The 144,179-nt window shown below is 48.0% G+C and overlaps 1 protein-coding gene across 1 annotated transcript; it reads left to right on the top strand.

Annotated features, from left to right (window-relative positions):
- The first annotated feature begins 44,639 nt into the window (after positions 1 to 44,639).
- Positions 44,640 to 114,281, top strand: TSHZ3 (teashirt zinc finger homeobox 3). The gene is made up of 2 exons (XM_043899049.1): positions 44,640 to 44,766; positions 109,470 to 114,281. Exons 1-2 carry the CDS (start codon positions 44,727 to 44,729, stop codon positions 112,673 to 112,675), a joined length of 3,246 nt encoding a protein of 1,081 aa, XP_043754984.1. The 5' UTR covers positions 44,640 to 44,726; the 3' UTR covers positions 112,676 to 114,281.
- Positions 114,282 to 144,179: the final 29,898 nt, after the last annotated feature.

The raw sequence follows: 144,179 nt of genomic DNA, 5'->3' as shown, positions 1-144,179 counted from the left end.
TCAGCTCAGCGGGGAGATGTTAGGAGATTTCACTGAATTGTGATGCCCCAGCAGACCTGCCTGTAATGGGCCATGGCCCCCATCTCAGGCCACCGTGGATACCAGTGGTAACAAGTAGATGCAAGTCCTGAGAACCATTCTCAGCCCTGCGGAGTCACCTCACCTGGAAATACCCCAGAAGTGGCCTAACCAACAGCAGACTAAAGTGGGAATCCAAAAGTCCAGACCCCTTTCCTCAAGGTGGGACAACTCTTGGTGCCGTGAACACTCAGAGTTCCCCACGGATCTGAAGTGAGAGTCCAGCTGAACTGGTATTTTTGTCTGGTGTCTTCCCTTTTCCTCCCGCAGGTTCTTATCCCCCAGCATGTTACTTAGGACAGCACTCCCTTCATGAATCCCTTCCCTGAATGATCTATGGGCACGTGGTTCCAAAGCTGAAATTTCTGAGCTTCTTTGCTTTAAAAACTATTCCGTTTTTGCTGTTGCTGTTCAGTCACTAAGTCGTGTCTGACTCTTTGTGACCCCATGGACTGCAGCACCCCAGGCTCACCTGTCCTTCACTACCTCCCAGAGTGTGCTCAAATTCACGTCCATTGAGTCAGTGGTGCTATCTAACCATCTCATCCTCTACCACCCTTCTCTCCTTTTTTTTTTCTTTTTTCAGCTTTATTTAAGTGTAAATTACCCAGATTACCCAGATAACCACACCCCCCTTCTCTCCCTTTTCTTTTGCCTGTGCAAAGGTAACCCTTCAAGCTAGCAGAGTTCTTGTATTCCTTTAACCTCAGCTGTCCTGTTAAATGAGGAGGCCAAGGGCATCAGACCCATTTTTGACATGGAAAAACCAAGTCACAGAGCTCTATCCAGCAAATATCATGGATCACTTGATTTTTGAGTTGAATATTGTTTCTCTTCAGCTGCTCTGAGCTTCAGTCTGAAGCTTCCTCACCAGCTCCTCATCTCCCCAGGTCAGAAGTCAGGGTCTGTCCTGATAAGACAAGTGAGAACCACCCATCTTGGTTCAGTTAAAATCCCAAGAATTGTCTGGGTTCTGTTCCTTTTCCAGGGGCCTCAATTTCGTATATCCAGGGGGCTGGCTGAGCAGCAGGTCAGCATTTTCTGACATCCCCCTCACCTTGCTGGCCGCCTTGTGGGCAAGGCTGTATTTAAATCTCCCTGCTGTCTCCCTGAAATGGCAACCCACTCCAGTATTCTTGCCCAGAGAATCCCAGGGACAGGGAGCCTGGTGGACTGTCATCTATGGGGTCGCACAGGTTCGGACACGACTGAAGCGACTTAGCAGCAGCAGCTGTCTCCCTGGAAGACTGAAGAACCCAAAAAATTACCTTAGGATAGGGCTCCAATCAACTAATCCTTTTCTGCTCCCAGGCAGGAACAAGTGCCTTTTTTAGAAATTCATTTGGAGCTGCCAAACTGGCTCTAGGTTTTCCCATGGAAACTCAATATCAAGAGGTCAGTTGAACAGTAATATTGAAACCTGAAGTTCCCTCCTCTCCTCCACATCTGTGTTTGGGGGTAGTGATTCTCGAGAGAGGACAGGTAACTTTGCCCTCAGGAGTGATATTGGAGGCTAGGCCTTCAAAATGGCAGAGCATGAGAGGCAAGACTACATGGAGAGTTTCCGTATAGCTGCAGGATGGTTTCCAAGTTCACTCCAATTTATTCCACAATCAAGAGCAATCTGCCTCACTTTGCCAAATCATGCCATCGTCCTCTCCCCGTTACATCAAGGAATGGGAGATGGCAACACACAGCATTACGACGTCACAAATCAATTTTATTGAAAATGTATTAGGTTTCAGTAAAACTGAAGGATCAGACAACAGAAGAGGGGAAGCCAGGGGAGAGGAGACAGTGTACCAAGATTTACTTCTGAGTGCTACAAAATATTGAACTAAAAATAACATTAAAGATGAAATTTGTAATGAATCTCAAGCTGCTAAATTCCCCCAAGGCTGGGTCTGCCAAAGGCTTTGCAGCAATCCTCTGTTCTTTGCTGTCTTTATTTAAATATTTTATACAGTTGTCTATGTTCATGTGCAGGGTGAACTGTCATTTATATTTCAGTCCACTTGAAAATGGATCTTAAGACTGTATCAAGCTGAGCTCTGCACGGAGTGGGTCTGAGCTGAGAGGTGGGCCAGAATGGAGATGCTAAATGAAGACGGATGCTTAATGTACTTTTGGTGTACTTAGATTTGTCTGTCACAGTTTCTGCCTTAAACCTGATTTGTAATTCTATGGGTTTCGTGACATTATGATAAGATGAGATGTGCCTAAGACTCCCATTTAGCAGGGACATTGATGGGCGTTTGAGTTAAAGAGAGTGGTTGACGGGAGTGAGGCAGGTTTTGGACCCCGCGGCTTAATGCTCGGGAGAGAACGGGCTCCATCCGGAGCCGTAGTATTTCATGCTTTTCTACACATTATACTTTGCTGAAGTGGACTTTTGGAAGAATAAAACATCCCCAAGATAAATTCAATTTTCCCTAGTGTTGAATGTAACTTTCTATGGCACTTGATTATTTACTTGAGTTTAGGTGAAAGAGTGCGTTTTCCTGGTCTGAACAAAGGCTGAGGAAGAGGATTGAGTGTCCATGGTGAGGCTGGGGAGAAAGGAAAGGGGGGAATGCAGGGCAGGGAGTGGGGAGACCTTTAGAAGAAGGCGCTCCTGGACTCATCGCACAAAAGACTCTGTGTGTGTGCACGCACGTGTGTGTGTGTGTGTGTGTGTGTGTGTGTGTGGTGGGGATGTGGACACGTCCCTGATGAAGTTCCCCATTTGGTTCTGCAGAGGGGCTGGGGTGCCTGGCGTATCACCACATACACAGTCTGATGAGCTGTCCAGAGTGGGGAGAGGGAGATACAGGAAGGATGGGACCCTGCACATCCTATTTTCCTTCCCCAGCTGCTAGTCACAGACCACCTGGACTCAGCCGTCACCCCCTGGAGAAGTGCCCCTCCTGGCAGCCTGGTGTAGGACAGATAGTTTCATCTCTTCCAGTAGAAGTCTTTCTGCTCCATCCTGCTCCTGACCTTCACCCTTCCCCTGGCACATCCCTGGACCAACCCACCAACACTTTTTCACTTTCAAAAGGCCTCCCTCCAGGGCTCTGACACCTGCCAGTGTTGCTGGCGGCGACATGGCTCGTGGGATCTGCAGAGTGTCTCCTAGGAGGGTAAATGATAGTTTCTTCATGGTTCATGTAGAAACATTTGTGGGGGCATAGTTACGAGGATGTGGATGCCAAACCAGGCCCCCCGCACTGGCTTTTCTCTAAAAGCCATAGATCTGGGATCAGCTCAGTTCAGTCGCTCAGTCGTGTCCGACTCTTTGCGACCCCATGGACCGCCTGCAGCACGCCAGGCTTCCCTGTCCATTACCAACTCCTGGAGCTTACTCAAACTCACGTCCATCGATCTGGGATAAATAGAGTCATATCTGTTTTTTCTCAGCACAATCAGGGGATAGCCAGTGCTGGGCAGCTCATCCTTCCCTTGCTGCCCCCTCCCCTGCCCCCACCTTACACTCCTCCCGCGTGTTCCTAAGTCCATGCAGGATCCAGCAAACACCACAGCTCTCGGGCTGACCTGCTCCAACCCACACTCGGGCTCTCACAGGTGTGTGGCACAGGAATCGGCCAGCCTTGCTTTCAGGAGTCAAATGGTGGTCCTCAACATGATGTGTCCACGTCCTAACCCTCAGAATCTGTGAGTGAGTCTTTGTCAGGAGAAAAGGTCTTTGCAGATGTATTAAGAATCTCAAGATGAGGTCACTGTGGATTGCCCGGATGGGCGCTAAATCCAATGACAAGTATCCTTATACGACACGGAAGAGGAGACACAAGAAAAGAGGAGAGGGCGGTGTGAAAACAGACAGATGGGCGTGGTGCTGCCACAAGCCAAGGAATGCCTGGAGTCACCAGAAAAGGCAAGCAACAGATTGTCCCCAAGAGGCTTTGCAGGGGAGCACACGCCTGATTTCAGGACTCCTTGACTTCAGGCTTAGGGCCTCCAGAATTTTGGGAGAATAAATTTCTGTGGTTTTAAATTGGCCATTTTGTAGCCATTGTTATGACTACAGGAAGTCCTAGGAAGCCAGCATGCTTTCTGATCCTCAGTTTCCTCGTCTAAATGGGAAAGCTGTTGTGTCTCAGGGAACTTTGAGAGCATGGGTATGTCAAGGTCAGGGACAGCTAGCCAAGAGCTGTCACCGCTGACCCTTGTGATGTCCCTTCCTGCCCTGGCCTCAGGCATTCTCTCTATAGTATCCTCATATTCTGGGATGACTCTCCTGGCCTTGTTCCTTCTCTCTGCCTGCAGGAACCCTGTCCCACCTTCAAATGCTGTGTCCTACCAGGCTATTCAGGAAGTCCTCAGAGACTGTTCCCTCTTGATTGCTAGGGAGTGGGAGGGGCTTGACCTCAGGGTCATCAGGATCTAATCCCAGACCCTGTTGGACCTCAGGCAGTCAGAAGAGCAGCTGTCCCTCCATCAAGGATCCTGGGGCCTCCACCTAGCCGAGGGCTGAGTTGCTCACAAAGGCCTACACAGCTGCAGCCCGTGGTCAGTGCTCCTGTGGCTGTAAGTAATGGGGGGTCACTCATTCACTCTCAAGAAATCAAGTGAGCTCTGTCATTAGGAAGCAGAGACCAGTGGAGGCACCCAGGGCAGGAAGGATGTATCCCAGGAACTGGGAACACTGTCAGGCCCCACGAGGGCATCTCCTCCCCTTCAGCTTCCCTCTCTCTCCGTCTGCAGACCAGATCTTGCTGTTTCTTCAGGACAGAAGCTAGACACCCATGAGTTCCAAGTCACTGCTCCCAGCACATTGATGGGAGGAGGCTGGCTCTGAGAGCTGCCCCACCCTCACTCCTTTCAAGGGAAAGGTGACTGTGCAGCTCGTGGCAGATGTCCACTCTAGCTCCACTCCACAAGCTGATGGCAGAGAAATCAAGACTGAGAATCAGTCTTGGCAACTGTGGTCAGTTCTCAGACATGGGAGGGGGTGGGGCAGGGAGACCAGATTCCCTTTATCCCCCCCAAAATCTTCAACCATCACCCATCATCCCATCTGACCCTAGGCTATACAACTGTACAATCAGATGACTTTTCTCCAAGGGGATCAAGCCTGGCTAGGCCTCTACCCATGCTGGCCCCAGTACCATGATTCTCTGTAGCTACTTGATGACTTTGTAAGTAATGAGGCTTCTGCTGTCGTGTCCAACTCTGTGTGATCCCATAGAAGGCAGCCCAAGTGATGAGGAAGGCTATGTAATTGGGAATGAAGAGGAGGGGACTGGATTAAAACTTCAGAGGAAAAAAAAAAAAAAAAACTTCAGAGGAGGGGGGATCGGGATGGGGAATACATGTAAATCCATGGCTGATTCATGTCAATGTATGACAAAAACTACTACAATATTGTAAAGTAATTAGCCTCCAACTAGTAAAAATAAATGGAAAAAAAAAAAGAACTTCAGCCTAAGTGTCTGTAGAAACCCTCCTCCAAGGACCCATATCCCCAGCAGGTCTGTCCTGGAGATGCTGGTCAGGTTGTGTGTATCCTGAGACTTCTGGAGTGTGTCAGCCATCCATCTAGGTGTTTGGCTCCTCCAGCCTTCCAGGGCTTTGGAAAAGGTGAGGGCAGAGGCCAAGGCTGGGTGTGTCCAGAAAGACCTGAGGACTGACCTTTTCTTCTCCCTTCTGCATACAGTCTTGTCCTAGACTAGTTAGCCACAAAAGGCACTCCTATCTAGCAGACAATCTCCAAGCAGAGTGTTTTTGTTCTGGGGTTTGTATCCATCCTTCTCCCTGCCTGCATCCTCAGTTGGCTTCCCTGGGCCTCAGATTCTTCATCTGGAAAATGAACGTGGTAAGCTTGGGCCCTGGTGGTCATGAGCATCCTGTAAGATGCTTCCAGAAGAGAAATCATGATATGAGTGCAACACTTCGGGGAGACACAGGACAATACAGGGCCCTTTGGCTTGTGTGTTACGAAAGCAGGGTGTCCGTTGGTAGGTGCAGTCAGGCACTTGGGATGCAGGATGGAGGAGATGCTGTGAGTGGCCTGGTATCCATTCTCAGACAGAGAAGGGCCAGGCCCTGGGGCAGGGCAGGGCTGTCTGCCTGTCCTGCCGCGGTTCTGCTAGGTTAACTCCCAGCGGGAGCACGCCCTGCCCTGCCCTCTCTATGTCCCCTTAATCTCTCTGTGTTTCCTCACTGACCCTGAGCATGCACTGGCTTGTGACCCTCTTGCTGCTCACAGAACGCGGGCATTCACACAGAGCGAGACAAGGCGGTGATGGGCTCTTGGAATCCTCCAGTCAGCAGGATGGGGAGGGCCGGCCCTCTCTCAGGAGGCCACAGAGCTGCAGCCTGACCTGTGACTCTGAGCTCTTCCTTAGCAAGGATGACACGTGTCCTAGGGAAGTTGGCCAGAAAGTGGTAGAGAGCAGAGAAGACTGCATGTTTGTGGAGTGAATACTTATGGCAACAGCTAAAGGCCCATGCTGCATGCAATGGCCAGGGAAGTCACATATGGCAGGCAGAACGACAGCCCCCAAAGATTTTAGGTCTTGTCTCCGGCCATTTGGGCTCGTATAACAAGCTATCAGATAGTGGGTAATTTATTAAAAACAGACATTTGTTTCTCATGGTTCTGGAAGCTGGGAATCCAAGAGCAAGATGCCTGCAGGGTGAGGTTCTGGTGAAGGCCTTCCTCTTTGTTCAGAGCCATCACCTTGCTGTGTCCACACTGATGGAAGGGGTGAGAGGGTCTCTCCAGAGCCTGTTTTATGAGGTACTAACCCCACCCTTGAGGATGGAATCCTCATGACTTAAGTTCCTCCCAAAGACCCCTCCTCCTAATCCCTTCACCCTTGAGGGTTAAGACGCAACATATAGATTTGGAGGGGCGGTGGCGTGGGGGGGAGCACATTCGCAGCCTAGCAGGTCATAATCACTGGAACGGTGAATGTCACCCTGTAAGGGTATGATTTGTAAATGTGATTAAGTGAAGGATCTTGAGATGGTGTGATAATCTTGGTGGCCCCAAGTGCCATCACACGGAACATTAGGAGAGGCAGTTCAGTTCAGTCATTCAGTTGCGTCCGACTCTTTCCAACCCCATGGACTGCAGCATGCCAGGCTTTCCTGTCCATCATCAACTCCTGGAGCTTGCTCAAATTCATGCCCATCGAGTGAGTCAGTGATGCCATCCAACCATCTCATCCTCTGTCATCCCCTTCTCCTGCCCTCAATCTTTCCCAGCATCAGGGTCTTTTCCAATGAGTCAGTTTTTTGAAACAGGTGGTCAAAGTACTGGAGCTTCAGCATCAGTCAGGACTGATTTCCTCTAGGATGGAATGGCTTGATCTCCTTGCAGTCCAAGGGACTCTCAAGAGTCTTCTCCAACACCACAGTTCAAAAGCATCAGTTCTTTGGCGCTCAGCTTTCTTTATGGTCCAACTCTCACATCCGTACATAACCACTAGAAGAACCATGGCTTTGACTGGATAGACCTTTGTTGGTAATGTCTCTTCTTTTTAATAAGCTGTCTAGGTTGGTCATCGTTTTTCTTCCAAGGAGCAAGAATCTTTTAATTTTATGGCTGCAGTCACCATCTGCAGTGATTTTGGAGCCCAAGAAAATAAAGTCTGTCACTGTTTCCATTGTTTCCTCATCTATTTGCCACGGAGTGATAGGACTGGATGCCATGATCTAGTTTTTTAAATGTTGAGTTTTAAGCCAGCTTTTTTGCTCTCCTCTTCCACTTTCATCAAGAGGCTCTTTAGTTCCTCTTCGCTTTCTGCCATAAGGATGGTGTCATCTGCATATCTGAGGTTATTTATATATCATAAATATGTAATATAAGGGTGGTGTCATCTGCATATCTGAGGGCCCCAAGTGCAATCACATGGGGCATTAGGAGAGGCAGGTGGAGGGAAATGTGAGACACATGGAGGAGGTGATGTGAAGATGGACCAGACAAAAGTTCAAAGATGCTGACTTTGCAGACTAAGGGGATGCGGCCACAAGCCAAAGACCACCAGCTGACACCAGCAGCTGACGAGGTAAGGATGGATTCTCCCCCAGAGCTTCCTGCTGGAAGAAGACCACGGTGACACCCTGATCTGGCCCCAGTCATGTTGATTTCAGACCTCTGGCCTCTGGAACTGTGAGAGAATAAATGTCTGTTTAAAAAAAATATGTGGACCATTTTTTAAATTTTTATTGTTTCTGTCTTATGTTTTGGTTTTTTGGCCTTGAGTCATGTGGGATCTTAGCTCCCCAACCAGGGATCAAACCCACACCCCCTGCATCTGAAGGCAAAGTCTTAACTACCGGACCACCAACAAAAGTCCCAAAGTCTATTATTTAAAATCACCAAGTTTGTGGCAATTTGTCACAGCAGCCACAGGAAACTGATTGGCCACAAAAGACAGGTCTATTTCACAAGAGATTGCAACAGAACCGCTGTTTAGCATGCCAGCTCCCAGAGTCACTATGGGTCACAGTCAGACCCGTCTAGCTCTCCCGGTCTCTTCCAAGAGTCACCCTCTCTGGTAGAATGTGTGCTCCCAGGGGGCCAAGGCTACATGCTATGCACCCTTGTATGCCTCAAACTCAGCACAGTGCTTGGTACTAAAGAATGGATATAAAGAATTCTTTTTTTTGTTTGTTTTTTTGAGTTATCAGCACAAGTAAGTGGTAATGAAAAGTGAGTTAGTAAATGAACAGGGCAAGGTCTGCCCCAAGAATGGCAGGTGTTTGAGAACACCATCTTGTACTATTATTTGTCTCCGTCTGGATAGGCCTCTTCAAACATATACCGTGCCTTCCCAACAAGCCAAAAGGCTCCTGGAGGCAGGGACCTCCTCCCTCACAACAGGAACTTGCCCAGGGCTTAGCACTCAGCAGGTGCTCAATGAAGACCCACTGACTGATTGACTAGTGATGGATCAAACACTTGGATCAAGTGTACCTGAACTTGTAGTCCCTTTGTCTACATTTCATCTAATCCAGTTTCCACTATCTTTTATGCAAAACTCATGTCAACTACAGAATGAAGTGCACAGTCCCAGGGCTGGAAGGGGATGTGAACCATGTATTGAAGCATGTTCAGGTGGAGGACAAATATTTGCATCTTAAGGACCATCTACTCACTGGCTTAGGGTAGACAGGATTCGGTTCCAATTTTAAAATGTGGATTATAACAATGGTCTCAAACTTCAGATTCTGTAACTCTGGACAAGGCTAAGGAAGCTGCTAAAAGGGTCTGGTTCCAAGGCCACCTATGGGAGACACTGACAGAGACCCCCTGAAGTAGTAATGATGAAGCTTTTCAGCTTTCCACGGATCTGCAAGTGAACTTGAAAGTGTGCACTCTACTTACGCATAGGCATGATTTTTATAATGCAGGAGAAATAAACAACAATAAATAATTTGGCTCCATTTGGGGAGGAGCCCGGCTGGACATCAGTCAGTATCTATTTGCATGTGCGGATGCTCCAGGGCAAAAGCCATCGCACGAAAATGCAACACAGAGAAAATTGCAGGAGGCTCTGAGTGAACAGAGGGTGAACACACAGAAAAGTTTTGGTGTAAACATGTCCTTTTTGAGGATTGGAGATTATTTCGGAAAATTCTGGATTTGCAACACTTGCTTTGGTAGAAGCAGCTGTCACTGAAGAAGCCAAACGTGGAGCCAACAAAGATTGTCCTTTGAGCTGAGTGTCCTTGTCCTTGAGATGAGGCTTGGGCCCCGCTGGCAGCCTGGCACTGCACGGTTCTAGCCACATTTCCTATGAAGAGGAACACCCTCACATTGCCTCTCCTTCTAGGAGAGTTAAACATCTTCCCTGTGTTCCCCCCAACATGCAGACCCTACCAACATTCATTTAAGAGCTGCTGTGGTGAATGGCAGAGACGGTGAAGGAAACAACGAAGAAGCTGGAACTGGGAGCTAGGGGGCTGTTGAAGACACAGGAAGGCTTCCTCCCTACGCTAGTTCTCAGCATCCTGTGTGTCCCGTAAGGCAACTGAACTCCATCAATAGGGGTACTTAGTCATAGAAGTAGTTGAGAAGCTTTGACGTGGCATATAGACACCTCATGAAATAGCAGTAGACATCACAATGAGATATTGGCCCATGTTTTATTTACCTTTATTTTAAATCACTCTGATTACAACAAAGACTCATTTTGGTGTCAGGACACCTTAAACATCTTTCTCACATTTTGCTCGTTGCTTTCATCTAAAAGGGAATGGATCTGAGGCTCAGAGCTCTGGGCAAGCAGAAGCATCAGGCTAGCTTTTAGTGATGCTGTCTGGTTTTCATTTTATTCAAGACAAGTGATTGTGGTCTTACATCTACTGTAATTGTGTAAAGATTCCTTTTAAATAAACATGTGTGAGGACAAAAAATGGGACAAGTGTGGCAGATGCATTCGTTAAATATCAATATAAGTGCAAATATTAGGTGTGGGGGGGTATCAAGTGCCTGATATCTGTGGACACCTGTCCCTCTCTATCTCTAAGATCCCTTCCAGCATATCCTTCTTTTTGTTTCATAAGAACTAGTCAGTGTTCTCAGCTTGTCTACATTTTGCCCCCAGTTTCCATTCAGAAGCTAGTTCTGCAATGACCACGGGCTGCATAGCATGATCATTGCCTTTCTTTTCCTGCTGAAACCCCCAGAAAATATCCTTTCTCTCTTATTTATGCCAGTGACGTCTGCACCATCTTGAATTCCCTTGACACTCATATTTCCATCGAAAGACACATATTTGGGTGTGTGTACTACATCAGAACCCAGCAAAATTTTCCTCCTGCCTGTTTACATTAAAACTACTCATTACGATTCAAATTACTTTCAAATTATGCTCATCTGGATTTCTGTGCTTTATAAAGACTCCCATGCCTATCTCTTTGTGAGGTTATAAGTTAAAATATTTTTATTATGATAGAAACCGTTTTAAAGACTCCACAGACATTTGCTAAACTGTGGATGAGATGGCTTCATGCTGAATAAGCCCCCTCCCCCAGCCCAGATGAAAGGAAGGGAAACTGAGGACCAGAGGTTTGGGGATTGATGCTGCTCTAAGCATCAACAGGAGGCTTTGTGATTCTGTTCTGGTGGTGCCTGAGTGATAGCTCTGCAATCTGGGTTAACTTCACCCATTATTGGCAGTATGGAGGGTATTATGTGCTAGCCTTGGCACCCTCAATAAGAATGCTGACATTCTCCAACCTTCATCTGAAAATTAAAAATAAAGGAAAATGTATTTTAGCTTCTATAAGAGGGAACTTTTAGCCCTCAGAGTTTCCAGCAAGGAAAGGGGTTTGTTTCAAAGGTAGTGAGTCTGAAGACACCACAGGAAGAGTCTCATCAGAGGCTGGATGGCCACTTCCTATTGTAGAAGTTCATGCACAACTTCCAGCCCTGGGACCATGTACTTCATCCCTCAGTTTGATGAGTGTTTAGTGGCGGGTAAAAGACATCAGCTCACATTGAATTAGATGCAATACATTGTAGACAAAAAGATGGCAAGGCCAGGTACAGCTGGGTCCAGGTGTTTAGATGACATCGTCAGGACGCCCATGTCTCTCACCTTCTCCCTTCTACTTTTCTAAGGCTTCATTCTCTAGAAAGCAGCTTCATTCCTTAGCCAGCTGCCCCAGGCTAATTTTCTACCAGTCAAGCAGTCTGAGCAAGAGGAAGAATCTTTCCCAATTGACCCCACAAAAGTCTTGAGGTTTTCCTAAGAAAACACTCAGAGATACTCATAAAAATCTATATGTAAGAGTGTTCATTTGTATCTACTTTTGTTGGAAAATAATTGAAACACCTTAAGTGTCCAGAGATGGAAGACTGGTTAAATAAATAGTAGCATATCCAGGTAGTGGAATACTATGCAACCAGTAAAAATGATTAAAATTATATAAATTAACTTTTTTTTTTTTTTTTACAAAACAGACTCACAGATCTTGAAATCAAACTAATTGTTACCAAATGTAGGAGGAAGAGATAAATTAGGAGATTAGGATTAACATATATACACTGTTGCTGCTGCTGCTGCTGCTAAGTCACTTCAGTCACGTCCGACTCTGTGCGACCCCATAGCCAGCAGCCCACCAGGCTCCCCCGTCCCTGGGATTCTCCAGGCAAGAACACTGGAGTGGGTTGCCATTTCCTGCTCCAATGCATGAAAGTGAAAAGTGAAAGTGAGGTCGCTCAGTTGTGTCTGACTCTTCGCAACCCCATGGACTGCAGCCTACCAGGCTCCTCTGTCCATGGGATGTTCCAGGCAAGAGTACTGGAGTGGGTTGCCGTTGCCTTCTCCAATATACACACTACTATACATAAAATAGATAACTAACTTGAACCTACTATACAGAACAGGGAATTGTACTCAATATTCTATAATAACCTAAGTGGGGGAAGAATATGAAAAAGAATGGGGATATATATATGTGTGTGTGTGTATATACATACATATATATATATATATTTTTTTTTTTTATTCACTTTGCTGTACATCTGAAACTAACACAACTTTGTTTAAGTCAACTATACTCCAACAAAAACTATTTTAAAAATACATAAAAGTAGCTTGGAAGAAAATAAATAAATAGGAGTATATCCTAATAGTGGAATACTATGCAACAAGTAAAAGTGTGCTTTCAGAGAGTAATAATGATGATAGTAAGATGTTCTTGATGTACAGTTAAGCAAGCTATGGAAATGAATACATAATAAGGTTACACAATATTTACTCATAAAAAAACTAGATGCAGGGAGTCTCCTGGTGGTCCAGTGGTTAGGAGTCAGTGCTTTCACTGTTAGATCCCCAGGTTCAAATTCTGGTCAGGGAACTAAGCTCCCATAAATCTGTGCAGCATGGCCAAACAGGAAAAAAAAAGAAAAACTAGATGCAAATGCACTGGTATATTTTCTCTAAGTGAAGGGGTTACAATTGTATTCTTTGAAATTTTTTCTAAGTTATCTGTTATGAATGTGTATTATTTTATACAGTTAGAAAAAGGTAAACAAATACTATTTAGAAACCTAGATCAGTATACTAGTGGTAAGAACCTGCCTGCCAATGCAGGAGACATAAGAGACGTGGGTTCAGTCCCTGGGTCGGGAAGATCCCCTAGAGGAGGAAATGACAACCCACTCCAGTCTTCTTGTCTAGAAAATTTTATGGACAGAGGAGCCCGGCAGACTACAGTCCAGAATGTCACACAGAATCTAACAGGAATGAATCGACTTAGCATGCATGCACACACATGCAGATAGTTATACAATGACTGACAAGAGAACTCTCGACTTGGGGCAACAGAAAGACCCAAAGAAACTACTCATTTTCTGATCTTAACTGGATTGATTCTTATGGAATAAATCATCCACTGTGGAGGAGGCAGGATGCTGCTTGCTTCTCTGATGACACACCCAGTGGAACTGAAGCAATGGACCAGCCAGGAACCTGCAGATGAACTCTGGCCCAGCCCCCGGCCTTCCAGCCACTAGCTCTCAATTCAGCCTTGCAGAGTTACTAACACCCGGGAGACAGCACACAAAGCCATGGTCAGAGGCCCCTGAGATGTGATCATTCCAAATATTTAATGAGATTCTCTCTCTCTCTCTCTCTCTCTCTCTCTCTCTCTCACACACACACACACACACACACACACACACACGCTGTATTGTTAAACCAGACTATATGTTTGATACAGTTTTATGTCACAGACAATTCAGAATCCCGCAGGTCTCCTGGATGTGTGGTCAACATCTGGACTTCCTAGTAAAAGCTACATCACCTCTCTGGCATGAATCATGGAGCCCTCGAGGTGATGGACACACTGCAGAGTGAGCCCTAACATTAATGCCCCGACTACAGCCAGAATGCTGCAGCCAGGAGCAAACCCCTTGGTTGCCAGTTGACAGCCTGAGGTTGTTACGAATCCTGTCTCCTGCCCTCTGTTACCAAGAGCTTGACAATTCTGAGACCCGCTCCAACACCACACTTTTCCAAACCAGCCTCCCAGTGCCTGAATCATTGACTTTTTATGGCTATATGTGTTACAGATAGTTCCTGATCCACCCTCCCTGTTTATGAGGTCACTTGAGAATGGATTCTAGGGAAATATGAGTTGTGGCCACACATTTAGGGGCAGCGAGGCCAAGACTTGGTAGGAAAGGCAAGAGAGAAAACTGCAAATAAGAAATAAGGGACAAAGCATTCACTATTCACTGAAAGCCTGATATAAATATACCAGCTGTTCTGAACATAGGACTGTGCAAGGGACACGGGCCATCATTATGAGCCACAGAGGGTGTCATGGAGATAACTGTGAGCTCATATGAGGACACCTCATATGAGGGTGCAGCCGGCTCAGGAAAAGGAGCACATGCTATTTAAAAAAGAACATACACCCCATGAATGAATGAATGAATGACGACTTACAGCAGAGTGGTCTGGCCCAGTTTGGAGGCAGGGAAGAGCCACTCAAGCTGAGAGCTAAAAAATGATGGGCAGGAACTAACCCAGGAAAGACAGAGGGCCCCAGAAGGAGAGAAAACAAATACCCCGGAAGGAGGGAGAAGAGGTCTTGAGTCTTTGGGACCCAGCATACACAGGGACTTTAGGTCTGGTAGGGATAATTCTGGTTGTTTCTCCAGGAACACTAAGAAGTGGTGTTTTAACTACATCTGAGTGGCTCAGTGGTAAAGAATCTGCCTGCCAATGCAGGAGATGCAGGAGACAAGAGTTCAATCCCTGGGTCAGGCAGATCTCCTGGAGGAAGAAATGGCAACCCCCTCTAGTATTCTTGCTTGAACACTCTCATGGACAGAGGAGCCTGGTGGGCTATAGTCCACTGGGTCACATAGAGTTGAACATGACTGATCAGACATGCACACACAGGACTTCCTGGGTGGCCCAGCCACAAGCCCCATCCTTCACTCCCAAGCAGGCCAGTTGAGTAGCATCCGTTCTGAGTGGACGTGTTAAGAGAACACCGGCCTGAGAGGACTGGAGCTCCATGGGCAGGAGGTCGTTGGGCCACAGCCACGGACACAGTGGGAGGAACTGGGAGCATTTAGACGGAGAGACTGGTCTCTGCCTTGTGCAGTTCAAGCCTCTCATGGCAGACAGAGGATGAGCAGAGTGAGACACTCCTGAGAGCTCTGATCCACAGCTTCCCAACCAAGGAGGCAAACTGGGCTTTGGAAGAAGAACCTGGCCATGGTAAGCCCCGCCCGTGGGAGCTGGTCTCAGGAGGCCACGCAGTCGAGGCCTTGACTGTATCCAGAGCCTGGACATATTGAGGAAGCTATGGAGGGGCTTCTGCACAAGGACCCTGCGGTTCCCCCAGAGGTGCTCAGAGTCCTCAAGAAGAACTTACATCCTGTCCTCATCTTCATACCATTCCTCGCTTTCTGCCTTGGGCCAAGATGAGTGTGTGTGATGACTCTCTCTGTTGCAATGGTGATAAAAACCATTTGGGAAAAACCAAATGGGAAAAAAAGCACCTCAGTGGATTAGGCATGAGTCAGTGAGAAGTCTAAGGGTGGTCTAGCCAGGGACTTAAACTCTGGCTGGACATGGGGCAGACACATGCCCACTGGCAGCCCTAACATCACACTGTCCTCTCGGCAACTGGGCAGAAAAGCAGCTTCTCAGCCCTGGAAATTCAGGCACAAGTTCTGCATTCAACTCTCAGTTGCCCAGACTGGGTCACGGAACCGTCTAACACCAGCCTCAGGGGACGGCTGGAGGCAGCTCACTGACTCAGGCCCCTGGAACTGGGGCCTATCGAGGGGAAGGGGGCAGCATTTTCTAATCATGCCCAAACATCATGGACTGCTGTCAGTGGAAGAAGGAGGGCAAAGAGCTGGGCCACCAGACCAGACAGTTGTCTTCTCCAATATGGAAGGACAGCCACTCATGGGCTGCTGGGTCCCACCCCACTTCCTCCAGCCTCTGCTTCAGCCCCAGACAGCCTTCCACAGGAGGTGCTTGTGGACACCCAGAGGGGAGCATGTCACCCCATTTACACACTTTATATCATGCTTAGAAAAACCCACCTGTGACATCAAGTAACCTAAATGTCCATTGACAGATGAATGGATAAGAAAGATGTGGTACATATATACAATGGAATATTGAAAAGTGAAAAGTGAAAGTGAAGTCACTCAGTCATGTCTGACACTTTGTGACCCCATGTACTGTAGCCCACCAGGCTCCTCTGTCCATGGGATTCTCCAGGCAAGAGCAGTGGAGTAGGTTGCCATTCCCTTCTCCAAGGGATCTTCCTGGCCCAGGGATCGAACCCCGGACTCCTGCATTGCAGGCAGACGCTTTACCCTCTGAGCCTCCAGGGAAGCCCAAAAGTAGCCCTTCTGGCCCGTACGGGGAACAAACCCGCTACCTTGGCGTTACCACTCAGCCATAAAAAGGGAACAAATCTGGGTCATTTGTAGTGATATGGATGAACCTAGGATCTGTCATACAGAGTGAAGTAAGTCAGAAAGAGGAAAACAAGTATCATATATGAACACATAATATGGAATCTAGAAAATGGCACTGATGAACCTGTTTGCAGGGCAGGAATAGAGATGCAGACATAGAGAATGGACTTGTGCACACAGCAGGGGAAGGAGAGGGTGGGATGAATCAAGAGGGAAGCACTGACATATACACAGTACTGTGTGTGAAACAGCTAGCTAGTGGGGACCTGCAGTATAATGCAGGTGCTCTGTGACAACCTAGAGGGAAGGATGATGGGGTGGAGGCTCAAGAGGGAAGGGATATATATACTATATGTATAAGTACGGCTGATTCACGTTGTTGTATAGCAGACACTAACAACACTGTAAAGCAATTATACTCCAAGTAAAAACAACTAAAAATTGATTAAGAAAAAAGAAAAACCCACCTGTGAAGTTGAGGTTGAATTCTTCACTCTCCATGCTCGTGTTTGCTGATAAAATAGTCCCCTCCTATGCCCAGCCCCGTATTGCTGCTCTGAGAAAGAATCCCTTCCTTTTGACTTCAATTATCCTTCCAGACTCATTAGCACCAACAACAGAGGGTCTGTCCTGAGTAAGAAGGAATCTGAGTTTGGGGTTTTCCTGTATTTTTCCTCCTGATTCTTCAAGACATTTTTCATAAAACATAGTATTTTTCTCTTTAGGGCCAAAAAAAAAAAAGAAATTATATTTCTGCCTTTTCTCCTTTCTTATAGAAATATTTATGATCTCTCTACCAAATAGTGTATTTGAGGATGGCTGTACATAGTGTATAGGCATAAAATAGGATGCAAGACCTTAAATTATGTAAACATAATTAGACTGAAAATCCTCTTGCACAGTCCCACGTTTACATTTCTACACTGAAGGTATTTGTTTCTTCCTTCAGTTCAGTTCAGCTCAGCCGCTCAGTCATGTCCGACTCTTTGTGACCCCATGAACCGCAGCACGCCAGGCCTCCCTGTCCATCACCAACTCCCGGAGTTTACTCAAACTCATGCCCATCGAGTCAGTGATGCCATCCAGCCACCTCATCCTCTGTTGTCCCCTTCTCCTCCTGCCCCCAATCCCTCCCTTAGTTGAATCAATATAGGTACCACTGTCCCAAAGATTCAAATTCATTATTGTGGAGTGTTTGGATTTTTAAAAAGCTTTTCTCTCATGCACGCACACAGAAAGTTAAATGTTGTCTTTCATTTCTGAGTGTGTAAGAAGATGCTCATGGACTTTAGAGGCAGCAGGCACATATGTGCAGAGCTTCCCCTTCTCACCACAGCTCCTCCGGGCAAGGCACCAGACTGGGTACCCAGTAAGGCAGCCGGTCAGGGAGGGTGACCTGGAGAGGGAGCAGCAGCTCTGACATGCTCTGAGCAAACCTTCAGGACTTCCTTCCCACATGCCCTTTCATCACTGGTACTCCTCTTCCAGGAAGGCGAGCTGCCTCCTGTCCCTGATGGCCTTCTCTGCCTCCAGCCTCGAGAAATCCTGGCCAGTTAGTGCCATATGACTAATTCAGATCCATTGTCATGGATCAAATTGCAACAAAATATTTCCAGTTGCCAGTCTGTTTTCCAATTGTCCCTCTGTTATCCGTCTAAGTAAACATTTGTTCTGCTTATCGTTTCTGAGCAAAGACATGAATCACTCGCCCAGAAGAAGCCACAGCAGCAGCTGTTGCCTATTAGGAATCGACATTTGGGAACAGGGCCCACTGAACAGGACTGCAGACTCAGGTCTGCTTCTGGTTTGTCCTTATCCTAGAAAAGGAAGCCCAGGGCACTCTGGAGGACTAGCAGCCAGGTCAACCTACCTTTTGTGGTAGGACCTTGGAGCAACCGGAAGCCCGTTGCTCAGAGTTGCTCAGTAGCCTTCCTCTTACTGACTTGCCAAGTCACCTAAAATCCCACATATAGTGTTGCCGTTTGGCAGCTACTTCCATAAAGTTTGTGGGATAGTCCGAGTTGTTGCCTGAGGTGTCTACACATGGGCTAGTTTGCTGCCATTGAAATCATACTGCAGAGACCTCTGGCAGACCCTGGCTTCTAAGGGAGGATGGCAGGGAACCTTAAGATGAGGAATTCTTGGCGTTTGGGGGTTTGTCTGGTTTTGCAGCAACTTGCACGGGAAACGTATTTTGTAATAGGCTTGGTGCTGGGCATTTCTAAAAGCTTTACATAGGTGATTTAATCCTCAAAACCCAACCAGCTGGCAGAACGGGTGATATAATCAAAGGAGGCAACAGACAAAGAAATGGAAGTTTTGGATCAGAGAAGGTTTCAAGCTCGGGCTGAATTTGGACGAGCAGGTTATGTGGGGAGGAGGGAGGTCAGCGCTGGGTGGAGGAAACGAATTTTGTAAGTGTGGGTAAGGTGGGGATGCTCAGCTATAATTCTAATGGACAAGTTTGAAACTTAGCAGGGTTGCGGGCACAACATCTGAGGAAGTCCCAAGCCCCTCTCAGGGCTCAGGGTCTAAACTGGACACCCCTCCCGAGGGGGAAGGGCAGTGACTTCATCAGATGATTCCTTAAGCACTCAATCCCATCAGTCTTCTGCAGTACCTAGCAGGAATCTGCATACCCCAGTGCTCAACAAGTGCATAGTAGTGGGGATAGGAATAAGTTTAAGGATGGTCTCCATCATCACAACTTAAAAATTTTACTCAAAAAAACACAAGGAAGGGAATGAAAAGATAGCTACCGACTGAGGGAAAATCACCTATTCAATACAACAAAGAGCGTGCACCTTTAATATGTAAAGAACTCAAAACTCAACGATAAAACAAACAGCTCAATTTAAAAATGGACAAATACTTCAAGAGACACTTTACCAAAACGATATAAGGATGATGAAGAAACATGTGAAAAATGTTCAACATAATTAGTCATTAGGGAAATAGAACTTAAAACCGTAATGAGATACCATTATATACCTATATATATATATATATATATATATATATAATTTAAATACCTATTAAAATGACTAACAACAGCAACAACAAAAATACTGCCAATACCAAGTTCTGGCTAGGTCTAGCAACAGGAACTCTCCTGCATTGCTGGTGGGAATGAAGAGTGGTACAGTAATTCTAGAAAAGGGTTTGGTCATTTCCTGTAAATGTACATTCACCATGTGACCCACACAGTCCTACTCCTAGGGACCTGCCCAAGTGAAATAAAAATCTGTCTTCACACCAGAACCTGTGTACAAATGTTGGTAGCAGCACGATTCATAACTGCCAAAACAGAAAACAACCCAAATGTCCTTTGAGGGGAGATGGATAATTGCGCTGTGGTATATCCCTACAATGGGACATCACTCAGCAACAAAGAGAAACAAATACTGATGTATGCAATAATTTGGGTGAATCTAAAAGGCACTGTGCCAAATGAAAGAAACCAGTTTCGAGAGGTTACATACATATGCTCCGATTCCACCTGTATGACATTCTTGAAGAGCTACATTGTGGAGAACGGACCAAAGCTTACTAGGGGTCCGGGATAAAGGATGGGTGTGTCAAAAAAGGGGAAACATGATGGAGTGGGGTTCTGTGGGGCCGGAGGGTGATGGAACTCTTCTGTATCCTGACTATAGTAGGGGTTACAGGAATCTCCACCTGTGTTAAAATTCCTAGACCTTGCATTACATAAGGAAAAGTTCATCTCCTGAGCTGCCTCTGCTTGTTGAGAGAAGAGGAACTGAGGGCCTGTGTTTAACAGCTGACTTGCTCTAAATCTCACTGTTTTGGGTTTGAAAGTCACTCTAGCTTTTCACCTCCCATCTTTCAGATAACTGGGGAGGGAGTCACAGGCTCTTGAATGGGGGCCAAACTGCCTCCCTCGAAGTGTGACCTCACACCACATGGGGTGTCTCCTAAGCCGTGTGTGGTGTGCCCTGAGCTATCTGGGGTTCCGCCTGGGAGATCGGCTCCTGTGCTGCTGCCAACGAGCCTCTCCCATCCATGTTCCATCCTTTTCAGTATCAGGTTATAGACACCGAGTTTGTATTTCTGCTTGGCATTCTTTCCTTCTCATTTATTAGTCATTGTATTGTTTTGTTCTTTGTGGGATGGTTAGAGAAGGCAGAAGAAACTTCTTTCACCTGTCAGCTTAACCCAGACATCATAACTACATCATCAGAAGGTTACTGGGCATTGTGCATCAGTGAAAGGAGGGATTAAACCAAGAAAGAAAAGACAGAAGCTCCAGGAAGCAGGGTATCCAATGTCTGAAAGAGGGGAAGGGAGTTCCCAGGTTGGCAGTGATTAAGAGCTCCAGACAATAGCTGCGACGACACCCAAGTACAGAACCAGACAGAACCATCAGAGGACTCAGAGCAGATGCCTCCAACAGCAAGAGATCATCTGATACATTCGACCTTGTGAAAAGTCATATGGAGAGGTTGTAGGGGTGGAAAAACTTAATCATCTGTACCAAGAAAATCAAGCAGGACTTCCCCAGCAGCCCAACAGTTAAGAATCCAGCCTTCCAATGCAGGGGATGTGGGTTCGATCCCTGGGCAGAGAACTAAAATCCCACATGTTGTAGGACAGCTGAGCACCACAACTACTGAGCCTGAGCCCTCTAGAGCCCGTGCTCTGCAAGAGGAGGAGTCCACCCACCACAACCAGAAAAACCCCGTGTGCCTCAAGACCCAGCACAGCCTCCCAAAAAACAGAATAGAAACAGTCAAAGTATCTTGGTACACTACCTAATTCAACAGTGAACAATACTTATATAATAAGCAATGAATGCTAATTTAATAGAAACCTGTGAAATAATTGTTGTGAAGCAGTGGGGTGTGGGGTGAGGTGAGTAAGAAGGTCAAGGTCACACCACAAGTCAAAACAGGGAGCTGGGACTTTTAGTGCCTGCTTCAAGACACTTGTCGCCGTGTGCCAAGAGAAGCTCCATCTATTAGGGTGCAGTCAGGGTTTGTGGGGGGTGCAGAGTCCACCATGAGAGAGCCAGTAGCATCCGTGTCTGTCTTCCCCCAGCAAAGCGGAAACTGCTTTTGACACCTCTGTGGTCCTGCCACCAGCAGAGGGTGGAGGGTGATGAGGCCCCCGCCCCAGGGCTCTGGGCCTTCAGTTAGAAACCAGAAATGAGCAGTCGGCTCTGCTCCCAAGCTTATTGGGTTCAGATGGCCCCAGCCCAGCTGCACTTGCCAGTGCCCAGCTGGAAACTGGGACCACAAAGATAACATCTGAATTTCAGCTGACACTTAGAAGCCTCCATTAGGACCCTCAGCTCAGAAACATGATGAAATTCCCTTTCTCACAGCCTCTGGAGAAAGCAGGGTAAGACTGCTGTTCTCATCAAGCTTCTGAGACTGGGAGAGCTTATCCCCTGAAGCCCAGACAACAGGTTGAGGGACCAGCCTGGAGAAGGCTCAGCATTCCCTGCTCTCAGGAACTAAAGAGGTATGTTAGGTCAGAGAGGAGTTATAGACCTCTGATCCTAATCCACTTGTGACGGCAGAAGTTATTAGATATTTAGGGACCATTTATTTGTGTTCCCCTTCTGAGGATAACTGGCATTCATCTCATCTTGTTGTTTGCTTCAAGTCCTATCTACGAGCCTTTAGCTGTGGTGTTCCTTTGCCAGTAGCACCTTCCGCCAATCTGACTCTTTCCCGTTTTTCTAGAAAAGAGCTTAGATGGGAAAGTCACAGGCCCAGGAGCCTGTAGCCTAGTGGAACTTCAGAATTGCAAGCCCAAACTCTATGACCCACCTCCTCTTCTGAGCCACCTACTATAGTTTCAGAATTGTGTAACTCAGTCTTTTTAATGGGACCATAAACTCCCTGAGAACAAGAATTGTATTACGGTCAGCCAAGCTGTGTAACAAATAGGCTGAACAGGCAAAATTTCTGCACAGTTGATGTTTATTTCCTGCTCAAGTGGCAGTCTTTGAAGTGTGACTCAGGGACCCAGCTCCCTCTAGTTTGTGGCTTCACTTTTCCCTGGCTCCTCATCATCATCTGTGTCCAGCTGATGGACACTGCCAAGAATGGAGGTGTGTTCCCAGGGGCTTTTTGTGGGTTAGGCCTGGCGCTAGAACACATTCCTTCTGCTCACGTTCCATCTGACGAAACTTAGATGACCACATCAATCTGCAAGTGAGAATGAGGCATGCAGTCTGCCTGGGTGCCCAGCAAGAGTGTGGTCTTGGTAGGCCAGCTCTTCTGCTTCGCCAACTCCCTTCCATGCGCCCTTCCCCTCCAGAGCCCAACACAGAGAGGGACCTTCAGAGGACGTTCCAGAGAACTTGGCGAGGTTGGCCTGAGGCTGCCAGTGCTCTGCAGAGAGGAGAAGTTGGCCATGTCAGGGATGAGCTCTACCTGAGGCCCCCTCACACCTGGACCTGTGAAGCCGCTCAGGTAACGTGGGCCCTGCAGCAGCTGCGGTTGCATCAGAAGACAGACTGAAGGCTGGTCTTGACATCCACAGAAACCTCATCCTAGTCTCTTCCCATGGAGGCGACCTCTGTGCAGAAATCCATGCCATGTGCCAGGCAGGTGGGCATCAGGAACGGAACCCTTTAAGCTGCCACTGTGTGAGGACACTTGGGTCTCTGGTCATAGCCTGGGCAACGTAGAAGGTGAGGATGGCCTTGAAGAGAGTGGTTTCAGTGCAGCGGCAGAGACAAGAGCCAGATTAAGGGCTTAAGGAAAGAACCCAGGTAAATGGGCTGGAAGTTAATTTTTATAATTGATTAGAAAAAATAGGGCTGAAAGTGTGTGTCACAACACACACACAAACACACATGCATGCACAAACGTGCCTGGACCAGGTATCCCTCTCCAGAATGCCTGCTTTCTGCTACTGCTACCTTAGCTCCCATCTTTCCCCCTTTTTAATTCCCCCCTGAGAAGCAGTTGGCTTGGGATTCAGGTACCTCAGTGGTGCAAAGTGACTGCAGGCTGTGCTGTGTAGAAAGAATCCTTTTCAGATGCCCTACCTTCAAAATAGAGCTTCACCCCCACCATACCCAGTACTATGGGCCAAGTGACCACAGTGTCCTGCCAGGACCAGGGTTTCTGTCTACCCTCACTGACCCCCTGACCTCACCCTTGCCCGCCTAACTTCATCATCCACACAGCTGCCCTTGTGATCTTCCAAAATTACTAATGTGATGGTGTCCTTCACATGTGATGGTGTTCTTCATTTACACCTTCCACTGGCTTCCATATCCCCACCTCTCTATTCTCTTTTCCTGCTCCATTTTCTTCACAGCAATTCATTCTACCTTTGATCATATTTATTTTTATTCATTTCACTTGGTTATTTTCTTTCTCCCTGGAAGCTGAGGTCTGCAAGAGCAGGCCTTTGTATTCTCCACTTCTGTGCTGCAGCACCTACTAGGCATGCTTATATTTTATCAAAGACATGCAGTTTCCTTAAGCCTCAGTTTCCTCAGCTATCAAAGGGGAACAATAAATTCTGTGTGCTTCACCTCAGTGGGGATTGTGGAGATTAAATGAGAAAATGGGGCAGAGCAGACCCTGAGGTCTGAGGCATTAGTGATGCCACTGGATCCTGGCTAAGACTGCTGCCTGAGTATTCTAATTTCACAGGATGCTTTCTGGTCATCACAAGCCCCTTCCGAGGTCAAACCGTGACGTCTTCACTAGAAACAATGGCCCCAGCGCTCCTCCCAGTTGAGAAACCTGGGACTCTATTGAAAATAAATTAGTAATGCCTCATTCTCAATGGAAAAAAAAAAAGTCTCAGGGAGATTTATAATTTTCTTTTTTCTAAGTGTACAGAACAACATAAATCAAAAGGAGCAATGGTCTATCTTGTGTTTTGACTACTCTGACCCTCTTCAACCTCTGCCAATTTTTATCTCATTTTTGTTTAACTTTATACATCAGAGTTTAATTTGAGAACTGGTCGAGAAGACAGTGATGTATAGGTTACATCAAGTGCAGCTGAAATTACCCTGTCCCCGGGGACTTTGGACTGAAGGGAGGGTCCCCGTCCTCTTTCAGGGGGTAGAAGAGGAGCGGTAGAGTTTGCCCCTTGAACCCAGCCCCCCTCCACCCAGCTGGCTTTGGCGCTGCCTCTTGTTTATTGATCTGGCCAGGTTTGAGGTGCTTGCAAGATTGCATCCATGCAGGGCTCAGGCTGCCCAGCTCGGTCCCAGGCTCAAAGCACCAGCCACGGAGGACAATATCATTTTAGGAATCAGAGAAGTCGTTCTATCAGCATTGATTTTTCCTCTTCTTTAAAGTGTTATCTTCTCTAGGAAAGTGTGCCCAGCTGGCAGCGTAGTCTGGCCAAAGAGAATGCTGGCCTTGCTTCCCTGAATGTCCAGAGTGGGGCCTGACATCCCATAGGTTACTCAGTAAGAACTGATGCTTGAATGAATGAATGAGTTGTGTTCTGCTTCCTCTTTACTACTGGTGTTCTAGCTGGCCTCATAATAGGATTTCTCTGGTGGCTCAGATAGTAAAGAATCTGCCTAAATGTGGGAGACCCGGGTTCAAGCCCGGGGTTGGGAAGATACCCTGAAGAAGTGAATGGCAACCTTGCAATTCTTGCCTGGTGAATTCCGTGGACAGAGGAGCCTGGCGGGCTACTGTCCATGGGGTCACAAAGAGTTGGACACAACTGAGCAACCAGCACAAACACAAATAGATGAATCGGGTCACTGGCTTAAGCACTGGGGAGTGGCTGTTGGTCCTAGAGACTTTCTTACAGATGCTTGGGACCAGGGGGATCTTGAGATGGTCTCATCCACCTCTCCTCTGTCACATCAATGTTCACCAAGACAACCTAGCTGGGGGCTGGACAACTTCTCCTAAACACCCTGGGGGACAAGCCATACAAGCAGTGACCCAAGGGTTAGCATTTTTTTTTTTTTAATGTACATTTCCTTCACAGCCCTTATCACAGTTTGAAATTACAGACTTGGGTAACTATGTAAGTAAAGTCTGTCTCCCCACTAGACCTTAAGAACACTGAAAAGTTCTGTAATTAATTTGCAAGAAAAGTCTGTTTGCTCACCTATATTTCCAGGGCTGGGCACAGGGCTTAACATCTGGGAAGTGCTCAATAAATGTTTCTGAATGAATGAGTCCAAAACAAACCAGGCTGGGGAGATACCGTGGTGTGTCATTAGCAAGGCAGGAAAGAGGTAAAAATGCCCAGGTAAGGTAGTCATATTACATGTGACCCCCTGATCCACTATCAACCCCAAAGGCCAGTAAGGGGTATGAGGGAGGCATTACATGGTCGCTGGATTTGGGGACTATTTCAAGATACCAAGGACAGCAAGTCTCTCTGGCAGACTCCTTGTCTGGACATGCACTGCTCCATCCAGTAGCTATTAGCTACTTGTGTGGCCACTGAGCACTTGAAATGTGGCTGATCTGAACTGAGCAGTGTTGTAAGTGTAATACATACACCAGCTTTCAAAGATGTACCTGAAAAAAGAATACAAAAATCTATCACTAATCATTTTATATTGATTACATGTTGAAATGATACTTTGGGGGCTATGATTAGTTAAATAAAATATCTAATTGAGTGAAGCTTGCCTATTTATTTCACTTCTTTTTAAATGGGGCTATGACAAAATGAACTGAGAAGGGCGTGGGTGTGTAGCCGCAGAGCTGGAGGAGGGGTGGGAACCAGTGCATTGTGAGAAAATCACTTGTTTATTTAAATATTCTACTTATTAAAAAAAGAATCTGGATAAGAAATATGGGCACTTACAGTAATAATCACAAAGGAAAAAGGGAACATATAAATTATTTTTTAAAAAGGAAAGAATTATAAGACACTAGAAATAAAAATTTACATCTTTAAAATATCTGGACTTCAACCTCAGAATGAGCATATTTTTTAAAAGCTCATGGAAAACACTTCCCCACTCTCTTTGTCTCCTTTCTTTATAAGGCATCTTTAACTCCCTTTGGGAAACTTCTTATAAATGAGGATTTGCCTCTCAAGGGATTCCTCTGGTTAGGAAAGTGTTTTATTAAAAAATATATGTTTGCCACAGAATGCTGAGCGATATAATTAGCTGGTCCCTTCTGTTTTATTTTAAAAGGCTGTATGGCCGAGTTCTAATTAAACATATTCTCAGGACATTTGAAATGTGAAGGTGCCTCAGAAATGGGCACTAAAATAAAGGAAGCGAAGGCTTGGGGGAGGCAAGCTGGAATGCCGGCACTCTGGCCACAGCGTACCTGGCATTTCGCCTCATTTCTGTTCCTGAGCACACAGCTGCCGTGATCCATCAGTCTGTCCCAGTTTACCATTTCTGGGACCCTGCCCCGCATCTGGGAGACAAAGAGTCCTGGGCTGGGATTCTGGGGTTCTGGGTGTGTGATGGGTCATCATGTCCAAAGCGAGAGCTTTTAAGGTCCCCACTAGTCCTGACATTCTGATTGTACATCTGGATATGTTTCTCTGGCTAGTTCTTGCCACACAGCATAGCAACATTCCAAATGCCCATACCTCATTTACTTTGTGAATCCAGGAATTAAATACAAGACCATGGAATCTGGCTCTTGGATGAGCCATCAAGAGGCAGTGGCACACCCTCATTTGCAAAATGAGTAGAGTGGTGCTCACCTATTTCCTCTTGAAAGTATTTCCTCTTGGAAGGAAGTCTTGGAATTATTTCCTCTGTCTGCACACAGCAGGATGGGCTGGGAGCCCAGAGGAGTTGAGTTTAGAACAACCTCTTCTGAATTCTCCCACCTTGGCACCTGAGTAGTAACCCTACTCTTTGCAAAGCATTTACCCATCTGTCAAACCCTCTTCTGAAGCAAACAGAACTCTCAGTCTTAGCTGATGGGGACACAAAATGATAACATCCACTTTGGGAAAAAAAACAGTTTGGCAGCTTCTTATAAGTTACACATACTCTTACCATGTGTGTGTGCAGACGCACGTGTATGTGTGTGTTTGTGCTCAGTCGTGTTTGTCTCTTTACAACCCCATGGACTGTGGCCTGCCAGGCTCCTCTGTCCTTGGAACTTTTCCAGGCCAGAATACTGCCGTGGATTGCCATTTCCTTCTCCAGGGGATCTTCCCAACCCAGGGATCGAACATGAGTCTCCTGTGTCTCCTGCCTTGGCAGGCAGATTCTTTACCACTGTGCCACCTGGGAAGCAGGGACTCTTACCATAAAACCTAGCAACCCCACTCCTAAGCACTGGGATGCAAGAGAAATTAAAACTTATGTCCATACAAAACCTGTATGTCCATGTATAGCAGCTTTATTCACAGTCACCCTAAACTGGCAACAGCCCAACTGTCCTCCAACAGATGCATGAGTAAGCAAACTGTGGTACATCTACACCAGCTGTTGGAAAAACACAGCACCATGGATAAATCTCAAACGCTAAGTGAAAGAAGCCAAACCCCAAAGTTAACCTGCTGTCTAACCGCATTTAGTACATCCTGGAGAAGGCACAGTGATGGGGAGGAACAGATCAGTGGTCCCTGGCATGGGAAGAGGCAGTGAGGGGAAGGAGGATACTTTGACTATGAAAGAGCAGCACAAAGGAGAATGTGGGGTGCTGTGCGTGTGTGCGTGTGTGCTAAGTCCCTACAGTCCCTACACACACTTAGCGTGTGTGCTAAGTCCCTACAGAAGCCCGCCAGACTTCTCTGTCCGTGAGATTCTCCAGGCAAGAATACTGGAGAAGGTTGCCCCGCCTCCCGGGATCTTCCTCACCCAAGGATTGAACCCACATTTCTTAAGTTGCCTGCATTGGCAGGTGGGTTCTTTACCACTAGCGCCACCTGGGAAGCCCATTTGGAGCGATGGGACTTCAAATTTTGATTGTGGTGGTGGTTATCTAACTCCATGAATACGTCAGAAGTCAGAGAACTATACACCAAGTGAGAGAATTTACTCTGTGTAAGTTAGAAAATAAACATGTAAAACCCCGCAGGCTTGGCAGTGAATGTGTGGCTGTTTGAGGTTGCCCCACCTCACTCATCTTATCCTGTAAGGGATTAAGTCTATTAAGGTATGGTGTTCCCTGGGGATGGCCGCTGTCCACAGAAGTGGCCTCTGAAAACTGGAGGGAAGGATGTAGATTACATGGGCCAGGGACAAGATTGTTGTTGTTGTTGTTTTAATTCTCTTTCCTATTGGATGTGGACAAAGAGGCAAGCAGGTTTAATTACCACTTGTGACCACTCCTGAAGTCAAACAAACGAAACACCTTGAGGATGAGATGATGCTGAGAACAGAGTTAAGAGAGGGTAGAGAAAACTAGGTTCCTGTGTGTATAATTGAGCCAGGATTTACCACTAGACGATTTCCTTAAGCCAGTATAAGCAGGGGGTGGTATTACCTGCAGACTAAAGCTTCCTAGGAAATGCAATCATGGAACTCACTGAAACACTTCTGTTCTGATCCACAGTTTCAAAGCAACTTGAAGCAAACTGGGCAATAAAGAACTTCTGTGAAACAACAGAAAACACATCCAACAAAAAAATGGGAAGAGGACTTGGACAGAAAGCTTATGAATAGGGAAATCCAAGTGACCATAAACATATGGAAAGGCACTCAAACCCATTAGCATTCATGGAAATTCAAATTAAACACAGAGAGACAGCAACCACTAGATTAGAAAATATTAAAAAGAAGGGGAAGAAAAGCTTGAAATATCACATGTTGACAAGGATGTAGAACAATGGGGACATGTAAAAACACTGCTTGTGGGAGTGAAAATTGACATAACTACTTTGGAAGACAGTTGGGAATTGTAGATACACATACTCTATGACTTAGCGATCCTGCCCCTACATATATGTGTAACAGACAAGCTGTCCCACATGTGCACAACACATGAATAAGCATGTTCACGGCAGCATTTTTCACAATAGCCAAAAAATTGGAAAACCATCAAAACCTACTATATTGCAATATATTCACGATCCACAGCTTTAAAAATGACCAAATGCACACATTCACACAGTCAAGTCTCCAGGTGAAAGAAATAAGACACAAAATGATTCATTCATTACGATTTTCTTTATGCAAAGTTTAAAATACAGGCACAGGGGTATTTGTACCGAAGTGTTAAAACTACAAAGCAAGGTAATAAAGCAATGACTACAAAGTAGAGACGGTGGTGGCCTCCAGGAAAGGTGATGATAATCAGAGGGCTGGGGGATCATTTCTGGTGATTGAGCATGGTAGTTATGCAAGTGTTGGTCTTCTAATTATTATCTAAGCCACACACATATGATTTACACCTTTTTCTACATTTTTAATGTATCTCACACAGAGAAACATAAGAAGTCAAAAAATAATCAGATACCAGAGAAGTGCCAAGAACCAGTCCGGAGCCTGGAATATGGGCTAAATCTGAGAGAATTCTAGAGAAGTGGTCCCAGAGAGAGACTATCCGGATGGTCACAAGTTTTGCTTCACTTCATTACCATTTATTCCAGCCAGGGGCCTTTCAGAAGTGCTTGCTTTCAAGTAAAAGTTGAAGCCTTTGCAAAGTATCAATTCTGTCTTTTAAGTCTAATGTGCTCATCTGACAGCATGCTCTTTCAGATTCATTGCAGTTCAGACCAGATCTGTTCCTTACACAAATCGACAAAGACATGACGCAGCTATCCTTATTTGCCTGGAGATCTTTCATCTTAAAATTTCAATCATCACGGCCAGAAACACAGGAGACCACACCCAATGCCTCTTGAGTAAGCTGTATACTGTTGGTTCAGGCATTAACTTCACCAAGTTCCCTTGTATAAAATTCTTTCATGCTTTTATTTGAGCCTATTAACTTTATTTTAAACATAAATCTAACAAGTCCAGACATCTGTTTCCAGGACTCTATCAGCTTAGAAAGGTAAAAGTGGCAGGGAACAGCTATGAGAATCCGTGTCACAATGGTGAAAAATTGAAGGCATTTCCCCTGAAATCAGGAACAAGACAAGGGTGCCCACTCTCACCACTACTATTCAACATAGTGTTGGAAGTTCTGGCCACAGCAATCAGAGCAGAAAAAGAAGTAAAAGGAATCCAGATAGGAAAAGAAGAAGTGAAACTCTCACTGTTTGCAGATGACATGATCCTCTATATAGAAAACCCTAAAGACTCTACCAGAAAATTACTAGAGCTAATCAATGAATATAGTAAAGTTGCTGGATATACAATTAACACACAGAAATCCCTTGCATTCCTATATACTAACAATGAAAAAACAGAACGAGAAATTAAGGAAACAATACCATTCACCATTGCAACAAAAAGAATAAAATACTTAGGAGTATATCTACCTAAAGAAACAAAAGACCTATACATAGAAAACTATAAAACACTGATGAAAGAAATCAAAGAGGACACAAACAGATGGAGAAACATACCGTGTTCATGGATTGGAAGAATCAATATTGTCAAAATGGCTATTCTACCCAAAGCAGTCTATAGATTCAATGCAATCCCTATCAAGCTACCAACGGTATTTTTCACAGAACTAGACCAAAGAATTTCACAATTTGTATGGAAATACAAAAAACCTCGAATAGCCAAAGTAATCTTGAGAAAGAAGAATGGAACTGGAGGAATCAACCTGCCTGACTTCAGACTCTACTACAAAGCCACAGTCATCAAGACAGTATGGTACTGGCACAAAGACAGAAATATAGATCACTGGAACAGAATAGAAAGCCCAGAGATAAATCCACGAACCTATGGACACCTTATCTTTGACAAAGGAGGCAAGGATACACAATGGAAAAAAGACAACCTCTTTAACAAGTGGTGCTGGGAAAACTGGTCAACCACTTGTAAAAGAATGAAACTAGAACACTTTCTAACACCATACACAAAAATAAACTCAAAATGGATTAAAGATCTAAATGTAAGACCAGAAACTATAAAACTCCTAGAGGAGAACATAGGCAAAACACTCTCCGACATAAATCACAGCAAGATCCTCTATGACCCACCTCCCAGAATATTGGAAATAAAAGCAAAAATAAACAAATGGGACCTAATGAAACTTAAAAGCTTTTGCACTACAAAGGAAACTATAAGTAAGGTGAAAAGACAGCCCTCAGATTGGGAGAAAATAATAGCAAATGAAGAAACAGACAAAGGATTAATCTCAAAAATATACAAGCAACTCCTGCAGCTCAATTCCAGAAAAATTAATGACCCAATCAAAAAATGGGCCAAAGAACTAAACAGACATTTCTCCAAAGAAGACATACAGATGCTAACAAACACATGAAAAGATGCTCAACATCACTCATTATTAGAGAAATGCAAATCAAAACCACAATGAGGTACCATTACACGCCAGTCAGGATGGCTGCTATCCAAAAGTCTACAGGCAATAAATGCTGGAGAGGGTGTGGAGAAAAGGGAACCCTCTTACACTGTTGGTGGGAATGCAAACTAGTACAGCCACTATGGAAAACAGTGTGGAGATTTCTTAAAAAACTGGAAATAGAACTGCCATATGACCCAGCAATCCCACTTCTGGGCATACACACTGAGGAAACCAGATCTGAAAGAGACACGTGCACCCCAATGTTCATCGCAGCACTGTTTATAATAGCCAGGACATGGAAGCAACCTAGATGCCCATCAGCAGATGAATGGATAAGGAAGCTGTGGTACATATACACCATGGAATATTACTCAGCCATTAAAAAGAATTCATTTGGACCAGTTCTAATGAGGTGGATGAAGCTGGAGCCCATTATACAGAGTGAAGTAAGCCAGAAAGATAAAGAACATTACAGCATACTAACACATATATATGGAATTTAGAAAGGTGATAAAGATAACCCTATATGCAAAACAGAAAAAGAGACACAGAAATACAGAACAGACTTTTGAACTCTGTGGGAGAATGTGAGGGTGGGATATTTCAAAAGAACAGCATGTATACTATCTATGGTGAAACAGATCACCAGCCCAGGTGGGATGCATGAGACAAGTGCTCCGGCCTGGTGCACTGGGAAGAGCCAGAGGAATCGGGTGGAGAGGGAGGTGGGAGGGGGGATCGGGATTGGGAATACATGTAAATCCATGGCTGATTCATATCAATGTATAACAAAACCCACTGGAAAAAAAAAATAATAATAATAATAAAAAAAATAAAATAAAATAAAATAAAAAAAAAGAAAACATCTTAGGTCTCCTAGGCTTCTGGACACATTTATTGTAGGCACAACAATGAAACGTTAAATTAGAAATTGACTAGACTCTTTTTTTAAAAAATCAGGAAAATGTGCAGTGCATAAGAAATGATTATCATCCAATCTTTAGCAAATATATCATTCAAAAAAGTAAGTTTTATAGATATTTTCCTGTAAACAAGTCACTCTGTGAGAATGTTGCGATGTTAATCTAAATTCAAGTCTCTAGAAGCATATGTGTGTACACAGATGCAAATATATAGACATACACACATACACAGATGAGTAATGAAAAATAGTATCTAGAGTGTGCGTGTGTGTGTGTGTGCGTGTGTGTGTTTGTGTGTGTAGTCGTGGTGGTAGTGGTTTGAGCCCCATTAAAGAATTCAAGATTTGGATGGAATTCACCCTGATAGCTGAACAATTATGAAAGAGCAGCATCCTCAGAACCAAATGACCTTTTCATCAACTTACAAAACATTAAAGGTTAAAGAATGTTTGAAAGGAAGCTAATACTTTTAAAACATTGGGAAAATTGCCATCTCTTCAAAGACCTGACCAAAATGAGAGCAAAGTGCCAGACTGTATGTAGGCCTTCCCATGAGGAGGTGTGACACGTTTGCATCCCCTGCTTCATTCAAAACTATGAATGAACCTACCTCCTCAGGCAATGAGGCAAGGCAGGCCTGGGAGCCACACAGCACAGGAGCTCATGTGAGGAACTCTTCACGGGCTGGCTCCTAATTGCAATTTTGAAGTCACACTGCTTTCTCTCTCAAGTAGCGATGGCGAGGTGAGCAAATCAATGAGAATGTCAGATTTTCCAGGCTTCTATTTTCCATCTGACCTGGATGGTACAAATTCCAGTCACTACTAACAGGGAAAATAGAAATATCAGCGAGGCTCCTCACTAAACCCATTCCTTTAATTAGCTCCCAGAAAGGCCTGGAGAATCCACCTTACTCGCCCTGCATATGCCCACTCTTCCCAGGAAGTTAGGAGGCCTGTGCCCTGCCCTGCCTTCCGCACCTCCCCGCTTTCTTTCTCTTTGTCCCACTCACAGTATCCTCTGGGGCATCCAACCTCAGCCTGTTTTATAAGCTTTTGTCTTCAGGAGGTCTGACCCCGTGGCTGCCCTTTTCAGAGGGCTGCAGGAGAGGTCAGCATCACTGGACAACCACTGTCTGCCAAGTGTTTCACCAAAGCATCAACACAAATCCATCATCCCAGGGAAGCCTGGCTCTACCTGGGAAGTGGGCTCTGCCATGACTCGCCCATGGGCAGACAGCTAGTAACACCATGCCTCTTTCAAACCCTGGTCTAGCCCTGAAAGCTCCCGGGATACAGTGCAAAGAAGTAAAAGCTTCGAAGGACTTCTCTGACTTGGATCAAATTTTTCTTTCCTGATTTTCTACTCAGGGCTGAAGAAGGAGATGAAGGAAATGAGGCTCAAAACAGGGTGGGGCAATCTGCTCGAGGTCACTTGGTGAGTTAGGGGCCACCAGCCCAGGCCCTGCCTCACAGGGGCAGAGCTTGCACTCACCTGAAGTGTGCACACGTGCACCTGGGCCTTCTGTGCTGCCTCTCCTACTTCTCCTGCGTGCTGTCATGCATCCTGGGCTGGAGAGTCAGCCCTCTTACTTTCTCACCTTCACTGTCTACCTTCCAGACTCCTGACATGCCCCAGATAGGACCATCCTCCAGAGAAAGAGCAGCTGGCATTTCTGGACATTTGAGACGGGCATGACTCCTTGACAAATTTCCCTCTTGGAGGATGACTCTGGCCCATTTTCAAGTCTCATTTTTCCTGGCCGACAGGTGAGGCCTGAGGAGCAGGAAGGAGGGATTGTGGGCTGCTGGGAGGCTGAAGGGAGGCTTCCCTGCCACGTGACATAGAGGCAAGGGAAATACAAAGACCTTGCTGCTTCTGTGACTGGCAGGCCTTCTCCTAGTGGGAACCCTGTCCCCAGACATTCAAGACAGTAGGAACTGCAAGTTCTCTCAAAAAGCAGGGAGGCCCTTTGGTACCTGAACTTACCTGTTCACCCACTACTGCCCACGAGTATTTCCAGCAAACCCAGAGCCAGAGCCCCTCTCAGCAGCCGAAACACTCCTAAGCGCCTTAAATGATGTGAAAGACTTCTTATGAATTTACCCCCCCCCCTCATTGGGTCTACAGATTTTAAAGGTATTGATAATATCTCTCAGGTGATGTCACAATTCACTCTCTGCCAAATTTGTATTCAACACCTACCAGTTTCTTTTCTGTGTGTATTTATGGACAGTTAGCCAGCCTGGGTCCAGGCTCTGAGAGCACCCCCTGACCAGGGTGCCCCCTCTCCGGTGAATGGGGCCAGGGAGGATGGCTGCAGATGACTGACTTGAGCTGAGGGTGGCTGCAAAGCAGGGCCTAGAGGGCCCTTCTCCTTAGAAGTCACACTCGCCTGCAGCCTGACTGCCACCTGCAGACCCCTTGGCAGGGAGCGGGGTGGGGATCAAGCACTCCCCAGGGCAGTCTGTAGCTGGGCCCCGATTCTAATTCCTGTAGAGATGGAGAAAGAGCAGCATGCTCACCACTCCACAGCAGAGAAAGACAATTGCATTTTTAAAAACTCTGCACTTAAAAAATATACAGAATAGAAACAGACTCAGGAAGAACAGACAGGCGGTTGCCAAGTGAAAAGGGGTGGAGAGAGGGATGGACTAGGAGTTCAGGGTTAGTACATGCAAACTATTGCATTTAGAATGGATAAACCAGTTCCTACTGCACAACACAGGGAACTATATCCAGTCTCCTGGGATAATGGAAAAAATATTTTTAAAAAAGAATGTATATATGCGTATAACTTAGTCACTTTGCTCTACACCAGAAATTAGCACTACATTGTAAGGCTTCCCTGCTGGCTCAGATGGTAAAAGGAACCTCCCGCAATATGGGAGACCTGGGTTCAATCTCTGGGTTGGGTTGGGGAAGATCCCCTGGAGGAGGGCATGGCAACCCACTTCAGTATTCTTGCCTGGAGAATTCCATAGACAGAGGAGCCTGGCAGGCTACAGTCCATGGGGTCACACAGAGTCGGCCATGACTGAACGACTAAGCACAGTACATCAATTATACTTCAATTGAAAGTGTGTGTATAGGCCTGCAGGGGCATGGTGGGTACTTGGAATGATGGGCCATGGGAGGTGATGGGAAAGAAGAGATGCTGAGCAGACAAGAACTATCTGCTGGTCCCTGATGGAAGCCAGTCCAGCGTCCCAGGCAAAGGTCTCCACTGAGTCCTGAGCCACAGGCAGAACCAGGTCAGAAGGCCTGCTCTCCTGGTGCCTGCAGAGTCTCCTCTTAGAGGCCAAAGGTCAGCATCAGGGCAGGGTCAGTCCCTTCCGTGTGCACTTGCACACTGCCTTATTTCCACATTCTTCCTGAAGGATGTTATAGACAGGTCCCTCCTTGCATGCCTTTGCACACTGACAGGAGCTCCTGCCTCGGGGTGTGGGCAGTTCCTTCAGGATGCGTTTCTCCAGGGGAGGAGTTCTGTAGCTGAAGCCAGTTGTCAGCACACCCACCGGAACAGCCAGATCAGGCTTTCCCAGGGGTCAGGCTCCCGCAGCACCCCAACTCCCAATCCCAGCTTCCGGTGAGCCTGACCTGCATGGGCACACAGTCTTCTGCTCCGTGCAAGTTGGATTTGTCTGCTCCAGAATTTCAATATTGGAGGGCTTTGAAGAGGGTGGTCAAGATCTGGGGTGGGCAAGGGTCTTATCCTGAAGTTCATCTCAATGGAACAAACACACGTTTCACGCAAATGCTAGATTTGTTACCGGAACCTAGAGAAGGGAGTTGGAGTGAAGGCGCTAGAGCTTTTCTTAAGCCCCTCTTTGGCGTCACCATCTGCCCCTGCCATCCAACTGCACGCGAAGAGTGCAGAGACCTAGTCTTCCAGGTGATAAGAGCACTCCAGTTCACTGCCTCTCCCCTCTCTCATTCCTGGGGCGGGTGGGACTGCCCCCCCCGTCCTGCCTCTAGAGGGCGCTGTTGGAGAGGTGGTACCGCCAGCTGCAGCCTCGGGCTCAAAGAGGGCGCCCCAGGGACTCCACCCCTAACCCCTGGCCTAATTTGAATATTTCATTGGCTGCCGCCAGTCTGGTCAATTTATCATGCAAATACGGGTGCCCTCGCGCCAGAGAGGAGCCACCGCCCGCGCAGGAGAGCGGCGCCCGATTGGTGGCCGAGACAGCTGCATTTGTAATATTTTTCTTTGGGCATTAGAGTCATTTACCAATGCCATCGCCGCAACTCGAGGCACTGAATCACAAGCCACTTAAAGGTTTTTATTGGCAGCTTTGAAACTTCTTAACATGTTCTTTTGTTTTAAACCAAGTATCAACCTATTGCTGGCCGCCCACCCGCCCCCACCCCCACTCTCCCGCCCGCCCTAAAAAAACTGCAGCAGCTACAAACTACTTTGTTCTCTCTTAATCTGTGCACTGGGTGACCGCTTCTGCCATGTCACAGCGAGGAGGACTAGACCTCTTTGGGATGAACATTTGGTAGACTTGAAATAAATAATCTTGGCAAATTGTTATGGGGTCCAGACACAACTGATAGCAGACAAACAAGGAACCAGAGAGTAACAGGAAGAAAGAGGAGGAAGATTTGGGAAAGAAAAGTGGCAGAAAGATGAAGAGGGAAGGGAGAATTCAGAGCTGCTCAGTGAAAGAGGAAATTCTTGGAGTTATCAAAGCTGCCGAAAAAAAGAGACTATCCGCATACAAAGAAACTCAACCTGCTGGCCACCGTGTCCCGAAGAATTCTGGGTTTGCAATTCTGGAAATACAAGTGCTAAGCACCCAAGTTCAAGAAATAAAAATGACAAAGAACGAGGTCCCAGCCCAGTATCCCTCTCTTGTACCTGCCCTACTGAGAATTGCGCCCGGTCTCGATTTTCCCCGTTTGGAAATTCAGCGACAAACACAAAACCATAATATATAAGAAAAGAAGAGCGATTAGAAGAGGAGAAAGAGAAAACGAAATTCTTCCTCGTCTTGCAAATTCCCCGGCTAGTTAATGAGGTCACCAGGCTTGCAACGCTGGGCTGTCTGGTTTGAGAAGATCTGGTGGCTTGATTTCTGAGACCTCCTCCTCTCCCGGGTTCCTGCATTGGACGAGCCTGAGCTCAGCCTCGCGGTGATTCACAGGCAGGATTCTGTCCGCGGAACTTGCATCCGCGCGGGAAGAGCTGGGCACCTTTGCTTTCCAGCTAGCAAAGAGCTGCTTGCTTCCAGCCAGGGGCGAGCCCCACAGTGGCGGCTGCTGCCTTGAGTGTAGAGTTTTTTTCCTTAAGCTTTGCCTAAATGGTTTATAGAAATCCATTTCACCCAGAGTGGGAAAAAACACGCCTCGCTGTAGCGAGTAATTCTGGAAATTCCCCGAGCAACTCAGGTCAACGCAAGGGATTTGATCAAAGGGCATTTTGCCAGTAATTGTGTCCTCCAAGCCGGTCTTAATGTACATCTGTCTTTCTTAGATAGAAAGACGAAAACTTTCTGTTTTAATATTAGATCTCCTAAAAAAAGTTTTTTGGAAAAGTTCGGTGAAGGGTTAGTCTTGAGCAGAGTCTAAACTGTGCTCCCCAAATCTGAAAATCCGGTACTGAGAGCAGAGGAGAGCCCCAGGGTGTTAGGGACGGAAAATCCCCAGCAGGTCTTGGGAAACCCCAGAAAGTAGTCCCTACCAATCCCCCAGCTAGGAGATGGGTCTGTAGGCATACCCCGATTCCCTTCCAATAACGGCGTTCCCTCCCTCCCAGTTAGGTCCATAGCTTTTAATTTTTGTTTTTAAAGATGCTTATAACTGCCTGGAAATCCCAAGTCTGGGGGCGGGAGGGGGGAGCCAGGGGGAAATGAGACATTAAGGAGGGGACCTGCTGGCTCTGGCTTTCTAGGGGGCATGACTGGGTCGGCTTCCATCCAAAGTTCAGGAAGTCCCAGTCATGCCCAGTTCAGGGATGGCCCCCGGCAGCCTTCCTCCGCTCCGCCCCAGCAGACAGCAGATCTCAAGGCTGGCCAGGGAAGATCAAAGGTCCTTTTTGCCTTTGAGTGGGTGGTCCTGGTGGGATTGGCAGACCTGCAGAGAGCAGAGTTGCAAAGTTGGGCCAGACCTCTGTGTCAGAAACACAAGAAATTTACCAAGTAGGAAGCCAGCTCTGGGGAGGAAGGGTTGGTAGCCTGTGTACCCAAGTGTGTGGGGAGTGGGATGGAGGGGACTGGGGAGATTTACATTCTCAGCACCAATTCTTGGGCCAATTGAAGTCTCCTACTTTTCTTCCAGGAGTGCCTTGCCCCGCCCCCAGCTCCCATCCCTGGGAGCCTGATGTAGCTCCCCCGAGGCCCCACAGAAGTGGCATTAATATACCGCTCCGATTTTCCAAGGTTTATTTCACGTCAAAACTGTAAAAGTTCTTGGGAGAATTTACAGACAAAACATCTGGTTCGTTAAAACAAAGCTACCGGAAAAAGAGAAACAAACTTCGCTGCTGTGTAAATGCACTTTCAGCAAACAATTTACCGCCTGGCTAGGGCCTGGCCCCGGGGTCCGAATTCTTCCCGCCACGGCAGGGGCTGAGGTCCTGGGCCCAATCCCGGGCTGAGGTATGCAGGTGGTGGCAGTCCGCCACTCAGCACCCAGGGTACCTTCTCCTGCCTAGCCCAGGTTGTGGTGACAAGGTGTGTCAAAGGGTCCAGACCACAGCGCCGACGTTCCAGGCGGGCGACGGCTGGAGAGCCCTCTCTGCCGCCTCCTCCCGCAGGCACTGGGCTCCCCAATGGCCCACCGGGCGGGCCAGGTCCCCTCACACCTTGACATGGGGTGTAGGCTCCCAGAGGGCGTTGTCCCTGCGGGCGGCCCGCGCCTCCTCCACAGAACCCTTCTCTAAGGTCTGTATTTAGACCCTTGGGTCCCCAGCCCGCCCTGGCTACCCGGCCTGGATAGCCAGCTGCAAGGATGCCTTCTTTGCGGACGTCTTTTTCCTTCTGGCCATCCCAAATGAGGACACACTCAATTCAGCCTGGTTTGGGACCGGCCGGCGGTCACTCAGCCCCCAACCGCACTTTGAAGGCAACCTCGGCTGCCTCCAGGCGGTGGCCCGCCTGCTCCTTCCCGAGCGCGAACTTCCTGACTCCCCGGCGCCGCGCGCCGCGGTCAGGATCCTCGCCCCTCCACCGCACACTTGTTTCGAACCACACGCCTGCGTACTTGTCCCCTCCTCGACTTCCCCCGGCTAGGCTCGGGTTAGCCAAGGACAAAAACGCTCCCGGGGATGGGAGAGACCCGCTCAGGTAGGCCCGGCGCTGCCGCCTGGGGTCCGTGAGTTCCGGAGCTGGAGTCGGGCTTCTAACCCCTTGACCTGAAGGAACGGCTGTTGGGACCATTGGTACTGAACAGGGCTCAGAATCCCGCCGCAGAGGAGGAGCGGGGTTCCATTGCGCCCGAGGGGGGCAATCTTGGGGGTCAGGAGTTGTCTTTATGGCCCCTGGGAATTTGGGGGGCTCTTACAGGGTGGTCCAGCTGATCGCAATGGGAGCCGCCAGTTTCCCCTACAGGCGGTTGCCTCCGGACATTTTGGCATCTCCCCACTGTCCCTCAGCCCCCTTCTCCTTTTATTTTTAGGGGTGTAAAAAATTATTCTCAGAAATACGGCACTTCCCAGAGGGGGCCACTTTTTGCGTGACTCACGCGGCTAAGTAGTTACCAGGTGCTTCTGCTGGGCAGAACCCTATTGTTGCTTTTCAAAGGAAAGGTCTCTGCAACTCTTCACAGTGGGGTACAAAGATTTCTGCACCGTGTGCCTTCTACAGAATTCTAACTCCTCCGCCGGGCGCGGGCTTTTCCGCCCTCTAGTCTAGCGTGGAAATGGTTCGGCTGCTGGATGCGGTGCGCGAAGCCGGCACCCTAGAGCGCGGACCGTCCTTCCCAAGGAAGGCTCCCCAGCTGGCGCCGCCTCAGCGGTTTCTGGCCTCCTCCTGAACCGCGCAGGCCTCGGCGCACGCCTGAAACCGGTTTCTGTATCCCTCTGAAGTCGGGAATCGCGGAACCATGAGACGCACAGGTTTTGACCCGCGTGTGTAGTCGACTCGGAGGGACTGAACTCACCAGGCACCCGGACAGATATATTTTCAATAGTAATAACACAAATATATCAGGGGAAGTGCCAGGGACAGCCGTCCCACAGATGTCCCAGGAGGAGGTTCTATGTACACTCTTCCTCTGAAGTTATTGGGAGGACATAAAAGGTCCTTGGCCCGGCCAGATTGATTGATCAGGGACATATGTGAAGGTGTCTGTCTTCTGGATCTTGGGTTAGGGGACATAGGGAATAGCCAGAAGCAAAAGCAGGGGAGCAGGCCACCACCGTCCGGGGTCAGCATTCTCGGGGAATGGTCGGCAACTCCCTGCAAAGCACTGGCTTCTCCAACTTATGACCCCGTTCTCTCTCCCTCTGTAAATAACATGTGAATTACAGATAAACTGCCACCCAGAAACTATTTCTCCCTAAATCGAGCCCATAGTTCTCACTCGAATCCGTGAGGACCCATGGATCCCTCCTCTTTTCTTCCCTTGTCTCCTCACTGCCAGGCCATGGTACGAAGCAGCCAGGTGGGGCCTGGCAAACTTTTAGATTGAGACCTTCTGGCTAATACCTGCCTGGCGACCTCGACAGCCTTAGACTCCGCCAAGCTGAAGATTTAAGCCACGGAGTTGAGGTAGCTTCCAGGTCTATATCGTGCTTGCTGCGGATTTGGGAAACCCACCTCCCTTCTTTCCTATGCCACACCCAGTCCACGGAAAAGGGGCAGAGAACTTTGCAGAATGCAAGGGCTAGGTTGACACTGTTCCCCTGCACCTGTCCCATCCCTAGAATGGCCTGTACAACTAATCATGTTTAGAGGTCCCGATATTAAAGTGGGTAGGTGTAGCTAAAAGATCCCCGTAGAGATCAGGGTTCCAAGCTGTGCCAAGCCGGGCCGGAACCTTGTTTTCGTGCCTGGGCAAAGTAGCGCGGTCGCAGTATGCACCCCGCATAGCCCGTGTTGTGCGTGATGGGCTGTCGCCGCGATGTGCATCTCACTGACACTGATGGATGCGCCAATGGTTGGACGGACAGATGTTGGGGCGGATCGCACTGCGCGCGGCGCCTGGGCGGGGGAGGGCTAGGCAGCGACCGGGCGGTGGCTGCGGGCTGCGCCGAGACCGGAGCTCAGGCCACGGCCGACAGGGGGAGAGGGCGGAGGGAACTGAGGTTTGAAAAGCTGCGCGGGGAAGGAGAGGAGGAGGGGGAGCACGAGCCAGGGCGAAAAGTCTCAGCCTTCCATGCACGGTGCCCAGCGCTGTGCATTTGCTACAACCCGTGGACCCAAGCGGGCGCTCGGCGTGTGGAAGGTCAATCAGGGCGGCAGGAGGTGACCTGCCGCGGCGCCTGCTCTCCTTCAGGCAAGTGGTGCTCAGTGCCGCAACCAGAATCCTAGAATCCTGAGGCCGCGGGCGGCGTCTGCCAACTCACCGTTTTCTCCTTCGCAAGAAGCGTTTCACGCCCCACGCCCGCGTCTCCCGGGCCTGGAGGGACAGTTGCTTTGGCCTCTGCGGCCGCAGGCACCAGTTCCGCGCCACGCGCCCGCCCCGGAGTCTGCCGCACGAGGCCAGCCCGGGGCCCAGCCGCAGCTAGACTCCAACTCCCCGCAACCGCCCGGGGTCCGCAGCCCGCAACTCTGTGCGCTCCTGCGCACGCCAAGGCGCAGGAGGCGGCTTTATAGCCCCCGAGGACGGCGGCAGCGCATCTGCATTCAGGGAGGCGTCTGGACCGAGCCCAAGCTCGCAGGCTGGGGGCGAGCGGAGACTTTTGATCTTACCGTCAGGGTGAGATCGAGGTCTCCAGGTCTAAAAGAAAAGAAAGTATGCCTGTGAACTTTTAAAACAAACTTGCAAAAAAAAAAAAAAAATCACAAGGAAAAAATAAAGAGAAGAGGGGGCAGAAGAAGAGGGAGAAAGAGACTAAAAAAGAAACATAAGGGGGGGGGGGCGGGTTGGGAAAGACGGAAGAAGGCCGGGGTTTGCAGCTCCCAGAGCGCTCAGGCAGTCAGTCCCAGGGCGCGGGGCTTCGGCCCTCGCCCGGACTCTCGCACGCGGCGCACAGGGGACTCCCTGGGCCCCAGCGGCGCGCCTAGAAGCAGCACCGCCTAAGGGACGGTGGGCCTGGCGACCGCCCCCGCACTCCCGCCACCGCCGACCGGCAACGCCCGGAGCCGGCCCCGCCGCTGCCGCCCCATTCCCGGCCCAAGAGCTGGCCCAGGGAGACGCAATCGAGCCCGCAGCGCATCGATGCGCCGCCGCCCGCGCCGCTCCGGCTCCGGCTCCCGCTCAGCCGCCGCTGCCCTGGGGTCGTCCCAGTGAGCTCCGGCCCACCCGCGCCCTCGCGGCCGCCAGTAAGTGAACCCTCTTTGCCCCGCCGCCAACTCAGCCCTGCCAGCTCCTCCTCTCCACGATCCGCCGGGCTGGCCCGCAAGGAGCCTAGGCGACCCCAATCACCCAATCAATAATCAATTCTTTTTGCCCAATACTGCCGGAAGGCCAGGCGCGGGGCGCGGTAGCCCCTCTCGGGGCGCCCCGGGGCGGGGGATGGGCTTGAGTGTGTGAGTTCCTGCCCCCGCCCCCGTCCCGCCCTCGGATCTGCCAGAGCCGGTGGTGGGGGGCGCGGTCCGGCGCCTAGGGGGCTAGGGGTGGGGTGGAGGTACAGTGATCTTCCCAGTCTGGAGAGGAAACTTAAGAGGCACCCCCTCCCTCGCCGACCCCCAGGACGGGCCCGGGAAAGTTTGCCCGGGAAAAAAAAAAAAATTGGGGGAAGTGGCGGCGGCGGGTCCCGGGGGAGGAGCTCGGGAGGCGCGCGGGGTCTGAGAGCAGCCCCCACCCGCTCCAACCCTCGCCCGCCCCCTCCCCCGAGGGCGCCGGCGCCCCCCCGCGGGCCCTGGCATCCCCAGGGTGCGCGGGCCCCAGGCCCCGGGGTCTGGGCTGGGGGCTTTGGACGCGGCTTGTGGAAAGGAGTACGGCCCGGGAGTGGCAGCGGGGGATAGCCAGGGGGCGAGGCCGGGTGGGGAAGAGGGGCGGGCGGGAGTAGCTAGTGCCCCGGGACAGGCTCGGCCGAGCCGGCGCCGCGCCCCTGCGTGCGCGCAAGAGGCGGAGGCGGAGGGGCGGCACCCCCTCCCAGGACTGGGCGGGGGTCCTAGACAGGCTCGGGGCCGGGAGCGGGGGCGCGGCGCCCCCGCGGGCGGGCGAGTGACACGATCATCTCCTTTTCCTTTAAGCTTGCCTGTTGCCGACGCCGCCGCTCCAGCCGCGCCGCGGGCAGAAGACTGGACCGCTGAGCCCCGGGCCGCGGCGGCGGCGGCGGCTGAGCGCCCCCTCCGATGCCGTGACCCTCCTGCCCGGGGGCGGGGACCCGGGCTTCACCGGCCGGGGCCGCTCCGGTGCTCCTCCTCCCACCCCTCTGCCCGCCTTCTCCCCTCGCTCCCCGCCCCCCCGGCCCCGAACCCCGCGCACCTCGTCTGGGGACGGGGCGGGGGGGGGGGGGGCAGGGCTGCCGCTCCTCCCCGCCCCTCCTCCTCCGGCCGCTGGAGCGATTTGTCAAACTTCCCATTCCGCCGGCAGCGCGGTCCTCCTCCTCCTCCTCCTCCTTCACCACCTCCTCCTCCTCTGCCTCCTCCTCTCCCCCCGCGCTCCTCCCTCCCCGCGCCTCCCTCGCCCGCCCTCCTTCTTCCCTCCGCACGTTCGGGGATCGCGGCGGAGCGCGGAGCGGGGGGGGACGCGGAGAGCCGGGGCGCAGCAGCATCCTGCGGGCGGCCGCTCTCCGGGGGGGAGGCTGAGAGCCGGCCCGCCTCGCCCCCCCCGCGGGCCCGCCGCCCCTCCCTCCCTCCCTCTCAGCCCGGCAGCGGCGGCGGCGGCGGCGGCGGCAGTGGCAGTCGCCGGAGGAGCATCATGCCGAGGAGGAAGCAGCAGGCGCCCCGGCGCGCAGCAGGTACGAGCCGCTTCCCCTTCCTCCTCTTCTCCGCCGCCTCTTCCTCTCCTCGCCCCGCGTCTCCAGCCGGCGGCGACCCCTCTCCTTGCCCCGCTCCTCGCCCCTCTCGCTCTGGCCACGCAGAGTAACTCCGGGGCGCCGGGCTTGCTCACCGCTCTCCTGTCTGGTGCGTGCGCCCGCCTCGCGGACCGGCGCCCCCCGGACGCCCCGCTGCGCTCTGCCGCCGCCCCCCCGCCCCCCTTCCCGCTCGCACCCACTTCGGGAACCGCGCTTGCCCGCGGTGAACTGAGCGGGGCTGAGTCCCTGCCTCCTTCGCTCCCTGCCTGGCCGCCGAGGGGGTGGGAAGGAGCCCTCTTCTGCCTCTTTCTGTGGGGGGGCGGGCGGGGTCACCTGAGTTCCCCGGGACACCTTCTGCGTCCTCCCGCGGCCGGCCGGCGGGGGACTGCCCGGTGTCTGCCAGGCGAAACGAGAGCGAACGAGTGAGCGAGCGGGTCCCTTTGGCCACCTTACTGCTAATCCGATTGATTCTTCATTTATTGGGCCCAAACCGGGCACAGCGGTGGAAACCAGAGCGCACAGGGTCTGGGTATTGTCAGATGACTGTCAAGTCGATGTTAGATGCTGGCGTTCTCTTTACCCTGGTTCGTTTTCGCTCACCCCCACCTTCTTCTACTGCTTCTCCCACCCTCATTTCCTCCTAGCACTTAGTTCTGGGACGTATCTGAGTACTTACTTCGCCGCCCCCCGCCCCCCCGCCCCGCTCCTTTTTTTTTTTTTTCTTTTTCTTTTTTCCAGGAGTGTCAACTCCTGTTAAGACTGAGCCGATTTTTTTTTCCCCTCTTCTTTTCTGGAAAAAGCATCATTGAAAGCAAAACAAAACCCACACACATAACATTATTTTGCAATAATGTCAGTTGGGGGCATGTTGCTTGGAAGAAGGGTTTCTGGCCCTTTGCCACCCTTGATTTGATGACTGATTGATCGCCCGTCATGCTGCTGCCTTTGATCTATTCATTCCCAATAAACATCAATAAATCACTCGAAATGGTGAGGCCAAGCTCTGTGACGTCACTCGGGCCCTGTCAGTGCAACTTCTGGGATTTTGGGCGGACTGCTGAGAGGACCACATATGGACGGGATGTATTTTGATATGAGTATAACACTCAGATGTGCAGAGGTTCAGATGCTGGCTGAAGGGGAGGGTTAAGTGGAGGTTCATTTCTTTTTTTCTTCTCTTCCTTTCTTTTCTGTGCTTTTCTTTTTGTGGAAGAAGGGAGGACAGGGAGAAGGGTCAGGGCTTTGCCTGGCGCCCTTCTAGGAGGAAGGTGTTGTAACCATGCCGCCGGTGAGTGCCTGTAGCAGCAGTGGGGATGATGCTCATGGCTTCAGCGGGCTTTGCCGGTGGACCTCACACACTGGCTGCACTCTGAACTTGAGTTTTCTCACACAGGGTCACAGAGAGAGAACGCTGTTCTTTCTTCTCCCAGAAATGTACTGTCCTGTTAGTGTCCTAAGGAAATTGTAGAAGAAAACAGACTTGGTTTGGGGCATATGTTGCCGATTTTGCTGTCTATCCTCAGAGTTACCTAAATTTAGAAAGTTTGAAAATCACAGTCGTGGTTGTAGGGAGGGTGTCAACCTCTCAAGTCACCTTCTGGCTGGTGCTTTTTTGCCCATCCCATCTTCTACTTTAAATTCCAAGCTCAGGCAATGAGCTTATCTACTCAAAATAAACTCTCAAAGTTTGGAGGACTCCTTTACAAAGTTGGACAGTAGGAGTGTCTTGGGCTGCTTCCAGTCTTTGAAATTTTTTTTTCTTTCCTTTTTGGATGCACATTTGAAGGTATCTCTCTGCCTCAATCAAATGAACCATATGTGATTACATCTTTACATTTGGTTTAGAGCCCTCTCCGCCGTTGCTTCATCTTTTCTCTTCCACCTTGCCAATCTGAGACTCTTATTTGATAACTTTCTGCTAAAAATATTAGAGGAGGAGGAGGAAGTATGCTGTTGATTTTATTTTTTTAAAAGCAACCTGTTCACTAACCTTTTTGCACCTTTAAAAAATGCCAGCCAGGAAATCTCAGGTCAGTTAAGAAATGTTCATTATATAAAAACTTGACTGCACGACTAATAGGAGCTGGAAGAATGGTTTTGCTCTATCAAAATGACCCGTCAAAACGACTTTGTTTCATATTTGATTTAATTGTCTCTCTCCTGACAGGCACATTCATCAATAGCTTAATGGTCAATCAGAAGTTGGCAGCGTGAGTGCTTTTTTTCTTTCCCATACCCTGGTTTTGGATTTACTTTATCAGAATGCCTCTGCCTAATGGACGTGTGGAGGAGGGGGTGGGGAATGTCTGAAGGGCTACTTATTTAAGGAGAGTGGAGGAATAAAAAAAAAAAACCTTCCACATCCAGGCTGGTGATAAGTATGCACAGGCCAGTATGTGTGCTGTGTGAGTTTGTTTGTTTGTTTGTTTGGATGGGCAAGAAACTTCCCATTTTTCTTTTTTTTTCTCCTTTTTCAGTTCTCACAGCTGCAAGTTATAAGGTTCATGCCTGCTTTTGTGGCATACTGGGAGTGATGACAAATTGATTGCTTTGTACTGATAGAGAAAGAGAGTGGGAAAAAGAAAGATGTCTGCTGATTGGTAACTGGAAATCCAGTCCCAGCAACCTTGAGAAGACTCGAGAATTTTTTCTCCCCCTCCAAACTGAAAGGTCCGCTCAGCCATAAAAAAAGAAAAGTTGTTTTGCCAGCTTCATTAGTGTTCACCTAATTAGCTGTAAACCTGATGGATTCCTGACAGCTTTAATGATTGGAGATGACAAGCTCGACGCAGTGTCATCCCGCAGAATTAGGTTTGCAGCTAGTTTGATGTAATCAAGTTGATATTACACAGTCCTGGCTGCCTTTAGTTGTGCATTAACTCAATTTTCTGCTGCAGGTGACAAATGGGCTTTGGTACCTGGATAATCATGTCATAGGAATTAGGGCCCTTTTAATGGTCTGGGGTAGAATAACAACCACAAAGGGCTGAGAGCTGGGGAGAGCCTGCAGACATAGCACACAGGTGCACACAGTTTTTACATCTAGGCCAAATGTAGTGCTGTTCTCCAGAAGGCCAGAGCAGGCTCCAAGAATCCCTGAAAAGACGTATTTCTGCACTTTAGGATTTTCTCTTTTTGATAGAAATTATGCATGGCTGAGTGTCTTTTCTCAAAGGGAAGAGAGAAATTTCTTCACCTGCCAAAGAGAAACCTGGGCAGGAGTTTCCTTTCTCCAGGCATGTAATTTCAAAGGGCTATACATTTGTGCTGGACAAATGTCGTTACCCGTAGAAGCTCAGAGAGCAGCGGGGTGACAGAGGCCACTGTCCTTCAGGTAAAACGACCCTTTTCTCTCTCTCCTATGTGTAGTGTTTGTTTTTCAGTAAGCATGTTTTTTGAAGATAGCAGAAAAGAAGTTCGAGCAGTACTTAATAGCAGATCACCTTTTATTCTTTCCTATTCATTCTCTGGAAGGAAGAGTAAAATCTTAATAAGCCCTTGCCTAAAGTCCCCCCGCCCCAGGCCAAAAAAAAAAAAAAAGGAAAGAAAATCCAACAAACAACAACTTGTCATTGACCTTTTGAGTCTTATTTGGTGAAAGAGAGCAACCGTCCATGGAGTTCTTAGGCAGCTGTATTGCAAAGATAAACCTTCAAGCGTCTTGACTTTTGTCAAAGTGGTTTGGGCCCCTTAAGACCTGCTGGAGTAACAAATCACTGCGGGTCCCCAAGGAATAGGTTGAGCTTGCGGTGGCAAGGCCTGGGGGTTTTACTTTGTGGGTAGGCATGGGCGAACTAGATGGCACACTCGGTGAGGGCCACTTACCACCATCCTAACCTTCTTAAGTCACGTCCACATTATCAGTCAGCTCCGGAGAGGAGCTTTTCCCTCTTGGAAGCACATGGATCATTCAGGAAGGCATTTCGGCCTCCGCTTTGGGAATTCATTTGCTCTCAAAAACCTGCCACACATCTCTCCTTTGGGCAGACACTCTACCCGGTAGCAAGGTGACAGAATGACTGTTTTTGGTCACCCTGTGATTCTCCCTCCCCCCTTTTCCTGCAAAACGAAAGGAACAATGTAAATTTTTTAAAAAGAAATTAAGAAGCTGAAGGAGAGAAACAAAGAGGGCAGGAGCCAAGGCCATTCCCCTGGACATCCACGGAGGGGAGAGAAGCTTCCAGAATTGGCTGCTCTGCCCCCATTATCTTGACAACTGCCAGTTAGAGCTTCAGTGCTCTCCAGGGCCACCCTTGATTGTGAGCAGTTGATGTTGTCATTTTGTTCTCAGTTTTGCCTTGAGCACGCTCGTAAGCTGGAGCCAGGTAGTCAATAACTGATGTATCAGCAGTTATTCCCCAAATTGCTTCACAAGTCTGCATCCCCCCCCCCCCACTTTTTTTTTTAACTAAAGATTGCTTTGTAAAGTGATTAGAATGAAAGGTGACTGCTCAGGGCCAGGGGAAATGCCGTGAAACCCAGGTGAGTTCCCAGAATGAAAACCCGTTTCCCCGCCCTCCACTTCTGGGATTCTGGAAGGGGAAGGATCACCTTCTGGAGGGCGAAGTGGCATCTTTCCTTTTTCCTGGCATCTGGCAGAGCCAGGCTGGGGCTAGGGCTGCGGATGCAGGCAGGGAAGGAGTGGGGAGAGGATGGGAGTCCTGGTTCGGGTGGGTGCCCCACAGTCATCTTGAATAACAGGAGCAGGCCAGTTATGCCGAGAGCAGTTTGTGAGGCTTTCCTGCTGGCCCATTTTTATTCCTGCCTATCACTGGACAAACTATAAAAATAGCTTTAGTCTTGTAGTAAAAAAAAAGAAAAAAAGTAGGGTGTGTGTCTACTTTCTGTGTTTGTCTGCAGCCCAGGTTGGGAGGCCTTTCAGAGAAGCTGTTTTGTAACACCCCTGTAGCCTCACCCCATGGCCCGTGTTGGAAACAGGACAGAACATAACGGTGTTACCGTGCTGAACCTTCTCAGGTGTTCACTGTGTCTGTGTTCTAGTTATGTTCCAAATTGCGGTTTCTCTGTCTAAAGTTAAAGAATGAAAGGTGAATACAGTATATTGTATTTGGTAACAATGATATGGACTGGTACATCGAGACAGATAATGTGCACTTGTAATTAGACTCAATAGACAGGCAGTCATTTTTAAATTCTTTTGACACATGCATAAAATAGTCATATAATAAGATAAGATGACAATTTTATGTTAGGTTGATAAAGTGTCCCGATACATGCATTTAAATGTCTGTAAGCCTTAATATAAAAAAAAAATTCAGACAGATTAATTCTAGTTTCCAGTATTTGCAGTTAGTCATTAAATTAATTTTCAAATCCTACTAAACAATGGCTATGAATATATTTTTTTCTTTCTTTCTGGAGTCTTATACCTGAATTGTAAGGAATGGATACATAGATTTGGCAGCTTTCTCTAATTTTTCAACATTTGTAAACATTTATGTTAGACATGGGTGTAAAAATTCAGGTTACTGTTTATGACTAGAAAGATGCTATGCAGTTTTGGAAGCTGAGAAAAAAACACCAGTAATAGAACATAATCTTCTTATGACCACTTGCATGAACAACTGTCATACTCCACATTTAGGAATCTTTATTAGAAAGATTACATAGTGTCCTTGACCAAATATTGAATATTTTATAAGCCCCATTTAAAAAAGAAGACATTTTGAGCACATACACTTGATTTGATCAGCACTTAGATTCTTGGGCTTAATTACTTTCAATTTTGTAAATTATTTTAGTATTTCAACAAGAGTGGCCCAAGAGACATATGGGGCAGGGGGAGCATTTCTCTAAAGGTCATGTTACCTGGACTTTTTGACTGTCTCCTTATCTTATTTTCTCAAATGTGCTAAGGTGTGGCTCTTGAAGAATAATTTAAATTTGTTTGGGCTTAATGATAAATTATTAATTCATACTGTCAGGACACATGTTATTAATTATGACTGTGTTTTCTTCATCCAGAACAGCTGTTGGGGAAACAGGGTAAGTTCAGATTGTCTTCGAGGGGGAGGGAGCCAAAGCAAGGAACTTACCAACTCCTTGTCATCATCTTCCCGATTCCCTTGCTTTGGGAATAAAGGATTGCAGGGGGCGGAGTGAATGGGGAGAGAGAAACTACTAATTCTGGGCCAAGATGGGTACTAGCAAATGCTCATTCATGTACCTTTTTACAGAGCAAGCCTAACTCCCAGTGCTCTGAGTCCAGGTGGGATTCTCGGTGGTACCTGCTGCCTTCACCAGTTTGGTTTCCATTCCACCAGTGTCTCTTGTTTTCATCATTCACTTGGGTAGCCCAGAAGGTCAGATTTGCAAGTTTATAGCCGCAGAAAGCAAACTACTCTGAAAGCCTGTTTGTCCCCCAAACTGGAACCCATCCCTTGGAGAGGAAAGGGCTTTTTGGTAATATACATGAAATGACTCCAATTCATTTACTTTTGATTTTCCATCCCCATCATTAAGTCTAGTCCTATGTATTCAGTTTCCTCTGAGTTCTTTGAGAAATGCATGTTGCATAAAATAGGCAATTTTTAATGAACAATTTAATGTAAATGGGTTTTGAATTTAAATTAATATTAATGAAGCCTTGAGTGAATTTATTTTGCATACGTAAAGACTTGTAAGTCTTTCACCCCTGTGCTTTCTCCTTTATGTAGTAACATTGGTTGGGTGGATTAACCAGCACCTTTTAAAGATTTATACTTAAAAAATGAAATTAATTTTACATGTCCAATAGCACCAACATATTATTAGGCAAAAGTGTTACTTAATTTAAAGAAAATATACCTCATTTTCCAATTAAAACTCTCCCTCTCCATCGTCCTGAAAGCTGCTGTTGGTTTGGCATTACTGCCGGGGAAAATACACACCAACAATAGTTAGTTACTATAATCAAGATGTTTTCTTTCTTTGCCTTACCTCTAATGCATTATGTATCCCAGGATGATGGGAAGTTCTGTAATTAATTCTGTTAGATGTAATTGCTATAATCACTTTGATGTTACACATAATAAAGGTAATATGGTAAGCACATAAAAAATATAAACACCTTATTGTAACACTCCTTCTAAAATTCCTTCTCATCAAGTCTGGTTTATAGACAAGTGTTCTCAACTCTTTCGGGTCACAGGTGACAATTTATCTGAGATGTGTTCATTGATATTCCAAAGGAAAGTCAGTGATTGGAGAGGATGGGCCTTGGCTTGAAGGGGTCTCCAGGCTGATTGCCTAGGAATCTTAATTCCCCTTTCCTTAAAGATGTGGCTAATGAAGAAAAGGTGACCATTAACTTCTGGAGAGGTGAGAGGTAAACACTTAGGAGGGCCTATGGAATGAAGTAAGAGATGTAGGAATGGAAGAAAAGCTCAGTGAAGAGTGATAGTAGAGATTTCAGATCAGAGGAGATGTTGTTCCATAGGTTTTCTTATCCTCATGGTGTGGGATTATGGGAAGTGCCGTGTGTGTGTGTGTGTGTGTGTGTGTGTGTGCGCGCACACGCGCGTGCGTGAGAGAGAGAAAGAGACAGAGAATATAGGAGCATGTGCTTATGGGTAACAAGAAAAAGCCACCTTTCTGTAACAGTGCAATAAGGGAAATTAGCACAGAATACATGCTTTATTATTACAACTGCTACTGTTATACACCTTTCATGGGGCATCTGAGGACTGTGCCTCACTGTTGCACATCCCATCACAGAGTTGGCCAATGTTGCCTGTTGGACCGAAAAATGTGATGTTTTGACATTTCCACTCCCCTACCCCCAACCCACCCCACCACACACACACACACACACACACACACACACACACACACCTACCCTGGATCAAGCCACCATATGACATAGTTTGCCTGAGACCCTGCGCACACAATTCTTAAAATGTGATGTTTTGACATTTCCACTCCCCTACCCCCAACCCACCCCACCACACACACACACACACGTGCACCTACCCTGGATCAAGCCACCATATGACATAGTTTGCCTGAGACCCTGCGCACACAATTCTTGTGGGATGTTTCCAAACACGAGCAAATTGTTCTTTGCCATCAAAGCTTGCAGGAGGTGGAGGATGTGGTGGGAAAGGAACCCTGTTATTTAATTTTCCCCCTGTGGATAACCTGGAGTAACACTAGCAGGGACATTTGACCCCCATCATCAGCTGCGTTCTGTCCTGCTTGCTACAAAGGTCAAGAGGTGTCCTGCCCTGATGTTGGCCTGACGGCTTGAGTGTGAATTCTCTGCGTTTATATTTTGTTTTTTGGTGTGTTGCAAGGGACTGAGTCTGTAAATCAGCATACGCAGAAACAAAATAAGCCAGAGTGGATGTGTGAGAAGCAGATCCTCTTCTCTGGAGAAAGAGAAAGGTGTTAGCAGAGGGCGCTGAGATTCAGTGACGGCAGGGGTTCCCTAGCCTGTGCCCGAGGCCTGGGGAGCAGGTCTGGCCCTGGCTTTCTCAGGCCGGCTGGCTGCAGATCAGGCAGGGAAGTGGGGTTGCTGCAGAAGGCCGCCGGGCAGGGCCTGTCTCCTGGGCATCGGGCCTAGCATCCCGGCCTGCCAAGGTGAGCAGGGGCCGAGGACAGGGTCTAGGGTCCCAGCGTGGACCGGGGCTGCAGTGGGCCAGCCACCAGCTTTCCTGCGGTGACTCCCGGCTGCTTTTGATGGTGAGGATGATAAAAGGTCTGAGAACTCCATAGGCCCCTGTAATCAGGGCCAGCGCTGACATCCTTCTCAAGTTTGACAGCTTCTTCCTTTTCTCTCCTCACCGCCAAGCTTTTCTCAACCGAATTTCCCCGCCCTCCCCTCCCTCCCTGCCCGCCGCCCACCCCTTCCCTCCCTTCTCCTCCTTTCTCTGTGTCTCTCTCTCTCGTTTCATGTTCTTGATCAGCCTCAGATGCCGGGAATTATTTTTTTTCGGGCGGGAGGGGGAGTGTTGCTTTAGGTTTGTGGGTTGGGCAGGTGTGAGAGGAAGTCTGTGTGTTTTTTTTTTTTTTTTTGTACTGTAGGCCTGTTGCTAATTAATGTTCCTCCATAAGATTCTGTCGGAGTTGAGTAATGTTTTTGATCTTTATGCCTGATAACTGCATACTTAATGAGATTTCAAAGCTGTGAGTGCAGCTCCCTACAATTATTGACAGATGCCTTTTCTTTGCCATTGGGTTCAGCTTCATAAATCCTCTTGCGGTAATGAGGTTCAGCGGTGCCACCCTGGCAGTGAGCTAATGAAAGGGGGGAGGGTGAAGCGGCTCTGGGCTGTCTGACACATTTTTTTCCTTTAAAATTTACTATGCAGATGTCAAGCTGCGGACGATTACTTCAAACATGCTAATTTTTATCTTGCTTTTGTGTCAGCCCTTTGCCATGAAAAAATAAATAAATAAAAGGACTAACCTTACTCCGCTTCATTTCTTTTCCCTTTTTTTTTTCCCCCCAAAGTCACATTTTTTAATAACCCGTGGTGTGTGACTGCTGGGGACTTTGACACGCGCGTGGCCTTTTGCAGGTATCCAGTGGCAGAGCCGCTTTTTTTTCTTTTTTCTTCTCTTGCCATCGGAAGGGCAGGGGGAGGATAAAGTGTGATTTCCCCAGGCCTCCCATCAGCCTGCCCTAAGTATGCACTTGAAACGTCGGAGAATTCATTTCAGAGTTCTGAAACTAGATCCCGGTGAAGAGCTGCGCCATGCCAAAGAGTCGATTTCCTTTTCAGCAGAGTCATACATCACTGACCCACCCTTCCCTCCTGACAGAATGACATATGTCATTTATCATATGGGCCCCAGCCAGACAACGGGGAGGGGAGGGAAGCCTGGTCCGAGTGATGCAGCCTGCTCGTCCTCCCACTGTACACAGTACCGCTGGCTTGCAGAGAGAGCACTGCTGATTTGGCGGAGGGAGAGGGAGGAGGGAGGAGACGCAGGGGTGAGGGGAGGAGAACCTGCTTCGTATGGATGGCTGGGTGTGTGGTGTGGCGGGCATGAGATTGGCAGAGGCACCGCCGAGGTTATGTTCTTTAATATTATCTGCTAAACCACCCTGCTCAGCCTCTGAGGCTCTTCTGACTCCCCCCACCCCCCTCATTCCTTTTCTCTTCCCCCCCACCCCTTTTAGTAGTCAAGGGGAAAAAAAAAAGCAAGCAGAGCTGACAGGTATCATTCAGCCGCCCTGGCTTGTGAGGGGTGGTATAAATGAATCTCAGGGCTCCTGGCTTCACATGATTCAAACATGCGTTATTGAAGATGGATGTTCCTTAAAAAAAGATTGATGGTGGATGCCGGGCTTAGGGTGCCATTTATCATTTTGAATATTATTTAGACTTGCCGTGTAAACCTGTAACTTGAGAGTTGGACGAGCCGGGGCCGGGTAGGGGCCTGTGTGTGTGTGTGTGTGTGTGTGTGTGGTTTCCATCGATTGGCCTTGGGTTATCATTGCTGCTGACCAGATGCAGTCCCTCCCATTTACAGTATAGAAGACACCCCCCTCCCGCAAAGGAGGGGAGGTTTAATTTTGAATAATTTCCAAGGACACTGGGAAAAATGAAGTATCTGTGATTTACACTAACAGGCAACTTCTTTCTCTCTCCCTCTCTCCCTCTCTCTTCCCCGACAGAGGCAGTCACGTACGAAACATTAAAATATAAACAGACCGTAGTTGCCGAAGCCAGTACCCTTGTCTGATTTTTTTTAAACTCTGTGACATGCTTGAAAAAAAAATCTGTATCCACAAAGCTTAGCACAATATAACTATTCAAAAAAAAAAAAAAATTACCCGTTGGCTTGGTTAGCCGTGTGAGAATGAAGAAACATAGACTTCCATGTCCCAGGAATATTTCAGATAAAAAATGATCTAACCCTACCCCTGCTCCCAGCAGCCTCCCCTCTTTTGTGTCTGCACTGGGTCACCCTCCGGAGGCCCCCTGCAGACCCCGCCCCCCCACCCTCACAGGACTGATGTGGACAGCTGTTTCCAGGCCCAGACAGCTAATCCCTCCTGGTTCTGTTGCACCCTGAGCTCTGCTCCAGGACACCCCCACCTACTGGAAGGACTTAGGGACGCAGGCTGGCTCTCCTGGGCCCCCAGCTGCTGGGAAGCATCAATAACCCAGCCATTCCCCATCCAGCTTTAGAGGCCTGCTGCCGGCTTCCCGGTGGAAAAAGGGAAACAGAAACTGCTGGCCTTCCTGCTCGACTCCTCCAGGAGGAGAGCCCCGATAGAGCAAATTTAATTGTCAGGCATTCTATTAAATATGTGACTTTATTTGGGTCTGCTAATTAAATTTAGGGCTTCTTATATGACTTATCGTGTGGACATTAATTTTAAAAAATGATGGGACAGAAAGTTAGACCGGGGTCGTTTTTTATCTAAAGAAATGAGAACCGCGGATTCGTGGAAGGGCTGAATGTTCATATCTTGCTGCTTCTTGGACAAACTTTTCCCTGAGGTGTTAAAAAGCCTGCATTTCCTGTGAATAGGAAAGAAATGAGAATGTGGTGTATTCACTCATCAACTCCAGGCAACTTCGTGTGTATGTGTGTCTGTTTATTTTGAAATAACTTTATTAGCAGCCTGACACTATGCAGAGGCTGACTTAGGAGTCACTTTTGGTGTAGTCCAGCTGCTGCCAAAAATCGGGTGGAATCAGATATATAGCCTTTGTTGGTGTCTGGAATCACATCTGACTATAGAAAGATGATATTGTTTCTTGTCGAGACTTCAAGGAGGAAAGCAAAACTTTGATCCTCTGCCCTTGCACTTGGGCAGTGTTGGAGGTAATTGGAGTACAAGTGGCAATTTGCAGGAACAATTGTAAACACCTTTGATACAAATGGCATCATCCCGTTTTTACTGATTAGAAAAACTTTGCTATTAAGAGGTGCAAAGTCCATTTCAGGTGTAATTGGTAAGGAACTGAGTGCACTCACGGGAAGAAACCTTATTTTGTTTTTTGTTCGCTTTTCTTCTTATCCCCTTTTCTCAGTTTTATGGCTGGAGACATGATTTATTGCAGCCATCCATCTTGGGGGCTCATCCATCACACCCGGGTTGCTAGGAGATTGTGGCAGCAGCTGTTTGCTCTGAATCAGACAGAAAAGTTGTCAATCATCAAAGGCAGGTGAATAGCATTAGAAACACGCTATTGTCAGACGGAATAATTAATCAAAGAGAGAAAAGATAATTAAAAAGATATGACCCTTGCAAGTACTTGCTCTGGGTTGCCTGGAAAAAAAAAAAAAAGGAAAAAAAGAAAGAAAGAAAAACTGCCTGGTCTTTTCTAGACACTTAAGCAGCTGAGGGCTGATAAAATATGCACTATGCAGTGCATAGTTTTTAATTAATTGAAAAAGGTTCAACATTCAAAGACGATGCTGGAGAAAAGTCCGATTATGAGCAGAAGTAATATTTATTGTTTGCATGAAGGGCTTGACACACAGTTCTAACTTTCTGTCACAAATTTCTGGCTTCCTTGGCTGGAGGAGTCATGGGCTGGGGTCTTCAGGTAGCCTTCCAGTATCCTTCCTTTAAGCTCCTCTGGTCGTCAGGCTGGGCCATTCAGGAGAGCCTCAGACCTGAGAACTGGAGTGGAGGGCAAACTGGACCACAAGCCACTCCGCAGTTTTGGTGGGTCTAGAGCAAATGAATTCCTTAGATCACAAGTTTTGTTTTGTTTTTTTTATTTTAAGTGAAGATGGGAGACTTGCAAAGCATGCCACGAAGTCCACCTTCAGGGTCCACGGAGAGAGAACACTGTATCACTTCACTCACCTGGGAACGGGCTCCAGGTCCCGAAGGGAAACTTGTAATCCATCTTGTGCGGCCCCGGGAAGCGCACCAGTGACTCACATCCTGAGTGATCACCTGGCATCACATTCTGAAAAGATCCCCACTCACAATCCAGAAATAATTTTGGGTGCCCATTTCAGTCGCAAAAATATTCATAGATTAGGAAGTTCATCCTTGCCTTTTCTGAAGCTAAAATATTCTGGAAAAATTGGAAAACGTATTAAAGGCTCGATAGAAAGTGGCATATCTGGAGTTGCTTTTCAGTTAAATATGCTGCACGCCCTGAAACAGATCTACTCTTTTATTTTTGGATACTATGCTTGATTTTCACACCATTCTCCTCCCAAAGAATAGCAGGACTTCTAAAATTAGCAGGTGGAAAAAAGGCTTTGAATATTAGAATTCCTGAGAAGGAAGAAAGCCACATTTTTTTTTTTTTTTTTTTAGTTGGGACACCGTTTTCAGGGCACAGCACATCAGGAACTCTGGCCCTCAGTGCCCCATGCACGGCAGCAGTGGGGATGCATTGCTGAGCATCCCGTGGCGGTCCCCAGGGGCTGCCTCTCACTGTGTGAGGTCCACCTTCTCCCTTAGTACAGTGGGAGCCCACTAGGGGCGACACAGCCGCCACTCTGGCCTTTTGGTGAGAGAGAGACAGAGAGAGAAATAACTCAGATTAGAAAAATCACCTGCCTGACTCGCTGGAGCCCCTCGCAGATGCCTCACCTGGGCAGGTGGCTGGAGGAGGGTCTTGTTGAGAACTTGACCTCCGAGAGAGGGATGACTTTGAGTTCAAGTGACTGCTTGGGTCCTTGAGATGGTGTTCCTTTGATGGCCTTCTGAGCCCTCGAGTCAGGCTGGGAGTTTCCTGACCACATAAGTGCTTGTCCCTTGAAGTTCAATATTTTCTTGGGCAGTGCCTACCCTAGACCTGCAAGGGGCTGTGCTACTGGAGGTCTGGCGATGCCAGCAGATGCCTGGCTGGGACTCAGGAGCTTGGTTAGGTAGCTTATGGAGTTCAAAGTGTCACCAGGAGACCCGCCTGTCCTTCGTGAGCTCGGGCTATTTGGAGATGGGCAGTGGGAGTAGTCCCTCTCATCCCTTGCAGAGAAATTCTTGTAGTTGTCATCTCCCCTTTCCAAATAACTGCTGAGAAAGCACATTGCCTAATGTCAGCCAGAGCAGTTCCAAAATGTGGCGGCTCGTCAGGGAAGGGCAAAAGAAGAGAGTTCGTGCGAGTCGTTTATGGTAGATTTATGAATTCACAGATAAAAAAATACCAACCTTTAGGGCTGGTGAAGTCAGATTGAAATTTGCTTCCCCTTAAAAAAGGAAAACAAAACCCAGGGGGAAAATGGAAAGTCTTCAAGTTTGCAGAAGTTGGTGCACACCCATTTTTTTTCTGGAGCTGCAGCTGGGATCTAATGTCCTCTCGGGTAACCCCCCCCACCGGCATCTGTTGAAATGATGCACAAAATAAAAGCGAGACAGAGAGAGGGGGCCCAAGGAAGGGTGCGTTGCCTACTCCTTAGACATTTTCGTTTTGTGAGTGTCTGTTTTGACCAACGTCTCTGTCCCTGGATTATGGTTTCTGTGACAGGGAGGAGGAACACACTGTCTCTGGTGTCGCAAGCGTGTGCCGGGACTGAGCACCATGTTCACAGTCTCGCGATGGCGAGAAAACCCAGGACTGCACTGACCCCCACGCCAAGTTGATGCTTGAGTGTTTCACCTAAGTGATACGTGTTTTCCTCTGAGTTTCGTGAGACAAGCTTACCTGGAAGTCATTTTGGGTTTTCCTGGCTCAGCTCGCCATAGTCTTAAGGCAGACATGGTCCCCACACTGTGGAAGCCTTAGAATGCCACCCATGGACAGAAAGCCCAAATTACCCAGTGGGACTCCCTGCAGGTAAAGACATTTTGAAACACTTAAAAGACCTCGGAACTGCCTAAGATGCAGTCGTTACTTCTCATCTGCCCAAAGAAGAGCTTTTCAAAGGGGGGTGAGGATTCCTATTTGGGAGAGAAGATGGGGTTCCCAGGGGTTTTCCTGTGGTGAAATGTTCCCCTTTCTTGACATTCCATTTCCTGCCTTTGTTTCTGCGCTGGGCCTGGAGTGAAATGGCTCTTTCATATATATTAGTTAGTGAAGACCATGCCGGGGTAATCTATGAGACTGCGGTGGTGGTATTTTCTCTCGCTTTTCTGTATAAAATAGTAAGGCAGCGCGAACACTCAGCTACGTGCCTGAGGTTCCTACTGGGATGGTTAGGTGAATAAGTAATAGAACAAACACAGAGTCAGCTGGGCAAAGGAAAATAAATAAAATAACAGCGTGTTCTTGGTTCTGAGAGCCCTGCCACACGAGCTTGTTCAGATCAGGTCCTGGAGCTTCCGACTCTCTGATGAAATGGGGAGGGGGTGCGGGGGAGGGGAGAAGGGTATTATTTGGAAACACATGTACTCATTCCTTGTGAAAGAAGTGAAGTATTTAACATTTCTCCAAGGAAAACATCTTTCATTACTTGACGTGTTCTGTGGTAATGATTTTTCAGTTCAACAAACAAGTACTTATTAGCGTTCGCGCGGGAACCTAGCTGAGGTGGATGGCGGGGCCATTTTTACCCGGAACTCGGCAGCCAGGGTTAGAGGGAGCCTGGCCGGTCACGGGTGGCCCGGTGCCAGGCCCCAGGTCTGCTCCAGACTCCTCAGAGCCCATGCCCCTGGCCTGTGTGCTCAAGCTGGGAAGAATCAACAGAGTTGTGTTTCTTTGGTGTTTTGCAAACAGGACATTTTGATTTGGTGGTATGAACTTGGTGATTCCACATGGGTTGGCCTGGAGAGAGCACGCTCACATGCCAGGAGTTTGGCTCAGGATTTGATGGTTAAATGGGTTGTTTTGGTTAAAGATGACTTGGAGGGAGGGGAAGTGGGGAGGTAAGTGGGCGCAGAGCGAGGGGGGCAACTCCCCCTCCTGACCCCACTCTCTGCATCTCTCCTTGCCTCAGCAGCTGTGGGCTCTGCTGCCCACGGTTAAATCCTCCTGATTCCAGGTGGCCCTGGGGGCAGCTGTTAGGGCTCTCAGCTCTCTCTCTGTGGGTGCGGAGCCGTATCTCTAAGGCTTATCTGTCCCCAGTTCCTAGGGACCCTTGAGCATGACCCTGGTTTATTTTGCCCACCTTTTCTCCTGCTAGATAAGAGTATCATGCAGTCCAGTTGCAGTCCTGGCCCACGATGGCGTTTTCTCTGCTTTACCTGCCATTCACATTTTGGTGTCCATGAAGTGAGACATAGTGTGAGCTGCGGCACTTTTTCATAATCCCAGTAAGCATTTTCCTTGAAACTGGAGCCCCCCACCAAACTGAGAATGAGTATTGATGGGTGATGGCTTTGTGCAGGTTTCATTTTTGGTTCGGTTCCCAAATCCAGCTGATAGTCTCAGTGTGTTGGCCCCAAATCGCGTCTGATGACGGGTCATCTGCCCTCATCGCCCCCAAAAGCGTGATCTCAGCTTACATCCCAGGAGGACGTTTTTCTCCGCAAGTGAGAACCCACTTCTGCTCTCAGATCGCACTGACTCGGTGGCTTCCTTCTGCCCTGTCAGTGTGGGGAATGTAGCGGTTAACACTGTTTATGCATTCCAGGAGTATTAAGCAGTTAGGTTACTGGAACTGCGGCAGGGCTTGTGGGAGCTGCATTCTGGGCTGTGCCTCTGTCATCAATTACCGGGCATTTCATGAAATTCCAGATGTAATAATAAAGTTTATGATGATTATATTGTCAGGAGGTATAGAGCACCCCGCCTCATTGACAACTGAAGAAACAGGTTGAGCCAGCAGTTAGCACACGACAAAGGGTCTTTCAGGAAACATAATTTGTCCCTCCCGCAAGCAATCAAGTGCATTTTTGTGAATGGAAGTAGCTGGAGCCCCAGCTACTATAGGATAAGGGAGAGGGTGAGATGGGGATGCCCTTGGTTGTACGGAGCGTGTATGCTTCATCTCTACCTTGTGGTCACCCTGGCCCAGAAGGAACTGTGCTGAGGAGGTGGCCTCTTTGCTGTTGGGGAAGCAGGCATGGCAGAGACTCAGCCACTCTGCCCAGAAAGTCTCCCCTCCCACGGAAGTGCAGGGTGCCCTGGTGTGGAAATGGAAGAATGGGCATTCTATGAAAATCAGTAGACTGCCGCGGCCTGACCGGATAGCACAGACACTCCAGTAGGTGGCAATTGGTGGACACGCAGTACCAGGGCCCTTGGCCGCAGTGAGACAGCGCCGGCCTTGCTTCCTGCAACTGCATGCAGTTTCCTCTCCCTGTGTACCCGTGACATTTCCAGAAAATTCGTCTTCAGCAGAGGGTTTCACTTCCCTGCGCACTGGCAGAGCGCAGTGAGCAGAGCAGAGCAGCGGTCAGGAAGTTTCCTGGCAGGTTGTAGCCTGGTCCACTGGAAATTAGGATTGCTGTGATCATTCGGGTGTTTGTATAAAGGCAGATGAATTTAAAAAAAAAAACTTGGAGAAGGAAATGGCAGCCCACTCCAGTGTTCTTGCCTGGAGAATCCCAGGGACGGCGGAGCCTGGTGGGCTGCCGTCTATGGGGTCGCACAGAGTCGGACACGACTGAAGCGACTTAGCAGCAGCAGCAGCAGCAGATGCTTCTATAAAATATAATAAAAGTGAATTTCTTGAAAATAAAATATGCAAAAATGCAAAAAAAAAATAAATAAAAAATAAAAAAAAAACAATTCACGGCAGACACGAAATATCTGTGACAAAGACAAAAGCGATAAATATAAGCTATTGCATGCTATGAGAGAAAATTAATGCACTTCTTTTAATTCATCAGTGCACAAAAAAAAAATTCTTCTAGACATATCCTTCCCTACAGGCACGTTTCCTGTGGTTCCAGTACAGGTGAGCCCATGAAGGCTGGGCATTGCTCTCTGCAAGGTCCCTGCAAGAACCCTGCTTCTCGGATGCTTTGGTTTAGTTGAAGAGTCTCTCTAGGGCAGGGATATGTTGCTGTTTCTTTCATGGACCCTAGAGAGGGATGCAGGGGCAGAGGGTCGTTTTGGGTTGGTTCTCACCTCTGCTCTTGGGTAGAGGGAGATTTGCAGGGGGCCCACGTCCACCTGAGCAAACCAGGCAGGCGCTGCCTTTCCTGCTAGCGGGTGCCTGTCCCTTCGTTGTGGGGTCAGCCGTGCCGGGGGCAGTGAGGGGGCACACAGATGCTGGGTGTCCCATGCCCTGGGGCACCGACCACCTTCTTTAGGCAGTATCCCCGCCAGCAGGAGCAACTGGGAAAATATATTTCTGAGAGTCTCCATCCGCATCCAGAATCACGCTCCCGCATGGTCTGCTTCATGACCAAGAGGAGATCGGAGTTCCAGCCTTTTTTTTTTAATTTTAATTTTAGATGGAACTTGGCTACTTGTTAGAAAAACTCATTGATGTTTTGAATCCAAAGGGATGTGGACCACACAGCATGCTAAGTTTGTTTTTTTCTCCCCACCCCCGTCACTGGTTAGGGTGGGAGGTGGTGGAAAGGAGAGAATGTAGCCAGGGAAGATAGGTTCGGATGCTGCTGGGGAGAAGGGGCTGGCCTGATAGGGGCATGCCAGGGGGCTATGGCTCATTGGCCTGTTGCTGGTGCCTGCATGGTAGGCATGGGGTAGGCAGGCAAGGCCTCTGCCTGAAGCCCCCGGTTCAGGGTGCTGGCCAGCTTGCCTGGAGCATGAGAGGTTTCCAGAAGACCTGCACGTGGGACTGGAATAGGTTTTGAGATCCACTCAGGACAGCTGCTGAGAGATTTTTGTGCGAGTTTTCTTTTTTGCCTCCAAATTTACGACTGTCATGGAAGGCAGAGCTGTTACAGAGAGAAACCAACCTTTCAGTAATCACAGAGCAGCTTTTATGAATTAAAAAAGAAAAAGAAAAAGATCTTGACCTCTTTGAAAGGAAATAAAGGAGGAACCCAGTATAAGGAAAACATAAAAAGCTGATATTACAGTTTTTGTGATTACTCACATCCTAGGCTGGGGCTTGAGGAAGCCAGTTATAATGGAATTTCATTTTTTTTTTTCCTTTTCCTAGTGTGTCTCTGCTTTTTTTCTTTTTTCTTTTCCATTAGAATGAGGAGTGGTTTGTACTTGGTGTGAAAAAAAAAATTCATTTTTGGCACGTGGTCCTTGTTCTTAGCTGACCGGAAGCTGATGGGAGTGAAGCTAGGATTGTGTGCCCATGTAATGATTTCTCCAACTACTGGGGGGCTCTGGAACCATACAGCGGGGTGGTCCTGCGGCCTTCCCCACCCGAAATGCTCACACCCCTGGGCACTGTCCCCAGGGCTCCCCCCAGACTTCACCCTGACGCCAGCCTTTAACTGAGGTAAGCAAACAACCCCAAGACCACAGATAATTCACCTTCAGATGTTCAGAGGTGAAAAATCTAAAGCCATCTAGTGGTTAGTTATTAGTAGTAGCCAATTTATGAACACCATTTTTAAAGGACGATTTTATTGCTATTAGTATACAAGTTGCTGGGAGTGGTTCACCAATTTCACTGGTGCGAAATGGGGGCTGAGATGGTGACTGAAAACAGATATGTCGTACCTGTGGCTAAATTAAATAAATATTTGCACAGATAAACTTTCGTGTGCCCGTTGTGAGGGCTGACCTTCTTCTGTGCATTTCTTGCTGTGCTCTGGAAGATGGTAATTGTGGTAACATGATATAAATGTAAACTTTAGCTCTGCTTACACAGAACACACAAGACAGCTTGACACCTTCATTTCAGCAGTAAGAAATTACCATTGTCTCTTATTTCTTGCTCTGAGCTTAGGTGACCAAGCCAAGAAGTAATTACACAATTAGGGTTGACAAAGCAGTTCCTGTAACATTTCTTCTCCCTAAGTTTGGAGCACATATTTCAGTCCCGTGTTTTCCATATCTTTGTCATTAATAGCAAGATAACCATTTTCAGTGCAGTGAATTCGCCCACAGAGATTGGGAGGGGAATCTGGTATAATTGAATGATGAAACAGGAACATTGACTTCTGTCATTGTGACTCTTTGAAGTTTGCAGGTGGACGCAGGGGAGCCGTTGTGACCTCTGTTGTTGGGAGGCTGACCGGCAGGTCGCATAGTGAGCAGGGACAGGAAACTACTCCCATTTAGGCAACAACTAAAATAGAGATTTTTTGAAAGGATATGCAAATGCCTGACACTGCTTATCTGAGAGGCTGCCTCTTCAAAGCTGTCTTCCCTTGCTGTGGTTCCAGATAATTCTTTATTCTTAAATGACGATATCTGCAGTGTGTCTATGGTATTGTAATTCATTGTTCCTGATTTAAAATAGCATCTTCTATTTCAAGACTTCAATACCAGATAGGCCTGACCCTTACTTGAAAATAATAATAATAATAATTTTCCCCTTTTTTATTGTTGTGGGGTATGAAAGGAGAATGATGTTTTCTACTAAAAGAAATATGGACTTGTTGTTTATGATTTAATTGGTCATTTCTTGAAGAAAATATTCTCAGAATTTCTGTCTTAGTACCCCCTAATTATGCAAATAATCCTGAAGCATCTTCTGCTAGACTGGGAGGTGAGTTTCTGCAGGGTGGGATCCACCTGCCCCTGAGTGCTGGCCCTTTGCCTTAACCTAACCTTCACCCTAACCTGGCAGGCACACTGACCTGGCCTGCAACCCCCACTCTGATGATATTTGCACAGATCGAGGCCCTTCCAGTACACTCAGAGACGCACCTCAGGGTGGTCTTTTTCCACAGTGTAGACTATGCGAGTTACCTGCTTGTTGAGTTGAGCATTTCACTTTTCAGCAAGATGTATTTGTACAAGGTGGATTCTGCAGTAATGAATTCCAGCTGGGGTCCCAGGTAAAAGTTTTATATCTTCTGATGGAGTTTATAGCAACGTTTTTCTTAATTATTCTTGATGTTTTGCCCATTATACCATTAGCTTCTTCTGAGGACAGAGATAAATAGCTGGTATCCGCAAGAACAAAGTGTGAACTGAATGCATTTAATTATTGATATCTCAGTATCTAAAGGTTTTACAGTGATGTTGTCAAATGCCTTAGTGATCTGACAGCAGATGTATTGGTTTGCAGATGCAACCAGAGACACTGTCCAAATAACCCCCAGAAAAGGAGAACATTAGATAAATAAAAGAATATAGCAGTCCATTTTCTCATTTCTGTTTTTTCCCCCAGTGTAATTAGTTTCATTTTGTGTATTGAATTTTGACATTTTGGTAACATATAGGAGTCTTTCTTAGATATGTGATAAGATATAGATTACCTGGATTCTCTTGTGTTTAAGTAAAATGCCTGGATCAATTTATATATTGTGTGTGTTTATATATGTATGCAAGTACTTGTGTATGTTTATATATATCTAATACATATATGTGTAATTTGGTTGAAATCAATGTTTCATAGTCTTATTCTTTCCAAAGGGATTAAAAAAAGAAAAACTAACTTCTTGCATGTTTTCAAACATAATAAGCAGAATTCTATAAATTGCACTTCTTTTCCTTTCATGAGTACTGAAACCTTTTCATGTATAGGAAAGTAAAGATTTCAGGTATTTAGCCTGACCTAACTCATCACATTTTCAATGATCTCAATTTTTGATGTTATTATTTCTTGAATAAAGTATACGATTCCCAGAGTTTAAAACATACTACATGAAAATCCATTGCTGTTGGGCAAACATGCACCCATAACCCAGAGGCTGAAAGTCCAGACCCTCAAGTTTCAGATCTTAAGAAAGAAGGGAGTTCTGTGAACATAGCATAGAGTGATGAACTGTTGCTGTGGAATATTTTTTTTCTTTGAATGTTTGACCTACAGCACTGTTCACCATGAGCATGCTAATTATATATTTTTTCTTCTGGCTTCTTCATCATTGGCCATTTCTTTTAAGAAACAGAAAACCAACGTCTTTCAGCAGTCTGATTGAATTCTGTAAGGACTCACTTTCTGTAATGGTCACCCCTCTTTAAGACACCTTTTCCAGCATTCTTAACATGGAGCTATCCTTCTTCCTGGAGTTTTCTGTGTCCCTGGCCCACGCGTGCTGGACCGTGTTGCATAGGGTTTCCATCGGAACTCAAGGCTGCATGAGATGCTGGGAGGATATTTATTTGAAGTTGCACAGGTGTTTACAGTAAGCGAGCCTGAGACATGGGCATCGGAGCACACAGCTAACCTTCCGCAGAGGGGCTGCCTGGCCTTAATGTGTTCCATGTGCTCCGTTCTCTTTCACGGCAACAAACAGGCTGCCTTTTACGGCCACTTACTTGGACATTAAATAATGAGTCTCCCTAAGATCCTTGCCCCACACCTCAAGATTTCAGTTCCAGGAGAGAGTGACCTAGAGTGATACATCACAAGAAGCAAGCATGACCCTCCATCTAAAGTCTCACAGCATCCGGTGTGCACACACACATGCACACACACACACGCATTCTAACACACGTGCACCAGAATTCTGTGTGTGCAGGGCTGCTCCACAGATACAGAAGCTGTATCTGTAGCGCCTCAGAAGACTTGACAGTAGCTTCCCCTCATGAAACTCAATGCATTTTAATTTTTTTTTTATTAAAAAAGCAACAGTACACATAATACAAAATCCAAAAGAATCAAAGGGTAAAGAATTAAAGAGAGTTCCCCCTCTCTGGAGGCAGGCTCTTCTACCAGTGGTATATCCTTCCAGATATTTAAAATCATAAATATACATATACACTCTGTTGTACCTTTCCATTTGCAGTGAAACATACATACATCTTGGACATCTGTAATTTGCTCTGATTGTACACCCAGATTTTAAGATACCTGGAAGAATGGATAGACATACATGATAAAGCCAGTCAAGTAAAAAATGTAAGGTAGAATCTAGGCCGTGGATGGGTTTACAGGTAAAATTCTTTAAATTCTGCAGTATGTATGACAGTTTTCAAAATAAAATGGTGGCAAAATATATATCTCAGTGCCCATCTTATGTCATATCCTGTTACTTATATTCTTACCTATGATAGTATTTATGTAGCAGTACCTCCTGCTTTTTTAAGGGGGGTCTGTTACTTCCATGAATGCGTTTCACTCTGGAAGGACTTTTCTCTGTTTCTAGTCCTTCCTTCAGCAAACAATGCCACAGTGAACATACTGCATACATCTTTATACAATAATATCCTTCACTTACATCTTGGTGGGATATAGCAGAAATGTTAGCTGAAAGGGTTTTGTTCAGTTAACAAAATGGTAAATATCCAAATTGTTCTTCCAAAAGATTGTACGCATTTTCCTTCTCCCACAGCAACGTGGGAGTGGGCCCCTGACGTGGACTGGCTGTCAGAGCCTTGGTAATACAGAACCACAGTCAGCAACCCCCTCCTCTTGCTTATTTAGCAAGGCCTCAGCCCGTCTCCAGGCGTCTAAAATAGGATACAGACGTGAAAGTGTATGAATCCCCGTAGTCATCTGGCCTTTTTTTGTCTTTTTACTTTAAATCTCTGGATGACAGAAAATAGGTGTTAAGTTCCTGGGATCAGAGTCCTTTCGATTCAGCCGGACTGACAGCCACATTTGATGGATGGGAAAACCGAAGCCCAGAGTTGGAAGGGGACCAGCCCAAGTTCACATGGTCACTTCCTGGCTGAACCCCACTGACGAAGGCAGGGAGTGATTTAAAACTTGGCTCTGTGTTTGGACTGCAGAAGCCTGCTCCGCTGGTATCCCCGTTACCTGAGGATGCTCGCGGAGCCTGGCGGCCAGGACAGGGAGGTGCTGTGACCGCGGATTGTCTATGTTTAGCTCCTGCAGAGTTCGGCGGAGGTGGCTGGCTCCAGCACGCAGCTCCTTAGATAATGACCAGAGAACACTGAAAATGTCCTTTTGGGTTTTGGCTGAATAATATTTAAGGATTTTGAAACAGTGACTTAATTGTGTTTTTATGTAATTGATGGCGTTGTCGTAAAATGTATTGAGACACCACATCAGCATTTTTCTCTAACTGTTCCTTGGAGAAAAATATGCTCATATGAAAATAGTTTCTTCACTTTCCACTCATGGAATTGAAAAACAGATATTGTGCTTCCATGAAATCACTGAGCCCAGAGATTGTCTCATTTTAAAGTGTCTTCCCCTCTGGACTTGGCCTCAATAATGCAAGGCTCTCGCCTCACCCTTCGGGTTGGGTTGGCCCTTGTTTTGGAAGCGGTGAAGGGAGAGGGCCTCGGGAAGTTGGTGCAGGACGCTGTCTGGGAAGTGCCCTGTCTGGATGGGTCAGCATAGGGTGGGCAAAGGAGCCCTGCGCCTTCCCCCTTGACCTCCCTGCTCGCTGGGCGCCAGGCCTCTCTCCGCAGTTTGCAGTGTGGTGGAGGGAAGGGCTCCCAATTGCTGCGCGGGAACAGCTTCAGTTTCCAGAAGTTGTGTCTGAACTTAAAGCCCCTGTTATTTTACGTTGGCATCAGAGAAATCAGGGCATTTAAATAAATTATATTCGTTTTCCTCGCCTTGGCACCGTTGTTTGTACTGGGGAGGGGTGTGTGCAGTGGAAGTCAACTGTAAGAATTAATTTTGGTCCAGATCTTGCTACTGGAGTTTTCACTCTGAAGAGTCAAATTGTAAACATTAAAAATAAAAATTCAAACAGTTGCTTTCTAATTATAGAAAACTCACAGGTCTACTAAATTAAAAAAATAATAGTAATGCTTTAAAAGCACCGTTGGCTGCCTTCCTAGTGGCCTGGATCCCATGCAGTAGGCCAGCCTGTGCGTGCATGCGTGTGTGTGTGTGTGTGTGTGTGTGTGTGTGTGTAGCAACTCCAGGGGCTGGCCTGTTCGAGTCGATGCCCAACCAGAGAGCCAGCCTCCTCAAACTGTGTGCTTCCGAGACGTTTTCTTCCTCCTGCGTTCGGTGGTGACATCCCTCCTGGCTTCTGATCCCCGTGCCCTGTGGTTCCCCACCCCGAGGGCAGTGTGTTCCCCGGGGCAGATCCTGCAGTGCGTGGAGAGTGTGCCCAGGAAGACCCTGCAGCATCTTCATGAATGCCTCACGGCGGGCAGGGTGGGTGCTGTAGGTTCAAGGGCGGAACAGCAGCTGCTGCCTCAACCGTCTGGGAGAAATACCCTTCCAAGGTGGGCAACAGCGTTGGGGGTTATTGTGGGCCCGGTCTTCAACCTTAGGGTGAGAACTGCGGTGGGCTACCCCATGTGTCCAATGGGCACAAGCCAGGCTCTTCCTGTGGCCTCGACCCAGACGTTTCTTAGGGCTCATTTTGGGTCTCCTAGTGTGAAGTCCACGAGCCAATTGTGCATTGCCAAGAGCTTTACAAAGGGTTCTTCAACACTGGATCCTTGCAGAGGTGGAAACACACACACACAACAAAAAGCCAGAAAAAAAAAATTGTACAAAGAAAAAGGTGCATTTGACAGAATTATGCTTTGTCTTTTTTCTTAAATGGCAACAATCATGAGTCTTGAGGTCTAAAATAAATTCACTTTTCTTGTAATTAAACCTATTCACAGGAGTGCAATATTTATTTTTCTAGGTTTTCAAATATTTCAAATTATTGAATAGTGAAGGTTGCCAGTTGCCTTCCACGGAGGCTCATGGTTGTGCTCTGCTCTGCAGAGCAGAGGGATGAATGGATGGGTGGTGTAGGTGCAGTGCTGGGCTGAGGTGGGCATGGACTTCTCCCTGGAGAAGAGGACCTGGCCTTTGGTTCTGGGACTAGACGGTCACCTTTGGGGGTATCTCAGCACTTGTTAGCAGAAGACTTGTTCAAAACAGTTTCCATGTGAGCATTAAGTTCTCAGCTTCCATGTTGGATGAAGAAAGCAAGTTGTCAAATACAACACAAACCCAACATACTCACACACACGAATTTGTTAGAATAGGATAAGAATTATAGTCCTCCAAATTGAAGTCATTTTTTTCTTCTTTATCTTTTCTTTTATATGCCTTTCTTTACATCCCAAATTTTCAACAATAGACATATGCCAGTCACCCTCAGACCTAATGTTGATCCTGTCTTGTATTAGAGACCCTTGTGGCCAGGCAGAAGGTACTCATTCATTTTCATTCCTTAATTTACTCATTTACTTCAATGATTCATTCCTTCACTTATTCATTCATGTAAAAATTAAGTATTTCTCTGGTGACTCAGATGGTAAAGAGTCTCCCTGCAATGTAGGAGTCTCAGGTTTGATCCCTATGTTGGGGAGATCCCCCTGGAGAAGGGGATGGCTACCCCCTCCAGTATTCTTGCTTGGAGAATCCGATGGACAGAGGAGCCTGATGGGCTACAGTCCATAGAATTGCAAAGAGTCAGACACAACTGAGTGACTAACACTTTCACATCATTTTATCCTAGGCTCGACTTTCTCCTACTTTCTCCCTCTTTCTTTTATTCTCTCTCTTTTCTCCCCAACCTTTCACACACACACACAGCCTTGAGGGAAAGTGGCCCTTCCCACATTGGGCCTGCCATTGCATATGTCCAGGAAATGGGAAGATAAACAGTCTATATTGGATACTCCTGACCTGGCACCCTGACTGTGGTCAGGACCATTGCTTTTACTGTACTGGGGTCTGTTAATACACACACATCCTGGCACCAGTGGGTCTCCATGCAGTTCCAAGGAGGGCGTGACCTTCCCAATTAAGCTTGATAAAGGTAACCAGAAGTGCACTCTAGAGGTGGACAGTTGAAGAAAAAAAAATAAGGAAATCATCTTTGGGGCATTTCAGTAATGAGCCATTTGATGATGTCTGGAGACGTGTCCAGGGATGCTGTGAGGTGTGATAGGCCTTCCATAGGGTGCCCTTGAGCGAGGTGTCCAGCTCTGCCTGTCTCCTGGTCAGGCGCCAAGCAGGGGCCTTCGCCTTTCAGCCCCATCATTACCTCTCTCTGCAATGGAACGGTGAATGGGGTTCAGAGGATTACCTTAGACTACAAGGACCTGGGGGGAGGTGGGGACTTTAAGAGAAAATCACCCTTAGATTACTTATACTACCTAATACAATGTAAATACTGTGTGCGTGCATTCTAAGTGGCTTCAGTCATGTCTGACTCTGCAACCCCATGGACTGCAGCCGGCCAGGCTCTATCCATGGGGATTCTCCAGGCAAGAAAACTGGATTGGGTTGCTGTGCCCTCCTCCAGGGGATCTTCCCAACCAAGGTATCGAACTCGTGTCTCTTAGGTCTCCTGCATTGGCAGGTGGGTTCTTTACCACTAGCAACGTCTGGGAAGCCCAAATACTATGTAATAGTTGTTAATACACAATAAGTGCTATGTAAATAGTTGCCAGTGAGCAGCAAATTCAAATTTCTCCTTTTTGGACCTTTCTGGAATTTTTTCCCCCAAATATTTTCTATCTGAAGTGAGTTGAATCCACGAATCCTTGGATACAGAAGGTTAACTGTACATTGACACTTACCAAAAACTATGATTTAAAAATCCCAACGCAGAAGCTCACCCCTTTGGAGGACATGTAAGGAGGCTGCCTGGTCAGAAGGTCTGTCCTAAGGCCTGCGAACCATCTCAGCACAGCCCTTAGGGAAAGGAGCACCACCTTCTCCTTCACTGGTGCCAGAGTTCAACTGCTCAGGATTCAGTAACATTCTCCAACAGAGATAAAAATGTTCCCCAAAGCACGGAAGAGCTCTCAGACCTGTGACTGAACCATTCCTTACTTCTGTGCACCAAGAGTCAGGGTGTTCTAAGCATCCCGGCCGGCCCCCCTTCAGCCAGGTGCTCTGCAGACACCCCTTCCTGCAGCCAGGTGGTCATTAGTATAGTCTCTTGGACAGCACCTGGTCGTATCTTAATTACAACAACCTGCAAAAGCTTAGGTCGGGGGAGAGGTCAGCTATTCAGGTCATCCTGTACAGATGTGCCTCCCCAGAAGGGCAGGTGAGGACACATGTAACCCCCAACACATGAATGAATGCAGATCCTATTCCTGGGCTGGGTGGGGGTGCAGGGGACCTAGCAGATCTGTCACAGCAGTGTCAGCTCGCAGTAAGACATCTTTTGCCTGGTCCATCTTGTTTTCTTTTTTTTTAAGGTTAAAAAATATTCACACAAGGGAATATTAAAGAGCAGTAAAAATGAAGGACCCCAAGCCACATGCAACAGCAGGGGTGGATCTTAGAAACACAGTGGGAGGGGATGAAGCAGATCAAGGCTCCCTGCAGGCTGGCAGTCATCTCTATAAAGCTCAGAAGGAAACGGGATTCTGTTGGGGGGTTAACATGTGTTTGTATCCAGGATACCTGCCTGATGGGAGAGGCCCGGTGGTAATGTGGTGATTCTCATATTAGGTTCTAGTTTGCAGATATTTGTTTTATTATATTTAAGTACCTACATATATATTGCATGAATTTTCGTGTGTATCGAATCCTAGGAGAGAAAATGCTTCCGGGTGTGGTCTGGCTGATCCTTAAGATCATTTCCAGCTCTAAGCTATGGTTTCCCAGCCGCACTGTCTCTCAGGTTTCTGTTTAGGGAGATCATGCTATCAGCTGATTATTTAGCAAAGAATTAGGAACCCAAGGGCTCATCACTTCTCTCTGCAGGGGTCACATCTGAAGAGTCTACATCATTCAGGAGATGAAGCTGCAGTCTCGGTCAGCCCATTGTTTCAGAGATGGTTGTTTTGGAGCTAAAGCATTTTGTTGTTGTCATGGTGGCTGTTTTTTCCCTCTTCAGAGTTCTCCCAGTAGAAACTTTTCTTTACTGGATGGTGATTTGAGCGCCTGGTGGGCAAGTCCACTGGTTTCCTTGGTACTGGCCGCATACCCCTGCGGGGACGGTGACTCAGGTGAGAAGCTCAGGGTAAGAGACCAGGCTGACTCTGTCAACCTGTCTTGCTGTTATTGGTCCTTCAGCCATTTTCATGTCTTCAGTGTGGTTTACTTACATCTCATTGAGTGATTTTCATATGTTTATATATATATATATATATTTTAATTCCCAGTGGAACCTTGAAAGTATTTATTGCAAATGATTTATGTGCAAAATTCTTAAAGAATTAAAAAAAATAATTTTCTGTCTTTTTCAAATAGGAGCCCTTTGTGTTTATAGCATTCTTTGATCTGCCACAGAGCTGGGCAGTCTTGGCAGCTGCTATTCATAGCTTGCTTGTTTCTGCAGTGTTGCTACGTTGTTAGGTGATGATCCACACTTTCCCTAAGTCTTGTTGTTCTTTTTCTTTAGGGGAACGAATTGTGTGACTTTTAACAGGACGGTTTTGATGCAGGCTTGTATATCCAGATCTCCTCATCCAGGAAAAGCAACTGCTCAGGTCTCTAGGATCAGGTTCATGTGACCACAGGAGAGACTGAGCTAAAAGTAATTAGATGCATTTAGCCCTGGCACCAGGCTGGTGGGAACGTCCACAGCCACGGGACGCACCCGCAAGGAGGCACCAGAGATGCTATAAAGCCTTACTCTGGGGACTAGGTGTTTGCCACAATAGTGGTGACCAGATCACTTCCTTCTGATAATGGAGATTTTATCATTTAGAGATGGCAAGTTAAGATACTTTTATTGAATGAACTTCCTGCTAAGTTTCTGAGCCATAGCTGAGTTTATGACATAATTGCTGTACATGTTGATACCATCTTTTATCATAATTGTTTTCCATTGTTTTTAATAAAGGGATAAAAATAATAGGAGACATTTTAGAAAGTGGTTTTTTTTTTGTTCTATTATTCATGATACTAAAAATTACCCAAAATAAGATATTTTACAAAAAAGGATTTTGTTCCCAAAGTGACTAATTTAAATCAGTTTATACAATGAACTTGCTAATGATCCTCAGTCTCGAGGAGTGTGATGCTTTTGTACTGTTATCATTTTTTATGAATAGAATTATACAAAAAGTTTCTATTGTGTTGTACAGTGAGTTCCTCACAACCATTCTTTATCAACAGATGGCAACCGGCACATGAAAAATAATTAAAAAATAAAATGAAAAGAAACCGAGAATGAATTAAAGTGCTTCTTTGCGTTCTGATCTGCATTTTTGGTTTAGAATTTTTATGGTGAATTGCCATATTATCTGTTATATCAGTTTACAATGAGGCTCCTATCAGACATAAAACAGATTTATAATACCATTAAAATACAATATCAAAGAATGAATAAGCAATTCAATAAAATTACAATAACACAAAGATAAAATGAAAGCCTTTTCAATAACAGTTTTATGCAAGAACATTTTGCAGATAAATATGTGTTTATAGATCTTTTAAATGTACATTTATTATACTGTTCCTAATAGAGCCACAGGGGTTAATTTTTCCTGTGTGTTGTCTTTTATAAGTGGTTTAAAAGCTAGCTGCAAAACTCTTCAATAGATTGTTTTGAGTCTTTGAATTGATTTTGGTAAAGGGAGCTTTTGCAGTCCTGCAGCCGAACGTTCACACACAGGCCAGTCAATGTGGCTGGGCTCGCTTGCCAGGGAGGGCTGGGGGCGCCCCTGCCACCTGGGACCTGGACACGAAAGAGGCACAGGGGGAAAAGTTTATAAATGAACTTGGATTTGTGGTTGTCCCACCCCGGATGTTCAGGTCTAATTTCCGGAAGAAAGTTTTTTTAAAAAAAAAAAAAAAAACAAGGATGGCAAGTCAGCTTAGTTGGGGGTGATGGGGCAGGGGAGGCTCTGCGGCTTCATCCCTGATCCTTGGGCAGGTGCAGGAGAGGCTCTGCTGCCTGGGAGGCCATGCTCTGGTGTCCTGCGGCTCTGCCCGCACCTGGCTTGTGCTTCTGTCTTCATTAGCATCCTGTTTCCTTCCTTTGTCTTAATTTTAGCAAGGAGCTCCCAGGCCCTCAGTGATCCTTGCCCCTGCTTGGCCAGTAGGATCAGTGTTGCAAGGAGATTTGAAGGAAAGGATATGAGGGCCAGGAGACACAGCAGACAGGTCTGAATCCTTGCAGAACCTGGGTAGTGAGGTAAAGCCAGAGTCCCCCAGCTCATTACATCTCTTCATCCATAGCATCTACCATTAAGGGTCTCAGTAAGCGGAGGGGCTGCAGTGAGTCACCTGGTGTGGTTTGGCTGGAGCAGCTGCCCTGGACGGGCTGGGGATTTGGACTGTAGCATGTCTGTGCTTTCTGCTGCCTTCCTGGGCAGCTGGCCTACTTGGGCTCTGGATGGGGCTGGGGGGACACCCAGAGAGGTGGAAGGGGAGGGAGTTTAAAAAAAAAAAAAAGGTTGGATTTTGTTGATGGGTGGGAAAAAAAAACAGAAAATAATCTTGTCCTTCGGAAAAAGTCCCCGAGACTAAATTTAAACTCCTGTGGTCCTTTTCTTTGTTGTAATTCCTCTGCAAATCGCTGGCATCGTCTTCCTCCAGAATGATAGAAGGTGCCAGGCCCTTATAGATTGCTTAATATACTGTAGGTAAAATTGGTTGCGGTGGAAAATAAAAGCAAGCAGAGAATATTTGGCTGGAGCATATGTGACTCAAATAATTGAGAAATAAAATGGGAAGACGAGTAGAAAGACTCTTCAGTGACACAGCTTACAGTGTCTGAGGTGGGGGGAAGCAGTTTGGCCTCTCTCCCTCCTCACCCTCTTTTCCATGCAGAGGGAAGAGCAGACACTAACGTTTCCTCTCCTCTCCCCCACGAACATTTAGAATTTTTGCCTTTTTACTTTCTTATTTCCTCTCTGTTCCAGAAAATTTTAGTACACGACACAGCGGCTGCTGCAAATAGCACTATTTCCCCAGCCCAGGCTGTTTGATTGCATGAGGCTTGATTGCATCGTTAGTCCTGAAGTGCTGTGCTCACTGAAACACGCCAGCATCTTGGACATTAAAGTGGCATCCTGGTGTGTGTGAGGAGAGGCCTCACACACACCACTTCATCTTGCAAACCTGCCTTTTCCCCAGAGTCTCGGAGCAGCATTAGGTAAACAATTACAGGAGATGACTTCGGAGGTGCCGTCTTCCCCTTAATTCATGCATACAAGCATTCTAGTGTTACTGCTGCAGGAAGCATAATGGAGTTCTCACAAACAGGCATTTGGAGATTTAGGCAGATTTTCCCCTGGAAAATGGGAAAGGCATTTTTAAGTAGCGGGGAACTCCTGCTTCCTCTGGAAAACACAGCTGTGCAGTGTTAGTATGGCTTTCATCCCCGAAGACTTCGAGACCTCTCTACCTCTTGGACTCTTAGGGCCTTCAGACCTTTTCTGGGTGCACTGATATTTATTTTCTTCTCCTTGCAGACCCACCCGAGATGGAAGTCTAATTTTATATCGTGGTAATTATTACACCTTGCCACTCTCTCTCTTAAGTTGCCACTTGATTAGTGCTGAATGGGTGAAAGTGACAAAACCCTTCTCTATGGGAAAAAAAAAATGGTCGATGTCTCTTTAAAGTCTTTGTCCGGCTGGTTATTTTTTATATGAGCTCAGCTCACATCACTTTTTATTAGCTTAATAAATCACCTTTCTTGTCAATCAAGCAGCAGAGAATAATTGGATATGGTTGAAGCCTTGCGTGATGGATTATAAATCATTCAAGATTAAATTAAAAGATAATGCACAAACTTAATGGTTTGTGTTTTGCAGTCTAAATTGCCTCGGAGCACTGCTGTTTCCAGCTTTATTGCCAGCCGTTTTTCTTTTCACAAAACCTTTCTGATTTTAGCCCCTTTTTATTTCTGTTTATCATAATTCCAATTGTATTTCTCATATTTACCTTTTAGTGCCTTGCCCAGCCAGGCTGGGTGATGAGGGAGCCACTCTGGATGGAGTTGCCCCAGTTCCTGGCGCCAGGCAGGAGGGGCAGGCTGTAGGGCCTGGGAGGCGGCCTCTGATTTCATGTGCCCTGTCCCCGGGCAGTGGCGAGTAGCTCTCCCCGAAGGTAGGGCCTTGGGAGCTCTTGAGGTTCACCCTTTGGAGGAGAAGTGGATTTCTCAGCCCCCAGTTATAGACAGACTGGGGAGATGTCAGTGGCTCTTGCCAAAACAAGGGATCAATCCATTTTATATATAGTAGAGTATATCTGTTAATGCCACACTCCCAGTAATAGCACAGGGAACTGTTATTTAGTAGCTTGTAATAACCAATCATGGAAAATACTGAACACATATATATATTTATATATTATTGAATCACTCTGCTATACACCCAAAACTAACACAATATTGTAAATCAACTATACTTCAACTAAAAAAGTAAATAACCAGTTGATAGATACCATCAGAAAGTTGGAGGGCTGATTGGGATCCATGCTTGTACCACAGAGGAAAAAGTAAAAAGGAAAGAAAAAGAAATACAAAATAAAGGTAAGAGGAAAAAGAAAAAGTTGGATGGTTAGCAGGTTATGGTCCCAGGAGTCTTCCTCTCAGGTCACCCTTGCAGGGATGTGTTTATTCGAGGGGGCTGGTACATTTCTACCAGGCACTCAGGGAGAGCGCATGAGGAAGGGCCCTCTTGGCAGTATCGCTTTTTCCCCCTCACCTGGGCCCAGGACAGAAGTGTCTGATCAACTCTGTTGGTGGTGGGGCTCCCTACTCATCCGTTCGCCTGTCCAGGCTGCATCTGTAAAGTTCAGAAGGCACATATATAAGTGTGTGGGATCTCTCTTTCTCCTGGAGGTCAGCACCTCTCACATCCCAAGAATGTATCCCTTCCAAGGGGTTCCTGGGGATGAGCCTTTCCCTGGACCCACCCGCCCCCTCAAACTTCTTTTTTACTTTCTTCCCTTGCTTGCTTTTCCAGGAGGCCCAGAGGGGCACGCTCAAGGGGGCTGAGAATGACGGTGATTACAGAGCAAGGTTCATCCAAACGGTTAATTTCTCCCATTCTGGCTACAAAGTTAATTAACGTAATCTAACACATCTTGAGGCAAAATTATGCACTCCGATATGAATAAAATCCTGATCTTTTGCAAAATACAAATCTGCTACTCAGAACAATTCACAATCACTCAAATTACAAGTTTTGCCCGAGAGTGTAGTCTCACAAGGGGCTGTGAAATCCTCTCATTAGAAATGATTCAACAGCCTGTCAGAAACGGGGTCCAGAGGAGGTTAGGCTGCAGGAGGTGAGGGGCCAGGCGGCTGACTGGTGCTGGAGCACAGTGCAGGCAGGGCATCGCTGCAGAGGTGCAACTCTCCTGTCTCACGGCTTCTCAGCATCCCTTGCAGGGATGGCTGATGTCCCTCGCTGCCGCGTGTTCTCACGGGCGCTGGAAACACCCTTGTCTGCTGTGCTCGGAGAATGTCGACTTGCTCCTGAGAAGCGTCAGTTGGCAGGGGAGTAGGCATGGCTGCAGCCGGGCCTCCTGCGTCCTGTCTCCGATGCACACGGTAGGGAAAGAAGCCCTCTAGTCCTGCCTGTGGGGAGAGAGGCGTCCTTCCTGCTTTCTGTTGGAGCCCAAGGAGGCAGCTTGCGGTCATCACGTCATCGTCGTCCACCACGCACCTTCTGGCTGGGTCCTGGAAGCCTGGTAGCCACCCACGAGGCAGGTCCAACGGAGCTGGGGACTGCATAATTCCCCGATGTGGGCGTGGGGCTGGAGGCTGTGAGAGAGCCCAGGCACTGTGGGAATAGCCGTGACCCAAGACGAAGACATTACCTGATTTACAGGTGAACCCTGAGGCATGTGGACGTCAGTCATTATCCCCAAGGAAATGCTTGGTGGTAAGTATGTTGGGCCAGGAACCAGACGTCTGGACTCTGAGCTTGATCCCCTTCCCATAGGGCTTGTTTCTGATAGTGCCTGGCATACCAGTGCTCTGCTTGGCTAGGGGGCCTATCCAGGCAAGGGGCAGGGGCCCCTTCAGCCCCCAGGATCTTCCTTGTGTCCAGATGCCTGTGGCCATGCATTTGAACATTCATCTGACCCTCGGCCAATCCACGCAAGTCAGGCAGACTCCCATGTCACTGCTGGTATCCTGGGTGTCTGGGAGAGATGGATGCGTGTCACTGACAGATATGTGGGGACAGGAAGCTTTCCACAGCCTGGTGTGTAAGTAGCATGTGATGCCAGGAATATCACTGCCAGTATTCTTGCCAGGTATCCTGGATCCAGAGATGACATGCTTGTGTCTCAGATACAAGCACGTCCTTCTGGCCCTGCAGACTCAGTGACCAGGCGGCGATCAGTGGCCACGCACAAGAACCATAACTCGGATATGAAGCATCCGGTCTGTAATTGATAATGGCTTATTGCAAAATTCACATTTTTATTAGCATATTTATTAATATTGAGGTTTGATATCTGCAACTGCCCCAAAGTGGAAATTCACATCTTTTCAACAAGAGTCTGCCAAATTTCCTTACAAATCTGGAAACATGGAAATCTTAAATAGCAAATATGCTTATCATCCGGGGGGGCCAGAGCTCTCACCGTGGGCTGGTCTAGGGATGTGACGAGAGCTCCTTGTTCAGAGCCCCTTCCAGAACCTTCTGTGCTTGTTACTTGCTCTTGAACAGGTGGAGCAGCCTGTTCCCCAAACCTGGCATGCTGTTTGACATCCCGGCAGATACCACATGTGCTGCCTAAACATTCTTATTTACACACACTTTAACTCAAATTTATTTTTAAAAGGAAAGTGTAGTGTGTTACTCCCATAAATGAAGACCCAGAATCACTTGCCATAAAGAGAAAATAACCATAAAAATAAATGCAGTGAAATCAAACAATGTCATTAAATTCTAGCTGGATTCTCTTGCCTGCCTATGTCCCGAGTCGAATGCCTTTGCTCTCTGTAAAAAGGGAAGATTTCACCAGTGTTGGGGAGGTGTTAAAGACCAATAGTACCTCCCTGATACTTTCTCCTTGAAGCGATCAGAAGGAAAAAGAATAGACAAGGGATCTTACCGTGGGCTTCAAGGTGAACCACCTGATAGGTTCTTATACCACTGGTGGGGTTCACCCCATGTGGCGAGGTAGTCTGGGTTTCAGTGAATGTTGGTGTCTGTTGGCTTCTCCAAAGGGTCCTCAGCCTGTAAAGGGTTAAGGATTTTTCCTAGAGGCAAGTGCCTTTTCCAAGGGCAGTAGGAAGGGGGAAGGGGGGTTACCTCAGAGAGCCAGAGCATTCAAGGAAGCAATAGGAGAGGACCCCACAACATGCCCAGACATAGAGCCATCTGCCCGGATGGAAGTGTCCTGCACAGAAGTATCCACTGTATGTGACTGTTGAGCATTTAAATGTGACAAGTGCAGCTGAAAAGCTTAATTTTAAATTTATTTAATTTATTTAAACTTAGTCACACGGACAGCACAGCTTTAGAGCTTCCTTTTGTGGCTCTGTGCTGTTTCTCTGACCAGAGTCTGCCGATTCATAGTTTCCAGCCATGGGAGGGAAGGACAGGCCTCTGTAAAAGCAGCGGTGTGCCCAGCACATAGCAACGTGCAAAACACTCGTTTCATCTGTTGCCCCTGTCATAGCAACCCTGGGAATAGCTGGCATGGCCATCCCCTTTTACAGATGAGGAAACTGAGGCTTACAGGCAATGAGATGGAGAGGCCAGGATGCAGAGGATGGCCACGCTCACCACCTCCCCTCCCACCTCTTGGCCCTGCATGGACCTTCAACAGCATCTCATCTTTCCTTGCTCCTGCTTGGCCCAAGGACCCTGCACCGTGATGTGGAGCCGATGAGTGGGGTAGAGATACATGTTCCTGTCACAGCTCCTCACCTCCTCTTCACTTCATCCCTGATGCTGGGAGGTCCTGTAGGTCCACAGCCTCTCTTCCTACAAGGAACAAATCTGTACAGTCAGAGGCCAAAGACTTGTCTCTTTCTCTTGCTTCCTACCTTGAAGACGATCCTGGATGAGAAGGGCAGGCCAGGGTACAGTCCAGCTTTGGAGGCCCTGTGTGGTCTCTTGTTTTTTCCTTCCACACTCTCCCACCTCCCCAGACATAAATGCTCCTGATCTGTCCTCAGGGTTAAGAGGTAGGGTGGGGAAAGGGAGAGGAGAGAGATTGATTAATATATCCACAGCCAGATTGTTGGGTGGATTAATACATACCTTCCCTATGCTCCATCCTCCCCCACGTATTCCCATCCCAGCCTTTTCCACATGTGTGAGGGTAGCCCAAACAAGGCAGTGCTTAACTCGGAGTCCACCTGGCTTATGGCTGGTGGAATTCTTAGCCTTGAGATGGAGAGAGGTTTTTGGATGGAGAAAGATTTTTTGTTTCCATGCTGCCAAGGCGACCACCCTCCTCCCTGGGCTCAAGAAACTGAACTTGTTATACAGGCAAGGGTTTCCTGGATATTTAATGACTCCCAAGTACAAGGTCTGGGCCCAGTGGAGGGACTGGTCCTCCTGTCCTCATGCAGAACCTGCCTGTCCTTTCTTGTCTTCCCTGATCATCTCTGCTCATAGAGGGCATAATTTCTGTAACCAAAAAAAAAAAAAAAAACCCTGTCTTTATTGAATGTTTGACACGTGACAGGCACTGTTAAATGCTTAATGTGTGTAATGCATTAATAACTCTCAGAAGAGAATGCTTTTATTCTAAACTTACAGGTGAAGACTCAGAGGCTTTTGTAACTTTCCCAAGTCCTCCTGCTGCTGAGGACAGAATGGAAGAATCTCACAGAAGGACCTGTGAGATTTCAGGGTGCGTCATGCCGTATGCACCAGAGAGCGCCACCGTCTCACCCAGCCTTTGCTCTGTGTTCTCCTTCCGGCCCTGAGCACTGGGCCCCCAGGCCCCATCCATCCATCACTGTAGCAGATATTTGTAGATTATCCTGGATTCCAGTGCCTCGGGCCGTCATTTATACAAAAACAAAAAGGAAGTGCCTGTGGAGTAGCTGCATACCCCTTAGCACTCACCTGCTTGGGGAGATGATGGGGGAAAACTGTGATTTTTCTCCTCCTGGTGCTCCCATACTCTCTGCTTTGGCTCACGCAACTCTTAGTCTTCACTTTTCCATCCACTGGAATCTGAGAAGCAGCTTGTAAGGAAGAGAGGCTTATTTTCTGGGAGCAGGGTGGGGGACAGACAGGAGAAGTTTAGGGCGCTAAGGTAGAGGCTTGGCAGACTATGATGTGACAGTGTGATGAATGGGGCTCAGGGTTCAGGGATGGGGGAGACATTGCTCAAGCCCCAAAACAGAAAATGTACTTGTGTGCACTTGCCTGTAATCATAGATTCCTCTGAGGGCACCAGATTACTGGAGCATGTGTTCTGTGAATTGTTGGAACAATTGGAAGTATGTTGAGCACCTGCTGAGACCAGTGCTGGCAGATGCAAGGGTACCCAGATAGGAAGTATTCAAGGAGGTCAGAGTGTGGAGGGCACTGCAGGCAGAAACAGGTAACTCTGGGTGTGGGTACCGTGTTGGAGATGAATGTAAGCAGGATGGGAACACAGAGGAGATATGCCTCACTCATCCCTGGAGGCGAGAGAAAACTGGGAATGGCTTCCTTAAAAGAGGATGCCCAAGCTGAGTCTTAGAGAATGATATGCCAGCAACAGTCTTGATGCCAACAATCTTTCCTCTTTGTGCCACATCGTCTAGTGCTTTGCAAGACCATCTACATTGGGATGACTAGGGGAATGCTCTGCTTTCTGCACTTGTCATTTCCTGCCTAGACTTCATGGTCTAGGAACTATTTCTGGAACTTTGTTTGATTCTTTTGCTGATCCAGAATGTTCGTTCTCATTGACCTAATGGTCCTCAAAGCCATGAAATCACTCATGTCATGTTCCCCAAAGTGAGTCTCCATTCAGGGATCCCTGCTCCATCAGCGGGTGGAGTTGCCCTGCCTTGGGGTCCTGTATTTAGAAATTATTCCATCCACATCATTGCAGGAAAGATACAGTCCTACTGATCTAAGCCCAGCTGGAGCCACATTCCTCTTTGCAGACAAGGAATTCAGAGTCTGTGCTTTCTCTGCCTTTCATCCTTCTATTCTTTTATCGTCTACCCACCCACTTCCTCTCCAGGGGTCAGCCCATATTTTGTCACCAGCATGGGTGATGGTGGCACTGACAGGCCTTAGGATGGCCAAGTTCTGAACCCAGGGCACTGAATAAGGGGGTGCCCACTGACGTGCTGTCTGCTGGAATGAGCAGGGACGCTGCATCTTCATGCCGAGCAAACCTCCAGTCAGCCTGTATTCCAGAGGCAACTGGGAAGAACAGCAGGCCCCACAGATTAACAGCATCCTGGTCATCAGCTTGCAGAAGGGGAGCTCTTTGGCCAGCCTCAGAGAAGATGGCAGGATGCCGGGCAGGGTGGGTGGGCCCCTCCTGCAGAGGTGGGAGGTTTGGATTTTAGTCTCAGCTCTGCCGTGAACTCCCTGGGCTGCCTTCAGGCAGTTCTTCCCCTTCTTTGGGGCTTGTTTCCACCTTTATTAAATAAGGTGTTGGACCTGCTGCCTATCTGTGAGATCCTGCTACTTCCTTCACTTTAGAATGACGCAATTCTGAGTAGCCAGAGCCAGAATTTCTGCAGGGGTCTCTGATGCTGTGTCCTTGTTGCTCTCCCTTCCCAAGCAAGAGCCCTGAATGAGTGGACATGACTGAGAGGGGCAGGTTCCTGGCACAGGGTGAGTGGAGGGTTGCTGCCTCTGGTCCTCAAGAGCATCTGGCCAACAGAGAATGGCTACTGGGTTAGTTATCCCCCTACGGTACCCCTAGAGACCCACAGAGCTCTCAACTGCCCTGGGAAAGAAGCAGACCCTGGAAGCCCCCCAAACCTCCATTTCCAGGAAGGCTCAAGAGCCAGTCTCACAGGGATGGAGCCCATGTTTTTGTTGGTTCCAACCAGAGAAGGAAACAAACAGCTGAACCCGTTGTGTCCCCCAAGCTGTGGGCTCCCCAGCAGTGACTTCTGAGCTGTCTTCTGTTTTGCGTATCAGATGAAAGTTCCACTGTAATTTTTTTTTCTTATTAATATTATGACTTGATTAAGGACACAATAAACCTTGGCCATGATTTTTATCTATCTGCAGTAATATCCCTCAGTTCTAATTTCAGGGATTAGCTTGTTTTCAAAACACGAGATGAAGGACAAACCTGGTCCCAGAGTTGACTTGCCTTGCCAGCACAGACAGCCGTAACCACCACCCACCACTGACAAACAAGCTGCTAGCCACCCCTGCGTGTCAGCACCATGGGAAGAAGCCCTGAGACCGTCGGAGTAGGAGGCAGAGCATTAGGGATTTCAGTTCTGCTTTATTTTCAACTTGAAATGGAGGAAAACAGACAAAAAACAAATAAGAAAGCTAAACAGTTGCGTGAGAGCTAGCAATTTGCTGGGCTCCCGATGACAGACACTGCATTATCATAATTGTCTCTTCTACATGGTAAGACAGAAAAATAATAATGTCATTTTATTTATAGCTGGGGTGGCCCCTTTATGAGAGTCATACAAGTTTCTGCCAAGTGGAGTAGGTCAAATGACATCTTTTGATCAGGCCTGTCCAAAGAGATCAAAGATGAATGGCAGGTAATGGATACCCAATGACAAACCAAATCTAAAACAGAAATAAGGCTGCCAGAGCCTGCCAGTTACCCATTAAAGGCCCGCCTAAGGAAGGCAGGCTGCTTGACACGTTGGCCGAACACCTAAATCAGCCAAGCGTCAGTGCTAAAATTGTGTATTATCATTGGAAATGGCTATTATTTCCTCGGTAACATTTCTGTTAAGGCTTTGTTTGTGTACGACTGACCCGCAGTCAGAAGTGGAGTTGGAAGGAGGCAAGCCCAAGGGGCTGATGGAGTGCCCTTGGCTTTGGCCATGATCTGGTTTTAATTGTGGGATCCTGAGGGAGCAACACCCTTGCCCCTGCATCCTGCTCAAGTGGAGAGGTGGTCCGTTACAGGTGGGAGGTTGGGCCGGCCCCTTGGCCCCATCCTGCATGTCTGTATCCTCTGCATCGCTCCATCTTCTCCCGTCTTCCCAGACATGTGCAGCTGGGCCCATCACAGCCCACACAAAGCCCAGAACTTTCCCAGAACACAGGGTGAGCGGAAGCACAAACAGATGGAGAAGAGAGTAACGACACTGGTCCCTCCCCGGGCTGAGGGAGCAAGGCGGACACTGGGCCGTTGACACAATCACTACAGTTTACACATTATCGAAATGGGCAGAGACGGCTTCCAAAATTATGGAAATAAATGCTGTTTTTTTTTTTTTTCCCCCTTGAGCACTTGAGTTATGTAATTAAGTTGGGCTTTGTAGAGATGTTATTTAAAAGGCTTTGGTGGGAAACGAAATTTACTATCTTTTTGTTTTTAATTTGCGGGGGTGGGATAGGGTGAAATACAAAGAAATATTCAAAGAAATATTTAGAGATGAGGGCTCCAGAAACTGCGGGAGAGAACGCTAAATCCTCCTGTCCCAGGGGATGCACAGGTGGTGCTGTGGGTAATTTTTTATTCTGCAGCGTATGCTGGAATGTTAAAAAATATTATTAAACATTGAAATGAGTATACTAGTTAGCTAATTAGTATGTTTCTCTTTCTTTTAATAATCCTGATGCATTTTCTTTCTTTCCTACCTCCATTTTTATACATGTGGTAACCCTAAAGAACATATTTAGAAGCATAATTAGTTATAATTAGAAGCAAACAAACCTAGCCCAGGGTATCTCCAATTTATTACAAAGCAGTGCAGGTAATGGTGGCAGCAGCAGACACCTAGATTTTCTATTTTCTAGTGAGAATTGGGGTTTTTTGTATTGTAGGTACACACATGAACCCTCTTAGGATCAAGGAGTCGCTTTTGCCTGGCTCTTGAAAGTTTCGTAGGCCTCACGTTTCTCGATCATTCTACATTAACTCTGTCTTTAAGTACCGGAGACACTGTGTCAGAGTCATAGCATCATTCCTTGGTGATGAGAAGAAGACAGACATTTGACTGTGAGGCCTCTTGGCAGGAAATTTGGTAGTGAAGTCCCATCCAATTTGTCAAGCTCAGCAGTGGTCTCTGCTCCGCGGGAAGCTTGCAGCCAGGCCCCGGCACATCACCTGTCTGGGAGACACCTCGCAGCTCCATAGGAAGTGACAGGCCGCATATGCAGGGCCTTCCTGGGAACCAGGCCGCCATGTTTTCGGTCATTTGCTGTGGGGGGGAGGGCACACTGCTCCTCTGAGAGGCAGGCAGTCACCTTTGACATTTGACCCTGCCCTGCACAAAAGCTCTGACTCCCTTTGGTGGCTTCCACCCCAGACCTCCATGTAAATGAAAATTTAAACAAATCTGTGCTCATGCTGGCTTTCAAATGAAAAAATTTTTTTTATTTCTCTTGAATTATGTAAAGATGCATCACAAGATATTTACGATTTTTTTTTAAAAACAGATATTCTTTTTATATACTGATAAAATTGGAAACTTGGAAGCATATTTGGCAAGTGTAAACAGATGGTTAAAGATATTTGCTGGGAAGTATCAGAAACAGTTATTCCTGACTTGCCTGCTTGGCTAAACATTGCTCTGAAAAGTCAACTCCCAGGGCACAAAGCAGGAGATGGGGTCCCACTTTGCTTCTAAACAGAGCAGGCCAGGGCACTGTTTCTTTTCTTTAGCACCGTGCTGTCGGGAAAACTTGCCCATGCAACCCTCTTGTCTTTTCACTTACAAACTCCATGAGGAGTTCTTTGGAAACTGAGCAGGAAGCTCTGTGTTGTCTCCTTAAGTCAGGATGCCTCCCTCTGAGAAAGCCGGGCATCCTTTACCTTTCTGCAAGTAAGGTATGAAATTAGCACTTTTCCTTTGCTCTGAGGAACGCAGTCATTTTATTCATAAGAACTCCATGCTAGGAGGTTTCCTTCAAAGGCAATGGATGCAGAGTTGCATAAAGAAAATTACTGGGAAGAAAGGAAGAAGAAACTGACACACCACATTTTTTTTTTAACCCCCTTCCAGAGAGCAGAATTCACCAACACAAAACATTTCATATTACGAAATCAACAGTGCAGGTGATTTAGCAGAAAGCATAGAATTTCATGAAATTATCTTCTCGTCAGATTTGTGGTGTCTGTGTACGTGGGTGGGGGGTTGACTGGAGGTTGGGGTGGGGAAGGGGGAAGCTGCCGTATTTTTTACAAGCATATAAAACACAAATGCTTGTGGCACTTGCTAATCTGAAATGCTTTTAGGAGAATTGTTCAGTAGCAATAATCTGTCAACAGATTACAATTTTGCTTAATTTTAATGTGGCTAACTTAAGATGGTTGTATAGGAAATTTATGCAACTGATCACAGTTATTAAATTACTGCATCTGCAAAGGAAGCAATCAAACCCCTTATTACAGTTGCTGTGAGTGAATGCTAAATGTCAAGGAGTTACCAGTGCGCTGCAGGGAATCACGCTCCAGTTAAAGATGCATAAAATATCAGCACTTTTTTAATGCTTGTGCATTCAACAAAGACTCCCATCATAATTAACTGGTATGGAAATAAATAATTTTTACAAACTACCTTAGAAACAGTTGTGCTACAGTTTTTGTCAAAGTCTGCTGCTCTCCAGCGATATTTAAGCCCTTAGACACGCTCCCTTCTAACTCACATATGCTATAAAATATTTAAATCTCACAGAGAGGTTTCAAAATGATATTATAAATCCAACTCTCAGTGCTAAAAAGGAATTTATGATGATTAATTTAATTATACGTTTTAAGGTTTTGATATTTTAAAAACTTGAGATTAATTTTTTTGGTTGTGGTCCCAGTTTGATAGTTCGGGGAAGGGGGCTGCTTTCTGTAAACAGCTGAAGATGCGCGTAGGGGCTGGACTTAGCGAGAAAGGTGGAGAGTGAGAGTTCTGGGCACAGAAGCGGCGTCCAGGCAGCTGGGCTCAGATCCTGGCCCTGCATGAGTAGTTCTGTCCCCTTGAGCAAGTTTCTCAAGAGTTCCCATCTGTGACAGGCGAGTGGGTCTTAGCAGTCACAGCTCCAGGAGCTTCTTTAGGGGAGTCTGTGTGGGACGGTGTGGAGGGGCCAGGGGAGCACCTGGCCCTGGCGAGGCCTCGCTGGTACCTGGTTATCAGTGTGAAGATCCCCACCTGGATGTTCACGAGAGCTCCATCATTCTGAAACCCGTTCACTTTTTTCCCGAATAAATAAATTGCATGCTGCTGCTGCTAAGTCGCTTCAGTCGTGTCCGATTCTGGGCGACCCCATAGACGGCAGCCCACCAGGTTCCTCTGTCCATGGGATTCTGCAGGCAAGAATACTGGGGTGGGTTGCCATTGCCTTCTGCAATGCATGAAATTGAAAAGTGAAAGTGAAGTCACTCAGTCGTGTCTGACTCTTAGCGACCCCATGGACTGTAGCCTACCAGGCTCCTCCATCCGTGGGATTCTCCAGGCAAGAGTACTGGAGTGGGTTGCCATTGCCTTCTCCAAGTTGCATGCTACTCCATGTTTATGTAGTTATTTCTGATTGCATTGTGGCATGTGGTAACTTGGTTCCCTGACCAGGGATCAAACCCATGCCCCCTGTAGTGGAAGCACTGAGTCCTAACCACTGGACCACAAGGAAGTCCCCCTGAATCCCATTCACTTCTGCTGGCAGGGATCACGGGTGTAACCGAGGCCCCCATTCATCCCTGTGAGTGTCCACATTCAGCTGAGGGCTGCAGGGTTTGAGAAATCTGGCCTGTGAAACCTTGGGACCTTTCTGGGCACAATGTGCTTGGCTAGGACGAAGGCATGCAGGCAGGGATAGGGTGAGCATCTGCTCCAGTGCCTAAAGGACAGATGTCACCCTCATCTGATTTGGTCCATTCAGTGATCCTGCAGAGATGGGTCAGCTGGAAGGTGGAGTTTTGAACAGAATCCCCCTCCCTACAAGTGACTATGGGCTGGGGTGGGAGGCTGCTGGCTTCCCCGTGGACCAAGTGCCCCTGTCCAGCCAGGCCTGTTCTGTCCTCTTGAGAGAGGGTGCAAGCCAGGCCTTGTGGGGGTACCATGGAGAGGAGCCCATTTACCAGTTTCAGGGTGTGCGGTCAACAGCCCAGGGGCCCGTGATCTGTTCCCAGAGAGCTTTGGGGGTGATGCTCTGGACGGGATGCTTGTTTGCCAGGAATCAGATGTTTAAATAGCAGACCCCGCCCTCGAGGATGACTCTCTCTTGCCTGGTGTATTCATTTGGTGTCAGTTTGTTTGGAGTTGTTTGTTCAAATTTATTTAAAGGATAACTTTGTAGGGCAATCAGATTCATGCAAATGTCCATTTGTGCGTATATAGATGGCTGTGTGCATATGTGTTTATGTATATGCATTTGTATGTGTGTATATGTTTACATATGTATGTATGTGTGATCTATATAAAGAAATGAAAATGAACCCAAGTCACGTTACTCATCCATCACATCTTATTCCATCAAACAAGCAACGGGGCACTCAGAATCCGCCCCCACATTTGGCTTTTTTTAGAACCTTGGCTTCTGGACGCTTCTGTTTTGGCCTGTGGTCCCCTCAATCCAAATCTCTCCTAGAGTCTGGAAGTGCATTTTGAGGATGGGTGTGGCAGCTCTTTGCATTATTTTTTCTGTAAGCAGATACATCCTTCTAAAGGTCAGGGAACTGTATGTTTGAGAATGGGGAGAAGACAGCTTTTACTTAAAACATTCAGAGTGCAGAATCTCTTAAAAGGAACTCATTTGTCTTAAATGTAACATAACACCAATTTCTGAAAGAACCACAAATATTGGATCCCCTGGCCTGACTGTAAGTAGGTGTGAGTTCTTTGATTGTCTGTGTGTCCTGCACATTTCCTATCAAGCGGGTTGAATGTGGGGTGGAGTCTTGTGTCTGCTTCACACCAGCGTACTTCCCAGAGCACAGGTCACAAAGAGGTCAGCCCCTGGCCCCCAGGACCTTTGGGGAGCATGAGTAGCAGCTCAGGGACCACCTGGTCACCCCTGTGCGGCAGAGTTTACAAGTTTGCCTCCCAGAACCTTGAGATGCCCCATGAGCCGCCATCCTGCATGGCCCACCCTTGCAGCTCCATCTTCTGAATGCGACAGACACCCTTCTTGAGATGAAAGTGGTTTCAGGGCTTTTCAAATTATTTAATGGACCCCTTGCCTGCTTTTGTGCATGTTAAAACTGTTCTCACGTGCTTACAGGGCAGGGATCCCTGCAGGCCAGCTCATAGTCACCCTAACTGTTAATAAGATGTCCTTGGTGCTGCGTAGGAAGGGGCCCAGGAGACCTGAGTTCAAATCCTGGTGTTCCTTGGTCAGCTCTGCATCTTGTGGAGACAGTCTTCTCATCTGGGAAATGAGGGAAGCACCAAACCTACCTGGTGGTAATAAATACAAGAAAACTAAATAACAGTTTAAAAAAAAATAGTAACAACCTAGTGGCTGTCATCACCATCATCATAGATTTGTCAAGTCAGATAAAACCCAGGCTGTGTGATTTGCCGGGAGCATTTAGAAGTACCTTTACCAGCACCTTGGATTCCTTCTAGCCTCCACAGGAGCTCGCCGGGGTGGGCCTTGCTGTGCCCTCCACTGAGGTGTCCCCACTCGATGCCCAGCATGGGACTAGAACCTTCGCTCTGGACCAGCTGGCTCTGCTGGACCTCTCAGGCCCCGTGTTGTCGTTTTGGTTATTTCCGTGTTGCCCTAATTGTGGCCATATCTGTGTGATCAGGATCCAGTGTCTGAACGGTGCCCCGTCCCGGCTGCTGCCATCCAAGTTCTAATCCCAACAGTTGCCCCGGGTACCTGTTGTTTGCCTCATCAGATAAGATGGCATTAGACGTGGTAACCGCTTTTCCCATGGCTTTGAGGCGCTGGGGACTGAAGAGGGCCCTGTCCTCCTCTCTTCACGGAAGCTGGGGTCATGGCCCCTCACATCCACCTCGGGCGTCACCCACTTCTTTTTAGCTAGATGAGCTGAAATCCCCCCACCATCCATTCCACCCACACACAGGCCCCCCACCCGTCACTCCTATTGTAGCCGAGGGGGAAAAAGACTTTTAAGGATTTGCTAATGGTAATGAAAACTATTCTGATATAGCATTAAGGATTTTGCTCCTGAAATGTGTTTAATGTAAATATGCTGTCAGAGACCCTTCAAGTAATTGACACAAGCAGATGATTAGCAGTGTTCTCAACGGTGTTTTTGCATAATCTTACATTTTGACAGAACTCCTCAGCCGCGTTTTATTGTCACTGCTCCGCCATCAGGAGGACTTCCTTCTGCGGCAGCACTTACTTTGTCATTATGCATCTTGCAGGAGGTCATTTCTCCTGCTCCGTGTGCATGGAGGACCATCATTACTTGGTTTGGGGAATGCCTTTCTACCAAGGAAACCCTCTTGATGAGTCAACTTTTCACTACCTTGGCAGAAACTGGAGCTGCCACTTCCCAGCCCTGACCTGGGCTTGGGGAACAGCTGCAAGACGGCCAGGGGGTCAGCTCCCGGAGAGCTGGGGGACCCAGCGTGAGAGGACTGTGGTCACTGTCAGCAGGAGAGAGGCCTAGACCTGCCCTTGTCCCCACCTCTGCCCAGTGGCCCCACTCCCAGGAGGCTGTCCTCTGCAAAGCTAGTTGTAACCTACTTTCTGAGCTGGGCTTTTTTTTTTTTTTTTCCTTCCGTGTTGAATTGAGTTCATCTTTGGTGATGTTAGAAAAAAAAAAAAAATTGGTGTTCAATTATAATCATATCTAACTGCCCCAAATTAAACTGCCTTGATCCATAAGCATTCATAACGGCATACAGTTAAGTTACATTAATAGTCAATATAATAAACCTTCACCTTTATTGAAGCTGCTCTTGTTTCTGCAGAAGTTCTTTAATCTATCTCAATAGATTTCTGGTGTACAGTGCATATAGATTGGGCCAGTGACAAGGGTTAGAGTAGTCTTGTAGAACATATACTTGTAGCTCTGAAAAGCCCACATTCATCAGAGGATGAAGTCGATCAGATTGTACCAGGATCAATGGAAGGCTTCTGGGATCCCTCTTAGGCTTGTAATGTGTTCACCTTCCATGGAGAGGATTCACATACACACACACACACCCTCTCTCTCTCTTTCTCTCTCTCACACACACGCACGCACCCTCTGTCTTAAAGCCATTTATCTCTGAATGTCAAATTGCAATAATTAACCATTATTGATCTTAAATTCAATTAACTTCATTAACACAGGTCATGATGAGGGTGCTTGTAAGGGAAAGGCATTTGACAAGTGTCTTTGCTCATGTGACATTCCGTGTTCACTGTGCTGGCTACAGACTGTTCAGACTTCCTCTCAGAGAGGCATAAAGGACCGCTCTGAGACACAGACCCAGGCCTGGGTGAGGGATCCACACCAGGGGGCTTGTGCAGCAGGAGTTGGGGGCGCTGCAGGGCAGCGTCAGGCACCCTCGAGAAATGGAGACACGGGAGTTTTTTAATGCTCCAGTGTTGGGAGATGCTGCCCTGGTCCCCAGGTGCTCACCCCACCTCTTGCCAGACCATGTTGTCCTATATGCCATAGCCTAGTCCCAGACGTCGTGCAGAAACTTCCAGGTTTGCTTGTCTCAAAAATCAGCCTTTCCATTTGTATTTTCACATCAAAAAAAACCAAAACAAACAAAAAAAACTACTTTCCCTTTTGACAAAGAAGAAGAGGAAAAAACCCAGATCCCACAATTGGGACCAGCAGAGGGCTCTGGGCACCCCACACTGGGTGACATTTGCTCCTTTCCTTACTGTGCCTAATTTGTGTTATTTAATTTTCACGACACACCCCCTCCCAAGGTCAGCGATACCACCCCATTTACCAAGGGTTGCATGCCACACTGTTCAAGAATAAGGGACCCGTCCCTCTGTATCCTCACATTTAAGCAGTTTCTTTTTTTTTTTTTTTCCTTTTCTGTTTTTTGGCTGCACCGCGCAGCATGTGGGATCTTAGTTCCCCAACCAGGGATCGAACCTGCAACCCCTGCAGTGGAAGCTGGAGTCTTAACCCCTGGACTGTCAGGGAGGTCCCTTAGCAGCGTCTTTCCTTGTGTCTTCAGGAGAAGAGCAGAGAGATGCAATAGGAAAGCCTGGCTTCTGACTGCCCGTCCTCGTTCTGAGTCTTTGGATCATGAGGGCTGTTTCCATCCCCTCATCTCTGTCTCTGAGCCTCCATCTCCCCATCTCTTAAATGGGGACATCTGTGATGTCCCTTTCCCTCCCAGGTTGCTAGCTAGCTGGGCAGAGATCCTGCACCCGAAGACCCCAGGGACGCAGAGTCCCCAGGGGTGGGCCTGTCCCACGAGGCACAATGCAGGGGGATGGAATGCTCCTGGCGCTTGACCACTGGTTCTGGGTCTTTAATTCTTTGTGGAAACACTGCCTGGCACTGAAGTGTCTCAAGGAAACAACAGAAAACAAACACAAAAGAGCAAGAGGAAGTCTGCTTTCCATATTTGTGACATCTTTTCATTTGAAAGTTTGATTCAATTCAGAGAGATTTACCAAGCATCCAGCCTGGGCCAGGCCCGGTGTGGGAGCGGCGGAGGCCATGTCCTTGCCTTCCCCGGGCCTAGTCCACTCTGGGTGCGAGTGATGGCAAGATCCCTGGAGAACTGTGAGCGCAAAGAGGTCAGACGGATCGGCTGAGGGTGGAGAGGGGAGCAGAACCCCAGCCCAAAGTGGGACGTCAGCCGGGCATCCACAGAGGTGAACTCTTCCCGTCACATGAGCAGGGGTGCAGAGGGACCTGCCCTGGGTACACAGGAGGTGTGGTGGCAGCTGGAAGGTGCTGAGGTCACAAAGGTCTCAGGGCTGCCTGAGGATGGCATTTACCCAGGGGAACCATGGAGAGGGGGCACCACCCAGCCCTGTCCCCAGGCCAAGAACTGCATCCACTGAGCCATCTCAGGAAATGCCTGTGGGTCCCTTCGCAGGCCCCATTGCAGAATGGTGGGTGTTTGGAGTCTTAGGAGCAGTGTCTGGGGCTGCCCTTAGGGAATGGCAGGGAACAGCCAGTGAAGCAAGTGGCAGCCGGAGGACGTATCTTCTGGTTTGCTGTACGGGCTTTCTCGCCACCTCAGAGCCTAGGTATATCTGGAGCACCTGTGTTAGACTTCCCTGGTGGCTCAGACGGTAAAGCATCTGCCTGCAATGCAGGAGACCTGGGTTCAATCCCTGGGTCTGGAAGATCCCCTGGAGAAGGAAATGGCAACCCACTCCAGTACTCTTGCCTGGAAAATCCCATGGACGGAGGAGCCTGGGACACTACAGTCCACGGGGTCGCAAAGAGTCGGGCATGAATGAGCGACTTCACTTTGTGTTTGACTCAAAAATCCAGGCTCTAGAGCCTTTTGTTGGCCCTAGGAAGGAACAGGACAAAAGAAGGGGGAGTGGAATAAAGCACGTTGTGTGCCCCTCTGTACCTCCTGGTCTCATTCCACCATGAGAGGTTACACTGCAGACCTCTTCCCCCAGCGCTCCCCCACTTGTCACACAGACCCCTGTCCCTGCGATGTTCATCTCAAGGGCTCAGGAGAGTCCTTGGGGTGATCCCAGAGCTGCATGGAGGAGAATCAAGGACTCTGCTCCATGAGAGGATGGGGCTCACCCGGTGGCAGCCGTGATCTGAAAGAAGTTCCACTGGTTCCCACCTGTGGTTGAAGGAGCCGGGCTTTGGGTGTCACTACAGCTAGATCCCCGGGGAGCCCAGTAGCCTTTGAGGTTGGTGGAAAAGTGGCTGTCACCTCCTCCTTCCACTAAGGTCAGTAGTTTCATCACAAAGCTCCCTCGTGTCTCTGCTCACCATAGTTCATCATGACGGGTGACATCCTCATGAGGATGCCTTGAGGTAGAAGGAAGCAGAGGCCAGAGCTGCTGATGGGCTTGTGGGCATCCCACCGGACTGCTCCGTGAAGGCCTTGTGGCCTTCAGGATCCAGCCCCCAACGCAGGAGACCACTCTCACCCCCCACCCTGCCGTCCTTGGATAAGTGTCTGAGCAGAAAGGGGCTTTGCCTAGTGTATGCTTTGCAGACAGTGCCCAGTACAGAGCCTGACACACAGGAAAATGTACTAAAAATACATTTCCTTTTACACGTCTCAAATTTCACAACACATTCATGGATATGTGCTTGTGAAAATTTCAGACCGGGCAGAGGAGAGGCCCTTTTCTCCCCCACCTCCTGCCATCTGCCTCCATAGCCATGGTATCCCCTCTGGCACCCAGAGAATGTCCCCCACATCTCAGAGAGGATCCTTTTCCTGGGTGCCCATCACACAAGCTCACACAGAAAACGGATCCGTGTTTGTGTTCCTGAGACTTGCTCCCCCACTGACACTTACCGATATGTCTTAGAAATCGTTCCACGTCAGAATTTATAGAATCGTCTCATTCTTTTGGGGTTAGCATCTTATTCAGTATAATATACAAAAAGATAGCAAATAAATAATGAGTCTAGAGGTCGATGAGTTTTCCCCAAGTGAACACAGTCATGTAACCAGGGTCCAGACCCAGAAGTAGAACATTTCCGGCACCCTGCGAGTCCCTGGCACCCCCTCCCAGTCACCACCCGCCTCCATGGAACATCACAAATTAGTTTTGCCTGATTCTTGAAATTTAAGTGAATTCAAATAGTATGTAATCTTTCATGTACTGTGTCACTTGTGAGATTTGCCCAGTTGTTTTGGATTGTCGTTTGTTCATTTTCACTGCTGTGTTCCATGCTGTTGTGCAGGTATCTTTGGACTGTTGGCGGCCATTTGGTTTGTTTCCAGTCTCTTGCTGTGATGAATGATGTGCCAAAGGATATCATGGTCCTGGTTTTTTGGTGGGATATGTGTGCATGTCTGCTGGGTAGTTACCTAGGAGGAAAACTGCTGTGTCACAGAGAGTATGTAGGTGTAGCTTCCGTGGACCCTGATACATCGTTTTTCAGAGAGTTCCAGTTGCTCCGCATCTTTGCTGACACTGTTATTTGTCTCTTATTGTTCTTGTAAACCGCTGTATATTATTTCATGGTATGGGTGTGCCTTAGTTTGTTTATCCACTTTTTTGGTATCAGAAGAATTGTTGCTGAAAACAGCCTAGACACAGAGCGATTTTTGTTTTTGTTTTTTTGCACATGTGTGTTTCCATCTATAGATTCGTAGCTGGTTCAAGAAGTATAATAGACTTTCAATATTGATACATACTGCTAAATTACCTTTCAAAAAAATGACCATGACAAGTAATACACTAGCCAGTACTCAGAGTGCCACTCTCACTATGTATCGCTATTTTAAGTTTATTTTTTTCTCTCCCCCTCTCCTCCCCTGGAAGGATGGTGAAGTGTTGAGGGTTCTGGAATTTAGTACAAGAAACACATAGGTCAGACTATATACACATCAGTGTAAATGAGTTGTTGTTGTGCAGTCTCTTAAGCTGTGTCTGACTCTCTGCGACCCGATGAACTGCAGCACAGCAGGCTTCCCTGTCTTTGACCATCTCCCTGAGTTTGCTCAAACTCATCTTCAGTGAGTCACTGATGCCATCCAACCACCTCATCCTCTGTCAGCCCCTTCTTCTCTTGCCCTCAATCTTTCCCAGCATCAAGGTCTTTTCCAGTGAGTTGGCTCTTTGCATCAGGTAGTCAAAGTATTGGAGTTTCAGCTTCAGCATCAGTCCTTCCAATAGGTGAGACAGGGTATTTAAAGAAAACATGTAATGTGATGCCAACCAGCTAACAGGTAGCATTTATACATTGGTAGGGGAAAGCTATTTTAATAACTAGAAATGAAGCTGAAATCTATGGGTATTTAGGTCAAAATGATAAAACATTTAGAAGTTTATTTTTTTCAAGCTGACTGGGGAGATTACATCCTTGTCCTGGCTGTGACCTGTCCACTCAAATGGTAGTTACATGGTACTAGGAGACCCAGGTGTGTGCTGGGTGTCTGCTGAGTTCATGCTGTCTGGATGCTGGCTGATACTCAGTCAGTGTTGGCTGAGTGCTTGTTGAGTGCTGGGCTGTAGCTGGCCAGTCACTGTTAAGGTCACTGGCCTCAGGAAGGTCTCCCAGTCCAGGTGGATACCATGCTGGTGCCCAGGGCAGTGATGGAAAGGCTGGGCTTCTCTGGGGTCAGTGGGAGCACCCTCTTTCCCACTTTTCCTGTGATCATAAAATGAGGAACCTTGTCAGGACTCCTGAGAAACACTTGTGGCCTTGACTCTCTGCTTAGTGTTCTGGGAAATGGTCGTGAGGGAACACGAAGTGGTGTAGAGTCAAGAGGACACTCGGGGCTACTTTGCTTGCATTTGAGAGTGTGGAGGAAGCTGGTGGGAGCTTCTGCCTGAGGTTACACTTGATCTGTGTGGTTCTTAGACTCAGCAGTGCCTACCAAACCCTGTGAATTTGACCAGGAGTTACTCAGACAGCTGACCTGCCAGGTGGTGTGAAGGACGCAGAGGTAAGGAATGCCTGGTTCCTATAATGTATATGGAGAGGCCCGCTGTGCATCTACTTAGCCCTGGGAAACACTATGAGAGATGTTAATAACCCCAATATGCATTCCTGAAATTTCTTTGGAGTTTTTAGAGGACTTTTCTATCCGTTGTCTCATCTCTGAGATTAAAGAGACAGGTGAGAAAGGATTTCCTTGGGGAGGTGGAATGAGCAGGGTCTTGGAGGGCAGGGCTGAGGATGTGAAAAGATGAAGCATCGTATGCAAAGTGCAAGAAATGGTGTCAGCCAAGGCAAGGCCAAAATAGCATAGCTAGCACAGGTTAGTGTGTGTGTTTCAGGGAGGTGGGCATTGGAAGATAAACTTAGAAGGTAAAATGAAACTTGGTTGTGCTGGCTTTGAATATCAAGCTAAAAAGTTTGTATGGGTGTGTGATCACAAGGGCACTCCTTGTGATCTATGTAAACAAGGCCATCTTGGCCATGTGAAAGTAAAGCCCATGGCTCTGAGGTGTTTATTTTGGTAACTTCTTATTCCTAACCTTAAAGTGTCTAGCATACATATGTACTTAGTCTTGTATACATGTTGGATGAAAGGATGAGTTTTTGGGTGGATGGATGGTTGGGTAGATGGGCAAATGGATTGATGGCTAAGTAGATTGATTGCCTTCCCTTCCATGTAAATATTTATTACTCTTTTTAAAAAGTCATCTATTGACCTCCCTGATGCAAATGTTTTGATGCTATGGAAAACAGCCAAAAAGACTCAGGGAGAATTTGAATTGTACATGAACAGGTATAGCCCATTTTTTAAAGGATCCTTATAAAAACTGCCTCAGATTTTCTCCCAACCCATTGCCCAATTCTCATCTGTGGTTTTCCCGTGTTTTGAGATCACTGAGCATGCAGACAGGTTAGAGTTCAGCTTTGTATCACAGCTGCCTCTTAGGGGCCCACAGATGTGGTCCTCCTTCAGGAAGTCCTGTCAGCCAGAGCTGAAGGTGTGTAAGGGCGTGTGAGGCATGACTCTGCTCAGCCATTAGCCAGACTGTCTGTGTGCACAGTTTGAAACATCCCAGCACCTCTCCTACCGCGTGTCTGAATCCCACTCCAGGGGAGAGAATGTCACTCTTCTCATTTACTAGACCCACTGCAGATTGGGATTTACCTTGTGTATTTTGTGGAATAACAGAGAAAAAAGGCTACAAGGAAGAGGTTCAGACCCTACATTTCCAGGAGGACAGGGATCTTGCAAATATATGGAGCTCAGAAATAGAAACGGGAATATGGGGTTCATAGCAAGCTTTATATCTTTCGCCTCCCTTGCAAAGATTTACCTCCAGAAGCCATGCTTCGCCTGATACTAAGACAAACTGACTGGGGTGTCAATGCCCTACTCCAAGGGGGATTAAGGTTCTGCCCTGTCAGCTCCACAGTGGGTTAAGCACTCCTGCAGGGCACATGGAGTGAGAATCTAGATCCTCTGTGAGGTTGGTGCAGGGACCACTGTTGATCCACCCAGTGGTTTATATGTGCTTGGAGCCAAAGACAGGGGTGATTCAGTTGGTCCTCAACTGAGTAGTATTTACTCTGTATTATCTGAAGGTTTGTCTGAGGCAATTGCTTTGCATGTGAATGTCTCCTTGATATATTTATTTTTCTTCGAAGTGGGGTTGAAGTGGGCTGGTGTAGTTTCAGGACTAAGGGAGCTGGCTTCCCTTGCTGATCTCCAGGAGCCTCCCAGCTTCCTGGCTTCTTCTTTGTGTGATCCATACAAGGAGGGTCCCAAGAAATGGAAGGAGGTTGTTCAGAGGGGCTACCAAGAGGGCTGAACACAGCTCTTTCATGGCAGTAAGAATCTTAAGGAGACAAGCCCCAGAAGTGTCCTCCTTGACCCCATGTCCTGTGGGGGGCTCCAGGTTTGGCTTCTGAAGGCTCCCAGCCTTGTGTTCTCCATCACATCTAGAGGAACAGGCCATGGCCTGGATACCAGGTCTTCAGGGTGGGCTGGGTTTTCCAGCAGTGGGGAGGTGTCGCCTGGATCTCGCTGTTATTAGCCTTGTAGAGAATCAGCAGGAGCCCATCATGGCCTGGACAACCATTGGTCTGACTCTGCTGAAGGGTGATGTTGCCTTTTTCCATGCTGACTTGATCCACCAATCAGCTAATGCCATGCTTTTCTTGGCATGAAAGCATCGCAGCTTTATCAACACAGGGACACCCAACTGAACAAGCATTCCTCTCACACATTACATCAAATTAACGTGTACAAAATTAATATTCTTGACCTTGCTAGTGGGAAGCGCAATCAATCTGGGAGGTTGTCATCCTGCCATGGCCAGCCTTCTGGAGAAGTCCTGACCATTACAGCTTCAGCCACCATTTTCCTTCCCAAAGAGCCATGCATCCAGCCCCCACTGCCCAGCCTGCTTTGGTCCTTTGGAGATTCTCCTGGTTCCTGAGAGGCCCCTAGTCTCCCTGGTACTATTCAAGAATGCTATTCTTTCTTTTTCCCCAGAGGCTGTGACCTCTGTCACCCTAGATGGTAGGTGACATCTCTTGTGACTCCACGTAGCCAGGTGGATGGAGAAAACCTGTGTTCTCTGTCGGGTTGTGACCTCCTGGGTTCTGGCCACGAGCACTTCTCTGGAATCAATTGTCTCTCTGTGCTGCCTGTTTAGTATCCTAACGGGGGCCCAACAACTCAGTCTAATCACCTTGATATTACCCAGCGTATGTAGCTGAGCTCCCCTGTACTCCATCACTCACTTTCTTATGCCATCACCTCACTCTTGGCACAGAAAGGACGTCTCCCATCAGTGCTGCTCCTTGAAATCCTTCCCAGCCAGCAGCCAGCAGGACATATATATCCAATCTTGATTTCCACCTTCTGCAGGACCCTGAAGCAACAGGGAGTGGGGAGCTGTCTGGAGGGTGAATGTATTGGTCATCACTGGCCCAGCTCTGAGCACCCTTCCTGCCTCACTGCCCCTCACACCCTCCAGAGCATGAGACAGCTCATTTTAGGGGCTCTCAGAACATCAGGGGATAACTCTGGGCCCCCAATCCCAGACAGAGCAGATGTGGTAGAAGTGGCTACACTCACAAAGGAGCTCTCCCTTCCTGTCACGATTAGGTGTGTAACACACTCGCAAAGAAGAGAGACCTGTGTAAAGGTAACCCAGAGGGCACAGTTCACTTGGCCTGAGCCCTTCATAAAGCAGAGATTCTTTTGCGAATGGATCAGTCTGTCCCGAATTTCTAGGTGTGTTTAGAACAAGGTGAAACTTGTGAAGTTTTCTGGGGACTTTGTGCTCTTTCCCCGCTAAAGAGGTAACTCAAGGCAGAAGCTGAGCTGACACGGAGTCATCAGTCAGCCTGGAAGAGACTGCCAGGTTGGAGGCTGCGGGGACACTGGCGGCCAGAGGGGTGTTGGGGGCCTCCGGTGGTTACTCCTGCGGGGAGGCGGTCCCTGGCTCTAGCCACGCCCCCAGGGTGGGCGGAGCCTGGGAATCTCCAGCCTGGGTGGCGCTGGGCTTGGTCCAAAGCCCTAGGGCTTCCTTCTGAAGATGACCCAGGCCTGGGGGGCAGGGTTGAGGGTGCACACAGGAATGTTAATGTTGTACGTGTTAAACCTTTGTTTGCTCTTCATTTTCCTCTCCTTTTTCTTCTCTGGCTTGCTTTCTTTTCCATAGCCCACACCTTCAGGCCGCCAGAGGGAAGGGGATGGAACCCGAAGCCAGTGGGGACCTCTCATCCTAGCAGTCCCTGCTAGGTCCCTCTGCCCCTTTTTCTGAAAGTCGGCTGGAGAATCTGGGGCCCTGGGGACCATCACCTCACCTTGAAGACTTCTCTTTTCAAGCAGAGGACTTAGCCTAGAGGCTGGGCCAGGACCCCCCTCTTGGGTGCAGGCTGCCAGGGCTCATGCACTTCCGTGGAGTCTCGTGCACCTGTGTTTGCAGAGCCCTTTTCACTTGGGAAAGCCCTTTTTGCTCACTGTTGGTGACTTCCTTGTTTTGCAAACACCTGGGAGGCAGGTGTGGCAGAAATTGCTTCCCCTCCTCCCTCCCATTCGTGGGGAAGAAACTGGAGCCCAGAGACTTGAAGCCAGTCTCATGGTCACTTGGACAACACGGGGCAGAGTAGGAGCCAAGACCCAGTTTAGTGTCTGTGACCTTATTCTTTTGAACAGAAAATCGTGCAACACAGGAACACCAACAAAACTGGCAGGTTGTCTCTGAGTCCAGGCAGGTGCTCTTGTGGCCAACTCTCCACGTGGGGCAGCTGGGGCTTCCCACCTGTCCCCATCCCTATGGTTACTGGGAGTCTGCTGCTGCTCTGTTCTGGATTCAGGTGTATTGTGGGGGTGGGGAGGGGGAGCCGTTCAGAAGTGACCAAGACACCTGTGATGATCTTGGCATGTTTCTGTATCCAAGCACATTCTAGGACCCAGGTCTCCCCAGGTGTTTAGGCAGGGTGTTTATTAAAATGCGAATTTGATTCATTAACCATACAGAGTGGCCTTGGCTATGAGGGGAGGGCAGGAGCAGAGTGAGCATGGCATGCATGAACCCTGAGAAGGGACAAGAGAACAGAGTCTAGAGCCAATAGCCTTCTTCACAAGCTGTCCAGTTTCAGACATCATGTTGCCCACACCTGTCTTCTGGGCGGTTCCAAGTCTCAAATGTGATTGTGTGTGTGAGGGCCTGAGAGAGGTTCCTGGGGTGTGCTGAGGCCCTGGCTCAGGGGCCTGCTCCTCCTGAGGCTCCCCTGGCCAGGTTTCCTCCACCCACAATGGCCCAGATCACCTCTGGGGCAGCAGCAACCTCTGTGCCCAAGCCATGTCCCCTTGCTCTGCTCACCAGGTTTGGCTGAGCCTTTAACTGTCTTCTTGGTCATGCCCTCAGCTGGTTAAATTACCCTTCAAATAAAGTCACCTTATGTCTTGAGAATCAGGAGAGGCTGAAACAAGGCCCTAGTCTCCAGCCATGGAAATGACCCACAGCAGTGCTTCAGGGCTCCTTTCTCCATGCCAGTCTTGCACCAAGACCCCCTGTTCAGGTGCTCCCCACCACTGGAATACTCTCTTCTTCCTGCCTCTTCTCAAATCTCCATCACTGCTTTTCTTTCTCTCCTTCCCTCCGTCCCACTGCCCTTAGTGGTCTGTCTCTGTCTGTCTCTCTCCATCTCTCTGTCCGTCTCTCTTCCTCTCTCTGTCCCCTCCCAACACCACCCTAGTCCCAGTGGCTTCTTCTCTCGTTCCTCCATCTTTCTGGCGTGATTCTTTCTCTGCTCCCTGCCCCCCACTCTCTCCTCTCCCTTCTCCACCCCTGACCTTCAGCCCCACCGTCTCTTCTCCCTGCCTCCTGTCCCCACTCCATCATCACATCACTGAAGATGAGGATGCCCAGAACCACGGGTTACAGGATGAGGTGCATCTTGGGCCACCTGTAGGGAAGAGCAGGGAGCAGAAGTCCGAGGATGCTTTAGCCAGTGAAGCTGCCTGCAGCTTCCCAGGCAGTCTTGGGGATTTGAAAACAGTGTTATAACTTCAGAGGGCTCATTTCAGCCCAGAAAATGCAAAACTCCACAGGACAGTTTACTTTGAAATTGCTTCTGGGAGCAGGGCACAGCCACATAGCCTTCCCTTTCTCTCCAGCTCCCTCCAGTGCCCCTGCTCCCCAGCCCAGCCCACCCCACCCCCACCCCCAGGGACACCCTTCCTCTTCCTCTGTTCCTTCATCTCTTCCTTTGGAGAGAGATGCACAACAGAGCAATGAAGGTAATTCCCACTTGCCCAGAAATGAATTCCATTATGCCCCAGCTTACTGTTTTATATTTATATCAAACGTATTAATTTCTTTTTACCTAGTGGTTGGGATTAGTTAATGATGATAATAAATATTAATGAGGGTGCTGCTGCCTCCAGACCCTCTGATTGCTGCACTGGTAGGCTCCTTACTCCTTGGACGTCTCAGGAGGCATGAGCGCCAAGGAGCTGTGGGAGGGCACTCAGGACCGTCCTGGAGAGGCAGGCGTGGGATCCATTGGGGGCAGGCGTTAAGGAAGGCTCTGACGCAGCAGCCCGCTCACTATGCGCTCCTTCTGTGTGATTTCCTCTGGAGTTAGTCAGATCCCCTTGTATGTCCACTGACTCCTGAGGGGTCCCTGCAGAGGGCTTGGGAGTATCTCATTTAACTTGTGGGAGCTGCACTTTCCTAGGCTGTAAAAAGAAAATCATTTGATCCACCTGCTAGGACCATTGAGAGGATTAAATGCAAATGGTTCATAAGCATGCACATATTAGGTAGCAGTGGGATTTTTTTTTTTCCTGTTTTTCATTGCTTGACATTCCAGGGCGTTGTGCTGTGGAACTTTGTAGAAAGTCTCAGCAAGTGTGAGAGCTTTTATTTCTCATGAACATGTGTCTCTCCCCAGAAGTCCCATTCAGTTACGGGCATCCCAAGTTCTTGAGTTCATCCAGTTGTTCAGACATGTGTCCTTGGCCCTCAGCTTTGGAGAGATGGGTTGCTGTCTTACTGCTGGAAGAGTTTACTTTACATTGTAGGAAGAGAGCAGGCAGGGCTGTAATAAGGGAGCTGTCACAGTAGTTAGTCAGGGCTCACATCTTGGAGAGGAACTTTTTCCACTGAGCGATTTGGGGGGAAAGTGAAAGGCCCCAGTCCACCCTCTCTTGAGTCTCCACTCTTGCGTGTTTCTCTCATTTTTGCACCTGGCAACTTGGTTTGAATGAGAGCTCCTCCATGTACAATTCAAGGCCTCTTCTACTGGAGCTGGAAGTGGAGGTTTCAGTTGTATTTGTTCAAGAGAAAATGGTGATGCTGATGCATTCTTGGAGAGAGGTATTGGGGTGTGGGCACAGCCAGGGGTGGCCCCAGTGCAGGGAGACCACCATTTGCGGGGCTTCCACCCCTCTTCCTCAGAGAGGGCTTCTGGCATCCTGCTCCCCAGAGGCCCACCCTCATGCTGCTCACACTCAGAAAACGGATCCAGGAAGGGCTTCGGATCAGACCCCAGCACATCTGGGACCACCTGGAGGCTGGATCCATCTAGATGTTTTGGCAACTGTTTAGGAGGATTGAAGAAGTCATCTACGGTGTTCATTTATTCATTCATGTACTCACGCATTCATTCCACGGGTGTGTGTTTGAGTGGTTAATCTAGAGATTTCAGTGGTGTGCCTTGCAAAAAGAAGGGAGTAGGTGAGGTGCTAAGGGGACAAAGTTGAGGTCAAGTGCCCCCTCCCCTGGATATTACCTTTCACTGCAGCCCAGGGAGGGGTAGATGGCTCATCCTCCTTTCTTTGAATCTCCTCCAGGGTTCCCAGCACGGGAGGTGGCAGTGCAGAGTTAGAGGCCATGGCATGCTTTAGAAGCTGAGAGGCTGGAGAGAAAGCAGGACTGAGATGGTAGAGGGCTCTGGGGTGGCTGGGAAGAGTTAGAGCTTTCTTCCAAGTCCGATGGCAGGTCACTGAGGGTGTTTGTTGGGGTGACATGACCAGCCCACTGATGGAACATCTGGTGGATTCTGTCTAGAGAACAGAGGGAAGGGGCTGGGGCTGGAGTTGGGGGTTCCTTGAGGAGGGGTGAGAGATGGGAGCTGGCCCAGACTGGGGTCAGAGGGGTCAGAGGCTGGGAACAAGCCTCTTCAGCTGATGCTGAACATGAGCTTTAACCAACCCGTTTTCTAAAGGAGACAGCCAGTGTCTATTGCTCATTTACTGTGTGCAGGATGTGAGGGTGCAGAGCGGGCCTTTGGCCGTGGGAAATTCGGACAGGAACGTGCAGAAAGTTAAATAGCAGCAAGGGATCAAAGTAACCATCCACAGAAGCAAAGCCTCCCAAGGCCTGGTTACCTGTGCAAGATTACCTGTCAAGTCCAAATGAGGGACAAGGCCTACCATCGCCTCCCTGAGAGAAGGCGCCCCTGATAGTCAGCCTGGTGGGCCTAGCTTCTCACCCAGCCCCCTGCACCCTCGTGACCTCTCACTGTCCACCCAGACTGATGGAGACACCCAATCCCCCTCCCTCTTGGCCTGATCCGGGACATGGACTGAGCCAGTGCGGACCTTCCTCCTTGTCTCTGGCCAAGAACTTTGCCAGTTAGTGCAGAGCAGAAGGGCAAGGGAGTCACTTGACTGCTGAGTGCTGAAGAGGAGCCAGAGTTTAGTGGGGATGAGCCAGAGCAAGCGGGCAGGGCCTCACTTCTTTGCCTTTTGCTCAGAAAAGCCACAAAACAGAGAAGTAGAGGAGGGAGGCCTGATCCAGCCGCAGTGACCTATCATTTACAAGTGGGGAAACGGAGTCCTAGAGAAAGAAAATGATAATCTGGTGGGGGCGGAGCACGATCAGAATTAGAGGAATGAGTGAGCCCTTCCATCCTTCCCTCCCCTCTGCCATTTCTCTAGGCCCATTCCCACTTTCTTACTACTTCTTGAAGTTCAGTCATCGAGAGTGGATGTGATATTCTCAGAGGAGTGCAATTATCGCAAAACATAGAGAAAGGATTCATGCAGTGAGGTTCCTGTCAGGGCAGTGTGCAAAGGTACTGAGGAGGAGCCTCAGAAGCCACGGCAAGGCCAAGGGGTGGCATGTGGGGTGATGCTGGGTATCCCAATCCAGGGCCTCTTGGCACTGAAGCTTTTTGATTTTCCTCAGAGTAGGATTTGATTGTCAACTGCGAGGTTGGCCTTACTTTTCTTTCATTTTTAATTTCCTCCTCAGTCACCAGACTGATGACACTCTGATACTGCTATGTGATTTACAAGGCATGTTGGAGTCCACTGGGGGCCAGCTCAGGGTGGGAGCTGATCAAGCTGATGATGGTGCATGTGTGTGTTGGGGGATGCTCCTGACAGCCTGCTGTCCCCCCTGCACTGTGCTGAGGCTTCCACGGGGCCCACACCGCTCCTGGGTAGCAGGTGGACTGGCAGAGCTACAATATTGCCTGAGCTGGTGGCCTTCGTGACCACCGTTGACTCTGGCTTCCGGCTGTCTGGCCAGATGGGGCCATTTCTGGACCCCTGGTTCTCCTAGCCTGAATTCCATGGGAGCCTTGGTAGGTGTGGTTCATGCTGCAGACAGTGGCTCCCGGGGGTCTCAGGGATCTGCCCTGTCTACACAGGGCCGGGCTTTTCCTTGTACCTCAGCTACAGGACACGGGCCACTGTGTTTTTCTCCTTCCTTTCAGACTGTGTTCCAAATGAAACCCCTTGGATAGGAACATTACACATACTTGCTCCCAGTGCATTTCTGCAGACAGTCAAACCCAGCTTGCCCTGCTCGAGCTCCTCTTCAAGAGGAATGCAAACCTGCCTGGACGTTCTGACCTGGTCCCGCTGGGTGTCCCCTCGCCAGGGTGACCAGCTGACCGGTTTTACCCAGGACTGAGAGGATCCTTGGGATGTAGGACTTTTGGTGCTGAGACTCGGACAGTTCCAGGGAAGCTGTGACTCTTGGCAACTCTGCCCGCAGCCACCCTCCCTGCTGACCTGCCAGTCCTGTTTGGCGTTTGAGAGCCAGACTTCAAGAGAGTGGTGTGCAGAGGGGGCGATGCCTGCTTTCCTTTTTCTCTTCCGCTTCCTTTTCCAACATTCATCTTCCCCCTTTTGGGCCCCCATGCACTGTGGCCCTGGGCCTTAGGAAAGAGTTTGTTTGCCATGTTAATTTGCCAGCTCCAAGTGTACAACCTCAAATTGAAGTTTCACAGAGCAGGGCACTTTCTTCTGGTCATCTGTAAAGAATATTCCACAGCTCGAGCCCAAGACTCTTGCTTCACTGTTTGCATCTGAGCGAAAGCAGCCTTGCTTCTACAGCCGCATGTACCTGGACACTATTCCCATCAAATTCAAATCCCCTCAGTGCTGGAGCATCGGTAGTTTTTCAGCTTAGAAATCTTGGTACTCAAAGGGGGACTTAGGAACGAAAATATATCACTCTTGACCTGAATGGAAGAAGGTGGGGTGCAGCGATGAATATCTGTGTGTCTTCCAGGGTATCTTCTTGGAGTCATTTCACTATTTGTTAGTTACTTTTTCTAGTGTGCAATTGGTTTGGGGGCAAATCTTTAACATCATGGGAGTGAATTCCATAAACAAAGCTTCCTTTTCTTTCCTGACTTTTCAATCAGCCATGCAATGTTAGCACTTGGCATTCCAGCCTTAGCTGCTGGCCTTTGGAAGCAAACTGGTATTGAGGAGCTGACAAGAAGTTACTTTTCACCCCTTCTCCGCCTTAACACTGTCACTTACCACAGGGCTGGCCACGTCTAGTTATTCACAAGACCCAGTCCAACTTGATTTACAGTGTCAGGCAAGCTCCATAAGGAAAAACCAAAGTCACTGAATGCAAATTTAGAATGAAAAAAAAAAAATCATTTAGTTCCATTAACACAGTGTTCTCCCAGCTTTGCATCTCTGGAGAGCGTCTTCTAGAACTCACAGCTGCCCGGCCCTGTTCAGAACACCTCTACCTGCTTGGAAGTGCAGGCTGGATTCACATCCCCAGTTACATTACTTCTAGAAAGACAGGATCCCTGTTGGATGCCCATGAAGCTTATGCTGAGTAAATATTGACAAAGTAGTCTAAAGAGCAAACACTTTGACATTTGTAAGGTCCACTGGAAGGTCTTGTATATATTTATACAGTAGGAATGAGCACCGCATACCAATTTTCCTGAACTTGTTCTGACATAATTCTGCATGGATAGTGTGTGTGCCCGTGGCTGAGAATGGCTGAGTGTGCACACGGGGGCCAGGCCAGGGCTGGGTGGTGACGGGTCAGGGTCTTCCCTCCCATCTGGAACAAATGAGCACCTGGGCCCTAGTAGGAAACTTACTCCAAGCTTTTATGAGACTGACTTTTTCATAAGGAAGGGGAAGAAAAAGTCACAAAACCTTGTTTCTAATTTAGTACAATTGATGTACTTTCTTTTTACTTTGTAAAAATTGTATTGATGTTTTTGGGCTTTATATTTATTAAAGATTGAGCCTCAAAAATGTAATGAGTAAAAAATGCTTGCTTAATTTAAATTGTGAATCTGTCTGTTAAGAAATGCATTAGGGGTAGGAGAAGCATAAGACATATTAATTGACAGACAGGAACTGCTGTCTCTGAGGTTGATACAAGTAATTTATTACTTTAGAAATGAATGCCACCTCCAGAATGTGCTTCATTAATTTCAAATTTAGTTTTAATTTCAAGCTGTTGCCCCTTGAGAAGAATAAGGTGGCAAATTATGTTTGAAGAGCAGATTTTTTTTTTTTTCGCTCCAAAGAAACACCACATTTTAACTATTTAATTTTACAAATAAATGTGCCCATCTACTTTGCTTCGTTTCCCCAAGAGCCAAGAAAATGTTCTAGGTAAGGTCAGCACTTACTAATGCTTTCTTTTTTCTTTCTCTCCTCCTCCGTGTGTCTCTTCTTTCTGTCCTACCTGTTCCACCTGTTATCAACGCAGCCTATGTTTCAGATGAGTTAAAGGCTGCCGCCCTGGTAGATGAAGACATAGATCCAGAAGAGAGCCCTGCAGATGGAGAGCCATCGGCTAAGTACATGTGCCCGGAAAAGGAGCTCGGCAAGACCTGCCCGAGCTACCAGAACTCCCCGGCGGCCGAGTTTTCCAGCCACGAGATGGACAGCGAGTCCCACATCAGTGAGACCAGTGACCGGATGGCCGACTTTGAAAGCGGCTCCATCAAGAACGAAGAGGAGACCAAGGAGGTGAGCATCCCGCCAGAAGACACGACCGTGTCGGACAGCCTGGAGCAGATGAAGGCCGTGTACAACAACTTCCTGTCCAACTCCTACTGGTCCAACCTCACCCTCAGCCTGCACCAGCCGTCCTCGGAGAGGAACAACGGCAGCAGCGGCAGCAGCAGCAGCAGCAGCAGCAGCTGCGGCAGCGGCAGCTTCGACTGGCACCAGAGCGCCATGGCCAAGACGCTGCAGCAGGTGTCCCAGAGCCGCCTGCTGCCCGAGCCCAGCCTCTTCAGCACCGTGCAGCTGTACCGGCAGAGCAGCAAGCTCTATGGCTCCATCTTCACCGGGGCCAGCAAGTTCCGCTGCAAGGACTGCAGCGCCGCCTACGACACCCTGGTGGAGCTGACCGTGCACATGAACGAGACGGGGCACTACCGCGACGACAACCACGAGGCCGACAACAACAACCCCAAGCGCTGGTCCAAGCCCCGCAAGCGCTCGCTGCTGGAAATGGAAGGCAAGGAGGACGCCCAGAAGGTGCTGAAGTGCATGTATTGCGGCCACTCGTTCGAGTCCCTCCAGGACTTGAGTGTCCATATGATCAAAACGAAACACTACCAAAAAGTGCCTCTGAAGGAACCCGTCACTCCCGTGGCAGCCAAAATCATCCCAGCCGCTCGGAAGAAGGCCTCGCTGGAGCTGGAGCTGCCTAGCTCCCCGGATTCCACTGGTGGCACCCCCAAAGCTGCCATGGCGGACACGAACGACGCGCTTCAGAAGAACTCCAACCCGTACATCACGCCAAATAACCGCTACGGCCACCAGAACGGGGCCAGCTACGCCTGGCACTTCGAGGCCCGCAAGTCCCAGATCCTCAAGTGCATGGAGTGCGGCAGCTCGCATGACACGCTGCAGGAACTCACGGCCCACATGATGGTGACCGGCCACTTCATCAAGGTCACCAACTCGGCCATGAAGAAGGGGAAGCCCATCATGGAGACGCCCGTCACGCCCAGCATCACCACCCTGCTGGACGAGAAGGTGCAGTCCGTGCCCCTGGCTGCAACCACCTTCACGTCCCCCTCCAACACGCCTGCCAGCATCTCCCCAAAACTGAACGTGGAGGTCAAGAAGGAAGCTGACAAGGAGAAAGCCGTCCTCGAAGAGAAGCCCAAGGAAAAGGAGAAGGCCTGCGAGGAGGAGGAGAAGTACGATATCTCTTCCAAGTACCACTATTTGACTGAGAACGACCTCGAAGAGAGCCCCAAGGGCGGGCTCGATATCCTCAAGTCCCTAGAAAACACAGTCACGTCGGCCATCAACAAGGCCCAGAACGGCACCCCCAGCTGGGGGGGCTACCCCAGCATCCACGCTGCCTACCAGCTCCCCAACATGATGAAGCTGTCTCTGGGCTCCGCGGGGAAAAGCGCACCCCTGAAGCCCATGTTTGGCAACAGCGACATCGTGTCCCCCACGAAGAACCAGACCCTGATCACTCCACCCAGCAGCCAGACCTCCCCCATGCCCAAGACAAACTTTCACGCCATGGAGGAGCTGGTGAAAAAAGTCACCGAGAAAGTTGCCAAAGTCGAGGAGAAAATGAAGGAGCCCGAGGGCAAGCTTTCTCCACCCAAGCGGGCCACCCCGTCCCCGTGCAGCAGCGACATCAGCGAGCCCATCAAGATGGAGGCGTCCAGCGACGGGGGCTTCAAAAGCCAGGAGGACAGCCCCAGCCCCCAGAGGGACGGCTGCAAGGAGGGGAGCCCCCTGGCAGAGCCGGTGGAGAACGGCAAGGACCCGGTGAAGCCCATGAGCAGCGGCCTGAGCAGCAGCACAGCCATCATCACCGACCACCCCCCCGAGCAGCCCTTCGTTAACCCTCTGAGCGCCCTGCAGTCGGTGATGAACATCCACCTGGGCAAGGCCGCCAAGCCCTCCCTGCCTGCCCTCGACCCCATGAGCATGCTTTTCAAGATGAGCAACAGCCTGGCCGAGAAGGCGGCGGTGGCTACCCCACCACCCTTGCAGTCCAAGAAGGCGGACCACCTGGACCGCTATTTCTACCACGTCAACAACGACCAGCCCATAGACTTGACGAAAGGCAAGAGTGACAAAGGATGCTCTTTGGGTTCAGTGCTTCTGTCGCCCACGTCCGCATCCCCGGCAACCTCCTCATCCACGGTGACAACGGCGAAGACATCTGCCGTCGTATCATTCATGTCAAACTCGCCGCTACGCGAGAATGCCTTGTCAGATATATCCGATATGCTGAAGAACTTGACAGAGAGCCACACGTCAAAGTCCTCCACCCCTTCCAGCATCTCTGAGAAGTCTGACATTGACGGGGCCACCCTGGAGGAGGCCGAGGAGGCGACGCCCGCGCAGAAGAGGAAGGGCCGCCAGTCAAACTGGAACCCCCAGCACCTGCTCATCCTTCAGGCGCAGTTCGCCGCCAGCCTCCGGCAGACCTCGGAGGGCAAGTACATCATGTCGGACCTGAGCCCCCAGGAGCGCATGCACATCTCCAGGTTCACCGGGCTCTCCATGACCACCATCAGCCACTGGCTGGCCAACGTCAAGTACCAGCTGCGAAGGACAGGTGGGACAAAGTTCCTCAAAAACTTGGACACCGGCCACCCTGTGTTCTTTTGTAATGACTGCGCGTCACAAATCAGGACTCCCTCCACGTACATCAGCCACCTCGAGTCACACCTGGGCTTCCGGCTACGGGATTTGTCCAAACTGTCCACTGAACAGATTAACAATCAGATAGCACAAACCAAGTCACCGTCAGAAAAACTGGTGACGTCCTCCCCCGAGGAGGACCTGGGGACCTCCTACCAGTGCAAACTTTGCAATCGGACCTTTGCAAGCAAGCATGCGGTTAAACTTCACCTCAGCAAAACACACGGGAAGTCCCCTGAGGACCACCTTCTGTATGTTTCTGAGTTAGAGAAACAGTAGCGTTTGCTTTTGATTAAAGTGACTGTAATTCGCTTTGAGGGAAACTGTTGCAGGCACCTTAAGGCCCCTCTGTCTTGTTCTTGGCACATGTTCTTATTTTAACTGCAGAGAATCACTCTGGGCTGGACTGTTTTGTATAACTGTACAGTGTTTAATAGAGGTGCATACTCAGCTGTTGTTACTGGTAAAATATGAAGGTTAAAACGCAGTGGTAAGTGTTTGGAACTTTGTGTAAATGGGATTTAGTTGTGAGCATCCCCCGATGCTTCAAGCTGCATGCATTAACAGACAGTTTAATTAAGCATTTATGACGAAACCGGGCACACTTTTCCACGCGGCTCAAGTGTGCCGGCATTTTTCACCCTTTCATCTTTAGCCCTCTGAGTACTTTGAAGCACTTTTGCATTAATTTGGTTAAAAAATAAAATAATAATAATAATGTATGAAGCTCTGTTTTTTAAACTCCTTACCAGCTTAGTTATAATTAATAATATGAACCTCCATTTATGCAGGTCTGCAGGGGTATAACACGCCTTGAAATTTAAAAGAATATTATTTTCACATTGAAACATAGATGTATATATTGTATAGATTTCAGACTCTCTTATGAAAAATGTGATTGTGGGTAAATGACCTTTTTTCCTGCATTTATAGCAACAGTGTTTTATGTACCTGCTATGCTCTGGGCATAAGCCGTGCCTATGTATAGTGTATATTTCTTTTTCTTTTTTTTTTTAAGGTCTATGGGTTTTGTTTTTTACATGCAAACATTGTAAATTATACAGAAGATACCACAGATAGCATTTATAAAGTATACAGAAACATTATCTGAAAGCAAAGTATGATTGTTTGTTTTGCTATACAGTACATCTATATTGATAGAGGTTCACGTTTAAATTATACATATTTATTAGCATCATATTATCATTTGTTTTGAGCAGTCTGAATAAACGAGGCCAGGAGATCCATCCATGGCAGGCATCATAACTATTTTGCACATTATTTTTAAAGGTATTTATTAGAAATCAAAAAAAAAAAAAAAAAACACGCTCAAAATAAACTCAGTGCTCAAAGGGTTAAGTCTATTTGAAAAGGAAAAAAAAAAGAACAAAAAAAAGAGAGAGAGAGAGAGAACTTGTACTGTATTTCCTAAACATTGATAAAGCCTTTAAAATGTTTGTACTGTAATACTTTGCTTAAAAGTCACGAGGCATTCTGTGATACAACCTCTTTTACTTATTTATAAGCCCTCTTGGTTGCTATTCCATATTGTAGGATGCCTTTTTATTTCAATTGGTAACTTTCTGTTTTGTTCTTCCTAATTATTCTCCCAAGATCCCACACTGCAGCTTTATCTTTAGGCTTATGAAAGGTAACCCGTGGTTACCGGCTCTCCAAGTGATTCTGTTCTTCTCCATTTTTGGCAGTTAATTTGCAGAAGTAACTGACAGCTGACACCATATGAGAACCTATGTATAAAATATTGGCATGTAAGCAGCACAGACACTCTGTGCCCTGTTTTGTTGTTGACAATGAACCACCATTATGTGACTCTTCATATAACCCTCTTTTCTACGGCAGCATTAAAATTGTCTTTTTGCTATAATTTTGTGTTGCGTTCACAATTATGTCTGAAATGTGCTACGACTAACGAGCACATTAAAATTAAATTGTATGCGATCTGTTTATGACTGAGTTGGTTGCTGTGTCTGCCAGGTGCTGGCAGTCGGAAGCCGCCCGTAAATCAAGGGAGTTTTAGTGAACTTTGGGCTTGGAGAGCAGCGAGCATTCACTCAGAGGTGGCGTGGACAGAATTCTCCCCAAGAATAAAAATGCAAAAGAAAGGAAGATGTTCCCGTGGGGTTAGATTCTTGCTGGGCAGGCGATGTTATCCAGTATCTGTAGTGGAGCCTCGGTCACACCTGGCGACCGGCATGGGGGCGGGAGTTGGGTCTCCCATCTGGATGAGAGAAGTCCAAGTCAGGGCCCTGAGCTCTGCCCATGGCAGATGGGAGGAAAGGTTTTTGGGCGATTCCTTCCTGTTGATTCGGGATTTTCAAGGAGCAGAAAACAGAGCCCAGCTGGGCAGGTGGACCCTGGGGTCCATGCTCTCTCTTCTGTGCTAAAGTGAGCACAGATAACGAGGTGTAGGGGGGCGGGGAGCCTGAACCCATCCACGGGAGGAGTGGGGAGAGCATTTATATGATAATCACAAGCTTTTATTAGCCCCGGCAAATCATGCCAACAAAACGCTGGGAACATCATGTAAAATTGTAAAATACCTTTATTACTATATTCAGACTACTCTTGCAGTTATGTGGAATCGTAGCTCCTAACCTAGAATTATACAAATGAGAGATGTATTACATCCATGTAATATATAAAACACCTCCACGTTAAAAAAATACTCTTTTATTAAAAATTTAAATTAAGCCCTTTCAGAGATGTTCGGCAACACGCCTACGTGGTTTTTTTTTTTTTTCCCCATTCATCCCCACCCCTTTTTGTCAAGATGAGGCCAAAATTTCTGTCTGCTCTACTTTCTGTCGGCAATCCATCTCTCTCTGGGTTTTTAGAGAGAAACTCACTGGAGTTTAAAACGGGTTTCTGGCAAGTGAGGAGGTCTGTCCTGGCTCTGCTTGCCCTGTGGTGCAGATAGTCGGACTGTGGCCTCAGGCACTGCGGAGGGGCTTTCCCTTCTGGGTCTCCAGCCTTGTCGTCTTCCCCATCTCCTCCCGGGTGGCCGGGAGTCCCTCCCAGCGCGCCTCTTCGCCCTGTCTGCCCCTACCTGGGACGTGGTAGGTTTCCCCCGGGGGCCCGGCTCCCCCCTGGAACCCGGCTGGGGACAGATACACCCTCCCTGCTGTGCCTTCCGCATCTTCACATCCCGGAGCCCAGATTTCCACTCTTGAATTTTTCACAGGTTAAATATAGCATCGGTTTATTAGAATCCAAAGTCCTGCATCTAACAGATTAAACTGACAACACTTCCATCACCACCAGGGCCCATGTGGCTTGAAGGGAGAGGGGATTTGTGCAAGTGAGGCTGGGAACCCCACCCCGCATTTACAGTTTGGGAGAAGAAGCTGATGCCCTGCCCATCTCCTCCTCACCCTACCTGCAGGGTTAGCTTGAGGACGTCGGTTCGGGTATAGAAGTGAGGAGTTACGGCCAAGACAGGCAGCAAGTTCTATGACTCACTTGGCCCCCGAGGGTATAGCCAAGAAAGGACCACTCATACTAATGGGGCCCAGAAATTAGCTTTACCTCTGGAGGATGCGGTGACTAGGCTGTGAAGGGCCTGAGGCGTGAGTGCAACCTAACCTGGTACAATGGCAATTCCCCAACCATGCATCATGGCAAGAGGTGGGGCTGGCTGGGACCTCATCCGGCTTGGAAATGGAGGGCCGTTTACTCTCAAGCTCATCTCATCAAACCCTTCCCTGGCTGGAGAATGAGCCGCTGTCCGAAAGAGCCTTCCAGTCACAGCCCAGAATGGCCCTGATTTTCCTGAGATCAGTAGGGAAGATCTAAAGTTGCATTCCAAGTGCGATGTAGTTGTGCACTAGTTCTCCTACCGTTGATGTTATTAGAGAATGTGAGAGCAGGAAGGAAGGGTCATCCAAGTCAGGTCTTTAAACGATTGCAGGGAGGCGGAGGGATGGAGCCAAGTGAGGGAGGTTTTAATCACAGGTGTGTAGGTGACCCCGACCTCACCCCGCCCAAGCCCAGGCTTGTTGCAGCCTTACTGTATATCTTCGAGCCATCACATTTACGCAGTATCTTAAAATAACATTTGTGATAAATGTGCAATTTAACTAATTTATGGTGCTATGATGTGCTCAGGGCTACATGCAAGATGAAAATCTTAAATGGAGCTTGAACAGCTCACTTCACAACAAGAAATCAATATGCCACATCTTAGCTATTCGCTGCCGTCAACATTTAGCAAAAAATATCAGTGATGTATCTTTAAGTTTGAGGCAGCAAGATTTCTATAATTAACCAAAATCTTACATAGTTAAAGAGGGTGGGTTATGATGAAGACCCAGATCTCCCTGGCATCTTCGTTCTATTTTCATTCTGCAAAAAGGAAAAAAAAAAATATTGATAACCACCAAAGAGGCGTTTCTTTGCCGGGTGCTTAGGAGAGCTTAGGTGGAGGTGGTTAGCCTGGGAGGGTTCCCCAGCAGAGCTCAGGGCTGTGGTCTGCAGATCTAGGAGAATTCATTCTCTTAAAATCAGACCACGCCAACTAGGTGGACTTCATGGCCCTCAATCCCTGACCTACCTATTGTTTCACAGACCTGGTGACTGAATATTTGACAAAAGGCCATAGTAACTGCCAGCTCTGGGGAGAGTCAAGCTCCCATCTTGAGAGCAGAACCCTGAAGAGAGGAGTCTGAGAGTGGTCAAAACACAGGAGATGATGGGAAGAAACAAGGCCGCAGTGAACAAATCCAGTACTGAAACTATTGTCTCCTGAGATTTCTAAGTCATCCAATAGAAAAAAAAAAATCAAATGATTTTATTTTTTCAGATTCATCTGTGCAGCTCTTTTGAAATTGGAAAATTGCAATCGCATTTTATTCTGTTGACTATTCAGCACAAAAATAATCCACTTGGTATTAAAGGAAGCAATCATAAGGATGAAAACACACAAATCCCAACACCACTCTTTAATAATAAATACTTTAACTTTAAAATAATAGCTATTATCCTTTTAGCTAATGGAGAAATTACCATTTTTACTCTGCCAGATAGTTATTCTTTTGGTAATAGAAACACTAACCTTTTTTCTCCCTAGGGATTTATTAGTAAGCACGTGTATTCTTTGGCAAAAGGGAACCTGAAAATGCATTTCCCTGGGGACCTGGCGCCAGTCGATGCCTTTCAGCCCGCGGCTGACCTCGGAGACACAGAAAAGGTACTTGCGCTTCTGCTCCCACGCAATTCCAGGGTGTGCTGGCCTTTGCAAAATATGCTATAGTTAGCTTCAAAAACCATCTCACTCCTTTGGGGGAAGGCCTCAGCTCTGTCTCATAGCATAAAGCTTCTGGGAGGGGAATTTTCTCATGACAAACCCCACCTCCCTGTGTGTGCGATATGGGAGCCTCGTTGCTGCCGAGGCCTGGACTCCCGGGATCAGTGCAGAGCAGGGAGCAAACAGGATTTTGTTTCCAGAGAGATGCTCGCTCTCTACACAGATTTCCCCAGGCATCAGATTTCCCCAGGCCAGAGGCGGATGCACCATTTTCAGTCTCCAAAGATCTGACAGGAGGCCACCCCTAGGAGGATTGTAAAGGCGAACATTTGGGTGGGCTTTGATGGTTCCCAAGGCATCGCAAATCACCCTCGATTTGGGACCATGTTCCCAAATCCCATGTTCCCCGCTCAACCAAAACAGTGGATTTGCCAGATTGCTGGTCAGTGACCTGACAGTCCCACACAGCCTGATGGTGACTCAATCAGCCCATGGCTGTGGACATCAAGAGTGACTTAAATCGAAGTTAGCAGCTTCTTGAGGCTCGGCATTCAGGGGTCAGTGCCCTTCCCTACGTCCAAAGAGCCAGGTGTTTTCAAAATTAAATTCTAATGATAAAAGATCAGAAGAACTGCTTTTCCACCACCTTTGTATAATGTCATGTACTAATATATTCTTAATAAATCATCCCTGATGATAATGATGATAAGCAAGGTGACCTCTTTCCAGAGATTAACATCCACAATTAGCTACTCAAGAATTAGGATACACTATTATTTACTGTCTAAACTGAGCAGTCCAACATAGTGGCCATCAGCCACACGTGGCCATTCAAATTTAAATGAAATAAAGTGAAACATTTCATTCCTCAGTCTTACCAGCCACTTTTCAAGTGCTCGGTAGCCACATATGGCTAGTGTCTACTCTTTTGGACAGCACAGATATGGAACATTACCATCATCACAGGACGTTTGCTTGGACAGTGCTGTCTATACCATTATTTGAAAGCTTTTTCCTAATTAAGAGCTCAGACCTTAATGATGAAAGTGTGTTTTCAGTCCATGGGTATTTCTAAGAATCTTTATTTTCCCAATATGGGTGCAGGCAACATTCTCATGTGCTAATATCTCTGATCAAAGCCAAGGACACACATAATTAACCTTGAGCATAAAATTATAAACAGAAGTGCAGGCATCAGTGTATGAAGTTGCGGATCGTTCCCCCTGCTGTGGGTATTGTCTGGGCTGCAAACTCCAAAGCCCAGAGAGCTGATGGATGTGGTCATGACCTTGCTTTGCCCTTAGCTGGCGATGAATCAGGCAGTCCCTTGCTGCTCTCTTTGCCCAGATGGACTTGAATCCTTTCCTGGGACTTGAAGACTCAAGACATGACTCTGAGACTGGCATGGCTCTGAGTCCCGACACGTGAGGTCCAAGGGTTCCATGCCCACCCCTGCCTGCAGACCCCACCATGCCTCTATCTCCTCTGCTGTGGCCCCAGGCAGCAGCAGGGGGTGGGGGTGGGGCCCCATCCTGCTCTCTCTTTAAAAATTAAAATATATAAATAGGACTTGGGAAACAACTTTTTAAATTTGGAGGGTTAAGTTTGAAAAATTATTGCGTTTCAACATTTCACTTCCATTATTTTTTTTTCCCACAGCAGGATTCCAGGACACATTTACGACCGTCATAATTGTGAGTTAGAGATCTCCCAGGCCAAGTGAAATGAAATTACGAGAAACTGAAATCTGTTTTAATTGGAGCATTTATGGAAAAAAGAAGTCAGGGTGGCTGCTTTTTTCCTTTATGTGACTCTGGTTCATAGCCATACCTGTGTGTCCAGAAACCAGGGCTGGGGGAACTTGGGCCAAGATAGAGTGGGGAGGAAAGGAGAGAGAATGAGGTAGGTGTGTCAGAAAGGAGTCATTTTCTTAGCTGAAAAAAAAATGGAGGTACAGTCGCCGGAGTTCCGCCTCAGTGACCATGAAACCGAGTCGGCAAAAGCTGAAGGACCCGGCTCCTGAAAGCCTCATCAGGGCTTGTCATCGCTCTAATGAATATCATTTAAATTGCTTTGTATATTGGTGGAGTTTGGATGTCGATTTAATTTGTGCATGTGTTTGAGTTCTTCTGCTTGGCTAGGCTAACAGAGAAGCAGCCGCTTAATGAAAACTGAGTTGGTGACAGTGTGATGCGCTCCAACCCAGTCAAATGGGTTTGAAGGGCTGCAGTGACAGGCCTCAGACAGAAGCCGCTCTGGCTGAGGGCCGAGAAAGGAGGCTTTCCTGCTGCACAGGGGCCTGCCGGGCGGCGTGGCCGACTCGCGTGGCTGTGCAAAACTCACACACGCAGTCTTTGTGTGGCTTGGCCCATGCTCAGTCCCGTGGACTCCCGCTGCAGGCAAAAGGGACCGTGCCAGTGGAATCGGGGTCCTTCGGAGTCTCCCCTCCCTGTGGTTAAACAGCACCTTGATGGGATTGCTGGGATTGGCAGAGGTAAAGGGGAGACTCGGAGTCCACTCCTCAAGTAAGGGATGTGTCCTGAGGCCTCCAGCTGAGATGGCAAGAGAACACCCTCATGGGCTTCTACCCCCAAAAACAAAGGTCTCCTCCCACCCTGAGGTGTCACCCTACCCAGCTCTCTCAAGATGGTCACGTGCCATCTTCTTCTTGCTTCTTCCCAGCTATCCTGGGAGGGAGGCCGGCTGGGATGCCTGCAGGGCCCATCTACAGATGAGGCCCAGGATGGGCATTGTGTCCTGCTCTGGCCCACAGTTGCTATCAGGAAGGTCAGCCAGTCTCCCGTTTGCAGAAGCTTTAGGAACACAAGAACGTGAAGTCGCTCAGTCATGTCCAACTCTTTGCGAGCCTATGGACTGTAGCCTACCAGGCTCCTCCGTCCATGGGATTTTCCAGGCAAGAGTACTAGAGTGGGTTGCCATTTCCTTCTCCAGAGGATCTTCCCAACCCAGGGATCGAACCCGGGTCTCCCGCATCGTAGGTAGACACTTGACTGTCTGAGCCACTAGGGAAGTTAGGAACACAGGCTGAGCACAAACCCATTCATCTGCTGACCCTACACTCAACCCTCTACTCCAAAAGAGCCGTGGTTCTGGGAAGAGTTTGACACTCGGCCCTAGTGTTTCACTCAGAGACTGAGTCCTGGCTCCAGCTTCATTGCAGGCTCCCCAACTGCCCAGATTCCCCTGGAGGTACTGATTCAGGGGGTGGACCCAGGCCTGAGGGCTGGGACAGGGTGGGGGCAAGACAGTATATAAAAAGAGACCCCTTTCCTGCCTTCTCTATGCTCTCTAACCATTGAACTTCACACTGTTTTCCCCAACTTCTTATTATTTCCTTTTCAAATATTGTCAATATTTGCATTATCAACAAAGTAGCACAGAACCTGGGGGAAAAAAATCACAAAGGAAAGTGTGCTTGGCCTCTGAGCCACTTCCTCTGCTCGCTAGATCCACCCCCACCCCCATCCCTGCAGGACTCTGTTTCTGGGTGGAGGGTAGAGGGGAAGACAACCGCTCAAGTTTGGAGAAGAGATGAGCTCGTTCTACATCGGACTGAAAGCCAGAGAGGCGAGGTGTCCAAGGGAAAGTGAGCCTCTCTCTTCCTGTCGTCAAGAGCCAAGGGGATGAGGGGATCAAGGGGAGGAAGTGCTGGTAAGAAGATGGTGCCTTGGGCATGGGCCTGCTGAAGACTGTGGGAGCAGACACAAGGTGGGTGTCAGACACCCAGAGAGTCGTAACTTCAGGGGTCCTTTGGTACACAGCCCATTTGGCAGTGGGGCTAGCTTTCTTGAAAATGGGGACCCACACTTTTGTCTTGAGAGAAGCTTCTGTGAGCCCAAGACATGGGGTGGAGCACTGGCAAGGTTTCCTTGGATCCTGGACAAGTCCCATCTCAGGGAGCTGGACCATGAGACCAGAGCAAAGTCACCCCCACCCTGTGCCCGGCACCCAGAAGAAAGAAAGAATGCCTGAGACCCATCCTGAGCTGTCCTGGCCTCTAACAAGTTTGGAGTCAAGCTGGAGAAAGGAGACAAAGCAATAGTGACAAATAAATAACAGTGTCCAATTATGAATGAGATTGGACAGAAAACAAAGAGAAAGATTACAAGTTTCTGTCTCCAGATTTCAAAGTGCCCTGGCTGCGAGCCGCTTTAGACTTGACAGGTCGGACTGGACCTTGAGGGATGGATAAGATGTGAACTTACAGGAGGGGCAGGGGGATGGCCTCTTTTGTAAGAAATCACAGGAAGGCTGGTTGCTCAGCTGCCTCTGGCTTTGCCTTGAGATGGCAGGACTAATGGCAGAGCCTCTTGCATCCTAAGAAGCACCACTGAATCCTCTGAAACTAAATATTGCTGCAACAATTGCAGTAATAGATGTTTTTTAAAATCCTATTCCACCTGGAGGCCTTTCTAGGATTTTCTAATGTAGCTTCTTGACCATTTAGAGCTTCTGGCCCCTTTCTCAAACGTTTGAACACCTGCTTAATCCCAGGGGCTGTGGGCTCTCTAAGATCCACTTACAGGCCTTGGAAAGGGGTCCCAGTTGGCATAAGTCACCTTCTAGAACTTGTAATTAATGTGGTACCTATTCTTCTCCAGGCTTGGGGGGTTCAGGGGTGCTTGTCAAGATGCTGTCAGCAGGGATTTCCTCTAGATCTTAAGCAAAGAAAGCAAATTTGGCTCACAAGACCCTGATGCTGGGTAAGATTGAGGGTAGGAGGAAAAGGGGATGACAGAGGATGAGATGACCGGATGGCATCACTGACTCAGCGGACATCAGTTTGAAGAAACTCCAGGGGATAGTGAAGGGCAGGGAAGCCTGGCATGCTGCGGTCAATGGGGTTGCAAAGAGTTGGACATGACTTAGCAACTAAACAGCAACAAACTGAAATTCAGGCATACCGGCTTTAGCAATCTTGAGAGGAAACACTTTCCATCACAAGAAGAGGAGCCCAGGACCAGGGCCTTCCTGGACCAACAGCTGTTATTCTGATGGGCGGGAGGTCAGAGTCCCACCTCAACCTGCTTTCAGCCCAGAGCAGCAGGATGCTCTCTGCCCCAATGTCAGGTTCAACCTGTACACTTAGGGTTCAAGTTTGGGCTGCAGATGGCCCCGTTTACCAGGTGAATGTGTTCCCTCTGTGCATCTTGAGTAATGTCAGCTTTGCTAATGAGGTGATGAACCCCAGTGAACCTCTTAGAACCTTAGAATGGCTCCCTTGAACAAAGGATCTCAATTTTCCAAAAGCCTAGTGAGAAACCAGGCTGTAGGTATCCCATGGGACCCCAGGAGCAGGCTCTCCTGATGGAGGTTTCTTCTCTTCCTGGGGCCAGAGGTGTACCAGGTTGGATGCCACTGACCTCAGGAATCTCTTGGCCACTCTTCCTGAGCGGCTACCTGGAGGCCCAGCACCCACCAAAAGCCACCTGTCCTTTTGATTGTCACCTCTAGACCCTGAGATGGTTGCAGACCAGAATGTACTAGAAAGAGGATCCTTCATATATTGGCCTCTCTGGCACATGAACTAACAGTGAATGATTACCTGGCCCAGATGGCTAAAGGTAGCCCTTGGATTGAATACCACCAACAGACTGTTTGGTTTGGGCCATACATAAAAACAAACAAACAAAAAAATACCACAGAATCCCAACTTGAACTCATTGCTATATTTTGAAAATTGGAAGATTTCATAGAGATTTCTGACATCTCTAGATGCCACATCCATAGATGACAGCAGGTGGCTTCCCATCTTAGGTGGGGCCTGGGCTCCCGGGTTCTCCCTGTCTTCTGTGGGAGCGAGGCTCCTACAGAAGTAGAAGCTGAGGCAGTGATTTGGTGTTGATCCTCCCTTTGACAGGTGACCCAGAAAAGTCCAGATAGAAGCAGGGGAGAGGGGAGACAGAAAGGGAAAGGAAGCCAACTCCAGACGCATTAAGGAGCAGGTTGCCACTGAGGCAACAGGGAACTCTCACCCATCCCTGGCTGAGCCCTGCGCCCTGTGCTTGCAAGAAGATGATCCTGGGGCCTTAGCGCCCCAGGTGCTTGCAGTAGGGAGCCTTTGGCACGTTCAGTGATGGTGAAGTTGCAGGGACACAGAGGGTAGGGCAGTACCTGCCATCGGGCTGCACTAAGCCACATAAGGTCACAGCTCATCTCTGTACCTCTATAGGCATTTCTTCCGGCTGGGCTCTTTGGTCCACTGAGACAGTTCTCCGCAATGGGGTGTGACTTGGCCAAGGTAGCACCCCACGTCAACCTGCAGAGCTGAAACTAGCACTCAGGTCTCCCCCTTCTCCTCTGTGTTTTTACCACCCTGTGCATCTTATCCTGGAGAGACTAGAGCCCTGGATGCCTCACTCATCCATTTTATTTTATATCCTTATTTATTTATTTATATGTTAATTACCCATCTAGTTCCAGAGGTAGCGTAGGGCTTCTGTCTAGCTCATTAACTGCCCCATTGCTAGCTAGAAACACTAAGACTGGATCAGAAGGGTGGGAAGTACTACCAGTGGGGAGCCCACAGGAACTGTGAGGCAGAGGGACCTGGCATTTAGCTGCAGACCCCCCCACTTTCATCCCTCTCCTAGCCCCACACAAAAGGATAGCATGCAGGAAATGGTGCCACTCAAGAAGTCCCTCCCACAGGAAGTCCCGCCCTTGGCACAGGGCACATCTTGCCCTGCCCTCCAGGGTGGAGCCCCCCACCACCCCAGCCAGGGAGGGAGGGCTCAGACAGAGCAATTGACCTTCATGCCTTGCTTGGCTCCTCACGCTTGCTGCCAGGGGTGGTGGTGGGCAAGGGGTGGTGAGGTTATGAATGCCGGAGGCAGGGGAAGGGCTTCTGTCACAGCTCCATGCAACTTTGCTCAGCTTCAGACAGTTCTCATCCTGGCCCCCACCCCCACCGCACCCCTGAGATTTCTCTATGGGGGCACAGATGTGTCTTGCTCTGTTGGAAATGCCCTGTCATCAAGTTAGCATCAGAACACACACAGGTTACCATAGAATCAAGGTGGATAACAACTGCCATGAGAATTTGGAGGTGAGTTTCCAGTCCCTGTGCCCTGAGAGCTGATGGGGGGTGGCTTTGAGCCATGCCTGGGGTGCTGGGGCGAAGATCCCGAGTCTCAGAACTTGGCAGGAATTGCCTCATGTCACCCCCAGCAGTGCCATTCGTCCTGCCCATTTCTGCTCTCCCAGAGCATCCATGCCAATGCTGCAATCAATAGTCCAGAGGAATGGACAAAGGGGGTTACAGGAAATTAATTTCATTTGGGCTTCCTCTCCTGAGGCCCTGCTGGCAGCCAGCTCTCCCAACACCCACTTGTCCGCAGCCCGAATGCTCCGTCCATCAGCTCTTGTCCAAGTTAACTATTCATTTTATGTATTTTAATTTGGGCAGAACATTTATTTGGCTTAAATTTCCTTTTCAGGGGTTGGAATGTGCCTTCCACACACAGGCAGAGATGATCTGCTCGAATTTCGTCAGAAGGAGTTTAGTTTACAAAGATAGTAACTGAGCTATTAAAACCAACAACCCCTTTTAAAGCAAACAGACCATTAAAATATAGGAACAGTTTATGGCATAAATAAAATGGAGGATATAGATTATTTAAAGATAAGATTTTCAAGAAACAGGGAGAAAAAAAATTTAAATAATTTCTCCATGATATTTTTTTTTTTTTTTACAAAGTGAACTTCAAAATGCAAATGCAAATTTTAAAAAAAAGCACAGAAAAACATTAAAAATCCATCTTACTAGTAAAGACATAGGGAAAAGCTTGACTTTCCCTTCTAGATCTGTATATGATTTCTAAGGGGCAGGGTGGGGGGAACTACTTGAATTCATAAATGACAGAATTTACCCAGCTTATGAAGCCATACTGTGGAAAAAGAAGCGACATTTGCTTCTAGATCATTCTCTGGAGCCGACTGACAGATACAATAATTTCGTCCATTAGTCCGATCCATTGTCTTCCTTCGGCACAGAAGTACTGTACCGCGGAGGTAGATTTCCACTGCTATGCATATTTTAAGGGTTATTTGGCAACACGAGTAAAGCTAAAAGTAGCCTCTTAATCTAATTAATTGACATTTCTGAATCTTGCTTTCACAACAACACATGGTTTCATGTTCTGGGTTTTAGCACTTGTCAAGCTTTTTTGGAGAATGTTTTGGTCAGAATGACAAGATAATTTGTGACTGAGGCTCCAAGCTAGAGAAGTGTTTAAGGCTATAATGATTTATTATCATCACAGAATAACAAAATTTACAAAGTGTTTCATCAGAATTTTTGAAATAAGTTTGCCACCATAGGAGAAGCATCGGGGTGGGGGTGGGCTGGCTTCAGAGACAGGGAGGGCTCCGACTGCATATACAAACTCAGCCATGACTGATTCGCTAAAATTTCTCTATTAAATTTATCTCTGCACGTTCCTTGAGAGAGAAACCCCAGAGCACTTTAGGAGGACAAGAGGTGATAGAGCAGAGAGAAAAATCAGCTTCTTCCCCTTTTTGTAAGCAGGAAACCCAAGTCCCCAACTCCACGCCTAACATATATGTGGCTCCAGTCAACGATGAATTTCTACATTTTGGCAACGGTCACAGTGAAAGTAGTCGCACTATCTATAGAAACTTTGAGATGGAGAACACTTGGAGTATGCTACTGAAAATGCAAGAAACACATTTTTGAAAGGATGAAATAATATCACTGAGTGACAGTAAATTAACATGCTGACATTTGCAGACTTTCAGAGCATTGCCATAAAAAGAAGTAATACAACATGACTAATTTGGACTTCTTCTTTCTTCCTTCCTAGGGAGAGACAGCCCTGCCCCTCCAAGGCCACCCTGCAGGCTTTGTCTACCAGGCACTTCCTCCTCTCTCCCAGGAAGCACGTGTGACTCTAACACTCCCTTGCGCTCCCACGTTGCCTCTTGGAGATTCTGGGGGAGAAGGCGGTTTTGACTTCTGCGATTGGAAGATGCTCTCCCAGACGGCAGAGGGGTGTTGCTTGGCTGGCAGTGGGCACACAGGCTGGCCACTGCCCAGATCCCCTGGCTGTAGGGTGCCAGGGTTGGGAGAGTCCTCCAACACCCCTGAGCACCACTGCACTCATGGGGAGACTGAGGCACAGACAGGCTGTGCATTCCCAGGTCGCTCTGCTTGCCCCTGGACCAAGTATCCAACCTGGAAAGTCCTCCCAGTGGAAACAGGCATTCTCTCAGCCTCCCAGCACAGGGAGGAATAGGAAAGGGCCGTTCTTAGAGCCAGCACAGTGCTTGGCACATGGAAAGCACCTGGTTAACTTTGCTAGACTAAAGAAAAGTGATTCTCCAAAGCCCCTTAGTGAGGGCCCCCACTCAACCTCTCCTTTCCTCAGAAGCCTGGCCTCCACTGACTAGAGGCCATTCTCTCTGGAGCAGGATGCTCCTTTGTCCTAAGAGCTGTGCTTCCCAGGTGAGTACCACTCCCCTCCATTGGATACAGACGAAGTGTCTGCATCCTCACAGCCTAGCATGGTGCCTGGCCCATGGCAGACTCTCAACAAAACATGTGTTCCCTCCCTTCCAATGAGAAAGAGACTCTTTTTCCTTCTGGAAGCAGACTACCTAGAAATGAATTCAAGTTTTTGAAAACTGTTCACAGCCAGTGTCAAGTTCAGGGCCAGTGTCATAGCCAGAGCCCCTCAACAAAGGCTAGGAGGATATACACAAAGGCTAAATGGTGCTGAGTGGGGCAGACGTCTGGGCTCTGAACAGTTAACCTGGGAAATTGGCACAGAACAGAGGATGTGCTGGGCTTCCCCTGTGGCTCAGCAGTAAAGAATCCTCCTGCAGTGGAGAAGTTGCAGGTTCGATCCCTGGGTTGGGAAGATCCCCTGGAGGAGGGCATGGCAACCCACTCCAGTATTCTTGCCTGGAGAATCCCATGGACAGAGGAGCCTGGTGAGCTACAGTTCATAGGGTCACAAAGAATCGGACACGACTGAAGTGACTTAGCATGCATGCACACAGAAGTTGTGCTAAACATTCACACCTTTGATGCTGTTGTAATTATTAAAATCAAATCAGAAGAGTCCCCTTCCTCCCTGCAACCGGGCCCCTGTCAGATCAGGGATATTTCAGCTGCACTGAAGACTCTGTGGGCTTCCTTCCTTCTTCCCTCCAGAACCTGAGACAGAACTCTGGCTCAGCACCAGCTATGTGAGGATGTGAGGGGTCCGGCAAGTTTGCAGGACAGTGGGCAGCGGGGTGGGTGGGTGCGTTGCGCATGAAGGCTCACAAAGGAGCCACTGTTCCCTTGCTCTGCTTAAATTCCCAGCTTCCCAGACAAACACTGCCTGGTCCTGTCCTCAGCCAGCATCCCAAGTAGAGAAGCTGAGGGTTTCTGGAGAACCAGGGCTCCTTCTGAGCAAAAGATGGAGTGGCCCATCAGAAGCCCAGGACAGGTGTTCTCTCAGTCCAGGGGGTGTTCCACCAGCCCACCTTCCAGACTCGGGGACCACACGTATCCCGCAGAGAGTGGCCATTTCCGGGCACGTACTGTGCTCTCACCAGACCCGCCTGGCTGGTCTGAGGATTTGCGAGCCTTGGGCCACGTTGTGGGCAGAGACTGTTACGAGGTAACATAAGTTGAGAGTAACCTTTCAGCAGAACAGTTTGAGTTAAAATAAAGGGATTGAAAAAGAGTACAATGACCAAAAAAATCTATAAAAATGCAATTGCGCTAATATAATTTTATCACTTATTTAAAAATTTAGTCGACCCAAAAGACTACCAAGTGTGAAATTAAGGAACAGCTCCTCTACTTTTATGGAAATCACTCTTCCTCACTTGTCTAATAGCCTGATTTTGTCAGATCATTTATTTCCATGGTTTTAAAATGAGCTTGACAGACAGAATTTTATAACACCACTTTACTGCAAATAAGAACATCATTTTCGCTTATTAAAACTGAAGCTTAGAGAAAGCATTAAAATTAACAGTTCACTCTGCTTTAACCTTTTGAATACTGCCGTGACTTTACACTGAAGACTATGTGTAAAGGCAGGCCTTGGGGTGGGGGGCTAGATGGAGGAGGTGGGACAGGGCATGGACCCCAGGCCTGCAGGGACTCAGAGGGGAGGCCCACCCAACTGGAAATGGCTGTGATGATGCCCAAAGGAATTCCCTGCTTGGGCTAAGCACCAGCAGGGGCAGACCCAGCCCAAGGCCCTGGGGAAAGCCAGAGGAGGCAAGGGGTCTGCTTTCCTCCTGGGAGACTAAATGTTGAGGGCGTGGCTCACATGCTCCTCCCCCTTCATTCAACAAGCAATACTGGATCTTTATTGTGCAGGCCCTGACCTTGGGGAGCTTAGCATATCACTGGAGGAGACAGCCCATGATCCAACAATGAATGTATAGTCCCAGGCTTGGCAGGAAACCAAAGAAGGATCAGGGACATTTAGTAAGTGTTTGCTGGCCTGAAGTGATCTTCCTCTGTCTCGGGACCTTGAGTTGGAAGGTACAAGGTGGCTGTCCTGGCCATGAAGAGAATTTGCCATCCACTGCTGATGCCACGAGGGTGAGGTCTGGGGCACCGGCTGTATGTGTGCCTGAAAGCTTGTCCAAAACCTCAGAGTTTGGACAAACTCTGCCTTCATGGCTGGCCCAAGTGCCTGGGAATTACCACCCCTGGGAGCAGCAACCAGCCAATGATTGATGGGAATGGGTATGTGGATGTCCCAACTCTTCATCCCCTGATGGACAAAGATGTGCGTCCCTAGGTCTTCACAAAGGATTAAGCTCCTCAACCCATTTTTTTTTTTTGGCTGCCTTCTTAATATCTCCATGACAACATGCATTCACTCCCCCAACCCCTGACCTGTCTTCCCTGCACTTCCCAAGTCACGCATTTGTCCTGAATTCTTGGCTCGGAGTCTGGGAAATCGAAGGAACTTCCCGACCCAGGGAAGGCTGGGAAATCTAGTCCAAGGCAAAGACTGGTGTCCAACAGCTGGACTGATTGCTCTTGCTTTCCCCCAAACCCCCAGCAGTACCTCCTTGTGAGCACTACTTAGAACTCTGCACCCCACACCCACTCCACCCCTCCTGTGGGCACCACCTGGGTCCACCCAGGAGTAACCCAGGCAGTCTTGAACTACTGCAGATTAGCAGCTCATGGGGCCACAACAACCAATGTTGGGAGTGAGATCAAGTAGGGAAGTCATCCTTTCCCAGGGTGGGTGGTTCTGAGATACAGGTCATGGGGTCCTCCAACAGTCCCATGGATGAGTCTACCTTCATGCATAGCATGACCAATTTGCTTATGCTTCCTTTAATTGCCTTCTGCACCCCCATCCTTTACTAACATTCCCCAATAAACTATCCACAAGTCTCTGCTCTGCCTTCAGAGGAACCTAGGCTAAGGCATCACAGGAGGTGAGGGCTGCTCAATGCAGTCTGGCTGGGTCTGCCAGCCCAGCTGTGTCTGGGCTTAGCTTTCTAGTATGTGCTCCCCCCTTCCCCCTACCTAGAGCACCTTCCTCCTTTTTCCCACCATGCCGCACATGCTGAGCCTTTTGACACTGTGTTTCTTGCTCACAGTTCCTCTGCTCACAAGGTCCTTCCTGCCTAAGCGCAAGCCCCCCTGTGTAGCTCTCCTAGATGACATCTGAAGCTACTGACAATCCCCCTGCCAGCACTCTCCACAATAGGCTGTGCTAGGTGCTATGAGGAGGGCAACAGTCCGGTGGGGATATCCCTGGTTAAATCAGCGCCTCATCCTGCTTGATAGCAGATGGACAGGGTGGTGACCGTGGATCAGAGAAGGCTCTGGCCATCAGGTAATGTCACTTGCTCTGGATAAAACTCTGTCTCTATTTTAGAGAACTTCTCTGTGCCTGGCACATGAAAGATGATAGAGAAATATGATCAAGGAGTGGAAAATGAAGGAATGTGTAGTCAAAACAAAACAACAGAATAAGAATTCTTGGTACCTGTTCGCTGTGTCTGTTGCAGCATCAGAGTGTCTCTGCCTCTTAAGCCCCCGGGGCGCCCCCGGGCTCAATCACTCACTCCCGAGGCCCCCTGGGCAAACATCTGTCATGACTCATGTTGCAATCTGCTTACAGGTGAGTCTCTACCCGCGCTCGGGAGCAGCTGGGGGCTGCGCCTTTCTCTCTGGCACAGGGCCTGGCAGAGTAGGCGTGGCCAGGTGGGCAGCATGTGTGTGGAAGCCCTGTGTGGATGCCCCCAGCTGTGAAGGGAGGCTTCACCGTGCAGGGCCCTGGGGGAGGCCCCATCCATTTGTAGCTGCATTCCATCCCGCAGCCATCCAGTGGGGTGGGAGCCCCTTTGTAAACTTATCCCACAAAGACACAGCCTCACGATGACTAACAGCGGGGCCAAGGCCATGGTCGTTCTGGTGGAGAAGGTGAGGCCTGGGCATCCCCAAATCTGGAGCTGCTCCTGGCTCTCTTCTCAGAGCTCCTCTGCCCTGACTGGCCCATCACCCCTGCCCCAGGCAGTCCCCTCCCCCATGACAGGGGTCCAGTCTCGGCTTCTCCCTGTGACCATGAAGAGAAGAGGGACAGCCTGACTCATCTCCCAACAGCAGCCCCTGTGGATGCAGACACAGGGCTGGGCTCCACGGCCCCTGGGGGCCTGGTTCTCTCAGGTGTTACGACTGGGCCCAGGCATCTCCTTCAGATGCGGTGATATCCTCCGGGATTCCTAAGGAGGAGGAGTTTCCCATCCATGGCCGGGAAGGATGGGGAATTCCCCTGCGTACCCCTCTGCCACCACCAACCCTGTTGGTGGGCAAGACTCCACCCCGACACCCAGGAGCTCTGTAGTGACCGTGATGCCCAAACCACACACTTCCAGGAGGTGAGCAGCTGTGGTGATAGGTGGCGATGGGTGGGCAGGAGTAGGAGGTGCTGGCATCAACCCCGTGGCCCAGCTGAGCTGCAGAGAAAGGGCACAGCACCTCTGGGCCATGAGGGCAGCGTGGTGACTTGGATAGAGGCCCAGGTGGGATCTGAGGGAGACACAAGTCCCCCAGGCCATCGATAAGGTTGTCCTGGAGACAACGCATTTCTGGAACATGGCGAGTGACAAGAAGGGCTCAGGGTGTCTGGGGACTCAAGGGCACCCCCACTATAACGGCAGGAGTGTCAGTTCAGACAGAGTGAGCAGAGCGGCGTGGTCCTCAGAGAGCAGAGCACTGCCCCCTCCCAGCTCCAGGGGCAGCATTTTACTAGAAGTGGGGGTCCTCACCCCACGTGTGTGCTGTTTGGATTAACCACCACCTGCTGCCGGCCAGTGAACCGTAACAAAACTATTTAACCCAACAGCATCCATACTTATAACGATAGCTCTTACTATAAAACTAGGAATGAGGGTTGAGGGGAACTCAGAAAGCTCTGGTACTTTCTGTTGATGTCCCCTCTTAGCGCAGACAGGAAATTTCATCCTTCGATTTCCCACCTTCCCGTCAGTGGAGTTGTTAGTAAAACAGCGAACTCAAGAGCAGATTTTTGATGGCCTTTCCCAAGGGCCCCAGGCCCTGACCCAGGAGAGGGAACCCAGACCTTCCCAACTTCCCAAGTTAGGAGGAAGTGGGCTAACACCCGTTTCCTCCCCTTGACAATGACTTCTCACCCTCTCCTGCTGAGACACCTGCCTGGTCCCACCAGATCCTGGTGTTGCCCACGTGACTGCTGGCTTTCAGACTCCGTAGTCCTGGCAGACCTGAATTTAGGTGGTGTCCTGTCCCTGAGGTTCCCCTCTGGCTCCTGGAGAGGGTAGGGGTTGGGCAGTGAGTGGAGTCACTGTGACCTTTGGAGCACAGCCTCCCTCCCGCTAGCACAGAACCCACCACCTCTGACTGAAGTTGCCCAGAACAGGTCAGAGCCCAGGTGAGTCAGAACAGCAGCTGTAGGGCAAGAACGAGAACTTGAACCCCACGCATCCAAAATGTGGGGGAGCAGAGATCACTTGCCTTGTTGAACAGGATCCGTTTACAAGGGCCAGAGTGTAGAAATGCGTCCATTGTGGAAACACAAAGCCACCGAAATCTGAAAGCCAGCCCTCAGCCGCTTCTCGGAGGGAGCGAGCCCCAGCGTGTTTTGTTTCCACCCTGGGGATCTGGTCGGTGCACGGCCCTGGCAGGCTGGCAGCCCAGCTGGGGCTCGGTTCCCAGCGTCTCACAGTTTCACTGCACCTGTGCGGCATAGCTTTGCGGTGATTCATTCCCGCCTCCTCCTTGGCCTCGCTGTGCCCCGGACCCGAGAGGGAGCGGCCCCGGGCACCCGGTCCACACTGGGCATCCCCGAGCAGGCGTGTCCTTGAAGCCCTCCCTTTGTCCTCTTGCAAGTGGGGCCCTGGGGACAATGAGGCCAGGTGGAGCTTGCTGGTGGGTCTCGGGAACCCAGTGGTTGGCAGGGGCACCCCTTCTCCCAGTCGAAACCCATGAGGTTCCCAGGACCGGGCTGACTGCGTCCCTAGAGCCTTGCAGCAGAATTAGCGCAGGAGTCCCCTGGTTCTGCAGGTGTGGGGCTGGGAGTGGTGCTCAGAGAAGGGCAGGAGCTCCCTCTGCTTTAGTCACAACCCGCCGGGCTCTCTCTGAGCCTCCAGGTCCTGCAGCTGAACACAGATTTGTCTGCAAATCTGGGTAACGGAATGAACTTAATTTGGTGATTACACTGGTATGCTCTGTTGCCATCCTTGCTGGAAAATGTCCACACATTTCAGAGATGGACCGTTAGCCCCCTCTGCATGTCTAGCCCTTCCCACATGGTATATTTTCAGGCCCTTTCCACTTGCACGTGGATGTAGAAGTTCACTGTCACTGTGAGCCCGTGTGTGCACCAGGCGGGTATGTCCACACATGCATAGACACTGGGTTTTTTACAAAAACGTAGTCATCTTGCACATATTGTTGATGACTTGCCATTCTCAGGCCCCTCACTGTGAGCGCTTCAGAGGAGCTGAGTCTGGGACCACTTTAGACACCCAACTATTCCTCCATCAAGGGATTCACAGCAGCTTTCCTTTTTTTGTCCTTCTCTTCTTTTCCTTGTCACCTGCTCTCTCTTTGCCTTCTTCTCTCTATTACTGTCTCTCTCCTTCCCCCTCCCCCTGCAACTATAATCAGTACTGCGGGTATATCCTTGAATGCACATTTTGTGCACACCTGCTGTGCAGTCCCCTAACAGGGGCTGACCTAGAACAAAGGTACAGTCATTTAATGTTTGACACCCTGTTTTGTCACCCTTCAAAAAGTCCACGTGCGTTTTACAAACCTTAACTTTTGCATCCTAACAACTTACATCACCAGTATGATGGAAGCAACCCACAAGTGATAGCTAAAGGCCCTTGAAAGGCCATGATTATCTCCATCCTAGAACCCATGGGGAATACACCCTGGGGACAGCTGTAACATCCTTGCACTGATACATACATAGTATTTAGGGACTGTTTTTGTTAAACTGAGAGAAGTGAACATTTAAACTGTGCTATGACTTTAAAAAGATCTGTATACTACACATCTCTATAAAAGTCTATGTTTTTATCTTAAGATTTTGTATGTGTAGGGAAAAATAAAATAAATATGGTTAGTATTTTTAAATATTTACATAACATACATTATCTTGTTGAAACCCCATCATGGTCTTTTGGGACTGATACAATTATTACTTACGCTTTATAGATGAAGACTTGGTAGTGTACTGAATGAAGTGAAGTGAAGTGAAAGTTGCTCAGTCGTTTCCGACTCTTGGTGACCCCACGGACTATACAGTCCTTGGAATTCTCCAGGCCAGAATACTGGAGTGGGTAGCCTTTCTCGCCTCCAGGGGATCTTCCCAACGCAGGGATCAAACCCACGTCTCCCGCACTGCAGGCAGATCATTTACCAGCTGAGCCACAAGGGAAGCCCAAGTATACTGGAGTGGGTAGCCTTTCCCTTCTCCAGAGGATCTTCCCAACCCAGGAGTTGAACTGGGGTCTCCTGCATTGCAGGCGGATTTTTTAAACAACTGAGCTATGAGGGAAGCCCTGAATGGTGGTCCCCAAAGATGACCACAACCCAACCTGTGGAACCTGTAAATCTTAATTTTCTTGGGAAAAAATGGGTCTTTGCAGAGATAAGTTAAGGGTCTTGAGACACAGGAATCATCCCAAGTTATCCAATGTGTCCTAACTCCAGTGACAAGTGTCCTGGGGAGATGACACAGAGAGAAGAAGGCCATGTGAAGGCAGAGGCAGAGAGTGGAGTGATGTGGCCACAAGCCCAGAAATGCCAGCAGCCACCAGCAACTGAAAGAGGTAAGAAACAGATGCTCCCCTAGAGAGCCCCTGAAGGCACCTTGCTTCCTGACTTCTAGTCTCCGGAATTGCGAGATAGTGCATGCTTGTTGTTTTCAGGCACCCAGTTTGTACAAATTGATGATGGCGGCCCTAGGAAACTAATGCAGATCCCGAGGCTTGGCGGGGTCAGTGGACGAGGGCTCTGCCATGAGCTCAGCTGCCAGGGGTGTTCAGGTGGCAGGATGGATGAGAGCCCCGAGGCCTGGAGAAGCTGGCCGTGCCCTGGGAGTCCTCTGGGGCCCTCTGTGGGCTAGGGGCCTCTCTGAGTGCAGTGCTGGTGAGAAGCCATGTGAGCAGAGATAGGCTGCAGGGTCAGCACTGCAGTGGGCAGGATGGTGCAGTGGGAGGACAGCTCCAGAAGGTTCTAGAGCCTGAGAAGCCTGTGTGCTGGGCCCAGCCTCTGTGGCCAGCCTCTTCCCACCTACCAGCAGGAATGAGGGCAGGAAGGGCTCTTTCTCCATCTGCATGGGCAGCTACATGCCTTGGCTTGGGAATCCCAGGTGAATTGGACTCATCAGCCAGGAGGTGCCTACTGTGGAGGGGAAATTGCAAAGGGCCACAGCCCCATGTCACGGGTGGAGGGGGAAGGGCTTGAGGCTGAATGGGGAGCAGCTTTGGGATCAGAAAGACCACTTCTGCTGCTTCCCAGGGAATTATTTGACCTCTGAGTCTCAGCTTGCTTTTCTGTAAAATGGGCCTAACCATCAGGGACCATCAGTGCATCGGGAGCAGCACGGCACATGTCAGCCCACTGCTGTCCGCTTCCTCCTCCATCCCACACAGCCCTGAGAGCTGGTGAACTTGCCTATTCCTGTTTCATAGGTGGAGAAGCTGTGATACAGAGATGTTAATTCACCAAGGGCAAGAGCCAGGAAAAGGACCAAGCAGCACTTGGACTCAAGCCATACAGCCCTGGAGTCCATGCTGTTACCTCGTCTGAGGTCCTTGGTTAGGAGTAAATGAGGGAACATTCCGAAGCGTCTGGTGCGCTGTCGGGCACAGAGCAGCGTCGTAGACCCTCAGGCCCTGGGCATCGGCAGCCTCATGGACGGATCCTTACCTTCAGCTCAGGTTGGGTCTTCCCCACTGAGCCGGAGCAGAGTTTCCCCCTCGCCCACCCCGTGTGCACATGGGCTGTTCCAGTCGGCTTGTCCAAGTTGCATCCACTCCTTCCACCTCATCGAACTCCCAGAGGCTCGGCACACACCAGTAGCATCACTTGTGGTCAGGAGGATAGGCCTGGGGGTGAGGACCACGTAAACCCTGGAAGTGGGCTTAGGCCAGTCCAGCAAGGAATCCAGGGTTTCCCAGTGCCAGGAGGCTGCTTTAAGATGGGGAATGCAGGCTCTGGACAGGTATGTGCCCCTGACTTCCTGACTCCTTGCCCTGTCATGAGGATCAGAGAAATATCCTCTAAAGCATGGGGCTCAGGGAAGGGGACCTGACTGCCGAGGCATTATGCCTAGAGGCTCCGTTTCTTCTCTGCTTCTGAAGGCAAGAGAGGTCTGCAGGTACCATCCTGACTCCATTTCTTCTCAGCCCTCCAGAATCTTCTGCTACGTTTGGCGGCAGAGCGGGTCCTGTTGACAACTGCCTAGTTGGGGATAAGTGCCAGCCTCTCCCTGTGGTCAGACACTGCACCTGATGCAGCCCAGGGGGTGGGTGCTCAGCTGCTCCCCCCTCCCACCCCACTGCAGGCCAGCCCACTCCTTTGAGAGCAGCAGCTGCTGCCCTTTCTTGAGCACCTACTATGTGCCAGGCTCAGTGCCAAGCTTTTACCTGCAATCCTGAGGCTGAACAAAGGATATGACTTTTGTTCCCATTTCACAGATGAGATGACAGTGTCTTCCAGGTTCTACAAATGAGCTCATGCCTGAGGTGTCTCTTCCGGAGACCATGATTCAATACCCTGTCTTCCCCCAAATGGTCTTATTATTTAAAAAATACTTAGCGTATTCCACTTAGAAGAGTAGATATTTCATATCTTTTGCTTATTACAATGCACCATGCTAAGCATCCATTATTTAACCGTGCACTGGGTATAATCATTCTTCAGGTACTGGTGTGCCAGCAATAATTTACACCCTGGGTAAGGAGGCAGGATGTAGCCTCTACCTGTACCGAGAGAGCTGACAGTAGGATAGAATATAATTGTTCCAAAAAAGCCACACTTGATGGCTAATGACTGAGCAGGTGAGGATTAGAGATGGAGCGATGCACCGGCATTTGTGAGAGGTAAACCAACAATTAGAAGAAGAATGTGTTCTGTTGGCTGTCAGGGAAGATTTTTGCAATGCAAAAGGGAAAAGATGATTTAGACTCAAGGGTAATATGATGTCTGCTGCAGATATGGAAGGAAATCCACACTTATATTTGTGTTTGAAGGCATATATTTAAGAAAACTTAGCATTTCCTCTGGTGCCTTTAAGATTTCAAAATGATTTGGGAATGCTTGTCCACACTTTCACTCAACACAGGAACTGTGAGCATGTGTTTGTGCCTGGTGTGTGCAGCATGGGAGAACTTGGATCAGTAACAATGCAGACAAGAGCAGCTCCCGTCTTTTCTGAGGCCAAGGGAACCAGGCTTCACGGAGGATGCTTTCTGGGTGCCCTTCCCAGGGAAGCAAATGATAATGATAATTATGGTCATCACCACTAGTTACTGACCATGGAGCGATTATAAGATGCCGCATGTTACCGGCTACCTCCCTCATGACACAAGGAGATACATGGTACTATCTTCATATGAACCCAGGAGGGTGCTGGGGCTCGGGAAATAGGAGAGGGGCAACATGCGGCCTGACTAACCCGGCCTCTGGACCCTCTTCTACCCTGACCTGAGGGAGCTAACTCTGCTGAGGACAGTGGGGCTCAGAGGTGGCATTTTAGAGGTTTTGCAAAAACACTAGAAGTGTTCCTGCCAAGTAAAAAAGAGAGTCACATTGCTTAAGGAATGTAAATCTACTTGGATTCCATATGTGTGTGTGCTCAGTCATTTCAGTCATGTCCGACTCTGTGCAACCCTAAGAACAATAACCCGCCAGTCTCCTCTGTCCATGGAATTCTCCAGGCAAGAATATTAGAACAGATTGCCATGCCCTCCTCCAGGGGATCGTCCTGACCCAGGGATCAAACCCCCATCTCCTGTGGCTTCTGTATCATAGGCAAATTCTTTACCACTGAGCCACCAAGGAAGCCCTTTGATTCTATGTATTTTATATATTTCTGTATATCAAGGTTCCCTGTAAGTCGTCTATATATATATAAAATACACACATATGTGCACACAGGTCCACACATACCTCCTGTGATGTGAATGTGTATAAACATGGTGGTGAGCAGTGTGTACACGTGTGTGAAGTCTCAAAGCCATTGCCCTGAGGTCAGCACTGAGTCCTCACTCAGCTGACCACGGTGGGTAAGGAGTCCGCTGGCCTGCCTTCTAGTGCCAGTGGCCGAAGCAGCCTGGGATTGCTGGATTTCATGTCTCAACGTTTCCCAAGTTCACCCCGAAAGTCCTAGAGAGCCATGGAACCCAGACATGGGTGAGGACAGCCTGCCTTCTGAATACAGTGATGCTCAAGATTTTCTACCTCCTCTGTGGGAGGCAGAGGAGTTTTCAGGTAGCTGAAGCACTAGAGTGGTTTTAAGATAACTTCATTCAATGAAAACCTCTCTCCAAGCAAATGGGACACCGACTTGCTTCCTTAGGCAGATGCTACTGATGTCCATTGGGCTTTTGCTTTTTCAGTGATGGGTCCAAGAGCCAGGACGAGTCATGGCTCACATCCCTTGAGCGTTTTGGGGGCCCTGGCTAGGTGCTGGCTGTTCTCTGTGGATTCCGTCACTCCATGGCCCTAATGCCCCTGTGATTCAGGATGAAGAAGCCTATTTAGAACTGAGGCTTTGAGAGGTCTGACCATCTATCACCTCTCCTTTGGCCAGATTCGGACCCATATTCCTACACACTCTGTTCACACAGCCTCTCTGTAGGATTTGTCAAGCTTTTGACTTGGACTCTAAGTTGGAGACCTTGGTTGTCTGCTGGAAGGTTTTTTTTTTTTTTTTGGTCTACTTCCTTCTTCCTTTACATTTGTTGTTTCTTTTAAGCTGATAATTTCAGGCTTCCAGAAAAGTTGTGAGAATTTCCATATTCCCTTCATCAGATTCCCCTAGTGTTCACATTTTAGCCAGTTTTTATCCTTGTCTCTTTTTCTGTCTCTCTTCCCCTCTCTTCCCATTCATTTGAAAATTGAATGCAGACACGATGCTCTCTTACCCCCACATACTTCAGTATGGACTCCCTAAAAATAAGGACCTTCACTTATGTAACCACAGAAATCAGAAAACAAACAAATTGATAACAATGCAATACTATTGTCTAATCCATAGATTTTATCTGATTTGGCTAATTGTCCTCATAATGTCCTTTCCAGCAAAGACGATCCAACGGATCACCTGTTGCCTTCAGTTCCCAGGTCTTTTTGTCTCCCTTAATTCGGAGCCCTTCTGCCAGCTTCCTTTGTGCTCCTGACATTGATGCGTTTGAGGACCAGAGACTCCTTATTTTGCAGAATGTCTGAGATTTGGGTTTGCCTGCTGTTTTGTTAGGATTAGACTCAAGTCATGCATTTTGGGCAGAAATGCTGCCAAAGTGATGTGGTGTCTTGTCCTCCTGGCAGGAGGCATAGGAGGTGGGCTTGTCCTGAGTTGGCCATATTAACCTGGATCGCTTGGTCACCGTGGTCTTGCCAGCTTTCTCCATGCTTAGGAAACACTTATTCCTTTGTAATCAGTAAGTTTGTTGTGGGGAGAGATTTTGATATTCTGTAGATATCCAGTTACTCCTCAAATGTTAACTCACTTGTTTTAGCATCCATTGATGATGCTTGGTTGATTTACTTATTATTATTCTTAAGGCTGTCTAAAGGAATTTTTCTAATTTTATTATTTCTTCTACATTAACTAGTTATCTCTACTGTCAGAAATAATTGTCCTTTCTTTTCCATTTACTCATTTATATTAAGGTAACTCATGAATTTTTATTTCATTCAATGTGTTATGATTCTTTTCTATCATTATTTTGATGCTAAAATATTTCTGGTCACAGATTTGACTTTTCAAACTGGCTCCTTTGTCCTTCTGACATGTCCCCAGTCATTCTGTAAGAACTTCCCTACTTTCTGAGACAAGAAGATGTTCCAGGCTCATCTGGTATTTACTTTGGTCCAGGCCTGGAATCAGCGCTGTCTCCAAGAGTCCTTTTTTGTTTTTTTTAGAGGAAAATGGCATACAGAAAACAAGATGTGGAGGCTTGGCATGTTCATTTCTACTGAAGTGTCATTGCGTCTAAGCCTTTGTATACATACACATGGACACTCAATCTTTTTCTTTCTCCCCCCCGACCCCATCTCTCGCTCCCTTCTTCTCTCTGTCCTTTTTTATTTTTTTTCCTCTGTCCTTTTTTAAAACTGTAAGTTCATACTGATACTTTTAATTACAATCCAACACTACAAGATTCTATTTCCACCACCACTTTCTAGTTTGCAACTCAGTTCTCCAGCAGTGGAAACTGTGACTTCAGTTGTCCACAGTATACTTGTTTGTTCAATTATCAAGTACCCATTATAATTCTGCCATATATTTTAATTTTACTTTCAAATTAATTTTAATTGGATAGGCAATCTATGAACACATTATTTCTGAAAAAATGTAAATACAGGTAAGTATATCTACATTTTCTTCTTCATACTTCTCTACCTTCAGATCTAATGATTAGTATGAATCTTACCTTTAGTATCAATTTTCTACGCCTTATACACTCACATAAATTAGAATTGTAAGGTTTTGAATTATATCTATATAAATGGTTTCATGATCTACTCTGATCGACAACTTGTTTATTTAAAAAAAAAAGACTCTTGGAGATTTTCCTTGTCAGTACATATTGATTCACTTCATTGCAGCTCAATTTGAGAAGCTGATTTCTAAAAGCAGTATCTGAATATTACTTTAGCAAGTCCAGGGTATGGGATATCATACAGTGCTTGAAAAGAATGCACAGGCATCTCCTGTACATCACCCTAGAGTTGTTGCAATAAAGTAGGATGGTTGCACCTTAGGACATTTGCATCTTGAGTTAAAGGAATTTTCCAAACTGGCTGCACTGCTGTCCACCACTCTAAATGATTACTGGCGTGTCCTTGTGTACCCAGGAAGAGGAGTGGGCCCTGCCCCTTGATCAAAGGCAGGCAGTGCCCTCAGGAGGCTGCAGGCATCTAGAGGCATCAGAGACTCCACCTACCCTCTCTCTGAGCAGGTGTCTGACTAGGGTGACAGATGTGTGTATGTGTGTGTTGTGGGGTGAGGGAGGGGGACACTCTTTTAGATCTGCTAGTAAAGGAAACGTTGTCAACTTTAGCCTCTGTCTTAATCACTCAGAGACATTTCTGTGACTAGGCAAGAAAATCTTCTACATGAACTTTTTAAAAAAATGTTTTAAAAATCTTGTCTATTTTGAAGCTGGGTTGGAGAAAATAAGGACAACTTGAAATACTATCAACACCAACATTTCTTCTAAGATAGCTTTGCATTTCTTAAGTCCAATTTGTAGGAGTAATGGCCCTTCTATCTCTTGATCATTTTCCCCCACATGCATTTCCTGCTCATTATCCTAGTTTAGCCCCTCATTCATCCAATGAGAAAGGTGAGGCAAGTTGTCCCCACTTGGCAGATTTTTCTTAACTTTCATGCAGCCATTGTTGAAAGCTAGACTCAAATCCTGGCATCCTAATCCCAATCCAAGATTTTTTTAAGTAAGATATGTTTTTCTCATATATGAACTTGTAACAATTGAAACAGAATGTGAAGAAACAACTAAAGTCAGCCAAAGTACCACCATCATCTGGAGATAACCACCGTGAATATATTCTTTCATATTTCATACACATATATCAAAATTATATACAGTATTTAATCAAGTGCTTTATATTGTGAATATTTTCCAATGACATTAAATTTTCTTTGTAAGGTTTCAAATGATTGTATAAAATTCTATCATGTGGATAGATCATCATTTGGGCAATCCATCACAGTTTGATTTAGGCTAATTTTATATTGTCATTATTATGAAGTTTCAAATAATATCCCTGAAGGCATATACTTAACTATATCACTGAAAATGAAGTGAAATCATGGGCCAAGAGTTATGCACATGTTTAGGGTCTTAACACCTAAGACACAATTCTGCTCTAAAAAAGGCTGCTAGGCAACTATCAGCAAGGTTCAAGCAGTTTTCCCACCATTAAACATAAGAAGTCACAATTGGTTATAGACACATCGCTTCCAAATGCATATGTGGAAAACAGAGTCAGCAGGGTGAAAGAAGTTTCCTAGGGTCACAGAGAGGGGATTCAGCTCCCATTCCCACTGCTTGCTGAACATGAGTCAGCTCTTCCACCATGTCATCTGTGCTTGCCTGACCTTGGCAAGCGAGGTTTGGAACTTCCAAGGATGGTATCTTGTGTCGTTGGACATGCTTCTGCCCCCACCACCTTTGCTGCTGCTATTTGAGATGACTCATCCCATATGCAGGCAGCTGGATGATCACCCCAGGGTTCACCTCCCTCTGATCTGGTGAAGTTCAGAGCTTTATATCATATGGGATATGATGCCTGATATGATGACTGGTTAGATAGAGTGGAGCCTGGTCTACACAGCCCAACCCAGGGGTGATGGATAGATGATATGAGGGACTAATGATAAATGCCAGAAACTTGTTTTGAAGTGATGTTTATAAATGAGTAACAGTATAATCATGGGTTGAATTAACAGCATGGATTAAGAACATGCCAGGTACTAGGACTGGAATCATGTTAAAATCAGACTAAGTAAATTAGGGTTGTGGTTCCTCTAAATGTAGTGAAGAAAAACTGGTGACAAATGTGAAGTATTGCACTTCTCTGAGTTCATGTAAAGTAAACAGCCATATAGCTATATCTATAGCTCAATGAATATCCTTGTTTTTATTGAAAGTTTTAGAGAGATTGGTTTAGAGGGACTTTCTGGAAGAGGCAAATTTTAAGCGAGGGTTTGAAAACCAGAGTTGTCATGTGTGAGAGGAAACCACTGGCTGCCCGAGTAGATAAGCGAGGCATTTAAAAAATGTGGCCTGAACTTTCTTTGGGGAAATGAAATTCTCCATGTACCTGTCTATTGTGGGTTACATCCTTTGAATAATGGTACACTTGCAGTCAAAGCAAGGTGGTACGACAGGGCAGATCATGGAGCAGGAGCAAGACACATGAGTCCCATGAACCTCAAATATTTATGGAATAGCTCAATATTCTCCAAAGCTCCCTGATGATGAGAATTACTATCTTAGTAATTCTGATTCTGATGCCAAAACTTTTGGCCATATCTTTTTGAATGTTGATGACCGTAAGATCACCTTCAGATCTTGCTCAATGGCAGATTCCAAATTTGTATGTTGGGCTAGGACCTAAGATTCTGCATTTTCTATAAGCTTCCAGGTGATGCTGATGCTGCTCTTCTGAAGAGCACATTTTGAAAAGCAAGAGATGTACAGCAGGTATCTCAGACAGAGGTCTCATAAGCTATATATAGTTTATAGATGAGTCTACATTTTTTTGCTGTTTTGTTGCTAATATTAAAAAAAAAAATGGAAGACTTTCACTTCTAACCATGATGAAGTAACTGGCACCAGACTGGTTCTTTTGCCATAAACAATATATGACAATTATTTTCAGGCAATACAAAATAGATAATGAAAACTGGTGATTCCTGAAAGAAGGGAAACTCAAGAGATAAGCTCTCTGGTCACTTAGCCCTCTGCCTGGGGGCAAGTTACAAACAGCACAGTTAAGTTGATGTCTGAGCAGAGCATAGTAGGTCAGCTGAGCTGAGGAGACAGAAATCAAGAGTTTGGGTCACTTCAACTGCTTGGCATTTGCACAGTGGAGTTTCATAGAAAGGAAACTCTAGGTGTATGTGGCTGGGGGCAGAGAACAGGGCATGGCTGAAGGCCAGGCTGCATATGCATGGAGAAGATTACCCAGTGCTTACCAAAAAGCATCAGCTAAGGGGTTGATGGGCTTCCCAAGTGGTACAGTGGTAG

This window comes from Cervus elaphus, chromosome 4 (assembly GCF_910594005.1).
Source record: "Cervus elaphus chromosome 4, mCerEla1.1, whole genome shotgun sequence".
Classification (NCBI taxonomy): domain Eukaryota; kingdom Metazoa; phylum Chordata; class Mammalia; order Artiodactyla; family Cervidae; genus Cervus; species Cervus elaphus.
Note: the sequence above shows the minus strand (reverse complement) of the source record. Positions and strands in the feature narration are given on the sequence as shown.

What these genes read in the sequence shown, in the direction of transcription:
- TSHZ3 (XM_043899049.1), top strand. Translation starts at nt 44,727, where the DNA reads ATGCCGAGGAGGAAGCAGCAGGCGCCCCGGCGCGCAGCAG. An exon ending in GGCGCCCCGGCGCGCAGCAG is followed by an intron (nt 44,767 to 109,469) that starts GTACGAGCCGCT and finishes TTATCAACGCAG; the next exon opens with CCTATGTTTCAGATGAGTTA.